The sequence below is a fragment of the Colossoma macropomum genome, unplaced genomic scaffold, assembly GCF_904425465.1.
Source record: "Colossoma macropomum unplaced genomic scaffold, Colossoma_macropomum, whole genome shotgun sequence".
Classification (NCBI taxonomy): domain Eukaryota; kingdom Metazoa; phylum Chordata; class Actinopteri; order Characiformes; family Serrasalmidae; genus Colossoma; species Colossoma macropomum.
Window position 1 is genome coordinate 6,287,862 of NW_023494784.1, and position 117,607 is coordinate 6,405,468.

At 40.7% G+C, this 117,607-nt stretch overlaps 2 protein-coding genes across 2 annotated transcripts; both read left to right on the forward strand.

The window, feature by feature from the left end:
- The first annotated feature begins 36,572 nt into the window (after positions 1–36,572).
- Positions 36,573–38,925, forward strand: cxcr4b (chemokine (C-X-C motif), receptor 4b). The gene is made up of 2 exons (XM_036576821.1): positions 36,573–36,669; positions 37,385–38,925. Exons 1-2 carry the CDS (start codon positions 36,625–36,627, stop codon positions 38,432–38,434), a joined length of 1,095 nt encoding a protein of 364 aa, XP_036432714.1. The 5' UTR covers positions 36,573–36,624; the 3' UTR covers positions 38,435–38,925.
- A 6,676-nt stretch (positions 38,926–45,601) lies between these two features.
- dars1 (aspartyl-tRNA synthetase 1) lies at positions 45,602–110,730 on the forward strand. The gene is made up of 18 exons (XM_036576834.1): positions 45,602–45,758; positions 56,835–56,937; positions 59,573–59,602; positions 60,621–60,678; positions 62,067–62,159; positions 67,717–67,819; positions 82,237–82,339; positions 84,242–84,322; positions 86,409–86,468; positions 91,567–91,678; positions 96,325–96,459; positions 99,430–99,577; positions 101,148–101,294; positions 102,458–102,500; positions 102,716–102,796; positions 103,649–103,760; positions 104,093–104,164; positions 110,184–110,730. The coding sequence occupies exons 1-18, from the start codon at positions 45,736–45,738 to the stop codon at positions 110,273–110,275; spliced, it is 1,596 nt and encodes a 531-aa protein (XP_036432727.1). The 5' UTR covers positions 45,602–45,735; the 3' UTR covers positions 110,276–110,730.
- Positions 110,731–117,607: the final 6,877 nt, after the last annotated feature.

Consider the following 117,607-nt stretch of genomic DNA (forward strand, 5'->3'; position numbering starts at 1 on the left):
GTAAGTGTGTTTTTGTTTATATTGTATTTTTTTGAGTAAATTAGTAGCACATATTGAGACATATTTACAGCCAAGATGGTGAAATGGACATAAAATGTGTCTCCCAATGTGGTTTGATTATTGCTGAAAGGACAAAATCGTTCTTCTTAACACTTGGGTTGCGACTCCAGCTTTAGGTGAAGAGAATAACAAGCTAAAAGCTCAATTTAGGCAGCATTTAGTGTTGAATAAAGATAGAATCGCTGTTTTCTTGCCAATTTTTTGTTTGACGACTGAGTTAAGAGTTACACTTATGCTAGCTTGCTTGCATTTATTAGCCTATATATTGGTGGCAAGGCTAGCAGTCGGGAATGGTTGACACACAGGGATTATGAATGGTTGTATGATGTATTTGCATGATTGGGTATCGTGGTGACAAAGCACTGATGAAGTAGATATAAAATCAGGAATTCTGTCAGTTTAATGAGGCTGAGAGATAAAATACTTTACTACAGAGTCCTGCAATAACACGCCAAACATGACACTGAGCTCTAGTTTGGGCTGGAATGCTCTTTAAAGAAACAAGCAACATTGAACTGGCATTGTGCAAAGACAAACATAAACTGTGGCAATGTAAACAAAGCAGCCAAGTGCAGTTTAGTTACGCAGTTGTTCAGCGTTATCTAGACCCTCGTGCGGTAGGTGATGTTCTGTACGTGTTGCTGATGATCCTGATAAACCTGAGTGTCTGATTAAGGTGATGATAAGGAGGTGCAGCAAAATTTCCACACCTCTTCCTACGCTTGCCTGCAGGGACAGCGCTGAAAGGAGTCAACAGATTTACAGCTCTGCGCTCAGACGATTTACATGCCAAGCAATTCCCCCGTTTTTAACTGCAGTCCATAAATGATGAGGAAAGCAGACAGAAGGAGGTACATTCAGACACTTCAGACACATTCAATAGAGTATATTCACAGCCAAACCACTTTCTACAACCAGTTCTTCCTGTACGTGGCACGGCCTGATAAGCAAATAGGAACATGAAGTGCTAAAACTGGTTCTAAAAACAATAAACCTAACAGCTCAGTGTGTATAAATCACAACAATACAGAATGAATCGATTGTTTTTAGTTTGTGGCAGGTTGTAAACATTCATAACTGCAAAATTCCTTTCTGAATAAGACGTTATAGCTTTTTCAGCTTTTTGGGTTTGTCTCCATATCTAAAGGGCTGTTTTGTTCCTTGTTGCCTACATAACCAAAATAGTATACATGACACAGCAGCCTCCATATGTCACACGCAGGACTTAAAGAGTACTGACAGCTCATACTTCAGTCCTGTTACTTGAGGACAACTAAAAGTAGTAATAAGGGAAATTAAAAGTAAATATTTTGTTTATTGAGTAATTACAAATAAAACTAAAGCAAAACATGAAAAAGTTTTACTATAGACTTAATTAGTTACTGAATAATATAAATTAGTTACTGAATAATAAGCCTTAGCCCAGGGGTCAGCAGCATGCAGCTCTTTTACTGCCCTGTTGTGGCTCCACAGCAGAATCTGATTTGTAGGTAAAAATAAAACAATCCTCCTTTACAGTAAAATAAAGCTCTGCTGATCGTTCAACACAGTTTAACAATAAATGGTCTTAAACTCTGGAGAGAGAGATTTAAGACGAACATCGATAATTTGGAGATGAGTGGACTTATTAGTGTTTATAATCACTCCAGCTGGTTTAATCTACGTTTAATCTGCAACGAAAAACTGTCAAACAACAGTCGCAAAGCTGAAGTCAGTTTTTCGTTGGAATTCCCCCGTTCCGCCTTAAATGGTGCGTCAGTTACATTCTGACACCTCAAACACCATTTAAAGTGGAACAGGAAAATTTTAACAAGAAGCTAACGAATGAAAAGCGACTTCAGCCTCGTAAAAAAACGAAATTTGAGAGAAATTTTACAAGAAACTGTTCTACTTTTGGAAAAGTTTCCTGCCGGAGATGTGAGAAAAGCAGCTATAGCTGAGCTGAAGCTTAAAGCAGAGCAAAGTAAGTCTGTGTTTTCATTTATATTTTTAGCCTAAACAAGTCCATTAACACATACGGAGACATATTTACAGCCAAGATCCCAAGGTGGCTCCCAAAGTGGTTTGATTTTTGTTGAAAGGAATAAAATGGCTCTCATTAACATTTGGGTTGTGACTCCTGCCTTAATATGTAATAAGCCTCAGATTTTAAGGGGCTAATAAGGTCAATTTTTGAGTTTGGCCTTAAAAAACAGTTTACTTGTTTAAGAGTCAGAATAATGGGAAGATTACTCGATTATTAATATCATTTTTAGTGAGAGTCCTGCTGCGCATTAGCTCTTAATGCCAGTAGTAGGTAGCTGAAAGACACTTGCAATGCAACGTGTAACAGCTTTTACCTTTAATGAACAGCTGCCATACTTGTTATTCTAAAACAACAAGCTAAGAAGAAAAAGAACTCAGTACCTGTTTAGCTAGAATTAGCCAGTCAGTTAACGGCTGGATCCTCAGGGTGGAGTGGGAAGCTGAGATGTCGGCAGCTTTCATGTTTGGAAGCTGATAATAACACCATTTTCTTTAGCTCATTTGAGAAGAAATGAAGATGACAAAGTGGATTATGTGCCTTCTTACTCCACTAAACTTCACTCCTCTGGACTCATTTGTCACTGAAGTGTTTTCGGGAGCTGCTCTGATTTGATTGGCTTTCAGAACGGAATCTTTTCAATTTACCTGAGATTTACTTCTAATTGGTTAATGAGCTGGAACGCAGTTATTTTTACACTGTGGTGTAAAAGTAAAATACTATGTATTAAGTAAATATTTTTGCGTTTTAAAGAAAAATATGATGATTTTATTTGTGTAAAGCTGTTTAAAGCTGTGTTTGCTGGTCATGTGCTGGCTGTGTTTTCGAGGTTCTGCTCAAAATGAAAATTGTCACTACCGAAACAGTCACTACTACAAGTTTCGGTAGTGTTACTACAGCTTTGGTAGTGACACAATGGAGTATTCAATCATTAGTTTTAATAAAATGAATATAATTAAATTAAATTAAAGTATAGGGTCACTCAAAGCAAAAGGACTTTAGTCTAAAGTCTGAGATCAGCTAAAAAGTCCCAAATATGTTTTTAGCTCTGACTTTGATCCAATTCCAGCTAGAAGGTAGGTCGACATGTTAGTCACTGCTGTATCGTGTAGAATGATTCACTGTTTGCATCAGCGATTGGCAGCTGATTTGCTTTTTCGCCCGCAGTCAGTACGAACTGCTGTGAGCTGAACTTGTGTTTGCCACCTGTGGTGGGCTGACACTGAGAGACGAGACTGAAAGCGGATTCCCATGAGAATCCGGGTTTTAAAGGCAGGTTTCTCTTCACCCGAACCAGAGCACCGCCCTGCCTGTGTGCTCACACTCTGAGGGAATTGGACTTTTAGCCTCAGGGTCTTTCTATTCCACCCTCTCTTGGTATGTTTTCCCATAATTCACAGCCGTGGCAGCTCTTTTTGTACGTCTACCATTGTGAGGCCTTGGATCTTTTTTGCTGTTAGAAGCTGCTTTGTGCAGAGAGGCTGAGAACATTGTTTTTGAAGTCAATGTGGGCGTGATGTCAGAGTATTTGGAGTTATGGAGCACTCGCTATTCTCTTTTCTGTATTTATTTGGCAGATAGACTTACAGTGAGCTCATTTAAATCAGAAATAATAGGCAGATTATCCATGTTCAGACAGTAGTATTACAGAACGCAGACACAGGCTGTGTCTCAATATCAAGTGAAGTTCTAAGCAGAATTTTAATTCGTCAAAAGCTGATTCAAAGTCTTATACTTCAATAAGCCAATAACGTATCATACTTTGGCTGAATTCTAAAGGCATGTTTGGGCAAAAACATTAAATGTACACATTTTTTCACTTACCTCAGAGATACTCGATCAGACAAGACATGTTTGGTGTCCAAATTTTGCTTCGTTACTTTTAAACTGGAGCTACAAGGCTTGTGTAGCTAACGAACACTATAAATCAATAGTCACCCAAATCTTTTCCATAAAAAACATCTGCAAACTTTCTCTCACTTTGCATCCTGGTCTTCATTAAGGTTGCGCAGACTTGTCAATGTGGTTTAGCAAAGTATGACTTGTTTTGAGCTATAAAAATAAACAAAACTTTACCATGCAAGAGCTAGTCTAGACAACAGGTGTTCGCATCTAATTCCGACTCCCCTATGCATCTTTGCACTACATATGAAATGTAATCATTACATACGCCAAGAGGGCACTCATACAGTCTGAGGGTAAAAGAGAAGCCCCTGCAGTTCCCCCTAGGGGCTGTGCATGTATCTGTTAGCTGGGTAATGTTAGCAGAACAATTGGTGAAAATATCTTTCAGTATGTGCTATATTAATAAAATAAAGCTCACATGGATTAATCGCTCTCTGGGCCAATCTTTCAATTTCTAACTTCACAAATGTTTGTTAGGCTAATAACCAGATATGGAAGGTAGCACTTTACTCTCATTACAGTACTTGAGTTGGGTACATTTTTCCTTGTAAAGGTACTTTTTTGAATAGAATTAACTGCAGAAAATCTGTGTTTCGGTAGTGATGATTCTTAATGTTCCACATATTTTCAGACTCTGGGTCAAATTTACTTCAAAACTATGGAATTAGATGAGTATTTGAATCATGTAACATGCTTTTTTAGACTAGCCCTAGTTTTTATCCACTGTATACACTCCCTGGCCACTTTATCGGAAACTCCTCTTCTCGGTGGTGTGCAATTAGAGACTGTAGACCCATCTGTTGATGCACAGTTTTCTGTTAGCCATCCTCTAGCCCTTCATCTTTGGTCAGTGTTTGAATACAGAGCCACTCTAGGAGACACTGATGTATGTAAAAATAATCAAAACTGTCCAAAAGAGACATAAATTAAGGACAGGATCAACAGGAGAGCTGCATTTACAGGAAATTATCGTTTTTCCCCCCACAGGTTAGTGAAGGTAGTGTTAGGAGTCTTGCCCAAGGACTCTTGTAGATATAGCATAGGGTGCTCCTCCAGGTGGGGGATTGAACCCCAGTCTACAGCATAGAAGACAGACATGTTACCCACTACACTATACCAACCACATCAATGGCAAGTCCTTGAAATGTAACCAATACAAATTGATGCATGCAAACACTCGTATGTTATTTTCGTATCTGCCACGTGTGGCAAACAGTACAGCAGCACTCATAGAATACAGTCTTATTTTGGTTGTTTTTTGCTGCTTCATACTGTTGAAGCATGTATAAAGTGGTAGGTTTAGTGGTGCATGATGATTATTTGGTGGGACGTAGCCCCACTAAATGCCCTGCTGATGCAGGGCCTACTACTATATCAATGAATAGTCCACTACCCAAATAATATCTGATCAGTGGTGGTTTGTGGGGGTCCCTTTCCACTGATGAATGGGGTGGAGGGGCTAATAAACTGTACACTTACAAAGTGCACTTACACTATATGGTCAAAATTATATGGACACCTGACCATCACACCTATATAAGCTTGTTGCACATCCTATTCCAAAATCATGGGCATCAATTTGGAGTTGGTCTCCCTTTGCAGCTGTAACAGCTTCCACTCTTCTGGGAAGGTTTTACAAGATTTTGGAGTGTGTTTGTGGGAATCTCTGCCCATTCAGTCTAAAGAGCATTTGTGAGCTCAGAAACTGATGTTGAACAAGAAGGTTCTGGCTCACATTTGACGTTCCAATCCATCCCAAAGGAGCTCAGTGGGGTTGAGTTCCTCCACACCAACTGGTCACTCCTGGTCTTTATGGAGCTGCTTTGTGCACAGGGGCTCAGTCATGCTGGAACAGGAAAGGGTCTTTTCCAAACTGCTGACACAAAGCTGGAAGCATATAATTGTCTAAAATGTCTTTATGTGCTGTAGCATCAACATCACCCTTCTCTGGAACTGAGGGGCTCAAACTCTGAGAAACAGCCCAGCCCATCATCCCTCCTCCACCAAACTTTACTGTTGGCACTGTGCATTCTGGTAGGTAATGTTCTCCTGGCATTCGCTGAACCCTGATTCATCATCAGACTGACAGATAGAGAAGCTGATTCATCACTCCAGAGGACACGTTTCCACTGCTCCAGCATGCTTTACACCCCTCCAGCCGACACTTGGCCTTGCGCATAGTGATCTTAGGCTTGTGTGCAGCTGCTCAGCCATGGAAACCCATTTCATGAAGCTCCTGATGTTCAGTTCTTGTGCTGATGTTGCTTCCAGAGGCAGTTCAGAACTCTGTAATCAGTGATGCAACAGAGAAAAGATGACATTAATGTGTCACAAGCTTAGGGGCTGAGCTGTTGTTTCTCCTAGACACTTCAATTTCACAATAATAGCACTTACAGTTGACTATGGCAGATCTATCAGGGCAGAAATTTCACAAACTGACTTGTAGCAAAGGTGGAAGCATATGATAGTGCTACTTTTAAAGTCCAGTGGCCAATGAGTCCCGACAGGGTAGATAGAAATCAGTTGCACCATTTAATAGAACAGCTCAATAGGCAGTAGGTGTGCAGTGCATGTAAATTTACACATAAATAGTCTAAGCGTGACTGTGCTCAGTCAGACAGTGTTAGACAGATGAGCCCTGCGGCTGAAGTAAAAGCAGGTTAACACCCCGATCATTAGCTGAGTTTCACTGCAGGGCCGCGGTTGCTCACAGGCCGAGGAACAGAGCCGGCTCGTGTTAACAGGTGCCTGTTTTTCTCCCCTCTCTACCACTTTCCTGCAGAGGCGGAGAGAGGAATAAAGAAAATAACTGTTTGTTTTCCCTTCCCTTCAGGCGACAGCTCCGGTGTCGTCTTTCAGACGTCGGGGAAGCGGAGCGTGGAAAGGAATGAAGGGTCCATACAGGGCGGAGACCCATCCATCGCTGCTCTGGTGCTTTTAAATGCTGGCACTCCTCTATGTGTTAGTCCCACTATAGTAGAACAAACAATACCCTTAAATACAGTCGTATGTCAGGTTTGGGGTCCCTTGATTAAATTACATGTTTTGTTGATTTTCTGAGTGTGAATAAGTTAGCACATCCACTTCTACACATTATAATACACAATTACTGTTTATTTGCTGAATTTAACACACTGGGGAAAAATAAAACATAAAATGTGGCCTGTGAAAAAGTAATGGCTGTATTTTATTTTTTCAGTTGTGTTGAATTTGGCAAATAGATAGAAACTGCGCACTACAATTGTCAGAGAAGTGCCGTATTTGAGTGTTTTCCTTTGTAGAGGATGTGTTGACTTTCACTCATCAATACAATATGTCATTTCATTTTACCAGCGGTGCTCAAACTTTTTCTCAGGACTTTACTATTACTATTTTAACAGTCTTTGATGTGATCAGCACTGCTGGATCTTTATGTTTCTACAAATAGACCACTGTAATCATGCGTCATTCTGTAGTCCTCGTTATGCCCATATTAGGAACTCCGGGTCTAAGCTCCATTTCTCGATGGCCAGAATGAATAGGGTTTACGAAAAGTCGCCTCTATTGCCCCCTGTGTTAAATACAAATGTCCAGAACCCGATATGTTTTTGTTCTGTGTAAATTTTTTTCCTGAATATCACTGGATTCTTTGAATCACGAGGTTGTTAAAGAGCCTTAATGCTAATATTGCTACATGCAAGCTAAAGCTACTGTGCAATTTAAATTTCACTCCATGAAACTAAGGTGGGCTGCGGTGGTGTCCTGAGTTGTTTTACCTTATCGAAATGTTCTACCGTAGCGCATATTTACAGGTACAACCGTAAATACAACCTGTCGGTAGGATATTTTGATGGGCTAAACCTCCTTATCAAAAATACTAGCAGCATTAAAACTATGAGGCTGAATTTAGCTTCTTTTCCATTCCACCTTAAATGGTGAAGCAGCTGTGACTGGCTATCACAAACATTAGCGAACAAGACAAAATACTGACCTGTCGTTTCTGTGAAACAGCAAAAATAAGTTAACATTAATCAGCTCAAAAATAGAGAAACCTCCCCATATCAGGCCTTTCAATCCTCCATGAAGCTGAAGTCAGCTTCTTTTTCGCCGGCTGCTTGTTAAGGTGGAACAGGAAAATTTGAACAAGAAGCTGAGAAAATGTCCTCAGAAAATGTTAACATCAATAAAATAATAATTTGAATATTTTGATAGCCTAAATCAGTTTATCAGGGCGTCAGCAGTGATATTAAGCTGAGTCTGTACTTAATAACCCTATTCATTCTGGCCATAGAGAAATCAAGCTTAGACCCGGAGTTCCTAATATGGGCAAAGGAGCATGGAGCCAACTACAAAATGACGACACTACTACAGTGGGTCTTTGTCCGTTAGAAGATTTGTAAAAAAGAGAAAAACTCAACTTTGACACAGTTTGCTGTTGTGCAACAGGGACATTTCTAAGGTGGAGGGTGGGGACACACAGACCTGGTGTACTAAGATTTTGCAACATTTTCAGGCACAGATCAGACACATTATGTCCCTGTGTTATGTAAAAAGCTGCCCCAAAGGCCTAAATATCCAGTTTATGGACTGCATGCCTGAAAAAAAAACAGGAAATGTGCCTCTCTTCCTCATGAATATGCATCTGAGGGAGGCCTGTGCAAAAAGACTGATGTCCATTTTTGCATTGTTTTTTCTCCGCCTTTTAAAACCAGGCTTACATCTGCGATACTGTCTTAAAATGTGTGTTGTCAGTTGCAGCAGACACAGTGGACTATAAGGAGACACCAGCTGAAAGTATGTTTACCAGCACAGTAGCACTTTAAACTCTCAGATGCGCGAATGTGAGAAAATACACTGTGATGCAGTTGCAATATGTGCTTGCAGTTCATGTTATTGATTAACAATAACTCTATTTTCTTACCTCTTCACCAATGAGCTTTCCTTTTCTGTGATGTCTTGGTCTTGCAGATGGCTCCACTGTCTCACTAACTCTGTTAAACCCTATGTCTGAAGTTAGTATGTGCAGTTTGCGTGATGAGCACCAGTCTCAGTCAAACATTAGACGCACTGTGGGTGCATGTTGCATTCGTATTGAGGCACATTTTGCACTGAGACTTCTAGTAAGTCAAACTTTTTAAATGCATTAAGTCAAAATTTTAAATGCGTTGCGGAGAGGCTGCATTCACATCGTGTCCACAATGCATTTCTTGGCAAATAGAACGTTAAATTTCGATGCATTGTGGGTTCATGTTGCAGTTGCATTAAGGCACATTTTGCATTGTGTCTGCGCCGCACAGATATCTGTCCAAAAGTTTCTAGACTCCTGCCGATCCAGCACTTCTCAATAATATCTGTCTGCAGAGCTGCAAAGCCTCAATTTCACGCCAGCAGTTTCACACCAGCAGGTTCAAGCCAGTGGCATTCAGCGCATGCGCTGACACTTGCTTTGGTTTTTCTGAGTGAGTTTTAGGCTCATCAACATTTCAGTCATTTTATGTGGGTTTTACAATAAATTTGTGATAAATTTGCGCTGGGCTAATGTTATATTTTAAGCTTTAGGCTAAAACAAACTTTGTTTTGAACGCATATAGAGATTCACGGGGTAAATATTACATGAACTACTGCTGATGTGGCTCTGTGTAAACTAACGGGTTAAGTAGACATACACTGATCAGGCATAACATTCTGACCACCTCCTTGTTTCTACGCTCATTGTCCATTTTAGCAGCTCCACTTACTATATAGGTGCACTTTGTAGTTCTACAGTTACAGACTGTAGTCCATCTGTTTCTCTGATACTTTGTTAGCCCCCTTTTACCCTGTTCTTCAGTGGTCAGGACCCCCATGGACCCTCACAGAGCAGGTACTATTTGGGTGGTGGATCATTCTCAGCACTGCAGTAACACTGACGTGGTGGTGGTGTGTTAGTGTGTGTTGCGCTGGTCTGAGTGGATCAGACACAGCAGTGCTGATGGAGTTTTTAACACCTCAGTGTCACTGCTCGACTAAGAATAGTCCACCAACCAAAAATATCCAGCCAACAGCGTCCTGTGGGCAGCGTCCTGTGACCACTGATGAAGGACTAGAGGACGACCAACACAAACTGTGCAGCAGCAGATGAGCTATCGTCTCTGACTTTACATCTACAAGGTGGACTGACAAGGTAGGAGTGTCTAATAGAGTGGACAGTGAGTGGACACAGTGTTTAAAAACTCCAGTAGCACTGCTGTGTCTGATCCACTCGTACCAGCACAACACACACTAACACACCACCACCACGTCAGTGTTACTGCAGTGCTGAGAATGATCCACCACACAAATAGTACCTGCTCTGTGAGGGTCCATGGGGGTCCTGACCACTGAAGAACAGGGTAAAAGGGGGCTAACAAAGTATCAGAGAAACAGATGGACTACAGTCTGTAACTGTAGACCTACAAAGTGCACCTATATAGTAAGTGGAGCTGATAAAATGGACAATGAGTGTAGAAACAGGGTCATAATGTTATGCCTGATCAGTGTATATCTCAGTTAACTTACCCTTAATATGGGGGGGCTTTATGTGTACCCTTACATTACATGTGCAGGAATAACACTTTACTTTAAGCAGCTTAGACTGAGCATAATATTGAGCTTTAGGCTGAAATAAACTTTAGTTTTTGAACATATTTCTGCTGAAAAAAACATAGAAGCCAATTAGTGTTTCTTTTTGTTTCTGAAGGTTTTGTAAAGTGTTTTGTCTTATGGTTTAACTGGTTACCAGTGGTTGATTCATATATTGGCAGCAGTATCTCTTCCTGAATGGTAACATGCATGGCAACACATACAATCAGCATAAACAGTGGCTGTTTACATCAGAGACATAATGCTCAACTTGCCTATAAGGACTTTGTTTACATGGCACAATCATGTACTGATACTGATGGGTACTGGTGTGGGATGGTCAGTTCTGGATCACTCCAGCTCATCCCAAAGGTACTGGCCAATGCTGGGGGACTTAACTGAATGTCACCAATGGGTTCACCTTTAAGTGCTTTAAGCACTGAATTCCATTAGAAGGGCTGTCCGGATAGTTTTGGACACACCGTATATTGGGTGCTGATGTTTCTTGGTGCTGGTTGAACCCCTGAAGCTCAGTTACACTGCTAAGGAATAGTTCACTGGCTGCTAATTAGCATGGCTCAATTTGCATAGCGCTAATTGTCGGCTATTCACCTTCATTGACCGTCAACAACATTAGCTGCTTTGACTGAACTGCTCTTTTAAGAGCTGCACCTTTAATGTGCAAATCTGAGCAGCCGTTTGTTCGTGTGATGTTGAAGAGTGGCTTTATTTATATCTGATTTACTGCATCGTAACAGACGTTGACCCTCTGAGACACTCTTTTGATGTCTCTGTGTTCCAGATAATTAGCATTATAATAATATTAACACATTATTTTCTCCAGAGCCTCTTTGAATACTGATATTTCGATTGTTATCATTGTGTTTAGTCTCTGTGCTTCATTGCTGTTGCTTTGTCTGGCATTAATGTCTTATTCTGTTAACTGCTATTGACAGTTCAACAACAACAACAACAACAACAAAAAGAACAACAACAACAACAATAATAATAATAATAATGATAATAATAATATGAAGAAGAAGAGGTAGAAGTAGAGAATGCAGAGTGATTGCACCACTCAAGCAGTTTCCAGGTGGTTGCTAATGTGTTGCCAAACATATTATGGCATGTTATTATGGTGTTTGCTCAGGTGTTGATAACCAGTTGCTATGTCATCCCAGGTTGCTATGGTATCCCAGGTGGTTGCTAGGGCATGTGTATGTGGTTGTTTTGTGTTCTATGTGGTTGCTAAGGCACATTCCACATGGCTATTCTACATGGTTGCTAGGGTGTCACTACACGGTTGATATCATATCGCAGGCATTTCCTATGGTGTTGCTAGGTGGTTGCTATGGCATCCCAGGTTGTTATGGTATCCCAGGTGGTTGCTAGGGCATGTGCATGTGGTTGTTTTTTGTTCTATGTAGTTGCTAAGGCACATTCCACATGGCTATTCCACAAGGTTACTAGGGTGTTGCTATATGGTTGATATCATATCCCAGGCACTAGCTATGGTGTTGCTAGGTGGTTGTTAGGGTCTTGCTAGGTAGTTGCTATGGTATTCCACATGGTTGCTAGGGTGTTGCTACATGGTTGATATCATGTCCCAGGCACTTGCTATGGTGTTGCTAAGTTAGGGTTAGGGTTAGGGTGCTATGGTGTTCCAGGTGGTTGTTAGGGTGTTGCTAGGTAGACGCTATGGTATTCCACATGGTTGCTAGGGTGTTGCTACATGGTTGATATCATATCCCAGGCACTTGCTATGGTGTTGCTAGATAGTTGCTATGGTGTTCCAGGTGGTTGTTAGGGTGTTGCTAGGTAACTGCTATGGTATTCCTCATGGTTGTTTGGGTGGTTGCTATGCTGTTGCTAGGTGAATGCTATGGCATTCCTGGTGGTTGCTGTGGTATCTGAGGTTATTAATAGTAATAATAATCTTCGTTGTTTGTATAGCACTCATCAGCCTAAAATTACTCTCAAAGTGCTTAAATGACAAAAAACACAAATAATAAATAAAAAATCTAAATATAAATACCAACAAACAAACAAACAACATATTGTGGTCCTTTCTCTTTTTTGAAATAGTTTCTTGTATTCAACTTAGAATGAACAAACATTTCTAAAATATTTCTAAAAATAAAATTAACGGAAATTTTATCTTGTATTTTAATTTTTAAACATTTTTGGTGTGTTTATGTACCAAAAACATTCATAATTATTTTTTTTTACCATTTTCCAACATCTCTTTATCCATTCCAATTAAACAGGCTGTTTTGGTTATTTTGCCTTTAAAACTGATATATGTAAATGAGCTCTGTTCTGATTGGCTGCTCTGTATTGTGTCCCATTCAAAAAGCAGTGTGGTCTGGAACACTCTTTATAACTTCAACATAAATGGACGGCGCCAAACGGCTGTTGGACAAATAGGCTATCCGCTTATCGTACATGTAAATGTGTTAGTTTTTGTGACATCACAACCATGATGGATTCAACATTGGCTGTTTTAGCAGCTTGGTTTGCACATATGAACTGTATAGAGTGAACAGCATGTTTTGAAACCTAAACATTGTTTACATACTACATCAAACCGTTTCATTTCAAGAAAATTCATGGAAAACTCTTTTTTCCAAGATACGGAAAAATCTTACCCCCTTTAAAACGTAAACAGACAAAGACTGCAGTTTGCTGGGTCCCTATTATGTTGGCACTGAATGCATATGAGTCACGGCCCATTGTTCCTGCTGCGCCAATCACAGCTTATCTGTGGTCATCTGGGCCTTTGTTCCTCCTATAACGTCAGGCCTGCTCAGATGTGCATTTGATGGTCCTTTCCGTCTCTGCTGAGCACCACTCGGGCCATATGGGGGGATTTAGAGAAAGAGAAAGCTGAAAGGGGGTTAGTAGATGGGGTCCTTTCAAGCCTTCTGTCCCCTCATACACACAAGCACAATGAGTGCGAGAGCACAGGGGGCGCATATTTAACAATCACACGGCCGGAAGACACGAAAAGGAGAGAGAGACGGGTTTATTTTAGTGTATAATAACCACAGGGGGAATAATAACCTCTACAGTGAGGGGAAAAAGCATCAGCTGCTATATTATTACAAAGCAGGAGAGTTTAATGAAGTCTCTACTGCCTCATGACGTAACAGAGGTGAGCCTGTTACAGGAATGGTCCAGTGAAAAATCAAAATTTTGTGTTCTTCTTTACGTCAAATGTAGTCAATCAGAAGAATAAATGGTGCTTATTTAGTTTTGCAATGCTACATTAAAGTCACAAATGTAAGTATTTTCTCTGTTAAAAATGACAATAAACATTGTATTATAGTTTAATGTCATTTTCCCGTTCCACCTTAAATGGTGCAGCAGTTACATTCTGGCGCTTCAGGCATCAGAACTGCTGCTCCATTTAAGGTGGAACGGGGAAATTTGAACAAAAAGCTGTGGAACATCTGACTTCAGCTTCATATCAGAATTAGGGTGGGTGATAATAAATAATTGCCCCCCTCTTTGAAGGCATATGATGCCCTAAATGTAACTAAAGCCCAGCAGTGAGGAGCTGAACTTTACCCTCCTCTGCTGTCACTGCAGACTGGCAGGGTCGCCTACAGAGCAGCGCTGGTAGCTGTTAATGAAGTGATGCTCTTTTTATTTGAGGGTCCCATTTCAGAGGGAAGATTTCAACCACTACAACTTATAACTCAGTTCCAAGGGGCAAGGGTAGTGGTTAAAAATAAGAAATGGGATTGGGCCATAGAGTTGTACTTTTGTGGTGATTGAAATTGTTTGAGTAACCACACAGAGCGAAGCCGTTGGAAAACTGACGCTGATTTCCCAATATTGGCAGCAATTTCCACTTCAGTGTCACCATCACATGATTTTGTGCTGCCAAGATGAGTAAAAAACCCAACATCCTCCATAAAGTGGCTCTCTATGGTAATCTTGGCCTTTAGATTCTTTTCCGGTCATTGTTTTGGTTTTATCGGCATTGATTATCAGTTCAGCTTTAGCAGCACTGCTGCTTAATGCATCTGTTTTTCTGTTGTTTGTAATCCTATTGAATTTTAGCCAGCAAGGCAATATCATCAGCCAGACTTGTTAAGCGCTGGTCATGCCTTAATCTGCCGAATGAGCTGTTTTTCATGTTTTTTCTTAATATAAAATCCATTAGGATCAGGAACAGGAGTGGTGACAAGATGCACGCTTGGGCCCAGTCCCATTTTTACCCCTACCCCTTGTTTTCGAGTGTCACCCTAACCCTCAAATAAAAAGAGCATCACTTCAGTAACAGCTACCAGCGCTGCTCTGTAGGCGACCCTGCCAGTCTGCAGTGACAGCAGAGGAGGGTAAAGTTCAGCTCCTCACTGCTGGGCTTTAGTTACATTTAGGGCATCATATGACTTCAAAGAGGGGGGCAATTATTTATTATCACCCACCCCTAATTCTTCAGTGATATGAAGCTGAAGTCAGATATTCACCAGATTCTCGTTCGAATTTTCCCGTTCCACCTTAAATGGTGCAGCAGGTACATTCTGGCGCTTCAGGTGTCAGAACTGCTGGACTATTTAAGGTAGAACGGGAAATTTAGCTTACTAGCTACCGAGACATCAGCACTAGTGATTTTTTATGCTTGTTATGAAGAAAAGGACCATAATACACTGAAACAACATTAAACTAAGATAATACAGTGGTTATCATGATTTTATCGGAGAAAATTCTCACATTTGTGGGTTTCTTTGGTCTCTTGTTCTCCATCTTGCCACTTTTTTTCTCGCATCACTCTTTTTGGATTCTCTGAAAAACCTCCGTTTGGAGGGCCATGTAGCCCCCACACTTCGCCCTACCCCTCTATCTCAACAAGAATCAGGACACCCTACCCCTAGACGTGAACGTGCAAAACAGAGGGGTAGGGCTAAGTGGTAGGGGCGAGGGGTTAAATGGGACTGGGCCTTGGCCTACACCTCTCACCTCTCACAATGTCGACTAGTGCTGCTGTTTTTCATTCAGATGCAGCATTTTGACTCTGTGAATAGAGATTTGAACATAGAGGAGCGCGGGAAACAACCCAACGCGGATCACAAATTAACACAGACTTTTTATGTTGTAATAGAAGGTCAGGCAGCGTGAGCATTACCACATTTCCTAGCCGCCGTCTCCCGCCAAAATTCAGGGTGATTCATCATAGTTTTAAAGAGATCTGAGCCAAAGAGAGTTTTCAGGGCATGTATATCATTTTTTCAATATAAGTTTTTCCAGTTACTGAGCTGATTGTGTGAATCACAAAATCCAACCTTATATTACTGTAATCACCATCTTGTTTCCTAGAACACGTCACCGTTTAGAAGCAGCTGACCAGCTCACAGCAAGTGCAGCTGGGCTTAAGTCCAGCCTCTGTACTGCGGGGTCAGTTCTTACACAGTGTTACAGCTCAGACACCTTCAGTACACAAAGACTGATACAGTACATTCAGTCTTTTTCTTCATATGTTTACACAGATTTAAAATGAAAAAGAGAAAATGTCTGTAAACAGGGATTTTCTTCTGCTTCATTAGAGTCTTTCAGATGTCAGTGTTTCAGTTTTAAATAAGTAGAATAATAAAATTGACATTATCAGCTGGTAAAGCTGTAGTTATTCAGAAACAGTGTTCCATAATTTATTGATGTGTGATGTTTTTATTTTCCTTCACTGGACAAAAATAAATCTGTTTGACAGAATCATTTCACTGTTCATATATAAGTTGATGTGTGTCTATCATTTGATCTGTCTGTCTGTCTTGTAGATGATAATATATAATGCAGTTTGGTTGGAAAACATATTTGTTTCTTATAACATAGAATTATACTGAATTAACTCTGTTTGCACTGATTGATCAGACTCTTCTATCAGGTGTTAAACTGATCCTTTGTCTGTTACACTGAACCCACCCATGGGCTAAACTGGAACACTGCACTTCCCTCATTTTGGGTGGAATTGTGCATGAATGGCAGGAGCTGGAAACAAAGTTCAGGTGTTGGTTTGTAGCACAGATGTTTATGTTGCTTGTATAAAAATATGATTATTCCAACTTAAATATATTTAAAATTATTTTGCACAAACCAAACTGTGTTAGGTTGTGCCCCACTCTCCCCACAATTATATCATTTACATAAATCAGTCTTAAAGGCACAGCAACAAAAGCAGTCTGGGATGAAGATAAGGTTGAAAATGTTCATGCAAACATATATATATGATATATAAACTAACACAAACTTCATAAGTGGGCCTCAGGTTAAACACAACGTATGTTAAAACCCCCTGAATTTTGATGCTGAAACTCCCGACTACTGAAACCCCCGACTGCTGAAACCCCCACTGCTTATTACATCAGTATTGGTGGGCGGGGCTAAACTTGTGACACCCCAAAAACTACTAAAAACAGGCTATTTTTACAGCTTAGTTTCTGTATATATGTGTTATGATACAATGTTAAGGGTAAACAATATGTTTTGAAACCTAAAAAGTCCACATAATAAACCAAATGTGTCTTTGCTAATGAGCTCCACTGCGCATCGCCTTAACGAAGCCTTGAGCAGAGAGGTTAGGAAGCCTGTTAGCAGGTCGGTCATTAGGGCAGCTGTGGTTCAGCCAGGCAAGCCGCAGTTTAGCCGTTACTAAAGGAGGAAAGAAAACTGCTCAGTTATCGAGGAGGCAGTGGAAACACCCTTCCCCCTCGACCGCCGCAGCCGAGAACAGCCACTGCGGTTCGTTTGGGCTTCGCGCCAAAATTCAAACATATATTTTTCAGCCAATAGCCTGGCATCGTCGCCACACGACACACAGCCTGACCTTTTCCCCTGAGCCTCTTTTTTCTCCTCTCTTTTTTTCTCTCTTCCTTCGTTTTCCTTGCGAAAGAAAAGCCATTTCAGGACGCAGAGCTGTGAAAGTGTGTCAGGTTATGTTTCTGTTGCAAATCAAACTTGCCAACTTCCTGTTGTGAATGTGGCAGCAGGCAATCGGGCACCCACACTCACTCCCTCACTCCCTCACTCACTCACCAAACATGTGACGCTCGTGGAGATAAACAGCAGGCCGCTTTCTCTCTGAGGTGCCCTGTGAAGAAAAACGACACATTTCTGAAACAAATCTTTAGTATAAATGCAGATATTTGAAATTAAACATCACTCAATACATGTATGTCACTGAAATTTACACACAAAACTCTGAATATACTGTACATTTTAAAATATACAGCTGTACGCAAAGGTTAAGGCTCCTCTAGTCAAATTTCCATGTTGTTGTTGATTTTCTAAGGAATTATAAGTTACATAGCCTCCACAGAGACACACTTTTGCACACTTTAATTCACAATTCCTGTTTATTTGCCTAATTTTTACATCCTGGAGGGGAATAAAACATAAAATGTGGTCTGTGAAAAAGCACATTTTATATTTTGTGTATTATTTTTTCAAACAAATAGAAATTGTTTGCTAAAATTTGCAGGAAAGTGTCATATTTAAGTTTCCTATAGAGGATGTGTTGATTTATTTTCACTTTGAAAATCGACAGAACATGTTATTTCACCGGGGGTGTACATACAATATGACTGTTGCAAACAACTATGTTAAAATTAAATTTTGTAAAAATATATTTTAATAACAATGAATGAATCAAGATATTGTCCCAAATAAATGCTTAACTTGCAAAATACAGGTAAGGGACTGCATTTGTATTTGTTGTAATATGGTATAACAGTGTCTTTAATGTATGTCAACATACATGTTTTCGCAAACACACCTGTATTTCTGAATATGTTGCAACGTAAATAATGTATTTAGATATGACTGTGAATGTATTACAATGTGTTTATCATCTATTTTTTTTGTCATAAAATATACGTTAGTACATTTTTTCTGTATGGGGCTTATGAGTGAAATGCTAGCATCCTTGCTAGCATGCTAATTAGCCTCTGAGAACCAGTATTATCCTAATTAACTCTAAAAACCCAAAAAGCTACATCTAATCTGGTAACTTTCCTCATTAAAATAGTGTTCATGCTCACTTGATTAACCTTTGAGATTTTAAATAAGAAATCAATAATATCCTCTCCAAACTAGAATTAAAATCCCAAAAAGCTAACGCTAATCTGGTAACTTTCCTCACTAAAATGCTACTGTTCATACTAGCATGCTAATTAGCCTTTGAGAACCAATATTATCCTATCAAACTCTAAAAACCTTAAAGAAATGACCTCTAATCTGATAACTTTCCTTACTATAATACTAGTGTTCATGCTAGCATACTAAGCTCTGAGAACCAATATTATCCTCTCCTAATTAGCTCTAAAACCCAAAAAATAGCTCTAATTTGCTAACTTTCCTCATTAAAATACTAGTATTTATGCTACCATGCTAATTAGCCTCTGAGAACCAATATTATCCTCTCCTAATTAGCTCTAAAACCCAAAACGCTAACACCCTTCTGGTAACTTTCCTCACTAAAAGGTGCTAGCATGCTAACACTAGCAATTAGCCTTTGAGATCTGAGATTATAAACCAAGATGATCCCCTTCTAATGAGCTCCAACAGTGATTTCACTCTACTCCGAAACGTTCCTCACTAACAGGAAGGACTTTACCTCAGGTTGTAGAGACATGCTGTGTTTTAGTTGTGTCCACCCTGAATGCCTCACTGCGGGAGAGGTCAAGAGGTCACTGGGTGTTTGACCTTTATAAGAGCTTCGTAAGAGCAAAATCCAACCAGGTCCGCCGTGTAACGAGTGAACATAGGTAGCAATTAGCTCCTTTTACTGGGTTCTGTGTGGTTAAAGTAAAAGTGTGTTAAATTACAGGCATTTATATCCCTCACATGGACTGGGTTTGTGAAACAATCTACTTTTTCCTCAGTTCCCCTTCAGTCCTTCACGTTTATCTCCTGCTAAATTTCTAAACATGTCACACTGATGAAGCTACGGCTGGTCATTATTGTATTTACGTTCATGTTTACATTATATTCTCACCCCTTAAACTCTCAGGTGGGCTCACATTTCAGTTACTCACTCAAATATGTTTCATGGTAGATATTTAATAATTCATAGTGGTTATTTGATTTTTCATGGAGGTCACTGAATAATTCATATTAGATATTTAATAATTCATATTAGATGTTGAATAATTCATATTAGATGTTGAATAATTCACAGTAGATACTGAATAATTCATATTAGATGTTGAATAATTCATAGTAGATACTAAATAACTCATAGTGGTTACTGGATCATTTATAGTAGCTTCTAAACTTTTGGCTGGAGCAAGAATCCTTTAGTGGAGTTCGGGCTGAGTGTTCCCCGGTCCTGACTCAGTGCAGTATGGGAAGAGATTTCAGAAAGCCACCAAGTTCACAATCCCACCCAAGCAGGAAGTGGAGGATACAGGTGCTGTGTGCAGATAAGGCAGAGCTTTGTCTGAAAAAGCAGCTCAAACTGACTTTCTCCACTTATTTAAACAGCAGTGAGAGACGCAGCGTTTCAGCAGCGCTAACACACTAAACACTGACCGCGGCAGAGTTACGGCACACCTGCACTGTCTGACTGACTGACGGCTTACTGACATACCGACACTGTCTGACTGACTGACAGCTCACTGACACACCTGCACTGTCTGACTGACTGACGGCTCACTGACACACCGGCACTGTCTGACTGACTGACAGCTCACTGACACACCTGCACTGTCTGACTGACTGACGGCTCACTGACATACCGGCACTGTCTGACTGACTGACGGCTCACTGACACACCGGCACTGTCTGACTGACTGACGGTTCACTGACATACCAACACCGTCTGACTGACTGACGGCTCACTGACACACCGAAACTGTCTGACTGACTGACGGCTCACTGACACACCGGCACTGTCTGACTGCCTGACGGTTCACTGACATACCAACACCGTCTGACTGACTGACGGCTCACTGACACACCGAAACTGTCTGACTGACTGACAGCTCACTGACACACCTGCACTGTCTGACTGACTGACGGTTCACTGACATACCAACACCGTCTGACTGACTGACAGCTCACTGACACACCGGCACTGTCTGACCGACTGACGGCTCACTGACACACCGAAACTGTCTGACCGACTGACGGCTCACCGACACACCGACACCGTCTGACCGACTGACGGCTCACCGACACACCGGCACTGTCTGACTGACTGACGGCTCACTGACACACCTGCACTGTCTGACTGTCTGACTGACTGACGGCTTACTGACACACCGACACTGTCTGACTGACTGACGGTTCACTGACACACCTGCACTGTCTGACTGTCTGACTGACTGACGGCTCACTGACACACCTGCACTGTCTGACTGACTGATGGCTTACTGACACACCGGCACTGTCTGACTGACTGACGGTTCACTGACACACCTGCACTGTCTGACTGACTGACTGACTGACGGCTTACTGACACACCTGCACTGTCTGACTGACTGACGGCTTACTGACACACCTGCACTGTCTGACCGACTGACAGCTTACTGACACACGGCACTGTCTGACCAACTGGCGGCTCACTGACACACCGGCACTGTCTGACCGACTGACGGCTCACTGACACACCGGCACTGTCTGACCGACTGGCGGCTCACTGACACACCGGCACTGTCTGACCGACTGACGGCTCACTGACACACCGGCACTGTCTGACTGACTGACGGCTCACTGACACACCGAAACTGTCTGACTGACTGACGGCTTACTGACACACCGAAACTGTCTGACTGACTGACGGCTCACCGACACACCGGCACTGTCTGACCGACTGACGGCTCACCGATCCACGACACTGTCTGACCGACTGACGGCTCATCGTCACACCGGCACTGTCTGACTGACTGACGGCTCACTGACACACCGAAACTGTCTGACTGACTGACGGCTTACTGACACACCGAAACTGTCTGACTGACTGACGGCTTACTGACACACCAAAACTGTCTGACTGACTGACGGCTTACTGACACACCAGCACTGTCTGATACACCAGCACCGTCTGACTGACTGCTCACTGACTGACTGAGTTCACAGCCAAAAATATTTAACTCACACGTCAAGTCCAAACATGGAGAGGCATTTCAGCAGCACTGCACACTGACTTAACCCAGAGAGAGAGAGAGAGAGAGAGAGAGAGAGAGAGGTAATGAGCCTAGACAGTGAGTCTATCTGATAAAGCGTAAAACGTTCTGCGTTCCACATTCCTTCACAGGTACTGCGTGTTTGCGTGTGTATTTGTGTTATATAATATGCCTTATTTATGTATTTACACTGTATAAAAGCCAGAGACCCTTTGTTTATGGCACATGTTACAGGGCCAGGCTGAGGGAGCATTAGGAGTCTCGCCCAGGGACTCTTATTTGTGTAGAATAGGGTGCTTGATCAGGTGGTGATCGAACCACCATCCACCACCAACCACTGAAATACCATCATTTATTTAATCTACAATCAAAACAGCCGTTTAGTACAAGTTACACATTTCATCAACTCTTCACCTTCATTCCAGCTTCCATTCTTTTCAGGAGACTCACGTTCAGCTCTTCAAAGAATCTGCAGACACACCTCCAAAGTTCAGTCTCAGAAGCTGGTTGATCATTTTCTGAAGTAATCAAACACATTCAGTGGTGTTGAGGTCTGGACTCTGGGGTGGTCAGTCCATCGTTCAGCTTCTTTGTTTGATGTGTCCGTCTCCTTTTCTCAGTGAGGTTCTTCTTGATCAGCTACACATCCTTTCAGACCCACAGCGCTGAGTCGTCTTCTCACAGTGGAAGGATGGACAGAAACACCTGTGGATGTTTTCAGATCTGAAGCAGCTTGATTTTCTCCTCTCTCTCAGAGATGAAAGCTTTAAGTGCTGTTTATCTGCTGGGGGCAGTTTTGGGGTCGACCAGGTCTCCCAGGTGGTTGTTAGGAGGCCTAATTTCTCTGTAAACACATTTTGTTTTTCCTTTCACTTTCTCAGGTGTGTTGTCTTACGTCTAAGCTCTTCAGAAATGTCATGAGTAAAGGGTGGTCTCTGACTTTAGCAGAGTGCTGTGCCCACAGTCTTCAGGCATCCCACGATCTCAGTGTTTACAAGCCATCTTTAGCCACATTGTGTGTGTGGTAGAGTGTGTGTGCTTATTTCAGTGCATGCGAGGGTAAACCGCTGTAGGAGCGTAGGAGGTTTGGAAAGCCCCCTGCTCTGTTTACAAAGCACATCTTAAGTCAAGGCCTTTTAAAAAGTCCCTGACTTGCGAATAATTCTGCATGTTTTCAATGTTTTGAATGTAAATGAAGTGGCCGGCCGGAGTCTGAGTCATAGTGGGCTCTAATGAGGCACATTATCTGCACCCACTCTTATGGAAATGATCTCCTCTTTGTCGTGTTGTGATGTGGTTGTAAGGTGCCATGGTGATCGGCTGAGACCATGCGCCGTACAGCGTTACAAAAACATGCAATTAAATTAAATACAGTATCAAACAAACAAGTTTGACCATAAGATCAAAGGGGAGGGAGGTAATAAGCATCAACTAGGTGGATTAAAGGTGTAATTATAGGGAATCCCCAGTTTCTGGGCTTTTCCTGGTAAATTATGGATGAAGATCTTATATTCCTGCAGCAGAGAGGGCACACTGCAGCGAAGAGGGCACACTGTTAAACACTGCAGACATTTAACATTTATTAAATGTTTGTAAAGGGCCTATTGCACTTTATTTTTTATCCCTGAGGTCTATTTATAACATTTGCGTTGGTTGTATGTACCAAAAGACAGTCATAATTTAATTTATATGATCATTTTCCAGCCTCTCTTTATCTCTTAGAGCTAAACAGGCTGTTTTTGTTACAGTCCCTTTAAGACTGATATATGCAAATGAGCTCTGTTCTCATTGGCTGTGCATACAAAATGCAGTCCAACCTGAAACACTCCTTATAACTTCAGTGAGAGTGGGCGGGGCTAATCTGCTGAAGGCTGAATAGGTAGATGTCGGTGACTGTCGCGACATCACAAAAACAGCAAATTCAAAACAGGCTGTTTGGTGCAGTTTAGCTTCCCTTATAAAGACTGTATTCAAACAGGGTTTGACTACTACACCACACTATTTTACATAATAAGGGCCCTTTGATTAAATAAGAGTCCAAAGTAGTTTGTAAATGTTAGTAAAGCTCGTATTTTAATGTATTGTTTGCTGCTCAGTCCATATATATGAACACTAAGCTACAAAAAACAGCCTGTTTTGAATGAACCAAAGCATTTACATATATCCAAAGTGCGAAATACAGGGGGTTCTGGGGGGGACAGGACCCGCTAATTAACCTCTTGGACCCCCTGGATGTCTCAAAAATCAAAATTTTGAGGGGTCAGAAAAATGATGTTGGAAAATGGTCATGAAAAAATAATGTTTTTGGTACATAAACACACCAAAAAATAAAATACAAAATACAATTTCAGTTAGTTTTAGTTTTAGAAATATTCTAAAAAATATTTGTTCATTCTAAGTAAAAAAGACCACAACATGTTGTTTGTTTGTTGGTAGAGTTTGTTGTTTATTTATTTATTTATTTACTTACTTACTTACTTACAGCCTGTTTAATTGTAAGTGATTGTAAGGGACTTTATGTTTTTGGTAAATAATAAGTGATGTGAGACCTTTTAACACATGTACTACATGTTCAGTGTCCACAGCGTTTTACAGGGGGACTCGTAGCAGCACACGCTCATTATATTTAAGCCTGTTTCTATTCTCCTCACTCGGTAATGGTTCATCAGTTTCAACAGCAAAAATCTTACATAGTGCAGCTTCAACTTACTTTAAATGTTAGGAAACTTTTTCCCAGTTCCTTTGAAAAACAATATTTTCAAAAATACATGTTTTTGGACAGTGACGATATGCTGAGTTCTGAGTTAATGACGCCTTCCCGACATGCCGATTACGATCACACTCTGAGAAAAAATGGTACTAAACTGTCACTGGGGTGGTTCCCCTCTTGTCACTGGGGTGGAACCCTCAAGGATTCATCTCAGTACCTTTAGTCAGGGAACATAACTGAACCATAATCCACTGAAATGATATGTTCTAAGCTGTACTGACTCCACACACCCCGTCTCGTCTCCAGGACTTTATTTTACTGTTCTGTTTAAAACATTCGGTTATGAAAAGGTACAAATATGAACTTTTCACCTGGAGAAACTTATTTAAGGTTCACAATCAGACCTTAAAACCACTGTTGGAGCTTTGAGGGAACATTTACACTGTTTGTACCTTGATGAACGAAAAACGTACCTGAACAGAACCTTTATTTCTGTACGCTTGCTTTGTTTTTTTCATACATTATCTATTAAAACCAAGCGTTTAGGGTACCTTTTAGCAGGGAGGCATCGTAAAGGATATGTCTTTACTACCATTAGTCAGGGAACATTATCATTATTATTATTGTTGTTGTTGTTGATGATGATATTGCTGTTGTTATTATTACAGGGAAAATAATTGTTATTTTGTTAATACTGTACATGTTTATTCTGTTATTTGCTTTCTGCTATATCCTCCCTCTTGTTTTGTTTTTTGTTTGATATTCTTGTGTTTCATAGCTGTTAGCTTGAGCTTTGGAAAGGCACTATATAAATAAAACACAATATTATCATCATCAAATCCACTAATGTCCTTGGGAGGAAACCCACACAGACACAGGGAGAACATGCAAACTCCACACAGCCAGGACGGCTGTCGCCCGGCCAGGGAATCGAACCCAGGTCCTGCTTGTTGTGAGGCCAGTGCACCACCATGCCACCCCGCTTTGCTTTGCTTTTGCTTAAAAGGTTAAGTCGTCCAAAGGTACAAATTTACCCCAATCACTACGCTGGAAAAGCATGAAATGTAATGCACACATGATTTTTCCACAGTGACATGTGGAACGTGTGCCAGAATGAAAAGCAAAACCTCCAGTGCGCTGTTTACATGTCGCTTGACCTCTTTACTGAAAAACAGTACATGAGGATTCACATAAGAACTGAACACTATCAACCTTAAAGTGTAATCAAGGCACGGCTGTGTTGCTTTCCGGCGTGCACTACTTCAAATGTGAATGGCTTGTTGAAATGTGATCATAATAGTGAAAAAAGTGAATTGCAGTGGAAACCTGAGGCTGCGTTTAAGCAGTGATACGCAGAAAACGTAGCAAAATGAATCCATTACTTTAATTTAACACCATTTAAAGTACTGTACTTTACAAAGTGGGAAGCATTATAGCTGTGCATTCATTACATTTCAAGGTGAACTTAAAGGTTCTTCAAAGGTTCTTTAGTGGTTCTAGAACCTATAACCATTTGCATGCTTAATGGGTTCTTTGCATGGTGAAATTGTTCTTCAGATTGATGGTGAATGTGCTGTATATGGTTCTGTGCAGCACCAAAGAGGGTTCTGCTGTTGTTACGATGTTAAGCTTGTATACAATAGCAAAACCCTTTTTGGTGCTACATAGAACCATATACAGCACACTCTCCATCAATCTGAAGAACCATTTCACCATGAAGAGAACCATTTATGCATATAAAACATAAAAATTAACCCTTGCCATCACTAAAAACCCTTAAAGAACCATCTTTTTTAAGTGTGCACACACTTGAAAAGGTGCTTCTTCAGGGGTTCCTTAGTAAAGAAAAAGATTCTATATAGAACCATGAACACTCAAAGAACCATTTGCATGCTTAAAGGGTTTTTTTGCATAATAAAAGTGTTCTTTAAAATGATGGAGAATGAGCTGTAGATGGTTCTATATAGAACCTTTTTGAAAAGGGTTCTATGTAGCACCAAAAAGTGTTCTTCTGTTGTTACAAGCTTGACATTGTAACAATAGCAGAACGTTTTTTTTGGTGCTATATAGAACCATCTACAGCACAATCTCCATCAATCTGAAGAACCATTTCACCATGCAGGAACCCTTCAAGCATGCAAAGCGTTCTTTGAGTGTTCTTGTCTTTACTAAAGAACCCTTGAAGAACCATCTTTTTTAAGAGTGTAGGATGTATTTCGGTTTTGTTTCTGAATTTGTTTAATGTTTAAATGCAAATCGTCATGAATTGGTTTTCAGTAAGGAGGTCAAGTGACATGAAAGCACTGAAACACAGGCTTTGCTTTCCATTTTGCCCCATATTCCATCTGTTACTATGGAAAAGTAAACTCCGCTCCATATTTTGCAGATTTCCTCAGGTAAAGCAAATGCTGTATACCTTTAAAACCCATTTAAGGTCCACAGTTGGACCTTACGGACTGTGTCGTGGGCATGTTCACATTGTCCAGGGACTCAAATCTCCCTGGAAAGTACCCTGTTTTCTGACGGTATATTCTGGGTTTATGAGCTTTAACCACACAGCATAAACACACCCAGATCTCCACGCAGCTGTTTTATAATAACTACACCTTTGCAGGGATATTTTTCATCCAGCTGTCCGCAAACTGTGGATCAGTCCTCTGTGTAGTGTCAGTGGTGCCAGGCTTGGCCGGGTTGCGGAGCCGCTGCTGGCTCTGTCTCTCTGTGGGCCTCTCTTCAGCTCATTGTAAACCCATCCTGCCACTCTTCACACCTTCCATTCATATTCTAAACAGCTCCTCTCTCTGAGCTCCCCTCACACTGCAATCTACAGACAGCACAGTCAGGCTGCAGAGACTCTCTGTATTCTGATCAACTCCTAATGATTTCATCCAATTACGATTCTTTAGGAAACGATTCAATGCATCATTAGGTTTGATTCAATTCGACTTGATTAGTTCAAATCCAGTAATACTCAAAAGTGACTGAAAGAACTGTTTACACTGGTGTGAAACACAGACAGTAAAAATACCATGGTTTTTTGTTTGAAAATAGCCAGATACTTGTATTTTGGCAAAAAATATATATGTATACTATTATATGGCAAAATACTATGCCAAAATAAAAGTATCTGGTTATATATTGTTGTTTTCCAGTTTTTGGCATAATTTGAAAATACCTGTAATCCTTTACATTGTGTGTATGCTTCATGATGCATTGACCCAATTAAATGACCCAAAATGACTTGGAAAAAAGTCTGGTTCCATTGACTTACATTAAAAGTCAAGTAGTTTTTTCCTTCTCCTGTAAAGTTGTCATTTTGGAGATACGAGGTTTTGTTCCAAAAGCAGCAATATATTTTGTTTGTGTGTGTGTGTGTGTGTGTGTGTGTGTGTGTTCTATTGAATAAAATCAGCACACCAGGTTTTGCCGTTTTAATATGTCAAAAAATCACCACCTATTTTACTGACTGTAATTATGATCCATTATAATTGATTTTGAAATTCCAAAGCCCACGGTTCCACAGTCAGCACCTTCCCACTGATTCACTGTGATGCACTTTTACACTCGTTGCTGGTCAGTGAGACGTTTCCTCCCCAAACTGACCCCGAGCTTCTCACATTATTGTACAAAAACAAACTGCTGAGATAATCACTGCTAAGTCAGTTGGTCAGACAGCTCCGCCCACGCCGAACGGCCTGCGTCTGTCAGCATTTCTCAAAGCTACCCGTGTGAAAACGAGGCCTAGATATTAAAATAAATAAATAAATGCATAAAACATCACAAATTTCACGCTGAGCTGTTTTAAGTTGTACAGCAAGGGCTAGTTATGAGTGATCTGTTGAGCAGTATTAGTACTTTCTTTACTTACACATGTAATTTGGCCCATTGCCTCATCTGAAACTGGACTGGACTGACCTGCATTGAACTGTACTAAATTGAATTCCTAATTAAATTGAATTGGACTGTATTGAATTCAATTCCTGGTTGAATTTAACTGAACCGATCTGAACTGAATTCCTGACGGGAGCCATAAGACAGCAGCTTTCCTCTTAATAAACACGTACTGATCAATAATATTCTGATTACCTCATCTAGAAATGAAATAGAATTCCAAATTGAACTGAACTGAATTCCTGAACCATATGGAACCATATACCATAAGACAGCAGCTCTATTCTTAATAAACACATATTGATCAATATTATTCTGCCCATTATCTCATCTGGAACTGAACTGAACTGAACTGAACTGAATTGAATTGTACTCAGTTTAATTCCTAATTGAATTGAATTGGACTGTATTGAATTGAATTCCTAGTTGAATTTAACTGAACTGAACCAAACTGAATTCTGAAGGGAGCCATAAGACAGCAGCTTTCCTCTTAATAAACACATATTGATCAATATTATTCTGCCCAGTATCTGATCTGAAACTGTACTGAAACTGTAATTGAACCGTATTCGATTAAATTCCTAATTGAACTGAATTGAAATATATTCCTAGTTGAATTTAACTCAACTGAACTGAATTCCTGAAAGAAGCCATAAGACAGCTTTCCTCTTAATAAACACATACTGATCAATAACACACTAATGATTATCCCATTATCATGATCTCATCGGGAACTGAATTGAATTCCAAATTGAACTGAACTGAACCAAATTTCTGAATGGAACCATGAGTTGTAAGACAGCAGCTTTCCTCTTTATAAACACATATTGATCGATGTTCTTCTCTCTGAATTCATTAAAGCTCGTGGACGTGTAAGTCTGGTCTCCAGGATTTATCGCTACTGAGCACGGTTATGTGATCCCACACAAAAACACATAAAAGCCCATAAAAATTCCTTCCTGTCATCGTCTTTCGGCGCACGTTTCGCACTTTCACGTCTCTCTTTTTTCTCCCTGAGCCAACATGAGCACGTATTCATTACTCCCTAGAGGCTGGCGCTGTAGCGGATCACACGAACACAATGGCCAAGCAGAGCCGGCTTTAAAACAAGGACAAATAGTGCAGTCTCAGGCCCTTCGTGTCCCATCATGTACATCAGCATTTCATTTGCTGGGTCTGAATGAGAGAATAGCTGTATCAGCTAACACAGCTGACTCAACCCAACGACAAAATATCAGATATCAAAGGCAGCACGACGCCAGCGGGTTCATATCTGTCGAGCTAATCGGCGCTGGGTCTGATGATGGAGATCAGAGGTTCAGCCTAGTCATCACTCACTGATCCTTAAAAGAGTAGTTCGGTGAAAAAATTTACAACCCCCCCCCCCTCCTTTACCCCAAATGTACTCTATCAGCTAAGACATGTTTGGTGTCTGAAGTTTGCTTCCTTAGTTTCACACTGGAGCTACGTGGCTAACGAGGCTAACAAGTAATATTAGCATAATCAATTAAATGTTTAATGAATATTTTATTTGACTGAGAAAGTAACCAGTAATAAACAGCATCAGCAGAGCTGTAAATTAGCCAGTTAGCCCTGATTTTCATCTGCTGTGCATGGTGAAATGCTAAAGTTAGCACTTAGCATGCCATGTGTTATGTTATTTAGCACTGGAACTACAGAATGTAGATAACCAGTAATGTCAGCCTCACTAGCATGGTGATTTATGTACACGCTTAAAAATGATGGTTCTTCAAGGGTTCTTTAGCAAAGAAAGTGGTTCTAGATAGAACCGTGAGCACTCAAAGTACCCTTTGCGTGATTAAAGAGTTCTTTGCATTGTGAAAGGCTTCTTCAGATGGATGGAGAATGTGTGCAATATGGTTCTATGTAGAACCTTTTTGAAAAGAGTTCTGTATAGCATCAAAAAGGTTCTTCTATTATTACAATGCCAAGCTTGTAATAATAGAAGAACCTTTTTGGTGCTATATAGCCATTCAGTCATGCAAAGGGTTCTTTGCTTGTTCATGCTTCCCCAGATAGCAGACAGTTTTGGGACGATTCTGGCTATGTGAGTGCTGGTTGACTACCGGGTAGATGTTAGGCATGCAGTCCAGAACAGGGCCAGACGCTGGACAGCTTCATACCATTTTGCCTCGTGCCTCCATTTGTGGGACAATTCTGGTGTGAATGTTATGGACCAACAATGTAGTTGGGCCAGACTGGGGCCAGATTTGGGCCATATCCTTTAGTTCTTCTCACTTCACAGTGTGTGGGCCAGATCTGAGCCGAGGACCCAGCCGTATACTGGGCCAGAACAAACCAACGATGTGGCCCACAAGTGAGCCAGACAAATTTTGCTAACTGTTTCTATACAGATTCATTTTCTTCACTAAAGAACCCTTGAAAGACCCCAGTATTTGTGAATCCCTTCAGTCCTGAAGTGGAACAACTCAGAATTAGCCAACCAGTGCAAAAAGGTTTCAAACAGCCTCTCTGAAGTATTCACTCCGAGGCAACTTGCACTTGTTTACTGCCTCCTTCATGATCCATCATCAGAAGGCACGTTTCCTCGTCTTTAAACCAGAAAAATTAACTTTATAAACAAGTGATGCTGCTGTAAAAGCTGTAAAAGGTGGGTAGAAATGTTTACAACAGATGGTGACATTTTCATTTTGGCCTGAATGGCCCTTTAAGACACACTTTAAAATAGCTAAAGTTTAAAAGTACAGCTGCATGTCTAAATCATATCTGCCTCAAGTTGTTCAGTATCTTTAACAGGCTTGCTTATGTGGTTTCTGACACTGTATGACTCACTGTTACCCAGACAGCAGACAGTTTTGGGCCGATTCAGGCTTTCCTATGTGAGTGTTGGTTGACTGCCTGGTAGATGTTAGGCATGTGGGCCAGAATAGGGCCAGATCCTGGACAGCTTCATCCCGTTTTGCCTCGAGTCTACATTTGTGGGACAATTCTGGCGTGAATGTTGTGGACCAACAATGTAGTTGGGCCAGATTTAGGCCATATCCTTTAGTTCTTCTCCCTTTACAATATGTGCGCCAGATCTGGGTCAGGGAACCCAGGCCGTATATTGGGCCAGAACAAACCCAGGATATGATAAATTTTGCTAACTGGGCATTTACAAACATGGACTAAAGTTTGTTAGCATAGCTGCAAACAGTAGCAGCCTGAATTTCGCCCATGTCTATAGATAACAGTGTGTTGTAAAGTGTCAAAACCCACATAATGAAGTCTATTAGAGATACAGAACAACTCCACACAGTCGTGCTTTAGTGGTGTGAAATAAAGGGGGTCCTGGGGGGTTCCGGGACCCCAAATTAACCTCTTGGACCCCCTGAATGTCTCAAAATCGATTCAGTGAGGCTCATTGTTTATCTGCTTCACCCACAATCAGCTTCTGTCTCTGGTGTTCTTATCTAACTAGAGCTGCAGTACTGCTCTGCCTCAGGGTGGCGCTGTAGCAGACCGGTTCACCCAGTTGGTCCTTCATAGCCTAGAAACTGTAACTCTGCCCGGATTCCTCTGAAAAACTTTACAATGAGCTGCAGCAGATCTGAAAATCTGAAAACTCGCCCAGTTTCCCAAGAGTTTGGAGTGAAGAGTGACTGTTCCTCATTTCACACACTGAAGACAGAAGAGGAGACGAGGAAGATCTCAGTTAGTGAGGAAGAGCGCAGAACCGCACTAGAACAGAGGCTCTACAGAAGAGGAGACGAGGAAGATCTCAGTTAGTGTGAGGAAGAGCGCAGAACCACAGTAGTAGCCCTAGTGTAAAAAACAACATTCCGGTGGGGGGAGGGGGTTACTGTGGAAATCTGAGGGCTCTTTTTGTCGAACTATCACTTTCGACAGCCAGGAACATCATGCGAAAGCTGTATTTCAGCAAGGACCACCCCCTAGAGACCCCACCTCTGCCCCCTTCACACTTAGCCTCCACTGAAACAGACCATAGACAAAACATCACTTAAGAGAAGTGGCAACTCAAAGAGAGATGGTGTTCTCTCACTCACAGAGCGATAACACCCATGTGTTCAGTCAACACACACAAGACCGATCCTCACTCAGCTCCTCAGAGCAGCAGAGCTGCACCAGGATCAGATTCGACCCCCTGTTATCAGAGATCTGACCGATAAAGTCTGATCCGCCATCCATGCTACGGCTCTGAAAGCCTCTGTGTTGAGTAACATCTTTCAAAAGCTCCGACGGTTGAAAGGATCTGACTCTGACTTTTGCAACCAAACAACACTAGACTGCACACTTAAAAACATGGTTCTTAAGGAGTTCTTTGGTAAAGGCAATGGTTCTACTTAGAACCAAGGGTTCTGTATAGAACCATTTGCATGCTGCATGGTGAAAGTATTCTTCAAACTGATGGAGAGTGTGCTCTGGATGGTCCTATATAGCACCAAAAAGAGTTCTGGCATTGTTATGATGTCAAGCTTGTAACAGTAGAACCCTTTTTGGTGCTATATAGAACCCTTTTTTAGAAATGTTCTATATAGAACCATCTACAGCACATTTTCTGTCAATTTGAAGAACGCTTTTATGATGCAATAAACCCTTTAAGCATGCAAAGTGTTCTTTGAGTGTTCATGGTTCTATATAGAATCATTTTCTTTACTTAAGAACCCATGAAGATCTTTTTCAAATGTGTGCATCCACACAAAAGATGGTTCTTTAAAGGTATTTTAGTAAAGGCAAGGGCTCTATTGTATGTGTTCTATATGCTTATATGGTTCTCTGCATGGTGAAATGGTTCTTCAGATTGATGGAGAATGTGTTGTATATGGTTCGATATAGCAACAAAAAAAAGTTCTGCTATTGTTTTGATGTAGCAATAGCAGAACCTATTTTGGTGCTGTATAGAACCATTTCCAGAAAGGTTCTATATAGAGCCATATACAACACATTCTCCATCAATCTGCAGAACATTTCGCCATGAAAAGAACCATTTAAGCATGCAAACTGCTCTATATAGAACTCATGGTTCTGAATAGAGCCATTGCCTTTTCTAAAGAACCATGAAGAACCATCTTTTTTAAGTGTGTATTGCAGTAAAGAACTCTAAGGTTACAGTAAAGTGAGATTAAACTAAGGTTAAATAAATATAAGATGAAGATTATTATAATCCAATGTTTAATTAAAGTTTAAAATAATTAAATAATTAAATAAATCTAAGATTAAAGTAATCTGGAGATTAAACGTGGGATTAAAGCAATCCTAGTCTAATGTGCATCTAAAATGAATATAATCCAAGATTAAAGTAATTTTAATCTGAGTGTAAATAAATCTTAAATGGAATTAATCTAAAGTAAAACAAAATAATCTATTGCTGAAGTGAACTTAATCTACACAAATGGTTCATCGAGGGTTCTTTAGTAAACACAGTGGTTCTGCATAGAACCGTGAACACTCAAAGAACCATCTGAATGCACAAAAGGTTCTTTACATGTTTAAATGGTTCCTCTTTGTGATGGAAAACATGTGGCCTGTTGTATGGTTCTTTAGAGGATGGTCCTATATAGCTTGCAAAGGGTTCCACCATTGATACAAGACAAGAACATTCTTCTAGTACTATAGAGAACCATTTTTTGGTAATAATGTAAGGGTAAATAAATCCAGGATTAAAGTAATCTTAATCTGAGTGTAAATAAATCTAGCATGAAATTAAAGTAAAAGAAGTGATCTAGTGCTGAAGTGAAGTTAATCTGCACAAACGGTTCATCATCTTTAGTAAACGAAAGGTTCCACATAGAGCTGTGAACACTCAAAGAACCATCTGAGTGTACAGACGTTTCTTCTTTCTAAATGTTTCTTCTTTATGATGGAAAACCTGTTGCCTGTTGTACGGTTCTTCAGAGAAGAACCTCATTAAAAATGGTCCTATATAGCTCCAAAATGATTCCGCCATTGATACAAGTCAAAGAACCTTCTTTTAGTACCGGAGAGAACCATTTTGCTAATAACATTAGGTCAAATAAATCTAAGACTAATGTAATCTGAAGTTAAATATATCTAAGATTAAGATAATATAAAGTTAAACAAATCTAAACTCCAAGCCTAAACCTTATACTGTATAAGTATATACTGTGTACTATTATATATCCGGATATGTTATAAAGACAGTGGAATAAACAATGTAAACAAAGCGGTCAGGGAAATTCTGCCCAACATACTTTGTTGAATTGGACAATTTGTGTTGCAAAGTCTCACTTAAAGTCACAAACCAAGGCCATCTGTGCTCGTAAAGGCAATGGTTCTATTGTATGTGTTCTATATGCTTATATGGTTCTCTTCATGGTGAAATGGTTCTTCAGATTGATGGAGAATATGTTGTACATGGTTCGATATAGCACTAAAAAAGCTTCTGCTATTGTTTTGATATCAAGCTTGTAACAATGGCAGAACCCATTTGGTGCTGTATAGGGCCATTTTCAGAAAGGTTCTATATAGAGCCATAAACAACACATTCTCCGTCAATCTGAAGAACCATTTGACCACAAAAAGAATCATTTAAGCATGCAAATTGTTCTATATAGAACTAATGGTTCTATATAGAACGTAAGGTCATTTAAATCTAAGACTAATTTAACCTGAAGTTAAATATATCTAAGATTAAAGGTAAACAAATCTAAACTCTGGTGAAATCCAAGCCTAAACTTTGTGTTGGTGTAAATGATCGTCAGCCTGTTATACTGTATAAGTATATACTGTGTACTATTATATATCCGGATATGTTATAAAGACAGTGGAATAAACAATGTAAACAAAGCGGTCAGGGAAATTCTGCCCAACATACTTTGTTGAATTGGACAATTTGTGTTGCAAAGTCTCACTTAAAGTCACAAACCAAGGCCATCTGTGCTCGACACATCTGCAGGTTCTCCATTTGTAGATGCTCAGAAAACCATTTGCGGATACAGTTTGGAGGGAATAGTGCAGACCGAGAGAGGCTGAGTGTGCAGACCAGGACAGGCTGCGTTATTATGAGTGTGTTTCTGAGCTTTGTTAGGACCCTATTTAATAATAATTAAATACATTTTAAAATAACTTACATAAAAATGTAAATGTTAGTTTTAAATGATAAAATAAACTCTTGAAAAAAGATGGTTCTTCAGGGGTTCTTTAGTAAAGAAAATGGTGAAATGGTTCTCCAGACTGATGGAGAATGTGCTGTAGATGGTTATGGAGCCTTTTTAATAATGGTTCCATAGAGTACCAAAAAGGGTTTCTCTATTGTTACAAGCTTGACATCATAACAATAACCCTTTTTAGTGCTACTTGAAACCATAAACACATTCTCCTCCAATCTGAAGAACCATTTCACCATATAAAAAACCCTTTAAGCATGCAAATGAGTTTTCATGGTTTTATATAGTCTTTACTAAAGAACCCATGAGGAACTGTCCTTGTTGTGTTTCCAAAAAAAGCAACGAGTGACTTAACCCGCTGAAATGGAGTTAAAATCTCTTACAAAGCACAGAAAACAAGTGTGAAACATTAAAAAAACAATTGAAATGGAGTTGAAATCTCTTACAAAGCACAGAAAACAAGTGTGCAACATTAAAAACCCACTGAAATGGAGCTAAAATCTCTTACAAAGCACAGAAAACAAGTGTGAAACATTAAAAAAACAATTGAAATGGAGTTGAAATCTCTTACAAAGCACAGAAAACAAGTGTGCAACATTAAAAACCCACTGAAATGGAGCTAAAATCTCTTACAAAGCACAGAAAACAAGTGTAAAATATTAAAAAAACAATTGAAATGGAGTTGAAATCTCTTACAAAGCACAGAAAACAAGTGTGCAACATTAAAAACCCACTGAAATGGAGCTAAAATCTCTTACAAAGCACAGAAAACAAGTGTGCAACATTAAAAACCCACTGAAATGGAGCTAAAATCTCTTACAAAGCACAGAAAACAAGTGTAAAATATTAAAAAACCCACTGAAATGGAGCTAAAATCTCTTACAAAGCACAGAAAACCAGTGTGAAATATTAAAAAACCCACTTAAATTGAGTTAAAGTCTCTTACAAAGCATTGAAAACAACTGTGACCTCAAAAAAGGGAAAAGAAAGAAAAAGTCTGCTGCAGGTCCACCTACAGCGAAGGCCCTGCGTGACCTGCCCGCATGACTCTACACGAGACACAGGGTTCCACCCGCAGGCCGGGTGGGTGTGGTATCGCATGCATAATGTAACAGTGGGAGTGGCCTACAGGCAACACAGGTCCTTAAAAGCTCCTGTCTTCACTTCACCTCCACACAAGAGGGATATACACACGCACACAGAGCTTCGGCCTTCAGCACCATGGATTTCTTTGATGAAAGTTCACCACGTTTCTCGAGTTCTGATGTAAGTGCTGTAAAAATCAAGTTTTTTAAATGAAATAAGCAAGTAATCTGGTCAACTTAACATTTTGAGCTTGTTGAGCATCAAATAATTAATAATAAGTTAACACGTTCAATTAACTCAGATTTGTAAGTTTAACCAGGTCACTTATTCTTTCACATTAAAAAAGTTGCATGATTTTTAGTGAAATAGCACCATTTTCTTGCTTAACTTTAGATTTCTCAGCTAGTTTGCTTATTTTCTCATTGTTTCTGTCTTTCTTGACTGTAAAGATCATTTAAACACCTGGGTGGACTGAAAACCAAGAAAAGTGCTCTAAAATCAGCTTATCCTGCTTTTTTATCTGAACTTTTCCTGGTTTTCTTACCTGTTCAGAAGTCTTTTTAGTGGCTTTGAGCTAATTGGCTGTTTTTCCCTCCTTTTGATGCAGCACGTTGTCTTTGTATCATGTGTTTTTGAGATCTGGAAGCCTGTTCTGCTGCATTTTCCATGTTTATGAGGACAATGGCAAAGAATGCAATTCCCAATGTTCATATTCGCAAAGAAAGCTGTTCTAAGTGCAGAAATCCATGAACGTTTATGTTTATATGTGTATATAATTAGGTATAGACGCGTAAATAGAGGTTTATGGTTGAAAATGAAGTTCTTTTCCACGTTTAGGCATCTTTTTCTCGACTTGTGTGAAATAATTCGGTACTAAATGTTGTCTTTCTTGCAGACTGTAGTGTTCGAATTCAACGTCTCTGAAGGCTCGGGGATGATGGATGAATATGAGGAGATGTGCGACATCGGCATCAGCCAGAGCTTCCAGAAGATTTTCCTGCCAACCGTTTACGGGATTATCTTCCTCCTGGGCATCGTGGGTAACGGCCTGGTGGTGCTGGTGATGGGCTTCCAGAGGAAGACGAAGAACATGACGGACCGGTACAGGCTGCACCTCTCCGTGGCTGACCTGCTGTTCGTGCTCACGCTGCCCTTCTGGGCCGTGGATGCCACCAGCACGTGGATATTCGGGTATTTCATGTGCGTCGCCATCAACATGATCTACACTGTGAACTTGTACAGCAGCGTGCTGATCCTCGCCTTCATCAGCCTGGATCGCTACTTAGCCGTGGTTCGCGCCACCAACAGCCTGGTCACCAGGCGGCTGCTGGCCGAGAGGGTGATCTACGTCGGGGTCTGGCTTCCCGCCACTCTGCTGACCGTGCCAGACCTCGTGTTCACCCAAGTCCAGAGCACCGGCGTGAGGGACATTTGCGAACGGATCTACCCGTCGGAGGCTAACGTGGTTTGGAAAGCCGCCTTCCGCTTCCAGCACATCATCGTGGGCTTCGTCCTGCCCGGCCTGATCATCCTGATCTGCTACTGCATCATCATCTCCAAGCTCTCCAAGGGCTCCAAGGGCCAGTCCCTGAAACGGAAGGCGCTGAAGACCACCATCATCCTCATCCTCTGCTTCTTCGTCTGCTGGCTGCCCTACTGCGCCGGCATCCTGGTGGACACGCTAGTGATGCTAAACGTCATCTCTCACAGCTGCTACCTGGACCAAAGCCTGCAGAAGTGGATCTTAGTCACCGAGGCGCTGGCCTACTTCCACTGCTGCCTCAACCCCATCCTCTACGCCTTCCTGGGGGTCAAGTTCAGCAAGTCCGCCCGCAGCACGCTAAACATGAGCAGCAGGTCCAGTCAGAAGATGCTGACCAAGAAGCGAGGCGTCATTTCGTCCGTATCCACGGAGTCGGAGTCCTCCAGCGTGCTGTCCAGCTAACACACTCGCGTGCTTGTAGACTTTTCCTTTTGCCAAAGACCAGGAGGACTAAGCTTTCATTTCAAAAGAGGACTTAACTACACATTGTATATAGTCTGTAAACACTTTATAATGCTGAGAACTGTACAAGTTTTTTTTTTATTTTGCTCTATTTAATCTTGTTTTTTCACCCTTTCCACGTCCACAGGCTGAGCCTTACCTCTTGTTTTATACATGTGCGAATAATGCCAAAGCAGGACGCCAGCTTTTTTGTAGATGTCGCATTAGTATTAGCCGTCTGAATGCCGTTATTTGTGCCTCAGGATGTAAATTATTTGTACATAGGTCAGTCTTTTTGTGTGTGTGCAGGCACTTAGCTTTAGCTTTTCACTGAGACGTTTTTTATTTATTGAAAAAAGAAACGGTAGCTCACACTGAATAGTTCGTTTTGCTGATTTTGTTTTCCACTTACTGTCTAATAAACGACTTGAAGTCACTGTTTTTCTCAATGACGTCTGAGTCAGTGTCATCTTTTGAGTCACAAAGCTGTCGGCCTTGTAAACCAACCCCCCCCCCACACACACACACCACCACCACTACACACACCTCCAAACTGCACACCCCCCTCCCCCCACTGCCAATCAACTCTCACTGACACCAACTGCTGGGTGGGGGGATGGTGGGCTCCAGTGAAGGTCTCCAAAACAAAAGAAGGCTCCACCTGATCTGGTGAACAGAATGGCTGAGCAGGGTCTGTAATTTAAGAACATCTGTCCTGTTTAACATCTTTTCAGATACGCGACACCGTAAACATACAGACAGACGGAGGGCCCGAGCCGGCCTCCTCGGGGACGGCATCTGTCGTCTTAGATTAACTTCAAAGAGCATATCTGCTCAGGTTTAATTAGGACCCTTCCTGGGCTAAAATTAGACGTAAACACAATTACACAATTACGCTACACTGGAAACCCAAACGTTTCGGCTGTTTTTGTGATTGTTCTTAATGTGTCGCAGTGTTTACTTGCAATTTGAGAGCAAACCAGCACGTGTGTCAAATAAACACGGCTAACGTGGCGATATTTATCATTACTGGGACACGTTACATCACAATAATACTTTCCCAAGCTTGTAGACATTGCCAGTACTTGAAGGGGAATTCCACCAATTAAAAAAAAAAATTCTGCGTAATTCTGTGGTTGAGATGTAAACAGAGTCAGTTTCAGTCTCTCTATTACTACTTACCACACCTTATAACAGTTAAAGGGGGATTCTACTAACTTTGCAAAATTGCTCCATATTTCAGTGTGTGAGGTAGAAACAGAGAGATTCAGAGTGGTTTGGTGTGAAATGGTTCAGATGTCTTTACAGTGGTGGTGATAGGAACCAGGGGTCGCCATGACTACAACACAAATATAGCCATTTTATTTACTATCCAGAACCACCAGTGAACCTACACGAGTCTTCTGAGTTTATATGGAATGTTGATGATGGGAAATAGTGGAAAATCTGGAAAAAAAAAAAAAAGTTCTCTTTGAGGACTGTTTTGTGGGGGAGCTTATAGAGGTTGATGTCCGGTTCCTATCACCACCAACTGTGACTGATTTTCTCTAAAATGGCACATTTCACAGCAAACTACTCGGGACGGCTTTGTTTACACATGGAATTTTGAAAAAGATTCCCCTTTAAAGAATACTGACTGGCCCTATCTATCTATCTATCTATCTATCTGTCTGGATATCTATCTGTCTGTCTGTCTTTCTATCTATCTATCTATCTATCTATCTATCTATCTATCTATCTATCTGTCTGTCTGTCTTTCTATCTATCTATCTATCTATCTATCTATCTATCTGTCTGTCTGTCTATCTATCTGTCTCTGTCTTTCTATCTATCTATCTATCTATCTGTCTGTCTATCTATCTATCTGTCTGTCTATCTGTCTGTGTGTCTGTCTATGTATCTATCTGTCTTTCTGTCTGTTTATCTGTCTGTCTATGTATCTATCTGTCTTTCTGTCTGTCTGTCTGGATATCTATCTATCTGTCTGTCTGTCTGTCTATCTATCTATCTATCTATCTATCTATCTATTTATCTGTCTTTCTGTCTGTCTGTCTTTCTGTCTGGCTATCTATCTATCGATCTGTCTGTCTGTCTATCTATCTATCTATCTATCTATCTATCTATCTATCTATCTATCTGTCTGTCTGTCTGTCTTTCTGTCTGTCTGTCTGGATATCTATCTATCTATCTATCTATCTATTGATCTGTCTTTCTGTCTGTCTGTCTGTCTTTCTATCTATCTATCTGTCTGTCTGTCTGTCTGTCTTTCTGTCTGGCTATCTATCTATATATCTGTCTGTCTGTCTGTCTTTCTGTCTGGCTATCTATCTATATATCTGTCTGTCTATCTGTCTTTCTGTCTGGCTATCTATCTATCTATCTATCGATCTATCTATCTATCTATCTATCTATCTATCTGTCTGTCTGTCTGTCTGTCTGTCTCTGTTTTTAATGGTAAGACTCAGTAAAGAGCTGCAGAGCTGTAAGGGGAAGACAGTGAAAGCAGTGTTGGTGAATCTGTCGTTCCTGTAGGGTCTAAAGACGTGTGAACCCCCACCATCAGCTCCAGAGCTCCTGGATGAGCCCTGGATCTGCGCTCTCAGGGTGAGCTGTGGGTTTTTCATGTGGAGATGTGCTGAAACGGGCCGGCCATCGTCCTGAAGGCTCCGCTTTCAGTCTCTTTCATGCTCTGTTGAGCTCAGCTGTGTTTGTCTCTTCTGCTTCTTAACCGTCAGAGCAGAAAGCAGCGTCACAGACGGAGTTTCCGCACAGGGTCTTCGGGAATAACCCACAGCTCCACTACATCACTGTCCGCACTCAAGCAGGACCAGAGCGGAACACATCTGCTGGGCCATTCGCACGAAAAAGAAAACAGAGAGTAAACACTGACCACCTGATGACTGAAACTGTGACTGTGTCTCCAAGGAACTCTATGATATAACTGAATTACAGTAACAGAAGGTCAATGACCTGCTGGACTAAATGAAAACATAATTACATCTCAGTGAAGCTCATTAAAGTAATTAAATAAAAAAAGTAAAAGTCAAGGTAATGAGATTTTAACCCAGATCATTTTGGAGCATTTCTATTGGTCCATTTGTCAAATAATTTTGATAGAATGTAAAATAAAGCTGATATTAAAAAATACAACAAATGACAAAACAGAAATACAAAGTTTTGTTTCTACAGTGACCGTGTTTATCTATATATCATGATTTCATGCAAAAACTTTGTGCCATTTTTGCATGAAATCATGATCATCATTTTTTGTTTTTAATATTTCTGCATAATCTAAGAATTCAAGCTACCCTTCACACCGTGCTAAAATCTTTCATGATAAACACAGGAATAGAATAGAAATAGAATAGAAATGCTATAAAAGGACTTGGTAAAAAATCTGTGCTAGGTTCTACAATCTCATTTTTCAGTTTTTGTCATAATTTGAAAATGCCTGTTACTGTTTATATTGTGTGCAAATTTCATGACGACTGTATTAAAACAAATGACTTACTAAGTCTGATTCCATTGACTTACATGAAAAGAACAGTGTGTTTTTCTTCTGCTATAAAGTGATCAATTTGGAGATGTAAGATTTTGCTCTGACAGCATGTATATATATATATATATATATATATATATATATATATATACCGATCAGGTATAACATTCTGACCACCTCCTTGTTTCTACACTCATTGTCCATTTTATCAGCTCCACTTACTATACAGGTGCACTTTGTAGTTCTACAGTTACAGACTGTAGTCCATCTGTTTCTCTGATACTTTGTTAGCCCCCTTTTCCCCTGTTCTTCAGTGGTCAGGACCCCCATGGACCCTCACAGAGCAGGTACTATTTATATAACTTTAAACGAGCCACTCAAGTCCTTCATTGTATAAATCTTGTTAAAGTTTGTATATATTGGTATTAAAACTTGATTACTTCAAAGCTGCTCAAAACTCTATTGCTTCATTTGCATAGTTTTGTGTAGGAACTGGTATTGTAGAATTAATGTACATGCCAATTGACATCTCACATATATAGTAAATATGATTTTTTTTTTTTCACATATTTAAAAACACCACTAGCTGTTTATACACTATTGAAATTTCATGATGAACAGGCTAATAGAAATGGTCCTAAATGACTGAGGATAAAATCAATTTACATCAACAAACACAGAAATTTTAGAACGTTTTTGCTTCTGCTGTAAAGTTATTTTTTGTAGATACGAACTTTTGTGAATTACTGTTTCACTGCTGAATTTAACATAAAAAAAACATAAAAAACAACATAAAAAAAAACTGTAATGTGGCCTGTGCAAAATGTTATGCTTTAACCCCAATGCGTTAAACTCAAATAAACAGTAACCATTTACTAATTGTGCCCTAGGGGAGTGCAAACTTTTGCACATGACCATATGACTTAAAATCCAAACTTACTTTAAAGTTAATAATGTATTTTTTCTCTCCTGCCACTGTTTCCATTGTGTAATTTTGAATGTCATGTTTACTGTGGAACATAATTTCGAGCAAAAGGAGACTTTAACAATAATGATAATCATAATAACAGTAATAATTATAATAATAATAAAGCTCATTTCTGAATGCAGCACAATTACAGCTGCCAGCATGACTGGCTGATTTTACAATGCAGTGAAATGATGAAGTCTATTGCACATTAACAGGAGGAAGCGGCCCGTCTCTGAGCCCCATTCAGCGCTCTCACTCAGCTATTGTCTCTATTCGTCCTCACCCTTAACCCCTAACCTGCAAGCGTAACCCTTTCAGCTCAGGGGTGTGAAGTAGCTTAAGGTGACGCACATTAACCCGACTCTGGTTACTCCTCTCCATTCATGTGCTGTAATGTTGTTTTGGCTGGGAAATTAGAGCGAGGAAGGAAACTCACTGTGAAATCACTCAACTGAGGCCCACTGAAGTCTCCTAATGTGGCCATAAACTGTGAGCAGGTCACTCTGAGCTAATGCAAAGCACTGTTTACTGCCATTCCTGCATTATTAATCAGCTCATTATCTCAAGCAATGACAATTATTATTCATATCTGGCCCAGAGTGTCTTATACTGCAGTAAAAGGGTTGTTTACTGCAGTAAAAGGGTTGAAATATTGCAGTGAAATAATGAGCAAAGTAAAAAAAAAACAACTTGAGTAAAAGTACAAAAGTAGCAGCTCAAAAAACTGCTTAAGTACTGAGCAACTTAAGGACTGAGACTTAAGTTCATCCAGCATCTGGAACGATGAGGCTGAGACTGGCTTCTCATTCTAACTCTCCATTCCACCTTAAAAGGTGCAGCTGTTACATTCTGACGCCTGAGGCACCAGAATGTTACAACTGCGCCATTTAAGGCGGAGCAGAGAGTTACAGTGCAAAGCCCGCGAATAAGAAGCCATATAAGATTGGACGTTTGTAAGGCTGTATCCTTTTATTTTGGTCTACAATAAAAGGCTAGAGCTTCAAAATGAGACCAAGACTGATCAACATGAGCTGAACCAACAAAACAGAACGAAATTAAACCCCCAAAAAGAGAATAAGACACTAAATGTTTATGAAAAAACTGGGAGAAGATCACGTTGCTCACTAATATGCTGGAGTAGAAGTAAAAGTATTGCTGGGAAAGAACTCAGGAAAGTACAAATGCATCAGAGTGTTACTCAAGTACTTAATAAGTGTATCCTGGTACTAATTATATGTTACGTTATCAAAGAAAAATACCTTTTAGATTACTTTCGTAATCAGTTAATTGTCTTCATAATGTTCAAAACAGTCTGAATATGCAGGCCTAATCCAGCCCGTTCCCCTTTATGGCCACACTAAGTAAATCTGAAGACTTAATACACTGATTTATCGACAATGCCCACCTAAAAATTGCTAAAAAGTATGATTTTGCACTCTAATTTCAAGTAATCTATGTTGCATTACTGCCCAAACACTGCTGAGGCCCCAAAATCAACCAAACGTGTTCCCAAAAGCAAAACAAAGGAGCGCTCAGGGGAACAGTTCAGCACAATACATTTCATTTCTGAATAGAAACACATGATTTAATCCAATTCCAAATAAGCAAGATGTCCCCAGTGTCCAGCGGCCTGAGGAGAAATAGCTCTCTGAGGTCAGAGCTATTACGAGCAGAGTGGACGTCTTCTCAGGGGAGACATTTTCAGCCCATTACTGCCCCAATATAACAATTACACAAGCATTTTTCCATAGACTGGAGATAAGGAGGCCATTAGGGTAAAACAAACCTTTTTACGTGCCGGACGGTGCGGACGATTGTTCTTATTTAAAACAGTCGGAGTGTCAGCACTCAGGACTCGGCTCTCGGACAGCTTCGTTTGATTGATTATAGCAAAGCAATGTGTGAACAAAGCTGGACCACAACTAAAAACTGTAATATACACTCTTAAAAAAGTGGTGGATGGTTCTTCAAGGGTTCTTAAGTGAAGACAATGGTTCTATAACCATGAACACTCAAAGAACTATTTGCATGCCTAAAGTGTTCTCTGCATGGTGCAATGGTTCTTCAGATTGATGGAGAATGTGTTGTATATGGTTCTAAATAGAACCTTATTGAGGATGGTTCTCTACAGCAGTAAAAAGGGTTCTGCCATTGTCACAAGCTTGACATCGTAACAGTGGCAGAACCCTTTTTGGCGCTATATAGAACCATGTACTACACATTTTTTTTCAACACACTCTCTGTTTTGCTTTATTTATTTATTTATTTATTTATTTATTTATTTATTTATTTATTTATGCACACTGTACAACATAAAGTAAATTATTTTTACCTATTTCAGTTAAAAGAAAATTATTTAACTAACCTCTCAGTAAAATAGTGTCTGATCAATCAAAGATATACCAATAACTCACAAAAAGAGTCAGGATAAATAAAATAAAATAAAATAAAAGTGCAATAACGAAAAAGAAACGCATACTCAAGATACATGTAAATAAATAACAAACTTTAAATACATAAATAAAATAAAACACTTTAAAAATACATAAATCAAAAAATAACTATACATTTATTCTACAAACACCTAAAACCGTAATTTATAATAAAAATAAATGATGTAATATTGAGACTTAGCGGAACCTTCGCTTAGCTGAGCGTTTCCACCCGGTCCGTCCTTTCCCGCGTGCTTCCAGCGCTGTTAGCCGTTAGCATTTAGCAGCAGCGCGATTGAGAAGGAATTTAGAGTAAATACAGAATCGAGCCGGAACCGAGCCGGAGCAGAGCGGACCAGACATGACTAAAGAACAGATCACAGGGTGAGTGGAGCGCTGTTCGGCCATAACGAGGTCGGTGTTGGTCCGGTTTTCGGCGAGTGTCGGCCGGATTGCATCAGCTGCACCTCAGCGCTGCCGGACTCAACACAGAGTTCGGCTTAACCGGGTTCACCTGCGAATCGGAGGGGAGTTCGGTTTAACTGGGTTTACCTGTGAATTCGAGTAAAGACACCCGGACCGGGCCAGTCGGTCCACAGAGCCGTGTCCGGGAGACGGACAGCAGGATTAGTGTGGATAGAATAGGGTTCAGTACTGACTGTCTTCATTACATTAACATTAACATTACCGGTTCGGTCTGACCCGGTTCAGCCTGAACCGGTTTACTGCTCCTCAGATTAAAGATAAAGTAATTAGTCAGGATCAGATTAAAGATCTGTCTCTCCTCCTCAGATCAATCTCTGCTCCTGAATCAGTTCTTACAAAACTGTTACAACTTCACTGACAAGTTCAGAGCAAACATGGTGCACGAGCAGTACTGAGCAGACAGACAGACAGACAGACAGATAGATATATTAAATGATATAATTCAGTATCATGATGTTATCCGGGTTTATCGCAGTGTCGCCGTGTATGATGACATTTAAAGGGACGTTTCAGCATAAGTCTGTTAGTCTGTCTCCATCTGTCTGTCGGTTTATCTTTCTGTCTATCTGTCTGTCTGTCTAGCTGTGTATCTGTTTGTTTATCTATCTGTCTGTCTATCTATGTATCTGTCTGTTCATCTGTCTTTCTGCCTGTCTGTCTATCTGTCTGTCTATCTATGTATCTGTTTGTCTGTTTATCTATCTTTCTTTCTGTCTGTCTATCTATCTATCTATCTATCTATCTATCTATGTATCTATCTGTCTGTCTGTTTATCTATCTATCTATCTTTCTATCTATCCAGCTGTCTATCTATCTATCTATCTGTCTATCTGTCTTTGTCTGTCTTTCTACTCTGTATGTCTTTGTTTATCTAGCTGTCTATCTGCCTGTTTGTTTATATATCTATCTATCGATCGATCGATCGATCGATCGATCTATTTGTCTGTCCCTCTGTCTGTCTATCTATCTATCTATCTATCTATTTATCTATCTATCTAACTGTCTTTCTGTATATCTATCTATCTTTCTGTCTGTCTGTCTGTCTGTCCTTCTGTCTGTCTGTCTATCTATCTATCTATCTATCTATCTATCTAATTGTCTTTCTGTTTATCTATCTCTCTCTGTCTATCTGTCTATGCATTATTATCATAGCTCTGAGCTCCACAGAATTCAAGACTAATGCTCTTGTGCCTGAATGCAATCAGATCCTCACAGCAGTGTTCCAACATCTAGTGTAAAGCCTTCCCAGAAGAGTAGAGGCTGTTACTGCAGCACAAACTCATCATTAATGCCCTTCATTTCAGCAGAAACGCTGGGACTGCTGGACTTCTGGGCGTAAAGCAGATCTCCCAGCACTCTGGCTTTCAGTCAGTGCTGATCCTCACTATCTATAACAGACCCACAGCAGGTACTCTGAGCGCATCGTATGTGGACGGTCAGTGAACAGCACAGGGTCAGTCTCACGTTTCAACAGCTGCAGTCCAGAAAGGTCTGGCTGTATTGTGAAAGCACTTCCTTATTTCCGTTAAAGGGGGATTCCACTGATATTTCAAAATTTCTACATAATTCTGTCACTTAGACGTAAACAAAGTGACTCTGAGTCTGATATGAAATGCTCTGTTTTAAAGAAACTGACTGTCAGATGTCTTTACAGTGGTGGTGATAGGAACCAGGGGTCGCCATGACTACAACACAAATATAGACATTTTATTTACTATCCAAAACCACCAGTGAACCTACACGAGTCTTCTGAGTTTATATGGAATGTTGATGATGGAAAATAGTGGAAAATCTGAAATAATAAGTTTTCTTTGAGGACTATTTTGCCTCGCAACACCCTGCATGTTATGTATCCCTCCACCATGAATGGAGTTTAAAAATACATTTTGGTCCAAAAAATGCATGTTTTAGGCCAAAATCTTCTCAAACTATCATAAATCAGTGTCTCAGTTATCAGGCAGTGAATTCATAACCATTTCATGTAGTAACTTTCTGTGAGGGAGCTTTTAGAGGTGGACGTCTGGTTCCTATCACCACCACTGTAAACAGTTCTGACTCTGTAAGTTTCTCTAGAACAGAGCGTTTCACACCAAACCACTCTGAACGGCTCTGTTTACATCTTAACCATTTAATTATGCAGAAATTTTCTGAAATTTTGAAAAGTGGGTGGACTTTCCCTTTAAACTCCACTGTTCATTTAAAGGGCCACATCCTGCATTTTTCCTGTGTTTTATTTTTCTCCCCAAAGTCCACTTATTATATATTCGTGTAGTTTTATAGTCATAATTAATTGCTACGTGATCATCTTCCCGCCTCTCTTCATCTCTTACAATTAAACTGGCTGTGGCTTTAAAACTGATGTATGTAAATTAGGTCTGTCATGATTGGCCGCCTTGTAGTGCATCTCATTCAAAAAGCAGTCTGGGCTAAAACACCCCTTATGACTTCAGTGTGAGTGGGCGGAGCTAAACTACACTGAATTGAATATTCATGATTCTATGTAGAATCTTTTTGAAAGGGGTTCTATAAAGCACTGAAAGGGTTCTTCTCTTATTATGATATAAAGCTTGAATAGAAGAACCCTCTTTGGTGCTATATAGAACCCTTTTCAGAAGGGGCTGTATAGAACCACATGCAGCACATTCTCTATCAGTCTGAAGAACCATTTCACCATGCAAAGAACCATTTAATAGTGCAAAGGGTTCTTGAATATTCATGGTTCTATGTAGCCTCTTTTTGAAAGGGGTTCTATAAAGCACCAAAAAGGGTTCTTCCATTATTACGATATCAAGCTTGTAATAATAGAAGAACCCTCTTTGGTGCTATATAGAATCATTTTCAGAAAGGTGCTGTATAGAACCACATGCAGCACATTCTCTATCAATCTGAAGAACCATTTCACCTTTAATAGTACAAAGGGTTCTTTGAGTGTTCATGGTTCTAAATAGAATCTGTTTGAAAGGGGTTCTATAAAGCACCAAAAAGGGTTCTTCCATTATTACGATATCAAGCTTGTAATAATAGAAGAACCCTCTTTGGTGCTTTATAGAACCCTAAAAATTCTATTCTATGTAGAACCACTTACAGCATGTTCTCCATCAATCTGAAGAACCATTTCACCATGCAAAGAACCATTTAATAGTGCAAAGCGTTCTTTGAGTGTTCATGGTTCTATATAGAATCTTTTTGAAAGGGGTTCTATAAAAGGTTCTATAAAGCACTAAAAGGGTTCTTCTATATTATGATATCAAGCTTGTAATAATAGAAGAACCCTCTTTGGTGCTATATAGAACCTTTTTCAGAAAGGTACTATACAGAACCACATGCAGCACGTTCTACAATCTGAAGAACCCTTTCCATGCAAAGAACCCATTTAATAGTGCAAAGCGTTCTTTGAGTGTTCATGATTCTTTATAGAACCATTTTCTTTGATGAACCCTTGAAGAACCACCTTTTGTGAGTGTACTGTGGGCAGGATAAGCAGATGAATGTAGATGTGTTGGTATTAGTGACATCACAAAAACACCGAATTCAAAACTGACTGTTTTTGCAGCTTAATTTTCCAAATAAGGGCTGTCGATGGTTCTACGTACTACAGAAAACTCCCTTATTCCCCAAAATATCTAGAATGTAGTGGTTTTCCGTGGTATGGGCCCTTTAACTGAAGCTGTTTAGACTGTGTGTGGTGCATGTTTGTGGTGCGAGGTGGTTAAATATCCCGAATGCCGGGCCGGTTGATCATCGACGTGCTCATCACGCCCCGTTTTGAAGGACTTTCGCTTGTTCCAACATCCTGCGCGCAGAAACTGGAATGGGGCTGAAGGGGACGTTCATCCGTGAATTCAAACGAAAGCTCCTCTGGCTGAACTGCTCCTGTTGGGTCACCTAATTTCCTCTGGCCTCATTGTATGCTAACGAGTAAGTGAGAGGGAGGCGCTGCTCGTCCAGGAGCGTCTAATGGGCCAGCGCTGGGCTTCGGTTAGAGCTCTTGGTAAACATCCAGTTCTCTGTTTGGCACCGTCACCGAATTGTCAGCCTTTAAATCGCCAAGGATTTTCAGCCACAGAGAGCCTCTGTTAAAATTCTTTAAGGTTGGTGTTGATCACAATGGTGGGGATGGGCATTAAAGGGGATTTCCACCCTTTTTTCAGAATTTAATTAAATAGTTAATTTCAGTGGTGGTGATAGGAACCAGGGGTCGCCATGACTACAACACAAATATAGACATTTTATTTACTATCCAGAACCACCAGTGAACCTACACGAGTCTTCTGAGTTTATATGGAATATTGATGATGGAAAATAGTGGAAAATCTGAAATAATAAGTTTTCTTTGAGGACTATTTTGCCTCACAACGCCCTGCATGTATCCCTCCACCATGAATGGAGTTTAAGTTCTCAAAACTATCATAAAACAGTGTCTCAGTCATCAGGCAGTGAATTCATAACCATTTCATATAGTAACTTTCTGTGAGGGAGCTTTTAGAGGTGGACGTCTGGTTCCTATCACCACCACTGTGAACAGTTCTGACTCTGTAAGTTTATCTAGAACAGAGCGTTTCACACCAAACCACTCTGAATGGCTCTGTTTACATCTGAACCACTTAATTATGCAGAAATTTAAAACAAGGTGGAATTGCCCTTTAAGGGCAGGTGATGTTACTTTGTCCACACTTTTGTTTTTAACACATAATCGCTTAAAAAGATGGTTCTTCAAGGGTTCTTTAGTAAAGCAAATGGTTCTATATAGCACTCAAAGAACGCTTTGCATGATTGTAGGCTTCCTTGCAAGGTGAAATGGTTCTTCAGATTGATGGAGAATGTGCTGTATATGGTTCTACATATCACAGAAAAAGGGTTCATCTATTGGTACAGAATCAAGCCTGTAACCAATCATAGAAGACCCCTTTTTTGGTGCTGTATAGAAAAAAAGAGGCTACAGCACATTCTCCATCAAACTGAAGAACCTTTTCATGATGTATAGAACCCTTTAATCTTGCAAAGGGTTCTTTGAGTGCTCATGGTTGTATATAGAACCATTTCCTTTACTGAAGAACCCTTGAAAAACCATCTTTTTTAAGTGTGTAGCTTTTAGTTGGCGTTTTGGTGGTTCGTCCACGTGCAGACGGCGTTTTACGTCACTGAAAACGGACCTTTTGCAAAACTCCTTCCAGGATGAAGATATTCAGAAACTCCATTTTGTTATGTAGAAAACACAAAGGATGATTAATGATAAATGATTAAATCAGGTTTAAATGTGAAGACAAATCACTTAATTGGCCTAAAACGCAAAGATAAATCACTAAATCAGCCTAAAATGTGAGGATAGTTCATTAAATCGGTCTAAAACACAGAGATAAATCAGTAAATCAGCCTAAAACATGACAATAAATCACTAAATCAGCCTAAAATGTGAGGATAAATCATTAAATCGGCCTAAAACATGACGATAAATCACTAAATCAGCCTAAAATGTGAGGATAAGTCATTAAATCGGCCTAAAACATGACGATAAATCACTAAATCAGCCTAAAACGTAAGGATAGTTCATTAAATCGGTCTAAAACACAGAGATAAATCATTAAATCGGCCTAAAACATGACGATAAATCACTAAATCAGCCTAAAACGTAAGGATAGGTCATTAAATAGGTCTAAAACACAGAGATAAATCATTAAATCGGTCTAAAACATGACGATAAATCACTAAATCAGCCTAAAATGTGAGGATAGTTCATTAAATCGGTCTAAAACACAGAGATAAATCATTAAATCGGCCTAAAACATGACGATAAATCACTAAATAAGCCTAAAATGTGAGGATAAATCATTAAATCGGCCTAAAACATGATGATAAATCACTAAATCAGCCTAAAACGTAAGGATAGGTCATTCAATCGGTCTAAAACACAGAGATAAATCATTAAATCGGTCTAAAATGCAGAGATAAATCATTAAATCGGCCTAACACATGAAAATAAATGACTAAATTGGCCTAAACTGCAAAGATAAATCACTGAAACAGCCCAAAACACAAAGATAAATCATTAAATCAACCTAACTCATGAAGATAAATCATATAATCGGCCTGAAACGCACAGATAAATCACTAAATCAGCCTGTCACAAAGATAAGTCACTAAATTGGCCTAAAACGCAAAGCTCAATGATTCAATCAGCTTAAAATATGAAGACAAATCACTAACTTGGCCTAAACAGCAAGGATAAGTCACATAATCGCCCTGAAACGCACAGATAAATCACTAAATCAGCCTAAAACGCAAAGATAAATGACCCAGTCAGTGGTAAGTCCGGTTTGGATCACCTCTTATGCTGCACACAGTAAATGGGTGTTAAACCTTCTGTGTTTTCCTGGTTTATTTTGTGTAAAATATTTTGGTATTACTTGTTTTCTGGTGTTTGAACACTGTTTGTCTTGAGTTGCAGTTATTAGAGACCCAGGAACTGTTTAGTCCCCCCCCCCCTGCGGTGGAGGACCACCTGTTCTGGAGGTTTCAAATTAAACAGAGCCGTTCTTCCTCGCCCTGTCATTTCCCCCGGACCTGCCGTCGCTCAGCCGAGCGGTCAGAGCGGCCCTGTGGTTAATAACCCGGCTGTAATGAGCCGATTCCGAACAGCTGCAGGACAGCCGCAGCGCCGCGAGGGCGCTTATCCACCGTGTTCCTCATCCATTGTGTTTCTCGACCTTTAACCTGCGATCGCGGTCTGAAACTCCGCCCTCGGGCTTCCTGAAGGACGCCTCTGTGCCAGCAGGTCCGGCTATAAAAGACTTTGATCTGAAACTGAGTAACATCGTGCTGAATTAGGATTTATCACAGACAGGATCAGGCCTGTATTCGCTCGGGTTAATGGAAAACCTTCCGACCTGCTTAGAGATGCACATTCCTCTCACAGCCAGACGCTTAGATACAGTCATTAGATACAAACGACAAAGTGAGGCTGAGACGATTTCAGTCATATCGCTGTTATCGGAAGAAAACCTTGTATCTCTTTTTTTGTCGTTTTTCAGTGTTTGATATAATTTGAAAATGTCTGTTACCTTTTGCATTGTATGTAAACCTCATGATGAATGGACCAAAAGAAACGGCCCAAAATCACTTGGAAAAAAGTCTGGTTCCATTGACTTACATTAAAAGTAAAGTAGGTTTTTTCCTTCTCCTGTAAAGTTACCATTTTGGAGATAAGAGGTGTTCTTCCGACAACGACGATTTATGAACTAGTACATTTTAATATTTGAGTATCCATAATAGGGCTTGGCAAAAAGGCAGTATATATATAAAATATGAAAAAATACATAAAAGTTACATATAAAACATGTATGCATGTACAGTGGTGCCTGAAAGTTTGTGAACCCTTTATAATTTTCTATATTTCTTCATAAATTTGACCTAAAACATCACATTTTCACACAAGTCCTAATGGTAGATAAAGAGAACCAAATTAAACAAATGAGACAAAAATATTAGACTTGGTCGTTTATTTATTGAGGAAAATGATCCAGTATTACAGATCTGTGAGTGGCAAAAGTATGTGAACCTTTAGGACTAACAGATGATTTGAAGGTAAAATTAGAGTCAGGTGTTTTCAATCAACGGGATGGCATTTAGGTGTGAGTGACCACCCTGTTTTCTTTAAAGAACAGGGATCCATCACAGTCTGATCTTCACAACACACATTTGTGGAAGTACATCATGGGCGTAAGATTTCTGAGGACCTCAGAGGAAGAGCTGTTGATGCTCTTTAGGCTGGAAAAGGTTACAAAACCATCTCTAAAGTGTTTGGACTCCACCATCCTTAGTCAGACTATGTATGAATGGAGGACATTTAAGACCCTCGTTATGCTCCCCAGGAGTGGTCGACCAACAAAGATCACACCAAGAGTGAAGTGTGTGATAGTCCATGAGGTAACAGAGGAACCCAGGGTAACTTCTAAGAAACTAAAGGCCTCACAGTGGCTAATGTTAATGTTAGTGAGTCCACCATCAGGAGAACACTGAACAACAATGCTGTGTATGGCAGGGTTGCAAGAAGAAGCCTCTGCTCTCCAGAAAGATCATTGCTGCCCGTCTGCAGTTAGATAAAGATCACATGGACGAGCCAGAAGGCTATTGAAACTATGTTTTGTGGACAGATGAGACCAAAATAGATCTTTTTGGTGTAAATGAGAAGCGTTATGTTTGGAGAAAGGAAAACACTGCATTCCATCATAAAACCTTTTACCACCTGTGAAACATGGTGGTGGTAGTATCATGGATTGGGCCTGTTTTGCTGCGTCCGGATCAGGATGGCTTGTCACCATTGATGGAACAATGAATTCTGAATTATACCAGCAAATTCTAAAGGAAATGTCAGGACGTCTGTCCATGAGCTGAAACTCAAGAGAACGTGGGTCATGCAGCAAGACAACGACCCTGAGCACCAAGTCGTTCTACCAAAGAACAGTTGTTGAAGAGTAAAGTTAATGGTTTGGAATGACCAAGTCAGAGTCCTGACCTTAATCCTGTAGAAATCAGTTCATGGGAGGAAACCCACCAACATAACAGAGCTGGAGCTGTTTTGTATGGAGGGGCTAAAACTCCACCAGCTCGATGTTCAGGACTAATCAAAAGTTACTGGAAATGTTTAGTTGCGGTTGTTGCTGCACCAGTGGGCCACACCAGGTACTGAAAGCAAAGGTTCACATACTTACTCACAGATCTGTAATATTCGATCATTTTCCTCAATAAATAAATGACCAAGTCTAATAATTTTGTGTCATTTGTTTAATTTGGTTCTCTTTATCTACTATTAGGACTTGTGTGAAAATCTGATGAAGTTTTAGGTCAAATTTATGCAGAAATCTAGAAAATTCTTAAGGGTTCACAAATTTGAGGCACCACTGTATGAGGAGGTTCAGGTTTTTGTATATTGTATAAAGTTTTATATGAGGAGGTTCAGGTTTTTGTATATTGTATAAAGTTTTATATGAGGAGGTTCAGATTTTTGTATATTGTTTAAGGTTTTATATGAGAAGGTTCAGGTTTTTGTATATTGTATAAAGTTTTATATGAGGAGGTTCAGGTTTTTGTATATTGTATAAAGTTTTATATGAGGAGGTTCAGATTTTTGTATATTGTTTAAGGTTTTATATGAGGAGGTTCAGGTTTTTGTATATCGTATAAGGTTTTATATGAGGAGGTTCAGATTTTTGTATATTGTTTAAGGTTTTATATGAGGAGGTTCAGGTTTCGTGACAAAAAAATGGTATTGGACCCATGTGAAAGTACATATATTGTTACAGTAGTTAGATTGTAGGGTTTTTTTAGTGCTTTGATGTCTTTATTACAGAGTGTGTTAAAACAGAGGACGTCAGCTTTAGTGTCTGTGGACTGACTGTATTGATAATTGTAACATGATTCAGGTGTTAAAGTGCTTTGTAATTAGACGAGCTGAATCAGGTGTGTTGGAGCTGGAAGGCCTGTGAACTGTTGAGGGTAAATTGCTCTTCCACTGAGTACTAGAAGAATAAAAAGTTTAAGGGTGTCTGAAATATCAGCAAGTGTGTAACAGTATCAGGGCTGCAGCTATTGACTATTTTCTTAATCAGTTAATTGGTCAGTTACGACTTTGATGAATCAGTTAATTGGGAAACTGTAGATATTAGTCTGGCAGTAATGTTTCATCTAGTAAATGAAAAATATAATGAATATTCTTGCTGTATTAAAAGCATGAACCACTTCCCTTTATTTATATTTTCTATATAAGACTTCCGTCCACTTCAGGATTTTGTATATTTTCTAGGGTTTTATATGAGGAAGTTCAGGTTTTTGTGTATTGTATAAGCCTTTGAATAAGGAAAGTACTTGGGAAGCTGTAGATATTAGTCTGGCAAAATTGTGTCATTCAATAAATTAAAAATACAAGGAATATTCTTGTTTTATTAAAAACATAAACCCTTGTTGATATTTTCTTAATAAGGCTTTTATCAATTTAAATTTTTATACGTTATATAGGGTTTGATATGAGGCATTTCAGGTATTTGTATGTTGTATAAGGCTTTTACAAGCTCAGTAGACACGTGTAGGTTCACTGGTGGTTTTGGACAGTAAATAAAATGTCAATATTTGTGTTGTAGTCATGGCGACCCCTGGTTCCTATCACGACCACTGTAAAGACATCTGAACCGTTTCACACCAAACCACTCTGAATCACTCTGTTTACATCTTAGAAACCCAGTTTTGGAGGAACTAAATAAACTTGGTGGAATTTCCCTTTAATTTCTGTGAACCGTCACAATTGAAATGAAAGCCTAATGACTGTGGGTGGCGATTATAGGGGTCCAAGCACTGTGCGCCTTGCTGAGCCAGTGCAGTACAAATTACGGGCAACGTTTTTAGAACGACCATGATTTATAATAGCTGTGGGGTCTTAAAAGAAGATGTTTGCCCGCACACACACACTGACCTTTTGACCTTGGTGTGGCAAGCAACAAAAGTCAAAATGTGTAGAAAACGGTACATAACTTGCATCTGGATAGTTGTTGAATGAACTAGATAATTCCATAGCAGTGTTTTAGTTTCCGAATGCACAGAGATTTTTATGTTAAACTCACTAAAACATTCTCATAGGAACAATACTGCTGGACTGAGCTACAGAGGGTTGTTTTCCCTGCTCACGAGTTTGTCTGTAAAGCTTAATAGCATTTAGCAAGATCTGTCGCTTATCTCTGCCGTCCCCACCCCAACCCTTTTCTGAATATCTCTCCAGCGTTCCCAGGCCGCTGTTGTGTTTAGCGTGTGTGGAAACAATCGCCTAAGGAGCGCGTTGAGTTAAAAATCGAGCCTGTGATGGAGTGATGGGGCGAGGGTGGGGTGCAGAAGGCCTTTCCGGGAGGAAACGGGCAGAAAGAAAGAAAAGAGGGAGCCGGACGGGCCGCTTTGTTTGAGTTTTTTTTTGTGGACTTTTTCCTGTTTCAGAGCGGCCGAGGAGGAGCAGCAGGCCCAGTCGAAGAAAGCGCTGAAGAAACAGCAGAAGGAAGCAGAGAAAGCGGCGAAAAAGGCTGAAAAGCAGGCCAAGCTGGTGAGTGGACAGCGCACACCAGCTGTGCATGTGACGCTGGCACAGCCTGGCTGGAAGGGAGGAGGGGGACCATTGTGTCCGAATTCCTGCGCTTATTAGTCTGTTTACATGCAGCCGAACAAAACAGCATTTAAGCTAAAAATGGTATGGTGGCATTACGACACAAACAGCCTTAAAAAAAACATCTCTAGCTCACATCTGTATGCATTCGCAGCCGGAAGCACTATAAAAAGCCCAGCTTTACCACAGCTGGAGTAAATCTGCAGAGCTGTAAAAATAAACAAACAGTGGCAGGTGGAAACATCACAAGTGCTGAATAAATCATTTAACGTTTATTGGCGTTATAACATAAACAATAAAAAGATCTGTGGCTCATATTTGCTTGTTGTTTTGTGATCAATTTTGTTTTGCTTCCTGTTAATCAAGCAGCTCTTTATCACAACATTACAGAACTGAAGGAAATCAAAAAACAACCCCTTTCTCTCCCATCCCTCCCCGTCCCACTCGTCCATCCATCCCCGTTTTCTGTGCATACTTTTATACTATTTACCAAATAAAATTTAGTGAAAAGGATGAGATTCTAAAAAAATAACATTAAAAAAAGAGAGAAAAGGATGTTAGTCTATAAGATGTACATCACAGCATTTGTTCCAATATTTTCATCACATCACAACAAATCTGTCTCCGTGTCTCAAGAGCAGATGTTTTAACTTTATTAATTCCAGCTAAGGCCAATTCTAACATAACTGTTTTGAAGTAGCAGTTGAAATAGCCAATGTCGTACACTTAGATTATGGTGAAGCCGCCTCTGTGCAGTGAATTTTTTAGCCGATGTTAAACCAGCGAGCCACATCTTCCTCTGTTTCCCTGTTAAATTTAAATTGGAGTCGTCGTTTAGCAATAATACAGCTGGATCCACGAGAATTTCTTGTCCAACCAGGGCCGATAATGTGGTAGTAACCTTTATCCAGAAGTCCATTTGCGTGTGGTTGACTTTCGTAGTTCATGCATGAGCTAAACGTAGACTGCAGAAGCGTGAACTTAAAGCCCGAAGCTGACCCATGGCCTGAGACCCGGCAGAGCCCGACTGGTACTGCTACGTTTAAAATCCGCACCTGCTTGTGTCCCTGCAGAGCGGTTAAATGTTTCGCTGAAGAGACGCCGTGCCGTCTGCCTGCTGTCAGAGATCAGAACTCTAATTTATGTGGACATTTTCTTTTGAACATTAGAAAAGTCTACTGCACAAAAATGAAGATGACAGATGCCGATTAAAGATGAACCTGATTCAGTTTAATTGATTTAGTAATGTTTTCCAGTTTGTGGCCAAATTCTCATCACCGCAGCGCAGTAAAATTTGATGATAATGCTGCAATGAATGGTTTTATTTTTATTTAATTTTATTAAATTAATGATTTTATATATGTTGTTGTCTAAAGAAAAACAAGTATCTCCAAAATAGTAACTTTACAGTGCTCTTGCCTTTCAATGTAAGTCAATGTAAAGAGGTTTTATTCCAAGTGATTTTGGAGCATTTCTATTGGTCCATTCAACATGAAATTTTCACACATCATAAAACAGCTGGTGTGTAGAAATGATGAAGGAAGATATATATATATATATATTTCTTTTACTATATTTTGTTGGTTCTGTCCAGATCCTTACAGTTTACAAAGAAAACTTAAAGAGATACAATTGGTGAAATTAATACTGTAATAAGTGAAAAAATGGTTTATCAGTGATAAGAAACACATTGCGGTAATGAATTGGCGTAAGAAAATGGAAAAGATTCATACTGGATTAAAGCTCCAACTAATCTACTAAATTATGTCAATCTTTATCTATGTGATGCTTATGAGACTCATATTTATGGACCTGTATGTAAATAAGATACGTTCTCATTGGCCATTTGTTGTGCCTCACTTAGAAAGCGCTGTGAGCTGAATCTAGGGCTGGGCGGTGTGAACACATTATGTTGCAATACAGTTTACTTTTCTGAGCATATCGTGTGTATTCTCAGTACTTGGAGAACACTGACCACCTGCATGTTTCTTTATAAAGAGAGCAAAATTAGTCCAGTTTAACTGGATTTGCTGCATCACAATATGCCAAATATTGAATAAAAATTACTATGTTGGCAGTTTTTGATAGTAATTTTTAAAACGTAGCTCTTCTGGTTCTTTTTTCTCGGTTCCAACTGATCAGATCTCTGGAAAAATAAATATATACTGTGAAAATTTCTTGAAGTATAGTAATATTATATTTTTATCATATCGCCCACCTCTACGTCAAACTTCCGTTATTCAGAAAGGTGAGGGGAAGTTGGTTTTCCATGATTTGGGCCCTTTTAGAGAAATCATGTGGCCACGGAGGCAAAGAGAACCCGTCTCCTTTTACTCTGTTGTGCGACATGGGAAATGCTCGTCATGTAAACTAATAAGTAATTATGAGTGTTTTTGGTAAATAAACTCACACAAGCTTTATAAATAGACCGTAGGAAGAAAACGAAATAGAATCAGATTTTGAGATTGTATAGCTGGAGTTAGCTGTCCAGCGGGGTGAAGGAGCTACAAGTTACCGAGATGAAGTCCTGTTGTTTTACTGAGTACTGGGTTTGTGTTTTCTCTCTTTTTTGCAGGCGGCTGAGCAGCAGACTGCAGATGAGGATGTGAGTGTCCTGCCAAATTACGTTGGAAAGGAAACCAAACTGTGCATAAATAATAAATATCAGCACAGATTGTTTTGTAGTGTCTTTGCATTCCACACAATTGATTTCCATAGTTCTTTGAGTTGAGGTGCTCACTCACTGAGCACTTTATTAGGTACACTTACCTTGTTTCTACACTCATTGTCCATTTTATCAGCTCCACTTACTATATAGGAGCACTTTGTAGTTCTACAGTTACAGACTGTAGTCCATCTGTTTCTCTGATACTTTGTTAGCCCCCTTTTACCCTGTTCTTCTGTGGTCAGGACCCAGTGGACTCTCACAGAGCAGGTACTATTTGGGTGGTGGATCATTCTCAGCACTGCAGTAACACTGACGTGGTGGTGGTGTGTTAGTGTGTGTTGTGCTGGTACGAGTGGATCAGTCACAGCAGTGCTGCTGGAGTTTTTAAACAGTGTCCACTCACTGTCCACTCTATTAGACACTGCTACCTTGACAGTCCACCTTGTAGATGTAAAGTCAGAGACGATAGCTCATCTGCTGCTGCACAGTTTGTGTTGGTCATCCTCTAGTCCTTCATCAGTGGTCACAGGACGCTGCCCACAGGACGCTGTTGGCTGGATATTTTTGGTCCTCAGTCCAGCAGTGACACTGAGGTGTTGAAAAACTCCAGCAGCACTGCTGTGTCTGATCCACTCAGACCAGCACAACACACACTAATTGTCCATTGTAGCAGCTCCACTGACCATATAGTTTTCACAGTAACATGCCACCACCACGTCAGCATCACTGCAGTGCTGAGAATGACCCACCACCCAAATAATACCTGCTCTATGGGGGTCCTGTGGGGGTCCTGACCACTGAAGAACAGGGTAACAAAGTATGCAGAGAAACAGATGGACTACAGTCTGTAACTGTAGAGCTACAGAGTGAAACCTTCATGGTCAGTGGAGCTGATAAAATGGACAGTGAGTGCAGATACAAGGTAACACGTCCTCCTTTCTCTCTTCCTCCTCAGGACTTTGCTAAGGATCGTTATGGAGTTTCTGCTATGGTCCAGTCGCAGGAGAAAGTGGGTGAGTGGCTTCACCTTTAAGTCTGCTGCACACTTGGCTCACCTCTTCAGTAGCTCAGTGTGTAGAGGGGCACTTCAGGGTGTAAATCACACCAATAAATGGGGCAATAAGAGAGTTTACAGCCCTCTCCACCTCACACCCCTCGGCCCACACACAAACTTACAAGCTGAACGAAGTGTCCAGCCACACTCCTGAAGATCTACCACACTGCAGAGGTTTTAATCCAGTATGAATATGCAGTGTGTAGTTTTATGGTCTGACAGTAATAATTGTGGAGTGATTTTAATCCAGTATGAATCTGCAGTGTGTAGTTTTACCGTCTGACAGTAATAATTGTGGAGTGATTTTAATCCAGTATGAATCTGCAGTGTGTAGTTTTACAGTCTGACTGTAATAATTGTGGCGTGATTTTAATCCAGTATGAATCTGCAGTGTGTGTAGTTTTACAGTCTGACAGTAATAATTGTGGAGCGATTTTAATCCAGTATGAATCTGCAGTGTGTAGTTTTACAGTCTGACAGTAATAATTGTGGAGTGATTTTAATCCAGTATGAATCTGCAGTGTGTAGTTTTACAGTCTGACAGTAATAATTGTGGAGTGATTTTAATCCAGTATGAATCTGCAGTGTGTGTAGTTTTACAGTCTGACAGTAATAATTGTGGAGCGATTTTAATCCAGTATGAATCTGCAGTGTGTGTAGTTTATACAGTCTGACTGTAATAATTGTGGAGTGATTTTAATCCAGTATGAATCTGCAGTGTGTGTAGTTTTACAGTCTGACAGTAATAATTGTGGAGTGATTTTAATCCAGTATGAATTGCTGGATGTTTGCTGCCAGCTTTACTGTCACACTTCCTCACCCTCAGTGCCGTCAGGCTGGTCTCTCCATCAGCAGGTACAGCGTTGCGGAGCAGATTGAGAAATTCTGTGTACCACTGTAGTTGGAGACTCTGTTCCTGTTTGTCTGTCTGTCTGTGTGATGTTCTGCTCTAATGGTGTAGAACAAAGCCGCAGTCCCGCTGCAGGCTGTGCAGGAGAGAGATAGAGGAGCGCAGTCAGACAGACGCCCGCTGTAGTCGACGCCGCTCCAACGGCTAATAAAGCCAGAGAGTCAGAGCCGCAGGAGTCGCACCGGGCAGTTTGTCACACGGCCGAAAGATCAGACGCGCTGACCTGCGTGCAGAGGGGCCTGTTATGTTTCATATTTATTAACCTGAACTCCAGAGCCTCTGTAATCTGAGCACGTCTGACTGTTTGGGCTGGACGGGGGGCTCAGGTTTAAGGGGGGGGGTCATTGATTTGAGAGATGACACTTTTTTCACTCTCTTTATCTCTCCCCTCTCCCTCCCTCCCTCTCCCTCTCTCCCTCTCTCTCTCTCTGAGTCAGACAGGACGTTGGTGCGTGTTCAGGAGCTGACCCCTCAGAGAGCCGGCCAGCTGGTCTGGGTTCGCGCCAGAATTCACACCAGCCGAGCCAAAGGTAAATTCTATAATCTCCTTAAACTCTATACATTCTATACATTGTATACACTCTATACACCCTGTGTGCTCATGAAACACTGTTGAAACTCTGATCTCTGTAAACTCATAACTCTATAAACTCTAAACCCTGTAAACTCATAAACCACTAATTTATAAACTATACACTCATAAAACCCTATACACTCCATACACACAAAACTCTATAAACTCTATTAACTCTATACACTCCATACACACAAAACTCTATTAACTCTATTAACTCTATACACTCCATACACACAAAACTCTATAAACTCTATTAACTCTATACACTCCATACACACAAAACTCTATAAACTCTATTAACTCTATACACTCCATACACACAAAACTCTATTAACTCTATACACTCATAAAGCTCTAATTTATACACTTCACACACGCATAAAACTTTAAACTCTATAAATGTGTGTGAGTGTGTGTGTGTGTGTGTGTGTGTGTGTGTGTGTATGTATATATATATGTAAACATCACATTTTCAGTCGTATCAGATCTGATGAGTCCAGCAGTCATTTGTAAACATAAACTGGCATCCAAATGATTTACGTGGAACCCAGAGCGCTTTTACTCCATAAAGATTTATCTGTCCTGCAGGATGGAGGCGGCTCCAGACTGAAAGGCAAATCTGAGGCTGCTTTTTATGTTTGTGGTTTGACTGCGTACATGTGAAATGGTTATTTTTCAGAGAAGTGTGATTATCGAGCGTAGATTAATCCTTACTTCCTTTATGAAACAAAAAAAACCCACAGTTTTAACACTTGGTGGATCCTAAAAAGTATTATTATTATTATTATTATTATTATTATTTTCAAAGAAAACAGGATTCTTTTCATTCCTGAGCGGTGCGTGGGTGGGTGATGCGGGGCATGGGGAATGTGGGCACCCTGCTCTGAGCTGTTCCGAATGGTGACGCAAGAAGATTTTTATCGCCCGTGTTGATCGAGTGTTGGACTTCAGTGGAGGTCAATCAGGTTTCTTCTCAGTTGAGGTGACTGCAGTTCTCCACTCGCATCTCTGAACATCAATAACAGACGATATCAGCGTAGTTTGACAAAAGCACATTCAGGTGAAGGAATGGTTTAGTGTGAAGTCACGTTTAAACACACACCGTGTGCCAAATGTAGTCAGTCAGCCGAGACGTGTTTGATATCTGAAGTTTTCTTCTTTACAGTGTTTTCACATGTAGTTCTTTACAAAAGAAACATAGTTCTGTTAACGTGAACCTGAAATGGAACCAACTGCAAATGACCTCAGTTCGTTTTGTGTTCAGAATATAAGGGTGTTTTTACACTTGGGTCGTTTCAGCGTTGTGAAGTGGGTTCAGGTCGCTGAGTCGTGGTTTCTTTTGTATATGTGAACACGGCAGATGAACTCAGACCCTCTAAACGGCCCCAAATACGAACCGGTTCATCTGTAGTTCCTTTATTTGGTTCGACCGATTTATGCATTGTGAATCAGAACAGCCCCGGTCCGCTTTAGCTTTGCTTTGTGATGACGACCTCGAGGCTCGCTGCACACACAGTCACAGTCTTCAGCACTTCAGCAGGTAAAAACAGACCAAGGATCATTTATAGGGTTCTACTCAGGATAAAGTCTGTCTGTGATCTGCGACAAGACAGCAGCCCTGACATATTAAAGCGATAAGATGCGAGAGCCCGCGTGATTTTGCCGTGGTTAAGGCTCGTGCTGGTCAACACTGAATGAATGAAAAGTCACCGCTGCTCTTTCAAACACACTTTCAGTGCAGACGTGGATTTTCACTGGGTGGAGCTCAGTGAGGAGCACAGCCGAAAACCCACCACGGCTGACTTTTTTCCAATTTTGCACAATGCACGTCGGCCAATCGTTTCAACCAATCGTGATTTATAACACAGTAAAATCACGCGGGCTCTATCCACTGCGCGTGCGCCATCATTCAGCGTTACCATGGCAGCAGCGCCGAACAGAAGTCAAAGCCTGTAAACGGTGGAAAAGCAGCTCATCTCCCCTTTTTCTCCTTCGTCTCGCTCTAATAATGAAGCTGAGAGCTGATCAGAGTTAATGATCTTCTCAGCGAAGCTCGTTCTGCTCGTTAGTTTGTGCTGATGATGGACGTGATTCATTCACGTGACGTTACTGAGTAGGATGTGGTCATGAGGGTCATTTCAGGACGCCGGTTCGTCACATTAATGACAGATTTGATCAATAAGGCTTGTAATGTGAACGTGGCTTTAGCTTTAGCGCTGGAGCTACGAGCTAAGATGTAATGGAAGCTTATACCCCACCAATGAGTGCGGTGCTACCTGCATGCCTGAATCACCGCATACTCATCTCAGACTGTGTCGAGTTGCTTAGTAATCTTAATAAGCTGCTTTTCTACTCACTTAATGATGGTTCTGCAAGGGTTCTTTAGTAAAGAAAATGGTTTAATATAGAACCATAAACACTCAAAGAACCTTTTCCATGATTAAAGGGTTCTTTGAGTCGTAAAATGGTTCTTCAGGTCAAAGTGCTGTAGATGGTTCTTTTTAGAACCTTTTTGAAAAGGGTTCTTCTTGTAATGATGTCAGGCGTTAAAGCATGTTAAGCAGATGATGTTAAGCATTAAAACATCTTTTGGATGGGAATGTAGTTAATAGACTGTGGCTTCTGGCACATTCAAGTTATGTTGCACACTTTTAGTCCACGTTTACTGATAACAGTATTTTTTAACCCACATAATCAAGCCTATTCGGGATTATTTAACCTCTCCAGATGGTTTGAGACCAGTGTGTGATGATTTGAGGCATTAAATTTTGGACACTGAAATCTGGAAATGCTCACTTTAATTTGTTTTCTTGGTATCTGATTCCTCCATTCGCTTTTTATTCACCAATAAGCACCTAAATCAGCCACAGTGCTATTGTTCCACAACAAGAACTTCTTCAGCTGACCTCTCTGTGAGTAAGCTGGCGCTGGTCCAAACCCGTGGGTCCAGCACGTAGGCGACAGCGCTGAGAATGGGATGCCGAATAAACTGCAGTTTAGCGATCGTATCTCTGCAGTTTCCTTCCCAGACTACTTCCACGTCGCGACCCCTTTACCCCCCTCGCCATTCATCCCCTGAGAGAGTCCAGAGCTGAAGGATGTCCTTGAGAGCAAAACAGCGTCCTGATTTGAGGTGACCGCTCAGCTGGTCACCAAAAACAGACAACAACATCAAAGCTGCCGGCCGGCCTCTGATCTCCACCTGATCGTGTTAAAGGGAATCAGAAGTTTGCGCAGTCTTAAAGGTGTCTGATTAGCAGTTTGGTGACGAGTCTGGATTGCGTGCCGTGGATTTCAAGAGCTTCTGTTTATGGAGGGAAGGTGACTTTGAGCTCGTTTAGTGTTGAGGCGACCTCAGAACTTCTCCTCAGATGGTCCAGATCCGCACCTGAATGTCTGCGGCACTGCGCGGTTTACAGTTTCTCGGCTTTAATGCTTGTTAGTTCATTTTCCGGGTCTTATTAATCACGATTCATCAGATTTTTACTTTCCTGTAAAGTTATCTAAGTGCAGTGACTTTAGCCCCGCCCCTGAAACGGCTTATGACTTTTGATTACGTCACCGTGCACCAGTGGGTGGGAACAAAAAAATATTACCCAGTTGTAAATCATTAGGAGTGGGCGATATGGTTCAAATACAGTCGTGTGCAAAAGTTTGTGCACCCTTGATCGAATTCCACGTTTTGCTGATTTTGAAAATAAGAGAACACACTTTTGCTCATTTTAATACACAATTGCTGTTTATTTACTGAATTCAACGTATTGAGGAAAGAAATTAAACACACTATGGCCTGTGCAAAAGTTATGGCACATTTTGTGTTTTACACGATCAGCAAATAAATGAAAATTTAACTACAATTTACCAAAAAATTATATTTCTCTCTGTTCTCTGTAGAGGATGCATCGCTCTCCTCTGCACCCTTTTTGCCCTTTATCCCAAATGTAGTTAGGATCTGTTTGGTGTCTGAAGTTTGCTTATTCAGTTTTAGCACTGGAGCTGCGAGGCTAATGTAGTAATGAAAGCTTATAACACAAATTAGCATGGTGCTAACAGCATTCATAAAAAGATCATACGGCTCAAACCGTGAGCTGTTCAGTGATCTCTAATACACACTTCAAATGTGGTTCTTCTGGGATTCTTTAGTAAATATATAGAACCATGAACATTTAAAGAACCTTTTGCATGATTAAATGGTTCTTTGCATGGTGAAAGCGTCCTTCAGATTGATGGAGAACGTGCTGTAGATGGTTCTAAATAGAACTTTTTTCTATATATCACCAAAAAGCGTTCTGCTATTGTTACCAAATCAAGTTTGTTGCAATAGAAGAACACTTTTTTGGTGCTATATAGAACCCTTTTCAGAAAAGTTCTATATAGAATGATCCACAACACACTCTCCATCAATCTTTCATGATGTACAGAACATGTTAATCATGCAAAGGGCTCTTTGAGTGTTCATGGTTCTACATATGGGCTCTTTACTAAAGCATATTTTTTAAGAGTGTAACAGAAAAACAGTAGAAATGGGTGTCTTGAAGTCTGAAATTTCCACTTTTGTCTGTTATTGTACCAAAAAAAGTCTTTAAAAAGTCTTTAAAGAGCTTTAAAATTAGTTTTCGGTAATGAATCAATGTTTTCGGTAATATAAAACCAGTATGGTTGCAAATAAATGTATAACATGATTATAATATGCTTATAAATGTGTGTATATAATTACAAATGATTAATAAGAAGCTGTAAAACAAATACATAAATGAAAAAGAATGATGAGCAGAGCTGTAGTAGATTCTAAAATGACAGCATTAAAATAATATTAATATCCTTAATGCCCACTGTTTAAAAAGGAGATAACCTGACTTAAAATCCTGTAAATATATAATTACACTGTCTTTATCCTTGAAAAACTTCATTGTTGCCAAACTACTGTATTGAATAAGATGTTGAAAAGTACCTGGATTAGTGTATTTAATAGGCATTTGAACAATATATCTGATTGTATTGAACTGTGTCACAGCGTATCGTATTATATTCAAATATTATACTTTTATAAGATTGAATATTCTAATGAGCTGAAAATGGAAGTGTTGATGTATTAACACAAGACACGTTTTCAGCCACTCCTTATATTGACTGTGTTGTATTGAATTGTATTGACTTCTGCATATCATTACACACCTAGAATCTGCATTGTAGATATTAATTACTAAGATAATAAGCATTATTAATGTGAAATGTGATTCATGTTAAACCTTTAAATAGTAGCGTCTATAAACCAGTCACAGTGATGGTGAACGTTAAAAGCAGAAATCCGACAGAATGTGATGAAAAGGAGCTGCTGCCTCTTCTGATCCAGTTTCTTCTAAAGATCAGTGACTCGGCTGAGGTGTGTAAATTAGCCTTTGATGTGTGATGGATTGGAAACCCGCGGAACCTGACGGTCTGTTTTTTCCCTCTCCAGGAATGTAGAACCTGATCTGCTGTTTGTTTTTCGTTTTGTCCTCTCTTCTCAGGGAAGCAGTGTTTCTTGGTTCTGCGTCAGCAGCAGTTTAACGTCCAGGCTCTGGTGGCTGTGGGAGATCGGGCCAGCAAGCAGATGGTCAAGTTTGCTGCAAAGTGAGTACAGGGCAGCACTTCCTGTCTAACAATGGTGGGAAAAGTGACCTCCCAGCGTCGGCTTCCATTTTAACACGTTCAGGGCCAATCGATAGTGTTTCACTTAAACACAAAAGGGCTCCATTTTTTTTTTTTGTTTTCTGCACTCGGATGCAGCGGTCATTCAGCGGAGTAATGGGTCTCTCTTCTTACGATAACAAACAACAGACAGATGAGAGGAGAGACAGCAGGGTTTAAAAGCTTGGCTGTAATGAATTAGTGCCAGTCTGGGGTCAGTGAGAGGGCTGCAAAACCCCCCAGGCCAAAAACTCTCTCAGAAAAGCTGAGGAGAAACACTGGCTGGGCCTTAATATATTGCCCTGGTGTCGTGTATCGCAATTGATATGCTGCTTGTCAAAAGTTCAGAGTCAAATGTTGGACATCCCATTCAAAACAATGGGCGTTAATATGGAGTTGCCCCCTTTGAAATGGACTAATGGAAACCCCTACGGGCTTTCTGCATGATTTTGGAGTGAGTCTGTGGGAATTTGTGCCCATTCTGGCTCACAATCGATGTTCCAGTTCATCTCAGAGGTGTTCAGTGGGGTTGAGATCAGGGCTCTGTACAGGCCACTGGAGTTCCTCCACACTAAACTCATCAAGCTCATTATCCCTCCTCCACCAAACTTTAGTGTGGGCGCTATGCATTCTGGTAGGTAATGTTCTCCTGGCATCCACCAAACCCTGATTCATCATCAGACTGAAAGATAGTGAAGCTAATTCATCACTCCAGAGAACACGGTTCCACTGCTCCACTGAGTCCAGTGGCGGCGCTTTACACCCCTCCAGCCGACGCTTGGCATTGCGCATAGTGATCTTAGGCTTGTGTGCAGCTGCTCATCCATGGAAACCCATTTCATGAAGCTCCTGATGCTCAGTTCTTGGTTATAAGACTAAAATAATACATTATACTGCAAACGTCTTCAGTTACACAGAATCATATGTAGAGTCCAGCAAGTCTATATGTATTTCATAAGAGTGAAAAGTAAGCAAAAAATCATCCTACTAGCACACATGCTAAAAGCATTAGAGTTAGCTTTATTTGCCACAACCCAACACATCCAATTCACATTCTGCTTGTTATTGAAATCTATGGGAAATTCTGATTGTCAGCCTAATTAATTGTGATCATCTTCGATAATTACTACCGAACAGTTGTGTAGTAATTAATTTACTTAATGTGATGGATGGATGGATGGATACCTAGATACATAGATAGATGTATCTATCACTTTATTAATCCCAGATAATAAAGGGAAAGTCTTTTATTGCAGCAGTACAAAGTACAGTAAAGAGCAAAGCAGGAGCAAAAATGTTTAAGTATACAATTTCTTTTGCAGGTGTGTCTGTCTAACTTTTGACGGGTGATGTATTTGCATAATACACTTTAGCATGCCTCACATTCAGATTTCCCTACACACCTTAACAGCTGCTCTGTTTATTGCCAGGTTTAGTGGGTGTGGTAGGAGTTTCACTCATCAGGAAAGCAGTGTTTCTTGGATGTTTCATATTAACATAAAGAGATTTGCATCCACTCTTATCACATATAGTCATTCAAAAACATAAACCGGTATCCGAACGACTTATGTGGAACCCAGAAAAGGTTTATCTGTCCAGCAGGATCGAGGAGTTTCCAGTCTTGAATGCAAATTTTTTATTTATTTTTTTTTTGGCTTACAAAACCTTTGCAGGTGCTTTTTCTTAACCGCATGAAACACTAGTTACAGCTCTTCAGGCCGTCCAGTTTAATATTTTAATGTGCTAGTTTACCAGACAAGCTCTGCGTGAACAGGTTTTCAGGATGAGCGGGTGGCATTGTTTCAGGTGAATACTGTGTGAACAAAATTAGTTGTATTTTAAGCTCATTAACCAGGTGTATGGAGTTAGCTGACCGTATGCTGCTTCAGCGTATTTTCTTTTCTGGTGGCAGAAGGTAACGTTGTGGTTCAGAAAGTTCAGTCAGACCTACATATCGCTGCTGTCGGAAGAAACCGTTTTTCCGTTTTTGACATAATTTGAAAATGCCTGTTACCCTTTACATTGTGTGTAAATTTCATTAAGAATGGACCAAAAGAAATGAATCAAAATGACTTGGAAAAAAGTCTGGTTCCACTGACTTGCATTAAAAGTAAAGTAGGTTTTTTACTTCTCCTGTAAAGTTACCATTTTGGAGATACAAGGTTTTGTTCCAACAACAGCGATATGTTGTATGTTGTACTTTATCCTTCATTTTCAGAAAATGCAGACTTTACTACTTTTTTTATTTATTTATTTTTATTTCATCTATTATTGTTCTTTTTCTTTCGCTATCTGCTCACAGAGGTACGACACTAACTGAACTGCTGCCCTCTTCAGTTAAATTGTTAACACACTCTCGATTGGACCCCACTTTAACAGTGCATGTGAAAAACTGACAATGGAAACGTTTTTGTAATCGTTGATATCAAATTATTGTTTCAGCCCTAATCAGCACTGTGACATACACACATTGTAGTCTTTCCCAGCAGGTTTGAGTTCCACAGTGATGTCTGGATCTGATTCTTACTGGAATTGAGTGCAGTAGAATCTGAGTACTGTATGTCAGGAAGCTCGTAGGCTGGCTTACATACAGATGAGTGACAAATTAAAAGAAGAACCCGAATAAACCCTCAGAGGAAAAACATAACAGTATAACAAACCTAATTCCTAAGAAGTTTGAACCGTAGGAAAAATTTTAATAAAAACAAAAAAGACAATATATTTAATTTTTCAACTAATTGGTTGTGTTGTGTATTTTGTATATCTTATTCTAAATTTGCTGCCTGCAGCATGTTCCAAAAACATTGAGACAGGCGCATGAGAACTGAGGACACGGTTGTATTTGTGAAAGTTGTTTCATTTTGACTATTACAACAATTTTGACAGGCCAGTGTAGCAGCTGCACTTTCAAAAAGCCATGCTGTTTTAACACGTGCAGAATGACGTGGGTTGGCATTGTCTTACTAAGACAAGCAGAGATGTCCTTGAAAAAGACGTCATCTAGATCAAGGGTTCTCAAGCTTTTCCACCTCAAGGTCTACATATGTATCACTAGAAAGCGTGAAAGGCCCTACATGCTTTAATAAATGTTTGGGACATTTTAACACAGCAGTTTTCAGGTGCCACAACATGCCATATGTATCATTGAACATTAAATATCAACTGATTAGGTGAACATATGTTTATTTTATACCTGAAATCAAACTTTTTTCACTTACAAGTGGTTGATTGATATTTTGGGGCAGTTTTTAGTTTCTAGTGAAAAAGGGCAATAAATAGATGATATTTTGTGCACCATTGTTGCATGACTCGTATTAATATTATTTACCATTTGAGAACATCTAATATTTCTTTCTTATTATTAAGTCATTTTTTTTTCCACTGATTTTTATCTCAAGATCCCACCGCTGGCCCACTATGGACCACTTGTTCCTTCTCAGTATTGGCCAGAGGGTCCTGTGTGGGCCACTTGTGGTCTGCAGCCCAGTGCTGGAGAAACCCTGATCTCGTTGGCAGCGTATGTTGGTCCAAAATGCGTATTTACCCCTCAGCATTAATGGTGCTTTCACTGATGTGCAAGCTACCCGCCCGCACCATGACAGGTGCTGACTTTTGAACTTTACACTGGTAACAACTGGTCCATTTCCTCTTTGTCCCGGAGAACATAACACCCATTATTTACAAAAACAGTCTAAAAGGTTGGCTTGTTGGACGACAATACACATTTCCACTGAGCATCTGTTCATTTCAGATGAGCTTTAGCCCAGAGAAGTCGGCGGCGTTTCTGGGTGTTGTTGATATGGCTTCAGCTTTGCAGTTTGTGTATGCAGTGACAACCTGTGTTTACTGACAAGGGTTTTCTGAAGTATTCCTGAGCACAATGAGTATGTGGTGATGTTTGTTTACAGAAGCATGTTGAATTTGAATGGATTGCCATCTGAGTGATCAGAGGTCATTCAGTCGTGGTTTTCGGCCTTGCCCTTTCGGCCTGCACAGAGATTTTTCCGGAATCTTTTAATGATGTTATTCACTGTAGATGGTGAAATCCCTAAACTCCTTGTCGTCATGCATTGAGAAATGCTGTTTCTAAATCGTTGGACTTCTTGCTCACGTAGTTTTTCATAAAGTGGTGACTGAGGTGTTTTTGATCATTCCACAAACTTCCCAGTCTTACATTGCCCCGTCTTAACTCGGAATGTGTTGTAGGTATCAAATTTCCAATTTCCAAAAATCAATAAAACTGAAAAGGTAAAATAATAAATATATCTTCTTTTTGCTGTCCTTAATTAAAAACCTGAAAAAGGCAGCTCACCAGTCACTGCTTTCTGTTTTTATTTGCGTTTTATTTACTGAACCAACTTTTTTGGAATTAGGTTTGTAGATTCTTTCATACTGGTATGTTATATTAGGGCTGGAGTGCATCGGCCCCTCATTAGAAAGCCGAATGACCATGAGAATCTCTTTACTGAATAATAAATATAAAAGAAATGCTTCGTCATTTCTTTCTACCCTTAAAGGGGAAGTCGAGTAGCATTGCGCTGGCGCAGGTTTCACTGGAAAACCATTGTTCATGTGACCCTGCGGCCTGTGCTGGTTTAATATTGGACCATACGTAGGTGGTTCCCAGGCTTTTTCTTGGCTGGTATGAGTGTCACGCTGCCCTGGTGTTCAACCTCAGATACTTTCCACAGGCTTTTAGAGAGTGACGCAGCAGTCCTCACTCAGCCTTTCCACCTTTACTTCCTCCATTCTTCTGCGGTGGAAGAGTCTGACCTGTGTTCTCCTTCTCAGGGTCATTCCAGGCCTCTAAATATCTCCGTCTGTTTGGCTGTTTATTAAATTATGTGGCTGATATGCAGACGCAATCGAGAATTAAAAAACAGAACTAAAACTCTCACATGAGGAATACAAAGAAAACTAGGGGAATTTTGCTTCTTGTACTCTAGAATTTCCTTTGTAAGGCTGCTTTACAGACAAAACAACAAACAGGGCTTTTTCCTTCAGAATAAACTGATGCAGCAGAGCACAATAATATAAAATAATGGTCACTGGTTATTCTGTTATTGGCCTTTACAGTACTGATATAGCAAAAGGTTGCAATTTGCAAACAAGCCTCTAACCAATCACAGTTGGTGAAGTTTGTACCAGTTCTGGATGCTGAATAATTCATAGTGGTTGCTGAGTAGTTTGTAGTGTCTGAAGATGTACTTTGTCACTCTATCAGAAAGAGGTATGGATCCTTCGATATTAAGGACATTTTTAACAACATTAAACTCTCATAGCTGCATAACTTCCACATTTTCATAGTGAATATTGAATAGTTAATAGTGGTTTTTGAATAATTAATTGAATTTACTGAATAATTCATAGTGGATACTGAATAATTCATAGTAGTTACTGAATAATTAATGATGATTACTAAATAATTCATAGTGGATACTGAATAATTCATAGTAGTTACTGAATAATTAATGATGATTACTAAATAATTCGTAGTGGATACTGAATAATTCATAATGGATGCTCAATAATTCATAGTAGTTGCTCAGTAATTTGAAGTGTCTGAAGATGTACTTTGTCACTCAGTACAGATTCTTCAATATAAAGTACATTTTTAACAACGTTAAATTCTATAAAGATCTCTTTTTCAATTCGTGACTCTCATAGCTGCATAACTTGCACATTAGTTTCATAGTGAACACTGAATAATTAATTGTGGTTTCTGAATAAGTTGTGATAGTTACTGAATAATTCATAGTAGTTGCTAAATAATTCATAGTGGATGCTGAATAATTTGTAGCAGATACTGAATAATTCATAGTGGATGCTGAATAATTTGTAGCAGATACTGAATAATTCATAGTGGATGCTGAATAATTTGTAGTAGATACTGAATAATTCATAGTGGTTGCTGAATAATTTGTAGTAGATACTGAATAATTCATAGTGGATGCTGAATAATTCATAGTGGATGCTGAATAATTCGTAGTAGATACTGAATAATTCATAGTGGATGCTGAATAATTTGTAGAAGATACTGAATAATTCATAGTGGTTGCTGAATAATTTGTAGTAGATACTGAATAATTCATAGTGGATGCTGAATAATTTGTAGAAGATACTGAATAATTCATAGTGGTTGCTGAATAATTTGTAGTAGATACTGAATAATTCATAGTGGATGCTGAATAATTCATAGTGGTTGCTGAATAATTCATAGTGGTTGCTGAATAATTTGTAGTAGATACTGAATAATTCATAGTGGATGCTGAATAATTTGTAGAAGATACTGAATAATTCATAGTGGTTGCTGAATAATTTGTAGTAGATACTGAATAATTTGTAGTAGATACTGAATAATTCATAGTGGATGCTGAATAATTCATAGTGGTTGCTGAATAATTTGTAGTAGATACTGAATAATTTGTAGTAGATACTGAATAATTCATAGTGGTTGCTGAATAATTTGTTGTAGATACTGAATAATTCATAGTAGTTGCTCAATAATTCATAGTGGTTGCTGAATAATTTGTAGTAGATACTGAATAATTCTTAGTGGTTTCTAAATAATTCATTGTGGATACGGAGTAATTGATCATGGATACTCAATTCATATTGGTTACTAAATAATTTGTAGTAGTTACTGTGTACTTCATTGTGGATACTGAAATTATTCAGGATCCACTATGGTTATTAAATAATTCATAGTGGTTGCTCAGTAATTCATAGTGGATACTGACTAATTCATAGTAGATACTGAATAAATTGTAGTAGATTGTGAATAATAAGCTTTAGGAATAACGACTGAATGAAAGGTAGGATTTAAGGGGTTAAGTCCTGAGGGAACAGAGAGTGTTGGGTTACTGAGTGCTTTCTTTAGCCTGTTTTGCTGCATAAATAGTTTGATGTTCTGGGTTAGCGTGATTTAGTGAGGCTGTACTGAGTGATGTGCTGTGCGCAGCTTCCTCTTCTCTGATTAGGTAAGGCTCTGCGGTTTTGTGTGGCAGTTGAGCTGATTGCAGAGACACTGTGAGAAGTGTGAAATCATGAGTGATGAAACTCGATCCAGCTCCATGTAAACAACCTGCTCAGAGCCAGTTACAGAGCCAGTGAACTTGTTTTCTGAATGCCGTGATGTGGTGTTGGCTTCTTCTGCAACCGTAGGTGTTCAGAATCCAACAGGCAAGACTTGTACAACGCTAAAATGTACTAACTCCCCAGTGTTGCAATGACCTCACAAATATAATGCAGTTTCATGATTAACTTGGTCAAAAAATGGATATCTAATAATGTAATAACTTAACCTGATAGTGTAACAGTGTTTTTACTGGTAATGTAATACAGTACTGCGAAATATTGGGAATTTATTATATTTATAATTATTATATTTGAGTTGTTTTTCCAAATGTGTGATGTAACACTTCTGTCTGTTTTATATATAAATACTTTCTCAATTGGTTTGCAGGATCTTAACACATTAAACAGGAAGCTTCAATGTGAGGCAAGTTTATTTATACAGCACCTTTCATGCACTGCAGTCATTCAACATGCTTTACAGACGAGAAAATACAGTACAGTAAAAAAGTAACTGAAAGTAAAGGAGAAATGGGATTGAAGACATGATTAAAACTTGATTAATTAGAATAATAAAGTGTCGTTAGAGGACAGAAGTGCAGTAGAGCTAACTGTGTTTAAACTGAGCTGAAAGCTGTTTAAACAGGAATGTTTTGAGCCTGGATTTAAAGTGTTTTAGGGGCACCAAATTGCTGCAAACCAGCTTTTAATTCATTATATAGTACTCATAAAATCCAAATACCATAAGGAGAACAGCACAGCAACCACTTCGGCACTTTGTTGTCGACTGATCAGAGATGAGATACTTTGTCATTGCACAGAGTATAACAAAATTAGGCAGCAAGCCTAACGGTGCATTAACAAACGTTGAAAGTAGGAATAAAGAAAAATATAAGCTATTATAAAATGTAAGATATCAAAAGGAAAAGACTATATAGGTTAAAATGATAAAATAAATAAATAAAAGAATAAAAGAATGTAGCAGTTGCATGAAAAATGTCACTTCAATTGAAGAGCATGAAATCATACTGCAGTATATTGAATACTGTTGCTTTTTTTACTGTTATAAATGCTTTACGTGGTGCTTATTACATATGACTTGTTTTCTTTGACTTGTTTTCTTTGACAAGTAAGCCGCTTGACTCCTCTTCTCGTTTCCGTTGCCTGTTCTTCATGTCACAGCTTCATGTGCAGATTAATCACAGCCTGAGCGCCTAAACCTGGGTTAACAGAGAAAGCTGTTAACCTCAGACATAGAACAGGTTAACCGTGGCTGCCTTTCTTAGGTTTTGTGGCCCTCAGTAAAGTGAAGGTGCTGTAACTGCAGTTGCTGGTTCGGTTTTAAACGTGGTTTATATCATTTTAAAGATTTTGAACTTGAAAAATAGTTTTTGGGATTGTTGAATGGGAATCCAGTTGCCATACTAACATGTGAGGAGTTTAGCTGTAGTTATTCAAATGATTCCACATCATAAACTCCACTAAGCTTCTTTAAGCGGGTTAAGAGCAGGCTGGGTGTGTTTGGCTGATTACAGTGCTGCTTATTACCGTCCGTGTGTTCAGATGCACTGTAAACTTAAATTAGTTGACTTTCATAATCATTCAAATCATATAAACTTGTTGCTCTGAAAAAAATTAAGTGGTAATATTTAACAGGTTCAAGCTTAAGTTAGCTTATATTTGAGTCATAGTTACTTTCTTATCTTCAGTGATCCACACGTCTGCAGCGAGTGAGTTTAACTCAAACAGCACAGTCATTAGAAATGGCTTTAGTTCAGCTGGCAGCGCTTTACTCTCGGCTTCTGCTCACTCTTCAATGGGTGAGTTTGACTTTAATCAGCCTAGTTACACCAAATAATGTAGATTTACTCAGTAGAGTTGTTTAACTCAAACACAATAATAGTCAGAATAACAAAAAAAATGTATAATGCATCCAATTTTAATGTTTAATGTGAAAAATAGTTAATTAACTGAAACTAGCAAAGCCACTAAGAATGCTGGGAAGCTGTTTGAGCAAAAGACTCTTCAGCTCAGTTTAAACTCTCTTAGCTCTGCTGCACCTCCCTCCTGTAAAGGCACTTTATTATTCTAATATCCCTTTTATTTTGATTTTTAACTTTAATGACTCTTCTCTTTTAAAATCTATTGTTTTAATCCTGTTTTAATCTTAAAATTGTTTTTAATTTCTATTCTTGAATGGATGGATGGATGGATGGATGGGTGGATGGATGGGTGGATGGATGATGGATGGGTGAATGGATGGACGGACGGACGGACGGACGGACGGATGGACGGATGGATGGATGGATGGATGGATGGATGGATGGGTGAATGGATGGATGGACGGATGGATGGATGGGTGAATGGATGGATGGGTGAATGGATGGATGGGTGAATGGATGGGTGAATGGATTGATGGATGGATGGGTGAATGGATGGATGGATGGATGGGTGAATGGATGGATGGATGGATCTTTATTGTCAATGTTTAAAAACCATTTAGCAGCTCTAGAATTGACAGCAAGAACATAAATAAAAAAAGAAATTAAAGCTAAATAAGGCCAAAGATGTTGAGATTAAACACAACAAGATATGAATAAATATATACAGATAATTTATTAATGTTTAAACTATAGTTTGAGTTATGTTTGTATTTTATCATCTGTAAAGCACTTTGAATGATTTCTAACTGGTTTCCAACTTAGTGCTTTACTGCTGAGACAAAAGAAACACCATTTCAGCTGTGTAAATTACGTTTCTCCTGTAATAATGTTATTATGGTCGTAACAAAGCTACACTTTTAGATTTTGTTCGGTTTGTCTGGAGCTACTATTTTGATTAGGAAAACATGAATTTGAATATACATGAGAATTAACAATACAACATATCGAAGTGAATGGCAGCATAATTGTGTTTTGTTTTGTATCATGGCTAGTATGTTAGCTTGGGGCTAACATTATCTACTGGCTACAGCATTAGGTCAGCTTTTGTTTCAAATAGTGTACTTTTATAGCATTGAATGCTGTAATAAACTGCATATATTAATGTATTAAAACACATTTTCAACTGCTGTATCAAAAACGCATCAAATCAGGACACTTTTTTGACAGTTTCCTGACTTGTAACACCCCCAGAAAACCACAATCAAAGGCCTTTTTTTTGTTACTCTGATGAAACAGATCAGCGATAAGCACATCTGCAGTGATATCACAGTGCATCCAGCAATAAAGGCAGCGTGGAGCTTCTTTTCAAATTATAGTTTGAATTATCTTTGTATTTTATCATTTCTAAAGCACTTTGAATGACCACATTGTATGAAAGGTGCTGCATAAATAAACCTGCCTTGCCACGACTTACCTGAGTTAACAGATCCTAACTAGCTTTACTTAAATAACCAAGCCGTCATACAAAACGTTTGGGTGTAGTTTAACAGATGACTTAAGTAAACCAAAAAAATTTAGTACAGTCATTCTGTGTAATGGTGTGGGGACTTAAGAGAGCCTCAGTTCCTATGAAAGTGTTAATAAGCTCTGAATCAGCCTGTTTTCTTGTGGGGTAATTGTTTTGCACCCTTCGCCTTGTGTCTCTGTGGGAATATAAATCAAAGGAAACCACCTACGTCTCCCTGAACAGCTTACAGGCCGATGCAGAAAAGGCGTTGCACACTTAGCACTGTGTCCGCATGTGAAACAGAGAAAGGAAATCACCTAAATCACCCCGAGAAAGAAAAGAAACAGAGACTCGGGCTTCATCACCCTCAGCTTTGTCTTGCACCTACTGCCTGGCTGAGCCGTGTTTGTGTGAACTTACAGCAAAAACACCTCTGAAGAGCACGTTCTCTACCAGTTACTCTGAGCTCTTACAAAGAAACGGGACCAAAAATCGTCTTTCTTTCACTTTTGCTTCCGTAAACAGCCGCTCGGTGGAAAAGATGTGTGAAGAGTGTGAAGATTCTGTTTAGTGTTCAGAGAAACTTCACATCAGTCAATCAGTAAATCAGATCTTTGTTTATGAAGCTGAAGTTTTACTACAGACAGTTGTAAATCAAAGTGCTTTACAGATTGAAATACAGACAGAAGGCCAAGAAAGAAAATGAGCACCAGAACATAAATCTGTAATGAAGTAGGTTTAAAAAGAATCCCCATTAATTAAAAAATGAAAAATTAAGACAAGAAAAATGAGTAAAATATTAATGAATATCAAATCAAATATTACTAAAGTGATGAAAGAATAGAGATAAAATGTTAATACATATCTGATAAATAAAATTAAAAATAATGCTAAAATGATACAAGAATAAAGAAGTAAGATATTAATAAATATCTATCTGATAAAAACAAAATAGTACAAAAGCGATAAAAGAATAAAGAAGTAAAATATTGATATGTCTGATGAATAAAATCTTAACAGTACAAAAGTGATAAAAGAATAAAGAAGTAAAATATGAATAAATATCTGATAATAAAATCAGCACAGTACTAAAATGATAAAGAAGAAAGACGAACTAAAAGAATTATGAAAAAAAAAAACACTACTGAAAAAATGGTTCTTTAGTGGTTCTCAGACCCACAGTTGGTCTACAAAAATCTCGACTGTCTGGCAAGATAGAGAACCAGAGGAACCAAAAGTCAGAAAAGAAAACAATATACAAATAAAGAAGATTTTGCAATGAAAAAAGAGCTGAATAAGTTATACATAGTAAAAAACTAAGATTGTTCTCTCACCGAGAGTGAGAGGGTCGAGGGAGTGACACATTTTAGGCACCCCAGTTCTATGGCATTGTTTTAAGAGCCACATCTTTTCTTTTATAAGTAGAGTGTAACACAGTCTTAAAGCTGCACAGCTTTGGGGATTTTAGGGACCCTAAATAACATCCTGTTTGGAGACCCTCTCAACCACGTCAGTTATATTATAGAAAAAAAACTGCTTTGTTTCCACTGATTAGAAAAACATAGGGACAGGTTAAACATCATAAAGCAATAACTATATAAAGGAGAGTACATAGTGTGACTTTTATAGCCTATATAAAAAATGAAAATAAATAAGTGCCTTATCACTCTGGGGCTCCAAACAACTGCTTGTATCACTTTTTCTAACTTAGTACTTCACAGCTGATGCAAAACAAACCCTTTTCCCCTTTAATAATGTCATTTCTCAGTGCTGTTGTTGCATTTATTGTGAATGTGATATAAGTGCCTGACCTAAGCGAAGCTACACATTTTAGATTTTGTTCAGTTTGTTTGAAAACTACCATTTTAATCAAGAAAACTTGAGAACTAACAGTACAGTATATCGTATTGGATGGCAGCATAACATTGCGTTTTGTTTTGTATCATGGCTAGTGTGTTAGTTTGGGGCTAACATTAGCTTCTGGCTACAGCGATAGGTCAGTATGCTATAAAGCTCAGCTTTTGTTTCAAATAGTGTGCTTTTATGGCGTTGAGTGCTCTAATAAACTGAGAATGCGTATCGCTGCTGTCCGAACAAAACCTCAAATCTCCAAAATGGTAACTTTACAGGAGAAGGAAAAAACCTACTTTACTTTTAATGTAAGTCAGTGGAACCAGACTTTTTCTCAAGTGATTTTGGGCCGTTTCTTTTAGTCCATTCATCCTGAAATTAACACACAATGTAAAGAGAAAAGAGCATTTTCTAAAATTGAAAAACTACAAAAATGGAGATATGAGGTTTTGTTCCGACAGCAGCGATATATTGATATATTAAAACATGTTTTCAACTGCGGTATCAAAAAAATTGATCAAATTAAGATTTCCTGATTTGTAACACCCCCAGAACTTCACCATTTAAACACATTTTTATTGTGACTCTGATTAAACAGATCAGTACTAAGTGATTCCATAGCAATGTCAGTTGCATTCACTGTGATATAACAGTGCATCCAGCAGTAAAGGCAGCATGGAGCTTCTTTTACACAGTGATAGGAAACACAGCAGCTCACAGAAAGACCCGATTCCACACGCCGATCCCTTTTACTGACCAACATGGACTCAGATCAGCTACTCTGATTTAATCAGTGAAAGAGTGGATGACCCGCCATGCATTAGGTTAATTTAACATGATAAAACGTGATAAATTTAATATTTCCACAAAGCAAAACCTGTTTGCTCATTTACATGGCTTGTTATCTCAGGCTGCCTCATGCCGTTATTACGTTTGGACTGCAGATCTTTCAACACTCATTCTGTTCGGAGGTGAGGACAGTGAAAGTGGTGTAAGCTTGCTTGTGTGTGGTTTGTGTTGGCAACAATGATTTGTTTGTTTGACGCTGTGAAAAGAGGAATCACACATAGTCACATTAACAAAAAACAACATGCAAAACAAAACAGAAATGCGGCCAAGGTGCTGTTGCGCTAGTGGGTGATGTCAGGATTTCCACTAACTACTTCCTCCATTTCTGTCAAAACACCTCTCTGAATGTCAGTCGTTAATGGAACTTGCCCTTTTGCAGTGGCATCGTTTCACACAGGCTTGGTTGGAAGGTGGCATGTAGAGAAACTGGAGCTCAGCTCTTTATGCCTACCTTAAAATCTATATTTTTCAGGGGATAATGCACCGTATACAGTCCTTCAGAGCTGCTTTATAGTGCACCCATTCCTGTGGAACTGAAGAGCATAGAAAAGCATTGGCCAGTAGAATGTGACACTCTGGAGTCACCATGCCCAATGCCAAGCATGGGCTAGAGGGTATAAAGCCCCCCAGCATTGGGCTGTGGAGCAGTGGAACTGTGTTCTCTGGAGTGATGGAGCTCCATCCAGTACCTTTGGGATAAGTTTTAATGACCTAGAACTGACCATCCAACATTAATCAAACACATTCAGTGGTGTTGAGGTCTGGACTCTGGGGTGGTCAGTCCATCGTTCAGCTTCTTTGTTTGATGTGTCCGTCTCCTTTTCTCAGTGAGGTTCTTCTTGACAGCTACACATCCTTTCAGACCCACAGCGCTGAGTCGTCTTCTCACAGTGGAAGGATGGACAGAAACACCTGTGGATGTTTTCAGATCTGAAGCAGCTTGATTTTCTCCTCTCTCTCAGAGATGAAAGCTTTAAGTGCTGTTTATCTGATGGGGGCAGTTTTGGTGTCTACCAGCTCTTCCAGGTGGTTGTTAGGAGGCCCATTTTCTCTGTAGATGGAAATCATTTTAACTAATTTTTGGAAACTCCTGGTGGTTCACCCTTTTTTCAGGGGGGTATTGTGATTATTTTTTATTTTATTTTTTATTTTTTGTTTTTTTTTGGTCTTTAATGCATATGTACTTCTCTCCACAGCATCACGAAGGAGAGCATTGTGGACGTAGAGGCTGTGGTGCAGACGGTGGAGCAGAAGATTGAGAGCTGCTCTCAGCAGGATGTGGAGCTGCATGTTGAGAAGGTAACAATAACGGCCATTCGTTTATACAACACTTCCTGTTTAGAATCGCTCTGCATTCACACATCAGCCCACAAGTGAGAGTGAGGAAAGGAAAAATCACATCTCGCCCACTAAACATGTAACGGAATTAAAGAATGCACAACAGATGTTTGGGAAAATATTAGTTTCTTGGCATTATATCCTCCCTGGCCGTTTTATCGGAAACCCCTCCCACCTCACTGTTGTACAGATAAAGACTGTTAATCTGTCAATGCACAGTTTGTGTTATGTATCTCCTAGTCCTTCATCAAAGGTCATATTCTGACCCCAGAGCTGCTCTTGTCTGGTCGTTATCAGTCAGTGTCTCTGCTGTGCTGAGAATGGTCCGCCACCCAGAGAACATCTGGACAGCAGCAGCCCTGTGGTCAGAAAACTAATGATAAATGAGGTAGAGGGAGGCTGAGCAGCAGCAGATGGACTACAGTCCATAATTGTTCACCTGCATAGTGGAGCTGTAAGGTAGGTGTTTCTAATGAAGTGGCCAGTGAGTGGAAGGACAAGGTAGAGGTTTCTAATAAAGTGGCCAGTTAATGACAGCAGAAGGTAGGTGTTTCTAATAAAGTGGCCAGTAAGTGAAAGCAGAAGGTAAGTGTTTCCAATAAAGTGGCCAGTGAGTGGAAGCAGAAGGTCAGTGTTTCTAATAAAGTGGCCAGTAAGTGAAAGCAGAAGGTAAGTGTTTCCAATAAAGTGGCCAGTTAGTGGAAGCATAAGGTGCATGTTTCTAATAAAGTGGCCTGTTAATGGAAGCACAACGTAGGTGTTTCCAATAAAGTGACCAGTTAGTGGAAGTGCAAGTTAGGTGTTTCTAACAAAGTGGCCAGATAGTGGAAGCACAAGGTAGGTGTTTCCAATAAAGTGACCCGTTAGTTGAAGCTGAAGGTCAGTGTTTCTAGTAAAGTGGCCAGTGAGTGTGTTGAGTTATTCATGCAGCACTAAAATGAATGACCCTGTTTCCTGAGCTCTTTGGAGCCCAGAACATCCCTTTGGATTAGTGTTTGAGGCATGAAAGGAAGTGATGGTTCACCATAACAGCCACACACTCACCGAAGCGCAGCAGCACCCAGTTACATTCATGTGTGTTTGTCTGCTGTTTACCTACACAGCACTGACTTGGCCCATATGTTTATTGTCAGTTTGGTATATTGATCATTAAAAATTCTTACAAAATCACGTAATAGTTGATTTGCATTCTGTCTTCATGTGTTTGAAGCGGTTACATCCATATGTAAATGCATGGTTACTGTTTAAAGGGCTCGTATGATGCAGATTTTCCTCACCTTTTTGAAATAAGAATTTGATGAAGTATGTAAACACTGTTAAAATCAAAATGTACCACTCATCACTCCCCCAGTCCATACAGTCCATATATACAAAATAAACTGCAACAACAGCTCAGTGTTTTTGTGATGTCATGAAAAAAACAATTACTTGCATACATCCATCTATTCCACATGCATCGGTTTAGCCCACTCAGTTCTAAAGAGCATTTCTGAATGAGGCTGAATACAGGGCAGCCTATCAGAACAGGGCTCACTTACATATAGCAGAGCTCACAAAAACAGCCTGTTTAATTGTAAGAGATACAGAGAGGTTGGAAATGATCATGTAAACATGAAATATGACCTCAGGCATAAATATATGGATATGGGCCCTTTAAACAAAAGCAGTTATGCTACCACAGACTGTCATTCACTTTCACAGCATTGAATACAGTGTGAACGCTTCCTGCTCGTGTATTAACCTTTTGGTAAAGTTAATAAACAAGGTTTCCTTTGTAGAGCATGTAGTGTTTTATTGCCCTTTGGGTTATGACTCACTCTCTCTCTCTCTCTCTCTCTTTCTCTCTGTCCCTCTCTCTCTCAGATCTATGTGATCAGTCAGGCTGAGCCCAGGCTGCCTCTGCAGTTGGAGGATGCTGTGAGACCTGAAACTGAAGGAGAGGAGGTGAGTGTACACACCGATACAGGCTAAATATGTATATGTATATGACAAATATACAGTATATATATACATTATATATATATACATGTATATGTATATGACACATATACATTTTGCACCGATTTGGCCTGAAGATTTCTGCGAATTAAAATGCACATCTGTAAGATTTTGTTCATTCAATATTTAATTTTATTCCATTTTTATTTAAACACACCGTTCACTGTCCTGTCCACGGTCCATGTGTGGACAGCCTGTTTGCAGTTCAGTGTTTTGTGACGTCATGAAAACCAACACATTTATGTAAAGTTTACAGTGACGTGGCAGAAAGGTTTCGTCCATTCATTTGTAATGGAGATGTTATGCCACCCTGGTGGGGCTTCAAATTGTTGTGTTTGTTGAACTTTGACCCACATTGAGCCATGCAGCCAGTGACTGTAGGCTACTGTTTGACCCTGTTTACACCTGGTCAGTCTTGAGTATCAGGGTTATATCTGAATAAGGCCAAACCACATAAAAATGCGAGTGTAAACGCACCCAAGACGAGTTTATTTATATAGCACCTTTCATACACGGCTGTCATTCAGAGTGCATTACAAATGAGATGCTGTCACTCAAAAAGTGAATTAAAAGAGAATAGAAATAAAATAAAATAATTATTAAAAAATTATTAAAAAATGAATAAAAAAACGTGATTAAAACACAAATAAGACGACAGATTTTAATGGAGAAAATCATTTTATTAAAAAAAATAAATAAATTGGGATAATAAAGTACTCAAACCACTTCAGGAGGTAGACTGAGACGCATTTAAGCCACGTTATTGCAGCTGCAGATGGACTTGTTCATTGTTCACCTGCATAGTGGAGCTGTAAGGTAGGTCTTTCTAATAAAGTGGCCAGTGAGTGGAAGCAGAAGGTAGGGTGTTTCCAATAAAGTGGCCAGTGAGTGGAAGCAGAAGGTAGGTGTTTCCAATAAAGTGGCCAGTGAGTGGAAGCAGAAGGTAGGTGTTTCCAATAAAGTGGCCAGTGAGTGGAAGCAGAAGGTAGGTGTTTCCAATAAAGTGGCCAGTGAGTGGAAGCAGAAGGTAGGTGTTTCCAATAAAGTGGCCAGTGAGTGGAAGCAGAAGGTAGGTGTTTCCAATAAAGTGGCCAGTGAGTGGAAGCACAAGGTAGATGTTTCCAATAAAGTGACCAGTTAGTGGAAGTGCAAGGTAGGTGTTTCTAATAAAGTGACCAGTGAGTGAAAGCAGAAGGTAGGTATAAATAATTAATAATAATAATTGGGATGATAAAGTACTCAAACCACTTCAGGAGGTGGACTGAGATGCATTTAAGCCACGTTATTGCAGCGTAAACACATCTGTCTCCCAGTACAACTCAAACCCCTCCTAGTACAGCAGAAACCCCTCCTGATACAACCAAAACTCCTCTCAGTACAGCAGAAACCCCCTCCTAGTACAGCGTAAACTCCTCTCAGTACAGCAGAAACCCCCTCCTAGTACAGCGTAAACTCCTCCCAGTACAGCCGAAACCCCTCTCTGTACAACTGACACTCCTCCCCATGCAGTACATCACTGGGCACGTGATCTGTATCTGGAAGATGTGAGGAAGATATTTATGCAGGACGCACAGGGTTGCAGATGAAAAGGCTGAACATTTGGTAACTGGTTGCCGCATAATAAGCGGATCTGCATAGTCCATCCCACACAGCAATCAGACTTCAGTCTGACTAACCGGAGACGCATTTGACTACCAAGTGTAAATGTATGTGGCATCAGGATACAATCCAGATACTAACACTGAAAGTGGACCATAAAATACAAGAATAATGTTTATTGGGCCCCATTCAACAGAGATGGCCTGTTCAGGTTTTTTGCTTTTCCAATATCTGTGTTTGTTTTAAATTGTATATTTTGTTGTAAATCATGCACATAAATAAAAATTGAATCAGTTAAATTACATTTAAGTAACTTTTATGATTGATGCAAGGTAATGATCCCTAATCTCTGAGCTATGGTTTATGACCTCACTTAATCAGGAAAAAATGTGTAATTTTGTCATTTAACTGGCTGTTTTTCTGTGTTGCACAGGAAGGCAGAGCCACTGTTAACCAGGACACCAAACTTGACAACCGTGTCATCGATTTGAGGGTGAGTTCCTGTTTTGGGGTCTTTATTCTTTTCTATTTTGGGGTCTTTTTTCCTTTCTATTGTGGGGACTTTTTTTCATTTCTATTCTGGGGTCTTTTTTGGGGGTTTTGCTTCACTGACCATGTGCATGTGAATGAACTGAATGTTCAGTGCCCACACACGCCCACACACACATCCACCCAGTCGTAATATAGTTTCAGCAGTGCGGTGATGTGGTGAGATTCCTGTGTTGCTGTTCACTCTCTTTGTTCACAACAACTGTTTGGGAACCACTGTGTGTTTTTATCCTCAGTCCAACATGAATATATGTAATATCCCTGTCTAGATGGATGCTGCTACCACAAAGCTGGAAGCATATAATTGTGTAACATGTCTTTGTGTACTGTAGCATTAATATCCCCCTTCACTGGAACTGAGGGGTCCAAACCCTGAAAAACAGCCCCAGCTCATTATCCCTCCTCCACCAAACTTTACTGTTGGCTCTATGCATTCAGGTTTCCTGACATCCACCAAACCCTGATTCATCATCAGACTGACAGATAGTGAAGCTGATTCATCACGCCTGAAAACACGTCTCCACTGCTCCAGAGTCCAGTGGCAGCACTTTACACCCCTCCAGCCGACACTTGGCATTGCGCATAGTGATCTTAGGCTTGTGTGCAGCTGCTCCATCATGGAAACCCATTTCATGAAGCTCCTGATGTTCAGTTCTTGTGCTGATGTTGCTTCCAGAGGCAGTTTGGAGCTCTGTAGTGAGTTATACAACAGAAGAAAGGCAATTTTTACACACTACACACTTTAGTGGCCCGTTCTGTGAGTCAGCGTGGTCTACCGCTGCGTGGCTGAGCTGTTGTTGCTCCTAGACGCTTCCATTTCACAATAATAGCACTTCTAGTTGTCTAGGGCAGATCTGGCTGGGCAGAAATCTCCCAAACCAACATGTGCCACATTTGACGTCACTGCGCTCTTCAGTACGACCCATTCCACTGCCACTGTTTGTCTACGGGGACTGCATGGCTATGTGCTTGATTTTATACACCTGTTCGCAGTGGCTAACTCAGTAATTAGGAGTGAGGTCCGCATACTTTTGGTCATATAGGCCTAGTAGTGACATATTTAGTTGGTTTTCCAAGATACATTTTAATCTAAGACTTTGACAATTAAATTTTCTTAAATTTAACTTATTAGAAAAACAGACATAAAATGCGGCCTGTGCAAAAGTTATGGCACATTTAACATTTTACGTTATTATATGTTAAACACAGTGGATAGAAAAGAAATTATGCACTGAAATTTGCCAAAGAATGTCGACAAGTATGGGGATACAAGGTATATAAATAGGCACATAGTTGGTTTGCCCACCTGCACATCCATCTCCACCGAAACTGCACCTGTGACTACTTCATAAGGTCATAAGCGGTACCTGTGGTTCTGCGTTTCTCTGGTTTTACTGCAAACTCGGGGCGTTTTGGTATGGAAACTGCTTGTTGAACTGTGGTTCACTCTGGTCTCTTTAGTGATGGAGCCACACAGAGTCATAATGAGAAGCCACACAGGCTGGAGTGCCTCTGTTGTCTGGTAGAGGAGATGTAAATGTGGTGGTATTTGTACAGTACATCCTGCATTGTGTTTTTAACTCAAGGCAAGGCACGCTGTAGAAAAGCCGCAGCAAGTGAAAGCAGAAATCTGGGTGCAGGAGGCGAGGCAGCGTAACCGCGGGACTCTCTCTGGTGCGCGTAAACGCGGAGTGACGCACTCGAAGGTGCTGCGTACAGACACCCACGTCCCAAAGTGAGAAACTGAGATGGACGTTTGAGGGAGAAGGAAAATGCAGAGAGACATAAACAACATTATGCATAGAGACATAAACAGCCTCATAAACACAGCCCTGTAAACAGCTTTCATACATGCGACTTGCTGAATGTTTCAGGTGTGTCGTAGTGGTGAATGTGTTCAGGTAACAGCGCTGAGTGAATGTTGACGGACTTAAATGTACATTTTCCATAACCTATGACTATGAATGACTCATAGAGAGGGATGAGATGTTAAACAGATTCATACTTTAATGCAGAAATAATGTGATTTTTGTTGTTTTGATGATTGTATTTCAAGATAAAGTGTCGTTTTACTGGGGACAGGGCAAATTCTGCTTTCTGAGTGTTGTAGATTTTAATACCTTTTTTATCTTCACATACACCTTTGAACATGTAATATCGGTGGGACGCAATTCTGTAATAGTTTTGAATTTGCTCAATTCCCCACCTCCCCCCTCACCACAAACTCCCCCTCATTAGTTTTGACAATGTGTATATTAGCAGTGTTTCATACAGAAACCACAATAAACAAACTGTGCCCTGGTAGATCGACCGCAGTTAGAGTAAGGTGGAAATATTGTGTGCATTTGTTTTTTCTCTGAGTCATCATTTTAATTCTTGACCTGATGCAGCACTCAGGACTGCATATGCAGTTAATTTAGAAAAAATACCTTTAGGCTTTTACAGTTTTAGGGTTTAAAACTCTCTTTATGACCCCATAATGTTATATTTCAGTTTTATGGAGATTATTGAGTTTTATAATGCAGTTTTAATGAGGTTTAAATTCACGGTACCTGCTCAGGTTGGTTTGGTGCTTTATCGAGCAGGTTACCCAGATTGTAGATGGTTGTAGATTAGCTGGCTTGTGTGGTTAGGTTTAGTGAATTGTAGGCTTAGCTGGATCTTTGGCTTAACTGTGGGGTTAGCTGGACCGTGGGGTTAGTTGGACTGGACCGTGGGGTTAGCTGGACTGGACCGTGGGGTTAGCTGGACTGGACCGTGGGGTTAGCTGGACCGTGGGGTTAGCTGGACTGGCTGTGGGGTCAGCTGGACTGTGGGGTCAGCTAGACTGTGGGGTTAGCTGGGGTTGTGGTTTTAACTGAAACATGATGTTAGCTGGGTTGTGCAATTAGACGAGAAGCCTAGAATAACTGGATTGTGGGACTAGCTGGATTTTAGATCAGCTGGACCGTGTGGTTAGCTGGACCGTGTGGTTACCTGGACTATGGATTCAGCTGGACTGTGGTGTTAGCTGGACTGTGTGGTTAGCTGGACTATGGATTCAGCTGGCTTGTGTGGTTAGCTGGACTGAGGGGTTGGCTGGACCGCATGGTTAGCTGGACCATGTAGTTAGCTGGATTGCGGGGTTAGCTGGACTGTGTGGTTAGCTGGACTGTGTGGTTAGCTGGACAGTGGATTTAGCTGGAACATGTGATTAGCTGGACAGTGGATTTAGCTGGAACGTGTGGTTAGCTGGACTGTGGATTTAGCTGGACCGTGTGGTTAGCTGGACTGTGGATTTAGCTGTACTGTGGATTTAGCTGCACCGTGTGGTTAGCTGGACAGTGGATTTAGCTGGCACGTGTGATTAGGTGGACAGTGGATTTAGCTGGAACGTGTGATTAGCTGGATTGTGGGGTTAGCTGGACTGTGGATTTAGCTGGACTGTGTGGTTAGCTGGACAGTGAATTTAGCTGGGCCATGTGGTTAGCTGGATTGCTGGGTTAGCTGGACTGTGTGGTAGCTGTATTGCGGGGTTAGCTGGACCATGTGGTTAGCTGGACAGTGGATTTAGCTGGAACGTGTGGTTAGCTGGACCATGTGGTTAGCTGGACAGTGGATTTAGCTGGAACGTGTGGTTAGCTGGACCATGTGGTTAGCTGGATTGTGGGTTTAGCTCGACTGTGTGGTTAGCTGGACTGTGGGTTTAGCTCGACCGTGTGGTTAGCAGGACTGCAGGTTTAGCTCGACCGTGTGGTTAGCAGGACTGCAGGTTTAGCTCGACTGTGTGGTTAGCTGGACCATGTGGTTAGCTAGACCATGTGGTTAGCTGGACTGTGGGTTTAGCTCAACCGTGGGGTTAGCTGGACCATGTGGTTAGCTAGACCATGTGGTTAGCTGGACTGTGGGTTTAGCTCAACTGTGGGGTTAGCTCGACCGTGTGGTTAGCTGGACCATGTGGTTAGCTGGACTGTGGGTTTAGCTCAACCGTGGGGTTAGCTCGACCGTGTGGTTAGCTGGATTGTGTGGTTAGCTGGGCTGTGGGTTTAGCTCAACCGTGGGGTTAGCTAGACCGTGTGGTTAGCTGGATTGTGTGGTTAGCTGGGCTGTGGGTTTAGCTCGACCGTGTGGTTAGCAGGACTGCAGGTTTAGCTCGACTGTGTGGTTAGCTGGACCATGTGGTTAGCTGGACCATGTGGTTAGCTGGACTGTGGGTTTAGCCCGACCGTGTGGTTAGCTGGACTGTGTGGTTAGCTGGACTGTGTGGTTAGCTGGACTGTGTGGTTAGCTGGATTGTGGGGTTAGCTGGATCATGAGATAAGCTGGACCGCTTGGACTAACTGGATTTTAGGATTATCTTGCTCGTAGGTTTATCTGGATTGAGGGGTTATCTGAGTCGTGAGGTTAGTCTGAGGTGTAGCGTTAGCAGCATCACATGATTAGTGAGAGTCACGTGGTTAGCTGGGTGGTGTGAAAGTTAGATGGAGGGAGGAGGGAGACGTGCGTGTGCCATCAGCAGGCAGTCATCTGATTAACGGGAAACTGAAACTGTAGCTGATCTCAGCATTTCTCCACACTCTTATCCTGCTGCGCTCCACGCCGCAGCGTCATATCATGTGTTTGTTTTGGCCGATTTTGGCCTTAATGCCTTAATTAATCATCTTCATTTGTTCTGTAAAACACTGATGATTGTGTGACTTAAAAGGCCGTTTTGCATCTGAGCAGAGACAAGAAGGTCTTTGATGGCTTGTTGGTGCACTTTCAGTGGTTACCTTTAATCTCTCACCTTCCTGTGAAAATCTGTTCAACAAAACAGAACATGTACGCCTGACAGACAGACAGGCAGACAGACGGGTACCGCCCCCTGGGCTGACCTCTGTGTGGACAGGAGAGGTGCAGTGTGGCCGATCCTCGGGTTCCTCCCCTCTTATCTTTTGTTTCAGGGTGGACGTTCTGATGATTTATATTCTATCATTAACTGTTTGTCTTTTCTTTCGTCCTCTCTCTCTCTCTGTCTCTCTCTCTCTCTCTCTGTCTGTCTCTCTTTCTCTGTCTGTCTGCAGACCACGACCAGTCAGGCCATCTTCCGGCTGCAGTCCGGAGTCTGTCAGCTGTTCAGAGACACTCTCATCAACAAGGGCTTCGTCGAGATCCAGACTCCAAAAATCATCTCTGGTAACGTCTCAACCAAACCACACACTCTCTATCTTCTCTGTCTCCTTCTCTTTATCCCTCTCTCTCTCTCTCTCAATCTCTCTATCTTCTCTGTCTCCTTCTCTTTATCCCTCTCTCTCTCTCTCAATCTCTCTATCTTCTCTGTCTCATTCTCTTTATCCCTCTCTCTCTCTCAATCTCTCTATCTTCTCTGTCTCATTCTCTTTATCCTCTCTCTCTCAATCTCTCTATCTTCTCTATCTCCTTCTCTTTATCCCTCTCTCTCTCAATCTCTCTATCTTCTCTATTTCATTCTCTCTCACTGTATCTGTCTCTCTATTACTGTCTATTTCTCTCTCTCTCTCTCTCTCCCCCCCCTTGAGTAATGAGTCCTGTACTATCCAGCACTTGTCAAAAACGAGGGTGCCACTGGCCTTATCTAGAGAGAGAGATAAATAGATACAGAGAGAGAGAGAGAGAGAGAGAGAGAACGCCTGTCCTGTGTCCTCCTGCTGCTCGGTCCAGGCTGGGTTATCAGTCCTGTGAAAACGGTCTGAAGGACAGATGCGCTGTGGAGCGCTGAGAGGGGACGAGAGGGCGGCGCTGTGTAAACATTCTCTCAGGAAGAGGGGAGAGGCTGATCCTGATCAGAAGGACGAGTTCGTTTCTCTCTGTACGTTCGCTTCTCTCGCCTGATACGGCCTGCGCTCTTGACCCCTCAGGAGGTCATGATCACAGCTCGTCTGCAGGACACATCAGCGTCCGGTCCTGCTGTCTGGACCCCCCGCCTCCCTCTCTCTCTCTCTCTCTCTCTCTCAGTGCAGTGGACTGTAATGAGGTTTACAGGCACATTTGCTTTATGAGTGCTGAACATACAGTATCAATAAAGCACTGATAAGAGGAGACGTAATAGTGGCACAAGTAATAATAGTAATAATAAAAAATGTCTCTTGCTGTGAAACTCTAGTTCTGTAGTTTTCTGCCATTTAACTGTCAGATGATTGATAGAACAATAGAAATTCTCCAAAATTGCTTAGAATATAATCTTGTTATACATTGATGAGTCATGTCTATGTAAATATATATATATATATATATATATATATATATATATATATATATATATATATATATATATATATATATATATTACACACATGACTAGTCATATACTCTACACACACACATATATGTATGTATATGTGTGTGTGTGTGTGTGTGTTGGCACTCCTGGTAAAATTACATGTTGTATTGATCGACATGCCCTCTCCAGAGAACACACTTAAATGTAGCTAGAAAGAAAAAGGTTCTCTATGGAACCATGAACACCTGAAATAACACTTTGCGTGATTAAATTCTTTAAATATTAGAGATTACATAGGTTCTTTGCTTGGTGCAGTGCTTCTTCAGATTCATGGACATCATGCTGTATATGAAAAGCGATCTGTGTAGCATCAGAAAGGTTCTTCTGTTATTACAATGTCAAGCTTGTAAAGAAGAACCCTTTTTGGTTTTATATAGAACCATTTTCTTGACTAAACAACCATCTTTTTTGAGTGTGTCGAAATTGTAGTGCAGATGTTCACTTATTTTCGCTTAGAACGTGTCATCTGACCTGGGGATGTTCAGACTTTCTCATAAACACTGTGTTCCCTCGTGCTGTTGGCCACAGTGGCCTCACTCAGGTTAACTGGCTCGTCCTTATATACGCCCCGTTTTAGACCCACCAATCGCGTGCTGAGCTGAGCTGTATGTGTGGAGTCCTCTGTTGTGCCGCTTGCGTAGTTTTGTGGTTTTTCACTCTGCAGGGGAAGAAAAAAAATAAACGGTCGCTCTCACTTCTTCATTCGCTCGGCCGGCCAATCAGATCGTGGCAACGTGGCGTGTTCATGTTTGAACTTGCCGCTCTTTTTTTTTTATTTTATTTTATTTTTTGGGGCGTACCAGCTGCTGTTTGAACAGCACGCTGTTCTCTCATTACCACATCCGGTGCACACCCACTCTATCGCCCATGCTCGCACGCATGTGAGTGTGGATGCCATGCAGAACACGTTGTCCCCATCATTACAATCATGCAAAATAATAGTTATCAGGCCATATCGGCAGCGTCCACTGCAGCGCTGACGTCAGGAGGGACGGTGTTCTGCTTTAGTGAACCAAACCTTTAGCCAGAGTCCTAAAACACTAATGCTTTTGCCTTATAATGCTGGTAGAGATCATAATAATCATATTACATTAGTTTATTAGAGTGAGCTATGAGAATGTACAGGCTTAAAGGGCAAGTCCACTGAAATTTCTGCATAATTAAATGGTTAAGATGTAAACAGAGTCATTCAGAGTGGTTTGGTTTGAAACGCTCTGTTCTAGAGAAACTTACAGTCAGAATTGTTCACAGTGGTGGTGATAGGAACCAGACGTCCACCTCTAAAAGCTCCCTCACAGAAAGTTACTACATGTACATGTATAGCTGTACAACAGTTTTGAGATAATATTTTGGACTGAAACTTATTTTTTAAACCCATTCCTGTTGGAGAGGGACGTGCAGGCCATCATGAACACACAGAAGCTCAGAAGACACGTGTAGGTTCACTGGTGGTTTTGGATAGTAAATAAAATGGCTGTATTTGTGTTGTAGTCATGGCAACCCCTGGTTCCTATCACCACCACTGTAAAGGCTTCTGAACCATGTCACACCAAACCACTCTGAATGACTAGTGTAAATCTGCAAGTTCATAAGTGTGTCTGACTGATAGTGAATAGTTATCATAATATAGCCTGAGATCATCATTAATAACAAGTTTTAAATGAAAGTAAATGCTGAACATGTACAGTTAGGATTTGAAAAAATTATATGTACTGCATAATTATGTGGGCAGTAAACACTGAAATTAGATTAGATACACACAGTTACACATGGTGAAACAGTCCATTTCCAGGGTATTTACAGTTACCATCCAACACATGGTTTATCTAATCAGTCCATTAAAATAAGTCAGCTGCTGCTGATGGAACTGAACAAATCCATGCGATGGCTGGAGCGTAGAGAGAAATCAGGAACCAAACCTGCGGTCTTCTGACTGTAAACTTCTAACCTACATATTCAGAGCTTTACTAACCAACACGTTCTTCACATGCTTTACTGTATTTATGTTTATTTGTGTTTATTCTAAGGTTATATAGTGTTTTACTGGCACAGAGCACTTACAGCATAGAGTAACACTGCTTAAGACCTTTGCACAGTGTTGTGTGTGTGCATACATATTTCGCTGCTGTCAGAAGAAAACCTCGTATCTCCATTTTTGTAATTTTTCAGTTTTTAACATCTTTTGAAAATGCCTGTTGCCCTTTACGATGTGTGTAAATTTGATGATGAATGGACCAAAAGAAACGGCCCAGAATGACTTGAGAAAAAGTCTGGTTCCATTGACTTACATTAAAAGTGAAGTAGGTTTTTTTTTCGTTTTGGACCTTTTTTTGACATAATTTGAATAGATCAGTTGCCTTTTATGATGTCAGATTTTCATGATGATCAATGAAAAAAAATATTTATCCATCTTCTTCCATTAAAAGGTAAGAACGTTTTTCCTTGTCCTGTAAAGTTACCTTGAAAGTTGAAGACTAAAAAACTTTTTTTTTGTTTTTCCCTCTTTCTGTGACAGAAGCGAAACATATTTACACACTCACACACTTATATGTATATGTGTGTGTGTATTAGTCGGTGTGTGTATATATTTATAGATTTATGGTTGTCACGCCTGCTGACTGCTTAAGATGTGCACAGTATTATGTGTATACTGATAATAGGCAGATGTGTGTGTATGTGTGTGTATATATATATATATATAAGAGAAAGAGAGAGATAATACAGTGCTATATATAACTAGAAATTCAAGGATGATTGCACAAAGCTGTTAACCAATCCAACGGTCACATTATGCAGTTGTGTGTCTCATTATGCAACCATTCAGGCTGAAAGTGTCTGTTATTTTATTTCACAATTCCTTGAGTGTTTACAGTTTCCACCTTCCAGTGTGTTTGAGCCATTATGCTGCTGTGCTGTACTGCTGTATAGTGGCCTCACTCAGATGCGCCCATGCGTGCTTATATACGCCCCATTTTTAAATCCACCAATCACCGCGCGCGTGTGTGTATCATGCCGCTCTCATCCCGCCTTTACGGTGACTCATTATGTAACCCAGCAGCCGTTAGAAGGCATGACCTAAACATTTAAAGGGCCCGTATCCTACATTTCCCTCGTGTTTTTGTAACACGTGTGTACCGAAAACAGCCTTAAGGCATTTTTACATTATCCCTTTGAAATAAACTGGCTGTTTCTGCTACTGTGTTGTTAAGACTCAAATATGTAAATGAGCTCTGTTCTGATTGGCTGCCCTGTATTGTGCCTCATTCGAAAAGCACTCCTTAATAACTTTGGCGTGAGTGGACGGAGCGAGACTGCTGTAGGCTGAATAGGCGGATATATGTGAAGGAGGTTTTTTGTGACATCACAAAAGCAGGGCTGCTCAGTTTTCCTGTTTGGACTGGGGAGTGAATAGTACATCTTTAAACTTTAACAGTGTTTCTGTACTACATCAAGCAGTTGTTTTCCCCAGATATGGGCCCTTTAATGTTGATATGCTGTTTTTTTGTCTTTGTTTATCCTGTAGCCGCCAGCGAGGGAGGAGCCAACGTCTTCACGGTGTCATACTTTAAAACCAGCGCTTACCTGGCGCAGTCCCCGCAGCTCTACAAACAGATGTGTATCTGCGCTGACTTCGACAAGGTGTTCTGCGTAGGACCAGGTAAACAACACCTCCCTCAGTGCCACCGTCTCCAGACAGGGTTCGCACTCAGGCAGCTTTACTGGCCTGTAACTGTGCCAACTCCTGCCAAAGCAGTGAACCAGTGCTGGTCATGGCAGCAGTAATATATATATATATATGTATATATATATATATATATATGTGTATATATATATATATATATATATATATATATATATATATATATGTATATGTATGTATATATATATGTATGTATATGTACATAATAATTTACATACTATATTTACATACAGTTGCATCTCTCTCCTGTGCGGTACAGTGCTTTATTGGCATGAATGTTGCCATGGCAACAAACACAAACAGACAGAGAAGCGTAAAGCAGTAGAAATGCAATAAAAAGGGGTTATTTTACTACATTATTCGTCATCAACACAGAAAGAAAGAGAGTTGGGAGAGTTTATCACCACACTGATCGTACCTGAGGTTCTTACAGGATGCCACAAATCCACAACTTCAATCAGCTTCACTGCTTTTCTGAGATGTAGAGAAGTTTTTGATTTGCTGTTATTCTCAAAACACCTTACATAACCTGAAAACACCAGCTGTCCTTTACATTTTATGATGGATGGAGCAACAAAAATGGTCCAGAATCACTTAAAAACCTTCGTCAGAGCAACTTAAAGACTGTATTTGAAGAGGCCGTCTACACAGGGGCTTCATAACACATGCATAAGCATTGAATAACACATGAATAAAGCAATACTTGAGTATTTATGAGCCAGAAATCGCAATATGAGAAGTAAATGACACATAAAGGGCCTAAAAGTGATGGACATTTGTTCCTTTTATTATGACACTGTTATGAGGCATCGTTTGCAAATAAAGGCCTAGTTTAGAACCCCATGGCTGCGTCCAGAAACCCTTAAAGGGACAGCTTTGTCCTGCTGGTCTTTCTGTTCTTCTGCATGACTCGGAAACCTCGACCTGGAAAACGACATCTTACCGGCTGTCCAAATACCAGAGGAGGAGAGAGAAGCCGCTTAAAATACCTGCCGAAGCAGCTTCCAGCGGAGGATACGACAGTGTACGCTACCCAGAAAGGCTTTTACAGATTTTAGTGACATCACTGAAGACACGCCCAGAGAGGACGGACAAACACAGAGCAATCCAGCTATACAGTTAACTCTTTAAATAGCCAGTATTTATTACACACTTCTATAATTTAAGAATAGCTCAGCCAGTTTGCACTGAGGTCCCTGTAGTTACTGATTAATAAGCCTTAGTATGTAATAAGCCTGATTTTAAGGGGTTAAATACTGTGTTTTATTTGGGTCGATGTAAAACGTGGAGTAGAAAACCACACAAATGTGAATAAGCAGGCTCCCCAAGGCCGTGCTTTCAGCTGAACGCTGTGATAGGCTCAGTTTTAGTGACAGTAAAAGGTGTCACCTGCCTTATTTCCCCCGTTTATCTCCATTCCTCCTGCCCCATCCTTTCCTCAATCCCTCCTCGGTCTTCCAGGGTGGGAGAGGAGGAGTAGGAAGGGAGGAGGAGGACAGGAGCAGTAGCTGAAGTCTCTGGAAGCAGCCCATATTTCACTTCTGTATATTTCTACTTCAGATGTAAAAGTGCAGTTACTATTAAGGAGACCGGTTCATAAAAATCATTACATAATAATGGTAAAAACTCACAGTACAGTTACTGTTGAAACTTAAAACGTAATTTGTACATTCATATTCAGGAATATAGGGGATTTCTACGTGAACTCAATGCGGTGTACTTGATATTGTATAAAGGGGAAAGTGCAGAACTGCTGCTGTTTACATACAGGAAAATACGCATGACGGTTCAAGGGTATCTGAGTCTTTCAGAGAACCGATGACTGATGTTCTTCAGCAGAACTGGGCCTCAGTTCAGTTCAGTCAGTGGGAAATAGTGCTTCATAGCAGTGCTATAAATGGACCAAATACTTGTTTAGTTTTTTCTTCCATAAAGTTCTCATTTTGTTGGTGTCAGGTTTTCTTACTGTAGTGACACAGTGCAGAATTCATCACCCCTGTAGAGCTCCGCACCTCCACCAGGACTATCATCAGACCATGACACCGGGCCTCGTTCTCCACTATATTTCGGTTTGTTCTTAAGTGTGTTCCTGATAAAGGTTCTAAGAAAAAGTCTACGTCAGGTTCCTGGCGTGTTCTTGAAGCGCAGAACTGTTCTCACCTTTGTGTTCCTGAAACCGTGAGTGAGTTTTCAGAAGAACGGTTGGTGAATGAGGTTCAGTGAGATAAACAGAGGAGAGCAGCTGAGTGGAGTAGATTCCTCATTCACTCCCACCCAGAGCCAAGCGGCCGGTACAGGACCACTAACATGCACGTACACACGTACACACGCACTCAGTTTCAGAGAGACACACACACACGCACACTTAGTTTCAGAGAGAGACACACACACACAGGTCAGTGAGGCCCTCTGCTGGTCACGCCAGGCATCACACCAGTCTCAGTGTAGAGACAGTGGTGACCTACTATATGCCTATCTCTGTCCGTCTATCTCTGTCCGTCTGTCTGTCTGAATCTGTCTATCTGTCCTGTCTGTCTTAATCTGTATATTTCTCTTTCTGTCTGATCCATCCATCCATCTATCTGTTTGCCCTATTTTGTCTATCTGTCTGTCTGTCCATCTGTCCTATTGATGTGTCTGTCTATCTATCTGTCTGTCTGTCTATATCTATGTATCTGTCTGTCTATCTATGTCTGTCTGTGTCTCTATTTATCTGTCTATCTGTCTGTCCTATCTATCTATCTATCTGTCTGTTGGTCTATAAAATAGAAAAGATAGTGATTAGAGCTGATAAAGATTTGGTTTCCTCAGCTGCTGATTTTATCATTCTCTCTCTCTCTCTCTCTCTCTCTCTCTCTCTCTCTCTCTCTCTCTCTCTCTCTCTCTCTCTCTCTCTCTCTCTCCTTCGCCCCCCCTCCCTCCCTCCAGTGTTCAGAGCAGAAGACTCCAACACCCATCGTCACCTGACTGAGTTTGTGGGTCTGGATATTGAGATGGCCTTTAACTATCACTACCACGAGGTCATCGACTCCATCACTGACACCATGGTGCAGATCTTCAAGGGGCTCAGAGACCAGTGAGTCCCTCTAACTCACACTGACGCTCTGTGTTCAGAAATAACAGACATGTAGTCTGATAATCAGAGTAGGACAAAGACGAGTCTTAAATGGCTGAGCGAGCATCACACGGAACACTTTCTCTACCGCTGTGAGAGAGTGTTGTGGATCTCATGAGTACTTAAAACCCTCCCCAACTGCACGTTTGATTACAGAGCATGATTAGTTATGTTTAATTGGATTCTGTGCAGCAAAGTGTGTGAAATGTTGACATATATATATATATATATATATATATATATGTAGATATAGATAGATATAAAAATATATTTAGTGACACTGAAAACTTCCTGAAAGTATTATATCACATTTTAGTCTTACTGCCCAGCTCCATATGAATCTATATACTGAATTTCATATGTCAAGTAGACTGGCCAACACTGCACACAGGAACGTTCACATTAATTAGGAACTATTTATTTGTTTTATTTATTTGTTTGCTTGTTTGTTTGTTTAGTCCCCCAAAAGCATCACTGACTGTAGCTATTCTAGAAGCTGGGCTGCAGTCCAGGGGCCGGATTCATGAAAACCTTAAGAAAAAAACTTGCGAAGGTTCTTAAGACAAACACTAAGAAGTTTGTAAGAATGTTCTTAAATGCAAGTCTTGAAAAAAAACTTAGCTTAATTAGTTCCTTAAGATTTTCTTAAGATAATCTTCATTGTTTTCTTACGTAGGGCTGTGGTGCATTTTACAGCTCACCATAAACGCCGTTAGATGCGCTTTAAATTTGTATTCACTGTTATTTCCATTATTTAATCCACTCAGAGGAGCAAAATGGAGGAAAAACATCAAACCAAGCGAAAACAAATATGATACATTATCGCTGATCCGTTCCAGCAGAAGAGCTAAAGCAGCTCACTCTCCTCTCCTGTCCACGTTTAGCTGTTGAGGCTGGTAGAACGACAGTAGACCCTGATCTGATTTGTCCTCTGTCGCCCCCTTCAGTACACTTTTAAACAAAATGGTTCTTCAGTAATGAAACAGTTCTATATAGAACCATGAACTCTCAAAGAACCCTTTGCATGATTAAAGTGCTCTTTGCATTGTGAAACGGTTCTTCAGACTGATGAAGAAGGAGTTCTGGATGGTTCTATATAGAACCTTTTTGAAAAGGGTTCTATGTAGCGCCAAATTGTGATGTTGTCAATCTTGTAACAATAGAAGAACTCTTTTTGGTGCTATATAGAACCCTTTTCAAAAAGGATATATATATAGAACCATCTAGCATGTTCTCCATCAATCTGAAGAATGCTTTTGCATTGCAAAGAACCTTTAGTCATGCGTTGGGTTCTTTTGAGTGTTCATAGTTCTATACAGAAGCATTTTCTTTACTGAAGAACCCTTGAAGAACCATTTAGTTTAAAAGTGTACTGAGTGGTTTAACCGCCACAGTGACATAAGCACGCAGGGTGAGTTTGTACAGTAGGACCAAGCGTTTGCAGTGCATTGGCCAAGCGGAACACAGTGCAGTACTGGACGGGCAGCACCATCAGAACAGAACTGGACTGTTGTTATGTTGTGTGTTCCAGTTTCCAGACGGAGATCCAGACGGTGGGTAAGCAGTACCCCAGCGAGCCCTTTAAGTTCCTGGAGCCGACGCTGAGGCTGGAGTACCGCGAGGCTGTGGCCATGCTCCGGGCAGCGGGGGTGGAGATGGCAGACGAGGAGGACCTGAGGTAACGTCCACTAGAGGTCGCTGACCCAACTAGTATTGGATTTCGGGCCGGGTACAGGACAGTACATATCAGGCGTGGGTTTGTTTTCTGATGAGTAGTAGATTTGTGTTTATTTGAAGGAATTTGCCTGTGTACAGACAGGTCCATAAATATTTGGACGTCGACATAACATACTGGAGTATTAATAAAGACAGTTTAATTTATGATTGTTAGTTTGTCCTGTTACTTTGGAGCCCAACACTCTCAGAATAAAGGTAGTAAACTGTCACTGGGGTGACATCTCAGTACCTTTAGTCAGGGAACATAACTGAACCATAATCCACTGAAATGATATGTTCTAAGCTGTACTGACTCCACACACCCCGTCTCGTCTCCAGGCTTTTATTTTACTGTTCTGTTTAAAACATTCGGTTATGAAAAGGTACAAATACAAACTTTTCACCTGGAAAAACTTATTTAAGGTTCACAATCAGACCTTAAAACCACTGTTGAACCTTTGAGGGAACATTTACACTGTTTGTACCTTGATGAACGAAAAATGTACCTGAACAGAACCTTTATTACTAACAGAGCATAAAAATGGTTTTAATTCCTATACCATTCACCTGATTTGGATGTAAATATCCTCCTGCACTTTGATCTTATATTCATTATATAATTTCAACTCCAGTCTGCTGTGGTGTTCAGCTCAAATACCAATAACTTTGTCAGCAACCAAATATTTATGCATCTCTCTGTACTTTTTGTGCACTCTCATTTTTTTCCTCTCTCTTGGGTGCAGTCTCTCACTATATATGTAGTCTAGTATGTGTACAGCAAAGCCAGTCTTACTAACACGTCTACATGGACGAAATCCAAATAAATCTTCTCGCTTCATTGTTGGAAACCTATGATTTGGTCCTTACTTCAGATAAAATGTACACTGGTTTCATGCAGCGTAAAGCTCGAGTATTTTGAGGACCAGCGCATCAGCAGCACATTTCCTGTGCCGCTCTGACTACTAGCCCAAAACAAATGTGACTCAGACAAACCCAGAATCACTCGTCTCCCTCAGCTATTGACATTTCCGTCTCTCTCTGGGAGACACAGATAACACATTTTTGCTGACAGAAGAAACTGAATGTGATTCTTTAGTTCTTGACCTTTATGTTTATTTTTTTCAGCACGCCTAATGAAAAACTGCTTGGTCGCCTGGTCAAGGAAAAGGTACTATAATAAATATGCAAATAAATACTTAATAAATGCTTACAAAGAGTTTTTATTCATTATTGCATGCGTTACAGTTTGGTCATGCTGAAATTCTCGTGTGTGTGCGTGTGTGTGTGTGTGTGTGTGTGTGTGTGTGTAGATTAGTACATGCCTTTATTGTGTTCTGGTTAATTGGTTGAGTTAATCTATTTTCCTGCTCCTCTTCTCTTTAGTATGACACAGACTTCTATGTGCTGGATAAATACCCTCTGGCAGTGAGACCCTTCTACACCATGCCTGATCCCAACAACCCTGTAAGACCCACCCCACTACACACTGAATCTGACCTCAGCCAAGGGCATAGTTTCATAGCTATGGGAATGGGTGTGGTGCAACTGTGAAAATGGGTGTAGCGTAACCATGGAAATGGGTGTAGCGTTACCATGGGAATTAGTGTAGCATAACCTTGGGAATGGGTGTAGCGTAACCATGGAAATGGGTGTAGCGTTACCATGGGAATTAGTGTAGCATAACCTTGGGAACGGGTGTAGCGTAACCATGGAAATGGGTGTAGCGTTACCATGGGAATTAGTGTAGCATAACCTTGGGAACGGGTGTAGCGTAACCATGGAAATGAGTGTCACGTTACCATGGGAATTAGTGTAGCATAACCTTGGGAATGGATGTAGTGTAACCATGGAAATGGGTGTCGCATTACCATGGGAATTAGTGTAGCATAACCTTGGGAATGGATGTAGTGTAACCATGGAAATGGGTGTCGCATTACCATGGGAATTAGTGTAGCATAACCTTGGGAATGGGTGTTGTGTATCCATAGGAGTCAGTGTAGCGTAGCCATGGATGCGGGTGTAGTGTAACCATGAGAATGGACTTAGTGTAACCTTGGGAATGGTTGTCGTGTAACTATGGGAATGAGTGTTACGTAACCAGGAGGATGGATGCAGCGTAACCATGGACACTCATGTAGCATAATGGGTATGGGAATGGGTGTAGCGCAACCATGGGAATGGGAGGAGCTTACCGATCCAAATATCAGTGGTGTAGCTGTGCCTCAGTTCGATTGTTATCAGCCCATTTTATAATTTCATTTCTGCTCCTGATGCAGGACAGCAGTACTGATATGCGTGTTTTTCCTGTTTGTTTAGAAATATTCCAACTCCTACGACATGTTCATGAGAGGAGAGGAGATCCTGTCCGGAGCTCAGAGAGTCCACGATGCCCAGCTGCTCACTGAGAGAGCTCTGCATCACGGCATAGGTAACAACACACAGCCTCACTCTACACTGTGTTACTGGGACACAGACGTGTCGTTCACCACCTAAAAGACCAGCTTTAAATTCTTTTTCTAATAAAATCTGCAGTTTTGCGGTAAAAAAATCTCATAGGACCTCATTGAAAGATAAATGCACACACTTTACTGTGTTTAAATGACTGAGGGATGTAAAAAACACAGATCCAGTACAGATCATATACGCTGTTATGGAATATCCTTTAAACTTAGTTCAGATCATTTTTCTTCAATAATGAACTGACTGTGTGTTACAGCCTATTTTTCTTGTTGTAATATGTTTGTTGTTGTTGTGTTTCAGACTTGGAGAAGATCAAGGCGTACATCGACTCCTTCCGCTACGGAGCTCCTCCTCATGCTGGTGGAGGAATCGGTAACTCTCTCTTTCAGACTCTTTCTCTGTTTGCAGATGAGCGGCTCGACATCTAATGCTGCATTTACCGGTTGGCTGTAGATGTGAAATGCAGCGGTAAACAGAACGTTCCTTCAAGATACATAACACACCATCCAGTAAACTGGAGGTTGGTGTTTGGGAGCCATCAATGCTGAATTGTCTCATTTCACCAGTAAACACTGTCAGCATGGCAACATTACCATTTCCATATGCCACCGTCAGTCGCACCACTATGGGCAGTGGAACTGCGGCATTTTAAATGCCAACATGTGAACACAGCATTAGTTTTAATGCACATCTTGATGTTCCATTTATGTGACCACTTCTATGTACAGTACTAAGTTGTACATTGTAGATTGAAATGTTATAAACTACACTGCCTGGTAGAGCTGGGCGATACGGCCAAAAACGTTATCACGATAAACAAAATTCATATCGTTCGATATCGATACATATCGCGATAAATGTCAAATCATGATTTCTTTCACGTTTGAAGGCTGATTGTGCTCCTGGGTGGTTAACTGTGGTTTTAAACTATCATTTATGGTCCGATCATGACAAACACTCGGCAAACAGTGGAACATTTCACTAATCTGTCAGGGAAGAGTGGGAGAAAGTTTCTGAGCTGTTTTTATCAGCTTGAAAAGCACAGCTGCAATTTTTGTAATAGTCATGATTTAAGAGAGAAAACAGATTATTTTTAGCTGTCTGGTGACGAGCGCTCGGCTACCCCGCTACAAACGCTAAACAAGTGGCCAACAACAGAGCTAAACTCTTTAGTTTCTCAACGACGTCAGCTCGGTTCGGTAGGTCACTGCGGTCACTCCTACCACATCCATGTCAGAGCAGATCACAGTATTCAGACACCAGCTAGACGGCTGGGTTTCTCTATGCTGTCATAGTAGTTTAAGGGGTGAACCGCAGTATATCTGACGCTCGCTGTGTAAAAGCATTATCTGCAGTGTGAATCTCTCACACCAGTCACAGAGTCCTCCTTTTAGGCATGTTTAAACTGAAAGCGGTGATTCTGTGTCTTGTTTGATCTACAGTATCATCAATTCACCGTGTTGTGCCGGAGCGCTGCTTCTATTAGCCAGCAGCTAAAAACAGCTAGCCTGGAGAGAGAGCGCTCTCCCGCTCTCCAGTGCCTCACAGCTTCCTCAGTTTACTTTCGAACATGAACCACTTCTTTCTTTCACTTTCGCTGCTCAAGAATGCACTAATACTAAAATATGGCGGTTTGGCGCTGTAACACGGCGCTGTAGACGTGATTTAACACCGCTAAAGTTGTTAGGAGGTTAGTAAAGAGGTGAGTTCACTGTAGGTCAGTACAGTTACGTCACTGACCTCGTCACTCACACTCGGTCACAGGAGAACAGATCGCCGGTCGCTCCGCTCAAACAGGGACTGTATAACTCCACGTTTCAGACGTTGCTAAAGTATATTTGGCGACCCTTTTTTTTTTTTTTACTCGTGGCCCCCTCCCTCTCTAATCAAGTCGAAAAATTCAGAAGTGCGCCCTCTCCTGGCGATAGCAGTGTAGTGTCGCTTTCCTTGCAGTAGAAAACGCCACCAGGGCTTTCGCTAAAACGTGGAAGTGTGAGAACGGTGTATTATATCGAACATTTATCGAACATGACGTATCGCTCTATCAAGGAAAAGTTATATCGCGATACTTATCGTTATCGTTTTATCGCCCAGCCCTACTGCCTGGTCAAAAAAGGCTTTGATTTAGATAAGCAGATATTTAAGACCCTTTGAATGGATAATTATTGTTTCAGCTGGCAAAAAATCCTTTAACTCTAACTGATGCAGTGAGTAGCTCATCATTTCTTCAAACAACCATGTCGGAAGACATACTTCGCGGTCGTGGAAAAGATGTTACTGTGTTTCAGAAAGGTCGAATTCATGGCCTGCATAAAGCAAAGAAAACAGCTAAGGAGATTGCTGAGATTACTGGAGTTGGGTAAAGAACTGCCAAACGCATTATTTAAACCTGGAATAACAGTGGAGAACCCTCGACTTCGTGGAAGACGTGGTCAGAAAAAAAAAAAAAAACTTAAACTCTTGGTGAAGTGGAATTGTAAAACATGGACAGTAAGACTCGCGGCTGTGTTTACTAGTGAAAGTAAGAGCGTTTCCACATGCGCAGTTAAAGCAGTAGAACACAGATGGAGTGTGTTATCGTGAAATAACATCACGGCTGTGATTTGGTGGCCGTAGATCATCACAGCCGTGATGTTATTGGCGATAACACACTCCTCAAGTGTTCTACTGCTTTAATACAACAGTCAAATAAATAAAGTAATAAATTAATAAACTGGGCCGTGAACGCGGCGTTTAATATGTTTTAATGTTCGCAGTTCCTTCACCAAATTATAGTTCCTTAACGAGCAGCTTGTTGCTACGTCAGAGTAACGAGCTCCGCCCACTCGCTGCTCAGCCGGCAGTTCTTTCTCCAGCTCCTCACACTAAATTCCCAAACTGTCATCGCCACTGTCATCACCAGCTTTTTTGTTTTTTATTGCGGCAGTTTTGATTTGGTCAGACTCTGAAGATCAGACTACACGTGTGGCGAATGGTATTGGGTTCATTTCTGGCTGATTCCAGGTTGTTTAGCTGTTCTTCTGTCTCAGCTGCCGACTGAAAAGCTGCTCAGTGGTGCTGACAGTTTGGGAATTTAGTGTCGTCTCATCTTCAGAGTCTGACCAAATCGGCTGTCGGTCAAATGTGATCTTAAAAGTGTCCATTTTCTGTTTGTGCTCAAAGTAAGAAGTAAAAACGTTCAAATGGCTTGAGCGTCTCCTCCAGCTATCAAAGACGTTGCTTAGCAACGGCGTCTCAGCTGAGTGATACAGTGTTTGTGAATCAGCACAGTTAGAATGCCTCTCAACCAATCAGCTTGCGTAGCCTGAACTAACTGTTGTATAAGTGACGATAACTCGCAGGATTGGGACTAAACAGCTGTGTGGCCCTAAGAAAACCATTCGTTAGTGAGGCTTATTGGTCAGGTCTGGGCTCAGCAGCATTATGTGGCAATGAAACAAAGTCAGCTGACCACCTGAATGTACTGAATGACCCATCCGTGGATTATTTCTTCCCTGATGGCACAAGAACATTCCAGGACCACAATGCAGGCTCAGGCTGAAAGGGGTTTGAGGGAGCGTGAGGAATCATTTCACACATGAATTGGCCACCAGAATCCTGACCTTAACCCCACTGAAGGTCTTTGGGATGTGCTGGAGAAGACTTTATGGATCGGTTCCTCTCTCCCATCATCAACACAAGATATCGGCCACAGTTTAATGGAAATAAATGCTGTGACGTTGCATGAGGTTGTCGAAGCACTGCCACGGCGCTCTGTTATCAAAGCTCAAGGTGGTCCAAAGAAATATTAGAGCAGGGGTGCACAACTCCGGCCCTGGAGGACCCTGAAGTCTTACAATTTACAGATAAATGTCATCAGGTGTGTTTGAGTAGGTAAATCACCAGACTGTGCTGGCCACCAGCCCTCCAGGACCAGAGTTGTGCCCCACTGTGTTAGAGTCTGTGACTTCTTTTTGGCCAGGCAGGTCCAGATATGGCTTTTTCATGTTTTATTCAACATTACAGATATTTTGGGAGCAAGTAGTTTTATCTGAACCGTCAGTTTTATTCAAACTTCAGCCTGGATGTTAAGTTTATTAGACCTTGTGCACAGTGGGACAGACCTGCGCTGTTTCCTGTCCTTCTCTTCTGGCCTTCTAAGAGCCACCTGCTGACATTTTCCACAGCAGCTCCTGTTGTTTGTAAAGCAGCTATTCAGAAGGCCTGGTCTGGCCTCCGACTCGCACATAAAAACGCTGCGTGTCCATTTGTTTTACAAATGCTGGTGTTCTGACCCGACCAGGCTGAAAAGGACGAAAGAGCTGACACATGAAATGTGCTTTTCTGTGTGGGCTTCATTATACAGACACCGTTCTAGAAAGGCCAGGCTGTGTAGGTGAGAGGTGGGCAGTGTAGTCTCTCTAAGTCTTAACCCTAAAAAACGTGTTGAGTTATTGTCAACTTCCATACATTCAGTTTACATGTATGTATACATATAATTAATTACATTGACATTTGATATACATTCTTTATAGACAGACTTGAGTCTGCACGTCTGCCTTTTTACGGCTTGACGTCAGAATATGACAAATAGCAAAAGTGTAAATGATGGTTTGGTTTCTGTTCACAAAAAAATAACAGAAAATCATAAAATCTCCTACTTAAAAACTCAAATATGGTACAGATTTGAAGTTTCAACTCAGTTCACGCCAGGGCTGCATGATATGGATATAAAATGTAATGTTTGGCAAAACTGTTGGATATTTACATGGACAATTTAAGACACAATGTATTTTATTAAACTAGTGTGACTGGATGTGTCACAAGTACCTACCCTGGTTCACTGGTTGCAGCTCCTATCGCCTAAAAAGCCAGCTGTGTTATGGAAACTCCCGTGCTTCTATTAAAGGAGCCAGTCACCTTGTTGGAAAAGTCGTATGTGGAAAAACCTCCATTTCTGTGGGAATATGTCCAGGTGCACTGAGCCAAAGGCTACAGACTATTTGTGATTTGTATCTGATTTCCCAGTGATTTCAAATATGCTTTTGAACCATTAATGTGGCTTTGAGTTTGGGATTTATAGTCTCTCTTCATTCAAAGAGATTTGCACTGCTCCGGTGCATCGACGGACGTGAATGCATCCTCCCCACCTCATGGCCGGGTGCCGGTGTTATGAGGGGGTTCCCTGCGAAATCCAATTGAAGTGTAATCTTGCTAATGTGTTTTAATAAATCAAACATAGTAAGCATCATTTAAACTAATTTTCCAAAACTTTAATAAGGTTAAAAAAAACTTGGAGAGATTAGGATTTAGTTTGTGGATTACCACCTGTAGTCAGCATCAGTCATTCCAGTTTATCATCATCCGATAGATCGTTTCCCGCTTAGACTCTAAATTTCGGAGCTAAGCGGTTGATTTTATACGTTAGCTTTAATCACGCTGACGGGATTAATTTGCATAAAGTTAAACTCCATGCATCCCCCAAACTCGACACGCCGCGCGAGCTCATCTGACAGAACCAGCGCTTCCCATTGAAAACGAAAGGGATACAGTGCGGTGCTTTGTCGGAGCAGTGTAAGCGCAGCGCGAGTGGACAGACGTTCCTGTCTGTTAAAGTGAACCTGGAAGGGAACCAACTGCAAATGACCTCAGTTCTTTTTGTGTTCACAGTGTAAGTGAACTATAAAGAGGACTCGGTTGTCTTTCTGGTCCTTTGAGATCTCAGAACACTTCTTGTTCAGACCACGACTCCCATTAGAGCTCAGACCCCTTTCACAGCACTCAGTGTGCGTAGACCTCGCAAAGTGGGCAGCGTTCTCTGATAAATCCGACCTCTCAGGTGGGGAGAGGAACCACCAGACACGCCTGCTGCTCTCCTGTTGGCCACACTCCTCTCCCACGTTGCTCTCCTATTGGCCGCGGTGGGTTCTGTTTTCAGCCGTGCTCCTCACTGAGCTCCCCCTGGTGGAAATCGCCATGTCTGCACTGAAAAAGCAGCGGTGAATTTTAATTCATTCAGAACCTTTTAAATGATCCTTGGTCTGTTTTACCTGCTGAAGTGCTGAAGGCTGTGTCTGTGTGTACAGTGAGCCTCGAGGTCTTCATCATAAAGCAACGCAAAAGCGGACGGGAGCCGTTTTGAACCACAAAATGAGCTCCAAACGAACCGAACTGAGACCACAAACTTGAGAGGTGGTCTCAGTTCAGTTCGTATTTGGGGCTGTTTGAGTCTGAGTTCGTTTGATGTGTTCAGATATGCAAAAGATACCATGACTCAGCGGCCCGAGTCCTCTTCGGACGCTGAAACGGCCCGTGTGTGAAAACTCCTGTAAGGACTTTGGTAAAGTTGACAACATATCTGGCTGAATGACCCCTCTAAAGCAGCCTTTACCGACTTCTTCTCCTCCTGTAGGTCTGGAGAGAGTGACCATGCTGTACCTCGGCCTCCACAACGTGCGTCAGACGTCCATGTTCCCGCGTGACCCCAAACGCTTGACGCCCTGAAAGGTCCCGGTTCTGGCTGATCTTCTATCCCGACCAGAACGGCAGGAAACACCAACAACTGCTGGGTCGGGGGGAACAGGACGCACCAGGAATTCAAGTGCCACCACGATTTACCGATAACTTTTTAATATTTCATACTAGAGTACGATAAGTCCGGCCGTAACGCAGCAGGAGAAAATGAAGATAAACTAACGTACATAAATCTGTCTGAAGGGAATCAATGTTCAGTAACAGTAGATGATATAAGGGGTGAGTAAGTCTGAGGTAGACCTTCGTAATCGATTCTGTCTTTTTCTACTGAACCAACTTTGCTACCTGACACACTACTGAGAGTCTGACTAACCAGCCGTGTTCTGCAGTTCTACAGTCAATACTGTAATTAGGCATTTTTAAGGCATGTATTAATTGGCAGATTGTTATATAAGTAATAAATAATTAAAAGATAATTGCATAAACACAAATGTGGAGCTGTTTTTCTTCACCTGTGCAGCGTCATCTGGGGTCTAATTTCTGAAGTACTTCAATTTTATACTGAATGTATAAAAGTTCTCAGTGTTTGATTTAGAGATTTATATAAATGAGTGTACGCTTGAATATACACACTCGACTCAGCGCTCAATGACGTGCGACAGATATTTATATATCACAATCATTACAGAACTGAGAGCACATAAATGAGCTTTTCAGCTCAGTAACTGCTTAAACAGAGGGAAATTAATATCGCAGCGTGTTCTGTATTACAAAACCTGGTGCAGCTTATATTTGAGCGTAGATGTGCTAACAGCGTTCTTGGGAAGACTGTAGCTCAATTCAATACTGAGAAATAGATAATCACCAATTAATTAAGCAAATAAATAAAGCATTGGCTTTGTTGTTTGTAGTAGGTCAGCCCCGATATTTGCCTGTACTGTTTTTGAATTAAAGAAAAGTTTAAATCAAGTTTTATTTGTTTGATTTTGCATGTTGTTATGAACTTTTGTTATAGCAATGAAAGTAGTGGCTTTCAGTCAGTGTCTGCAGCACGCTGGCAGTTCCAGTATGCTATTATGAAAATGTTCTTTAGCAAAGAAAAAAAGGTTCTATATCCCCATCTGGCAGGCATTACAGGAACCTCCACTCCCTCCCTCAAGAGCTTCTTCCCTGAGGCTGTGACCCTGCTGAACTCCACACCGCCACTTTAACTGCATCACTGCACTCACTGCACTGTTACTGTACTTTATGTCTAAGTATTTACTGCACATATTTGAGTTTTACTCTGCATACTTATCTATTTACATATGCTGCTCTGACAGTACAAACTACCTACATTTGCATTCTCTCCACTCACTCTGTGTATATGTATATTATATATACTGTATATATTACATTATTATACACCGATCAGGCATAACATTATGACCACCTCCTTGTTTCTACGCTCATTGTCCATTTTATCAGCTCCACTTACTATATAGGTGCACTTTGTAGTTCTACAGTTACAGACTGTAGTCCATCTGTTTCTCTGATACTTTGTTTGCCCCCTTTTACCCTGTTCTTCAGTGGTCAGGACCCCCACGGACCCCCCCAGAGCAGATACTATTTGGGTGGTGGATCATTCTCAGCACTGCAGTAACACTGACGTGGTGGTGGTGTGTTAGTGTGTGTTGTGCTGGTACGAGTGGATCAGACACAGCAGTGCTGCTGGAGTTTTTAAACACTGTGTCCACTCACTGTCCACTCTATTAGACACTCCTACCTTGTCAGTCCACCTTGTAGATGTAAAGTCAGAGATGATAGCTCATCTGCTGCTGCACAGTTTGTGTTGGTCATCCTCTAGACCTTCATCAGTGGTCACAGGACGCTGCCCACAGGACGCTGTTGGCTGGATATTTTTGGTTGGTGGACTATTCTCAGTCCAGCAGTGACACTGATGTGTTTAAAAACTCCAGCAGCACTGCTGTGTCTGATCCACTCAGACCAGCGCAACACACACTAACACACCACCACCACGTCAGTGTTACTGCAGTGCTGAGAATGATCCACCACCCAAATAGTATCTGCTCTGGGGGGGTCCGTGGGGGTCCTGACCACTGAAGAACAGGGTAAAAGGGGGCAAACAAAGTATCAGAGAAACAGATGGACTACAGTCTGTAACTGTAGAACTACAAAGTGCACCTATATAGTAAGTGGAGCTGATTTCAGAGTTAAATCGGTGATCAGGCTCTAACATTTAACCTCAAGGCAACTAACAGGTCGTTTGCCAACAAACATAAATTAGGAGCTTTAACGCTGAACTTTCTAACGAGAAGTGAAAGGAACCAGTCCTGCTCTCTTTCCTGCCCTGAACCTGCTGACACGTCCACATGTCTCAGATTTCTAGGCGCCTCTGCTGAGGAGCTGAGCTCGTGCAGCGTAACTGAATCACAGTTTTCGAGATGGGTGTCAAACCCAAAGCCTGGAGGGCCGAAGCTCTGTGTGTAATTTTGGATTTTCCCTTTGACGCACATGAACAGCTTGATAATTAGCTAATGAGCTGGGTGTGGAGTCACAGGTTTCCTCCTGCTGAAACCTGTACAGTTTAAACTCCTGTAGGCCACTTTCCATTCGTTTCAGGCTCCTGTGGTTCTGGTTCTGCAAGGCTGAAAGGTCACTGCGGCTTTAATTGAGGGTCCAGTGTGTATTTTTGACACCAACCAGAGGCTTCATATAATGTTTAAAGCAAAATATCATGAAAAGCTGAAGTTTCTTCACTGTTAGTAAATAACAGGGGGCGTTGCTCTGTCATTAGTTCAGCAGCTGTTTACACAGGTTCAGCTAAACTGCTCGCTTCAGGGGTTTAAAATGGGAATTAATATCACTGCTCTGTCAGAACAAGCATGAGTCTGCCTGATCCACTGCTAAACTGCAGGTAAACTGGCTGTACTATAAAGCAGGGACTCAAACTGGGCCTCATTTTTCTTCTATCCTGGAGGTTCTGTCCTAGGTTGGAGCAAAACTGTGGACATCTGGGAGGCCCTGAGGACCGGTTTGAGGACCACTACTATAAAGTTACACCATGATTAGCCCAACTAAAACAGTCACCGCCTAATAATGAGATTTGACTATCTAAAAAGGTTCACATTACCAGGCTAAAGTGGCACAAATCAGATTTTTTGTCCTAATGTGACTCAAATCTGATGTTTTTGGAGCTGTGTGGACACACAAATCTGATCTTTTCAAATCCGACCTGAGCCACTTTACCTGCGTTCACCTTACAAGCCTCATTGCTCAAATCTGATCTCTCTGACAGGATGGTTCACACTCGTTTAGGTAAGAGATTCAAATCTGTCATTAATGTGACGAACCGGCGTCCTGAAATGACCCTCATGAGCTCATCCTACTCGGTAACGTCACGTGAATGAATCACGTGCATCATCAGCACAAACTAACGAGCAGAACGAGCTTCGCTGAGAAGATCATTAACTCTGATCAGCTCTCAGCTTCACTATTAGAGCGAGACGAAGGAGAAAAAGGTGAGATGAGCTGCTTTTCCACTGTTTACAGGCTTTAACTTCAGTGCTGTTGCCATGGTAACGCTGAATGATGGCGCAGTGGAAAAAAAGCACATGAATTCCGATCTGAACGTCACATTAAGGTCACATGGCCACGAATCGGATAAGTATCCCACAGACCATATATAATAGTGGCTCAGGTCAGATTTGAAAAGATCAGATTTATGAGTTCACACAGCTCTGATAACATCAGATCTGAGTCACATTAGGGCAAAAAATCGGATTTGTGCCACTTCAACCTGGTAATGTGAACGTAGCCTAAAATTAAGAAAAATCTCTCTCTCCCTGACGGGTCTGTGAAATACACTATGTTAACAGAACTTTATTATTATTATTATTATTATTATTATGATTATACTCATGGAGCGAAGGTCTCTTCCATCACATGCTTATTTATGTTCCTAGATGAAAGCTTCCAAAAAACGACCAATCTGCATTTTGCTGACCTCCAAAATGGAAAGGCCAGTGCAGCGTGTCCAGATGATGTTGCTGCCTGGAAATCAAGGCTACAGTTCAGTTCATTCCTGCTCTTGCTGGATTAGGCAACCCGCTGACCAAGCAGGCAGCTGCGGAGAGCTTTCGGTTCTGAATGGACAAAGTCACAAACTCAGAGTGGTGCATAACAGAAGGTCCCAGAAGCCCAGTTTGGTTTCTGCTCTAACACACCGGACGGATGGCCAGAAGTGGCCGGGGGGGGGGGGCAGTGCCACCCTACCTTGAAGTTCCTTGTTGTAGGTTAAATTATACAGCGCTGTCTGGCTTTCTAATCATTAGACTCGTGTATAATCTGTGCATTCTAAATTAATAACCTACAAGGTCTTTCTATATAAATGTTTTTCTTAAAGTTAACGTTGCGCACTGAAAAAGTGTGGCGTTTAATTTACTTGATCTAAATACATCATTTCTTCCTAAATTACCAAAATACATTGTATCATTGTGTTGTTAACATTGGTGCTTCCTTCCTTCCACCCAATGATTGCTGGGATAGGCTCTAGAACCCTCCGCGTCCCAGAGGAAAACCGGCTTAGAAGATGAAGCAATATTTTGTTCATGTGGAAATGATGGACAATGATGGAAGTTGTGTACAAAGAAAAACCAACGCATCGTCACGTCTTATGTCATTTTAATACAGTAACGCTATTTTATTTTTTCCAAGCAGTGTGTCACCCCAATCAAATCTCTGGGTCTAATCTGGTCACCCTACTCTAAAAGTTCCAGATATACCCCGTAACACACTAACTAAGCCAGTACTCAGCTGCTGGGCTGAATCAGTAGTGTTTGAGCAGGGCAAATTATAATGTGCCTTCTATTAAAAACAGGCAAAACTGATATAAAACACATAGGAAAATACCCAGAAATGAAATCTCTCTACTTTTAACTCATATTTATCTTTTCATCTTGTATTCAGTAATTGTGCATGTGCACAGTAATAGAGTTACCTGAAGTTTCTTGAGATGTTTTAAACCAAAGTCCTTTGTTAGCCCTGATTTATATGTACACTTCAACAAACAGTCGTACATCAGAACAGCGAATAGGCTTATTCAGTAATTAGGCTAGTAAATTAGGGAGTTAGGCTGGTGAAGACCATGCCAATTAGAACAAGTCTCTTACGATTCTGGGGTGTTTTGAATGTCTGTTAGTTAGAGCTGGCCTAGGCAGCATAAAACTCTGTGTGGGAAGTGAATGTACACCACTGCTAGCTTGATGCTAACTTAACATCAAAATTCCCATAGAAGCTCCAGCAGAAATGAGCTTTGTCTTAGCGATGGTACTCAGGGTATTTATAGAGTAAACATTTCTGTATTATATGGTTCTATAATGATTTGCATGGCTGGGACAAGTTCATTAAAAGAGTTTCTTAATTTCTAAAAGGGACGTTAAAAATAGGGATGCATCGATATCGATACTGGCGTCGGGTATCGACCCAACACTGCACTCATTTACTCGTACTTGACCTCATAAAAGTTTAGTGATACCAACATCCGACACCAGCTGATAGCGTATGACATAAGCTGGGTGTGCACTGCCACGCTAATGAACACATGACATTTTAAACTTGCCCCCTTGGCAGATTCCCACCAGGCACACACTGTGTGATTTTAGCCCAACAAAACTAAGCTAACAAATCAGGCTCACAAATTCCTACCAAAGTCCATAAATGCCCACTTTACTCTGTTTGACTGAAGAGAACTGTGAAGTAGCCTGTGAACTATGAATGTTAATATAGTGTTTTTTAAACTGTCTTTGTTAACCAGGCTGTAGAGAGACTGTTCTGTCCTACTGTATATTTCGGTGAACATAGCTAAGTATAGTTAAGCTGCTGTAGCTCAGTTTCTTAGCGTGTTTGTTCAGTACTCTGTATACAGTGTGTTATTTTAAGTATGTAAGTTATCCTTTATTAATCCCACAAAGGGGAAATTCACCTCCGCATTTAACCCATCCATGCAGTGAAATACCCACATACACACTAGTGAACACACTTGCCCAGAGCAGTGGGCAGCCCTATCCACAGCGCCCAGGGAGCAGTTGGGGGTTAGGCGACCTTCTGGTCACAAGGCTGTGTTTCACATAACAGGTCAATCAGATGGTGCGTTTTTGTACAGTGCGAGTATATAAATTGTAGCTTTAGAAGACGGTTAACTGCAGCTCAACCGGCCAAGATTGTCTGGCTTTAGAAGACGGTCAACTACAGCTCAACCGGCCAAGATTGTCTGGCTTTAGAAGACGGTTAACTGCAGCTCAACCAGCCAAGATTGTCTGGCTTTAGAAGACGGTTAACTGCAGCTCAACCAGCCAAGATTGTCTGGCTTTAGAAAACATTCAACTACAGCTCAACCAGCCACGATTGTCTGGCTTTAGAAGACGGTCAACTACAGCTCAACCAGCCAAGATTGTCTGGCTTTAGAAAACATTCAACTACAGCTCAACCAGCCAAGATTGTCTGGCTTTAGAAGACGGTCAACTACAGCTCAACCGGCCAAGATTGTCTGGCTTTAGAAGACGGTCAACTACAGCTCAACCAGCCAAGATTGTCTGGCTTTAGAAGACGGTCAACTACAGCTCAACCGGCCAAGATTGTCTGGCTTTAGAAGACGGTCAACTACAGCTCAACCGGCCAAGATTGTCTGGCTTTAGAAGACGGTCAACTACAGCTCAACCGGCCAAGATTATCTGGCTTTAGAAGACGGTCAACTACAGCTCAACTGGCAAAGATTGTCTGGCTTTAGAAGATGGTCAACTACATCTTAACTGGCCAAGATTGTCTGGCTTTAGAAGACGGTCAACTACAGCTCAACCGGCCAAGATTGTCTGGCTTTAGGAAACATTCAACTACAGCTCAACCAGCCACGATTGTCTGGCTTTAGACGACAGTCAACTACAGCTCAACCGGCCAAGATTGTCTGGCTTTAGAAGACGGTCAACTACAGCTCAACCGGCCAAGATTGTCTGGCTTTAGAAGACGGTCAACTACAGCTCAACTGGCAAAGATTGTCTGGCTTTAGAAGACGGTCAACTACATCTTAACTGGCCAAAATTGTCTGGCTTTAGAAGACGGTCAACTACAGCTCAACCGGCCAAGATTGTCTGGCTTTAGAAAACATTCAACTACAGCTCAACCAGCCACGATTGTCTGGCTTTAGACGACAGTCAACTACAGCTCAACCGGCCAAGATTGTCTGGCTTTAGAAGACGGTCAACTACAGCTCAACCGGCCAAGATTGTCTGGCTTTAGAAGACGGTCAACTACAGCTCAGCCGGCCAAGATTATCTGGCTTTAGAAGACGGTCAACTACAGCTCAAC

Coding starts and splice junctions, on each gene's coding strand:
- cxcr4b (XM_036576821.1), top strand. CDS start 36,625: ATGGATTTCTTTGATGAAAGTTCACCACGTTTCTCGAGTTCTGAT. Junction 36,670..37,384: donor CACGTTTCTCGAGTTCTGAT/GTAAGTGCTGTA, acceptor TCTTTCTTGCAG/ACTGTAGTGTTCGAATTCAA.
- dars1 (XM_036576834.1), top strand. CDS start 45,736: ATGACTAAAGAACAGATCACAGG. Junction 67,820..82,236: donor ATGGTCAAGTTTGCTGCAAA/GTGAGTACAGGG, acceptor TTCTCTCCACAG/CATCACGAAGGAGAGCATTG. Junction 102,797..103,648: donor TGCCTGATCCCAACAACCCT/GTAAGACCCACC, acceptor CTGTTTGTTTAG/AAATATTCCAACTCCTACGA.